Here is a 144,179-nt window from a genome sequence, read left to right as displayed (position 1 = left end):
ACAGACATGCCTCTAAATTTAGGAGCTGGGTAAGTTAACTTGGCTTTACAGGTGCACATAACTGTGTTCCACCAAACTTTACTTCAGAAAATTCAGAGATTTTATTACTGTAACTTTAAACATTGGAGTCTATTTAATAAATATGAATGAAACCATGAAAGCACCGCCTGCCAGATACCAATATGTTTCTCCACGTGGCTTAGAAGAAAGCTGTGGTCCACTGTGAAAGAGGCCTGAGTCACCCCACCGGCATCATAACCCTCTTGAGAATACATGAGGTAATTGAGGAAACATGTATACCAGTTTGACACCAGATCCAAATGCAGAGGACACAAAGAAAAACAGAGTGCCAAAACAAATACAGAAACACTGCAACACACAAGCAATACAGCAGCTGTGAGCTCCAACACGGTACACAAACGCCTCACCAATGTTTTCTGTATTTACAGAGTGTTTCAGATGCAGCATATGACTTAACAAATGGGGAGTGTTTGCTCGTGTTCTCTCAAGCTGTTGCATGTTAGCCTCTCACAGCCCCTGTTGCTGGCGGCAATCCAATATAACAGCAGATAATAAAGCTTTACCTGTACCTGGCTGTGGTTTCCCCGGCAGTCCAGGCACCGGCTGATATTTGCTGCATGTGTCTATACACGACTGAAAAATTCAAGCTGGCATATTCTTAAACATAGCAGTAAAATGGTCCCTGTCAGTGATTTACTATCATATATGTTCTTGAATCGATGCCAAGTCATGCAACGACTGCATAACACCTCAGACTTGGCACATTTTCACCCTCTTAGAATATGCAACCTTGATCAAAATTGTTTGAAACCTTAGGGCTACTACCTGCTGCCTGATGCTTCTTTAAAGATGTTTTCACTGCATAGCATCAGATGCACTACAGATAGGAAGCTCGGTCATGACCACAGCGAAAAAGCAACGTCTAGAGCTGAAATAATTTTATATCTAACTTGGAGAACCAAACCAGAGTTGGTGATTGTTGACACAGGGGAAAGACAAGATGTTATGTTCAGTTTTCTTTTAAAAAAGAACAAAAAGTCTCATCTGGATGCCTCAGTAACAACCGCAGGCCCATATCAAACCTAATTTCTTTTTAGGAAAGATCATTGAAAAGGTTGTTTTTCAGCAACTGAACACATTCCTGGCACAAAAAGACTTTGGATTTCCACCACACCTCAACATTCAGAGTGCACTTCAAGTTTTAAACAATGTTCATCTGAGCAGTGATGCATTGTTTTTGGCCGCAAGCAAGACAGATTAAAAGTCGGTGCCCACCTTGAATCCATGACACTAAAATCTACAAATTAAGCCAGAAAACTGGGTGTAGTTATGGACTCAGACCTGAATTTCAACAGTCACATTTACAAAATCGGCCTACCGCCACCTTAAAAACATCTCAAGAACTAAAGGAGTTCTGTCTAAACAAGATACAGAAAAACTTGTTAATGTGTTTATTTTCAGCAGGCTACAGGTGTTAGTAAAAAAAAAATCAATCAGCTGATCCAGATCGCTGCTGCCAGGGTCCTCGCGAACACCAGGAACGTTCAGCACATTCCACCAATCCTTAAAATCACTGCGCCCAATTCCTCTGTGCCAAAGAATACAATCTAAAATTCTATTACTTCTCAATAAAGCACTTAATGGTCTCCAGCTGAAATACATCACTGATTTACTTGTATGTTACAAAGCATCCAGACTCCTTCTATGCCCCCACCTGTGGAACGAGCTTCCTAAATACCCCTCACCTCATCTCACCCTTGTCACAATGGCCACTGAAAACATGGAGAAGGCCAAACTCCTTCTCTAGAGTCAGTATTTGGTTTGTCTTTTCTGGGCTACTGTAGAAACACGGTGGACTACATGGAAGAGGGTCCCTCACTCTGTAGATATAAAGAGCTCATTCATAACTTCTTTGCACTCTGTAGCTACTTGCTTTTGTTTTTGTTGTGTTGTGGAAAATTTTCTCTGGAAAGCAAGCAGCATGCACAAAGTGTTTAATCTCTATAGAGAGGAGACACAGCCACAGAGCCACACGGCAGTAAGCAGTTCAGAGTTGTGCTCACTGATCAGATGTTTTCACCCCATTCTTATACTCTGACATGCCTTTGGTATTAGCAGAACTTGTTTAACAGATGGCAACAGAAAAACAGTTGTGTGCAATAAAACTTGATGGTATCCTGATCTCAGGAATTTACAGTCAGGTGTAATCTCCTCATGCCATTTACTCTGCACCCAGGGGTTAATTGCGGTGGGGTTACAACAGCTAATCCACCAGGACATTCTCTTGTCATTACAACAGTTAAACAGCCAAGACTACAGATCAACTACATAAAATAGGAAAACAAAACAGAAAAGTATAGAAACGTGTAAAAATTCCACCACAGTTGTTTGCTGTCGTCTTTACTGGAGCAGCTGTGGCTCAGGAGGTAGAGCTGTCGTCCACTAATCAGTAAGCCGGTGGTTCGACCTCTGTTTGACTGCTTACATATTGCCATCAGAGCGTGTGTGAATGCTCATCGTTCCTGACGAGCAGGTGCCACCCTGCGTGGCTGCCTCTGCAGTCAGTGTATGAATGTGTGTGTGAATGGGTGAATGCTGGCTTGTGTTGTAAAGTGCTTTGAGAGGTCGGTAAGACTAGAAAACTGCTACATAAACACAGTCCATTTATTCTCTCTTTCAAATGCAGCTTCTTTAGAATTTATTAGCTTGTTTTCATTTTTCTTTTAGTCCTTTTAATGCAATTTAATGTTTTTTTAATTTCACTGGTAAAGCACTTTGAGTTTTCATGTGTCTGAATGGAGCTATTTAAATAACCCTGCTTTGCCTTGTGCTGCCTAATATTACTGCTGCATTAATAGATTAATAGATGTAGATGCTCATTTGAACTACTTTATATACAGCTGGCTGGTTTAGTCTACAGCAATGCACCATGTTCTGCAAGATGAAGCTGTCCTGTGAGAACCACGTATGTCTAAAAAGCTTCATGAACTCTCATCAACAGCCTGTTTTCAGCTCTGTGATGACGCATTTTCCAGCAAATCCGAGAGTCTTTTTAAAGAGTTTATTAAATCTGTAGCTAATAACTAAAGCAGTAAGACAAATGTAATGGAGTAAAAATAAACAAAAAAATATTTCATTTATGGCATTCACCCAATTTATGTGCACTTGTTCCATTTCAGTTCAGTGTGGGGGTCTTTACTGTGTTTTGTTGTCATTCACCTTTATGCCAGTTTCTCTCCTTCGCTCACACTGTGTTTCCTCCACACACACTGAGCGCAGCAGAGGACGGACAGGTGAAGTGAAGGTACTCTAGGTGACAACCACTTGCTGCGTTACTGATAAATGCAATAAAGGCTTTCCAACAAGAGTCATTTATCCATCTAGAACTTGCAGCAGTGTAGCTGTATTGCTATATTGATGGTTTTCTAAGGCTTTTATCAACCAAAAAAAGCCAAATGTAATTTATTCAACATTTGGACTGCAGCAGATCACTGGGAAATAAACTTAAATATCGGAAGACTTGTAAAATATGACTCATTTACCTTTTTGTTTGTTTAGATACAAATGTTGCATAATACTATAATTAACTGGGTTCAGCAAATACTTAGAGAAACGTTTTTGAATGCCATTGTGGGGACATTTGTAGGTGTTTCTTCTAACTTTCTGGAAAAAGGCATTCAAGAAATGTAGAAGATGAATGCAGCAGCCTCTACCAGGATCCTCTAATTGTGTCCCTGGGGAAAGACATGTTTGCTACCACCAGAGGTCACCACCGCCGAGTGAGGATGAGCCCTGGCAGGTTTCATCACAGCAGTGAGAGGGGCTGCACTTTTTCCACTGCAGTTTGCTAAAAGAACACTTATTCTCTCAAGTGCATATGGACTCGTTGCTCAACTTACATATGCAGTTCAAACTGTTGTGCATGTAGCAGAGACCCACAATCATACATTAAAACTGGAACAAGATGGTAGCTATAGGGCTTGTAAATTGTTAACACAGCAACAATATATTTCACTCTGGAGAAAATAAACGTAGTAAAGGTTTAAAGTTTTATATTTGTAGTCATCTCCAAAGTGTGACTGGCCCTAAAGAATTATTACTGGAAATGACACACCTCCTGTGTACAGAAACAAATTATAGATACAGAGGAAGTGTGAACAAACAAAACCACTGATTCATTTATTCAAAAATTAGGCAAACGTGCTTTTAGTGATTGCACTGCACTAAATTTGCCAGGACAAGTGAGGTTGTGTATAACATCCTGACTAACCCATATTACTAGATTGGTTCCTCTGACTGGCTACTTCTACTTCAGGCATTTTGCAACTTCAGCAAAAGTCTGTACAATGTATTTAAAGCACACACACACATTATTTCTCACCTTCAAAGTTGACATCAGCTCCGTAGCGTAGAAGGACTTCAGCTGCGTAGACCAGTCCCCGCTCTGCCACCTTAATCAGAGCATAGCTGATGCCTTCCACAAACACTTCTGACTGGGACTCTCGCTCCAGAAGCTCCACCAGAGGACTACAGAGAGCAGACTCATCCTCAGGACTTCGGACTCTGGGTGCAAGAGGGGAAAGCAGCAAACTGTATGAGATGACACCAGCCACTATAGCACAAGTACAAGAAACTGCTTCAATAAATGACCATTAGAACTAAGCTACTTTTTCCAGTTCCGATTCAAAAATAATTATCCACTGAATTGTAGCTTTAACAACCTGTCCTCGTGACCACCATCTCTTTCCTCCAGTCCAACAACACACATGACAGCGTCCACCAGCGGCTGATACTCATAAATGATCCTTCGAAACCCATGGAGGAAAGGCATGGCTCCTGCGCTCTTCAACCCACGAATCGTGAGTCAGTAACTGAAAAACAAACCAAAACAACAAACGTTCAAGTCACTGACAGGGGGTGTGTAAGAATAGCAGAGAAAGCAAGTAACTTCAGATCAACTTGCGCAACGTTATCTCTGGAGTTCAGTTGACAAATGTCTTTGGGAAATGGGTGACACTTCATGCTAATTTGCTAACGTAGTCGCTTTACTGAATATTCTATTAAACTACTGAATGTATCTTTCATTCCGACTCAAACTACTAAGTTTGACTTTACTCTCGGCGTTAGCATGTTGACGTTACATTCGGCTAGCTAACTTACGCCAAATGTCTGTACGTTATTCAGAGAAAATTTTATTTTGTTTGCTAGCAGGTAAATGTAAAAGGTCACACGCATCTCTAGCATTGCTGGCTAAATGTATCGTTATTTGCTCAATTATGAATTTGAAATGTTTGAGAAAAATTACTCAAACAAGACAAGTTGGTAGAAACTCACTCAGACACTCACGCTAGCCGTTTCCCTTCAAAACAGGAAGCATCCACCACGCCCACATCAGTCCGACCGTGTTTTCATTCCCCTTTAAAGCACAAGAGTAACGAAGGTTCCCCTTTTGACGTTGTCCTTGAACAATTGCTGTTTTTATTAATTTAAGCTTTATTCATTTATTCGGACAGAAGCAGGATACATATTAAAAATGTAAAAAATTAAAAGAGCAAATTGTGCAGATGATATTTAGAAAAAAAACCCTGAGGCTTATAGAGGGAATATGCAACTTAAGAAAATGCAGAAGTCAAATAATCCACAAAGATAAGCAAACAAGCAACGAAATATAGAGTAGGCAACATAAAACAGTAAAAGCATAAGATAAATAAAATCATGTAATGAGGATGTGTACGTTCTTTAGCATATGTGAGGGTGTGAGTGTATATGTGTATGTAATTTGAATAGCTGAGCCCTTGTCCTACAGACATTTGTGCACACCAGGTTGTCTGTAGTCTTTCTTTAAAAAAATAAAAATAAATAAACAATTTGTAACCAAGAGAACACATCCAGTGAAAAAAATCTAACTATGACTTTTTCACTGCACTTATAAATCACAGTAATCTGAATATTTACTATGTCACTTTGGGGTTTGTGTGTCCTAAAATGGTGGCGCTCACCTGTTGGGGCTTACACCAATATGACACATGAAAAATTCAACAGCATCTGGCAAATAGCACAAAATATTGGACCTGAGGCACACTGTCAACTACATCATTAAAATTGTGGTAATAAACTTGGATAATTATAAAGGTTTACTCAGCAAACAGTGCAGGCTTTTAAAACATATTTTCTACTAAACAGACATTCCAGTTGTTAGCTGTGAACATGTGTCATACAAAATTAATGTCCTCTGTTAGTAATTAAGCAAGTCAATCAGCATGCTTCATCATTAAAATCTGTTTTCCTGTCAAACATTATGTTAAATTGCGACACAGATCAGAATTCACAATGCACCTTTTTGTGTCTGACCTGTTCTGTCATGCATTTAATAAAGCATAATGACATTTTTCAATATGTCACCTTCTTCCACAGAAGTCATTGATCACCATTTGGTGTTTTTAGCCTGAAAATGTTTTACAACCACCACAACAGTACTAAAGACTAAAGAGTATTTTATCCATATGGCACATCAGTCTAAGACAGCAGCTTTCAGATGTTTTTTTTTTCAACCACTCCGTTATGCTGACAGCATCTGCTTGCTAACAGTCGCCTTTGTCCTGTTTAGCAAAGAAACCCTGCCGTGTCTGGTTTTGGTGACAGATGGCTCGCTTTGAGAACCATTGAGGAGCGCTCTCTTACAAAATATGTCTCTCTTTTTTTTTTAACACATCTGGGTGTCTGATTTTGAGCACAAAGTAATATGTTAATGACTGATTTTAACACAACATATGTTGGGGCTGACATCATGTTTTGGAAAGTGAGCTAAATGTCTTGCTGTTTAAGACAAATTAGCTAAGCTGACACATCCGTTTTAATAGTGTGAGGCCACCAGTAAAAGAAATGAAATACTTTTTGTTTGACAGAAACAAAGACGATATGTTAAATATGGGATGCTTGGCTGGTGGAGTTTGAGTGTGAAGATAAATGCTGCTAAACCAAGTGGAAATGCTTGAACTGACTTCAAAAAAATGACATTCGGTAACAAGAGAAGCAGCATATGAAGTCTCTGTTTGTAATAATAGCACTTTATATGAAGCTCATAATCTTCATTGTACTAAGAAGTGTTACAAAGCAAATGTTCTGTTTGCCGAATGTGTTCAAATGATATTAGACATAAGATAGGATAGGGTAATGTTAATGCTTGACTGCAGAGCTTTGTATTCTGGAGGAAAATTCAGATTAAGAAAAAGTTTTTTGATCCCTGCAGGGAAAGTGTTTTGTTGCGGTACAAATTGCGAAAACACACAGTTAGAAAGAAGGATGAAATACTTAAAAGGATTAAAAAACAGTTTAAAAAAAAACAAAGTGATACAACCATAAAACTAATATTAAAAGTAAAAATGTGCAAATGTGTGTGTGCCATGGGTAAGTAAAATAACAATAATTTAAGAGTAAAGATAAAAAATGTACAATATAGTAAAAAATAATGACAATAATAGTACAGATCATAAAATAGAGTATGCTGTATGCTGACCAAATAACGGTTGATTCAGACTCTGTCTTTAGGTGGCAGCAGTGCAGCACGGGCCAGTGCATCAGGCCTCTGAGCTTAGAGTCAGACACATCTGTTATGATACAGCCAAAGCATTAGTGCACAGTTCTCCACATGCATGAAATCAAACATAACCCATCATGTAAACGCAGACGCGGGCGAACAAACAGCACTTGAGCTGAACAGAGAATGTGTTTCTCATACTGAGAACGGCTCCTCTGACGCAGGAAACAGACTGCAGAAGGTTAATCAAAGTTTGGTTCATTCTAATTCTGTCACTTTCAAGACAATTATTAGTTTCTCATCCGAGTCACTCCACCAATAAAGACCTGTTCCCTGAACGGATGGCGGCTCGCTCACAATCCCTCTAATGTGACTTAAGTCTTCCAACTGCACTCAATTTACCCTCGATTTTTGAGCCATGTGCTCATGAATAATCTACTTTACTTTTTACAAATCAGCCAGTGATTAGTTCTTAAGTCTTTGTGCACACACCTGTCGGGGCTCCCCGGTGAAGCAGACAATCTCTTTTTTCCACTCTGAAGTTAATTTGTACCTTTGCTACCCTGCGGTCACCTGAGCACCCCGTTTCTTGTCAGACAACAGGAGGCGCAGAGACGCATCCAGTGATTGGCCATGCAAAAAGCACATTTCACCTGCAGAGCCCCCTTTTCCGGCTCTGAGGCTCAGCATTAATGTAGGTTTTTGAGGAAGTTTATGAACATCACTTCACAGTCGCTGCATTTCAAGAGCCCGTGGTCGTCAAAATGAAAGATTTAAAACTGCTTTTGCAAAAATCCTCTGAGCCACTGTTATTTGTATTCTCCCTGAGGAAACAGAAGAAACGCACAAGTTAATATGACCTGAACGACTGAGCTGATTTACTGCGTTTTGGCTCTCGTCCTCCATTAAGCTTAAAATTCAACCGGACCGACAAACAATGAACTCACAAAGTCACAAACCCGTCACATCGAAGCAGTAATGTAACCTCTCTCAATACCGTATGTGATGAAACAATCCGCTGGGATTATAGGCATCAAAGAGTAATGGTGGCAGTGAAGAATCTGTCAAAAATATCACCCTCCGTGCTGTTTGTCCTTTTCCTTCTGTCTAATTTTGAGCTGAAGGTAAAGAGGGAAAAACGAGGGACGATAACTGCGGTTCCATTCCTATAGCCCTTCCGAGTAAAATTGGCTCTTTATTAAATGTAGGCCCCATCTATCAATACAAAGAATGGTATCGAAATTACTTTGTTGGCCACAAATCGTTGGCAATAGATTGAGCCTCTCTTGAAACAAGGCCATCATTTATCTGGTTCACCGTTCCTCCTGAGGTGACAGGAAGCAGGACGCAATAAGGCTTTCATTTGTTTCCTGGCTGCTAGACGTGACCCCCCTCGAACATGTGATTACGAGATTACCGCATGTAAAATAAGAATCTATTAAACATTTAGACCTGTTTGTTCCCTCTGGATTATCAAAATGGATTGCTGTCAGAGGAACATGGGAGTTTTGAAGCACCGAGGAGATTTAAACAGCTACAAAGTACTCTGGGCCACGCGAAGCTGTGTAGTTCGTCCCTGGAGGGTGATGCATAAAGGAGAAGTTAATTACCACGGATACAAAGTACTTTAAGACGCAGTAAAGCAGAACACACATAGAACCCTTCAGCTGCTGAGAAAGCTGCACACTCAAGGTGAAAGGTGGTAGAATACCGGCGGTGAAGGTGAAGGTGGATGCAGAGAAATGATAATAGAGTGGCAGGGCATTGTGGTTTGGTTTCCTTCAGTTCCATACTGAGAGCTGGAATTATCAGACCAGCAGGTCCGGGCCTATCCTTTTGTGCTGGCGGCATATTGCTGAGTGAAGATTGTGGATGGAAATAATCAGCCCTTTTAAAGGTCAGGGGAAGTTAAGCACACCCAAAGTAGACCATGACACATTCTAGCTGATAAGAAATAACAGTCTGTGTAAGGAAGAATGAGGAGAGTTCACCTTGTCCCATTTCCTTTATCGTGATTACTCAACTGTCAGTCAAATATAATGGCACATATGCAGTCGACCCAACCGTAAGTATAAAAAACTCTTTGTTCTGGCTAACGTCCAGCACTGTGAAGCAGACGGAGAAATGCATTAAATACTGTGGTCACTACAGTTTGATAGTATCTTTTAAGTGTAATGATGTGTAATGATGAGAGCTGTAATCACTGCAAGACGTTCATGTTTTTAGCTACTCTGGAGCTGCAGAGTCTGGAGCTGCAGAGTCTGGAGCTTTGAAGATGCCACAGCTAACGTGTAGCGACATTTGCCTACACATCAAGCTGATATGAAGCAACATTAGCATTCATTAGGAGTGATGAGTGACTATGAGAGCCGCGAGACTGAAGCAGATCAGTTGCGGACTGTAAAACCACAACCATGAGCAAAAAACTGCCATCTAATCGAGAAATTGGCAAAGAGGTGGGGTTGAATGAAGCCTGGTTGCGGAAACCTAGTGGCTAGCTGTCACTAATAGTGGCCATGCCCATAATAATGCATAATTTTAATCCTTGATATAATTTCAAAGAGCAAATTATATGAAAATTTATACATTTACAGTTGTCATGAAAAGGGAAATAAGCTAAAGAGACCAAAACTGTTTTTTGTACCAGTCTGTGAACATGTTTATTTCTGCTGGAAAGTTTTATATGAACGTACTTGTTTTGGAGCCTGCCTCTGGTGGCCATTTGTGGAACTGCAATTTTTGGCATGTTTTTTTTTTTCAGCCACGGAGGATGCCAAAACTACAAATTTTACGCGTCAGTTGTTGTACAGGTGAATTCAAACAAGATGTAACATGTTAGCGAGCTTTAGAGGGGATGATGGGTAGATTTTATAGCCATCGACAGAGTCAGGCTAGCTGTTTCCCCGGTTTCCAGTCTTTGTGCTAGGCTAACCGTCTGCTGTTTGTGATGTATCGGTATTTTAATCTCACTGCTCTCCAGAAAGCGAAACTATCCCTTTAACATTCAAAACATTTCAAATTTAGCTTATAGCTCCTTAAGAAAAACGCCCTTTTTGTCTCGCTCTGTTTGCAGAGTTCTTGAAGTGTTTGGGCCTTTGTCTTGCGATGGAGATGCACTGATTACCGTCAGTAGAGTTTAGGCTGCAGAATAAAGGAGAAATCATTTGGAACCTGTGACTTGCAGCACTGTAGGCTAAAGGAAGGTCACTCTTTGCCTTCCCTCTGGGCATCAGTCTTGAAAACAGAGTGACGGCCCCAGAGAGGCTGATAAGTAAATACAGTTTTAATGGGCTGTGAATGGCTGGTGGTAATCTGCACAGGCTGGGAGTGGGCAGGGCACAGAGGGCGACAGGGCATTCTGCAGCGGTTATTATTAATGCTATCATAGATCAGATAGGCCAGGGGAGGAGAATGAAAGGTGGTGATGAATTTGGGCCTCCTGTCTACCAACTGACTGGAGGACAGGCTACTGAGGATGGTTAAGGTCATGGATGAAGGATACCATCCAAAAGAAGACACAAGGGACGATTCATTATGTATAATATAGAGGAAAGGATAGTATATACCTCAGGGACCTGCTGAAGGTCATGAGGTGATTGTGGGAAACTTCAAAAACACGCCTCTATACCGTGTTTCTATTCAATTTCTTGACAGATATTGGTGCCTTTGCAGCAAACAACTGCGTAATATTTCAAAGTAAAATATGGCGATATGTGTCTGGACGTGGAAATATAGTTTGTTGCATCTTCACGCGTCTGACATTTCAGTCTTCTGCGTGTTTTCGAGGTATGAAAGCTTCCAGATCTATTTCAAGACATCAAAGACTCGAGACCTTTCTCCTGACATCGAAGTCGCGAGACCTGTCCTCGGAGAGGTCTGCACATCTGAACGTCACTTCTGTCGAGGCACAATCGCTCGTATCCTCCGATATATCTCTTTAAATGCTGATCTTCCTGTTTTTAAAACTCCCATATTTCCAAATCTAAAGGGTCTTATCATCTTCAGGAGGAAGATGGATGGCGTGTGAGTTTTTACAACAGCCAGCGTTTCTGTAATTTAACCTGGGAAATGGATTTACCATGTGCAGAGCTGAGAGGGGTTCAGCTACTTTTTTAATTACTTGCACTGAAAGACAGTGTAACCTAAGCCACCCGGGCTCTGCTCGTAGTCTCTCTGACTTCCAGCAGTTAACAGCAGTTAAATGGACCTCAGCGTGGCGTGGGCTTTGCTGGGAGTGTCGGGCTTTAGTCGGGCTACTTTTGGACGTGCACCAACCTTTGTGTGAGCGATGTTCCAGCTCACCATTACAGCTTGGGAGGTGACTGCTCTACATCAACACGGTTGTCCCCCGCCACTAATGCTTTTTGCAGCTGTACAGGAGCACATTCCTTTCCACGACTGCACACATTTAGGAGGAAGCAAAAGCTCGGCACCATGAGAAAGGAGAAAATTGGAATTTGAAGTCAACCAGAAAGGATGCCTTAGAATTATGACAAATGCAGTGGCTGTAAGTGTGCTTTAGGTCAAACAGATTTCAAACACTCTTACCTTTGCAGACACCTTCACAAAAAAACTAACCACAGTATTATCCATACACTCTATCCGAATGGAAGTGGGTGATTTCTCCGTTTGCTTTTCAGACATAACTGCTGCACACACCCCAAAAAGAGTCAAAGTATAGGTTGTGATGCCACTTTTAAGCTACAATTTGCTTTGCTGATGCACTTTACTTTAGCTTGACAGTTTTCTCAGATGTGACACATACAGTTTGTGATACGTAGCCACAAACATCCATATGCATTTATGCAAAATATAGGTTGCTGTGTGTACCTGTTGATTCTGCATTTATATCTCCACATAAAACAATTTCAGGTCTGAACAGTTACAGTGAGAACGACGTCTCTTTGGATTAATAAACGCTGTCTTCCTTTGTAAAATCATCCCAAGCCTTAATTATATTCACTACATTTCAAACAGCTTGATATCTTTCTCACAATCAAAGATACACACCAGACGGATGCTAAGTCCTCACCTTGCTCTGATCACTGCACGGTGCAAGCAAAGCAATGAAACAAACACTCAGAAAGAGAATGATTAGACTGGTGGGTGACTCATGTGATATTTCTGCATTTAGTGATCATGAATCTTTCTTTATCTTTCCCTCAAAACACCATCTGGCCTGCATGGGCAACAAAAATCTGCTGTGTGGCTCACGGTTTAATCAGTCAGCAGATTACACTCATAAACTGTTTTTCATTTCATTTTCTGAGCTGAAATTCTTTCAGGTTTTTTTTGCTGAAGCAAATGATTTCAAACAAAGAAAATTCAGAATGAGAATCAGCTTTATTGGCGAAGTATTTGTGCACACAGAAGCAATATGACTCCGTTTTAAACACTGCACTCAAGGACAAAAAACAAAAGTGCACAATAAGTTCAGTGCAAAAATGATCTCATGCATGAAGTTGCATCAGACGTCATACAACCACAGAACATGATGGCAGTATTATGAGTTAGTTGGGCAGCATTTAATAAAAATAGTTTGTAATCTTCAGCTAGAATTTACTAGCAGGCTGCTAAGCTGAGACTAACCCTGGGATACAACATGTGTCCATCATGGCGCTCAATAGGAATAAGTCTGGAAAATAAAGTGAATGAAGGACATTCTAGAGGAAATGGTGTGAAAATACAACAGGGACACTAGAAAGTCACAGTTGAGCCCCGCAGCAATGAAGGCGACGCGGAGGGTGACGCGGAGACTGGAGACATCCTCAGGAACATGACTTCATCAAACTGGTGATTCTTATCGCAGTCAGTCACTTTAATCACAGATGTCTAATTGAATCTTTGTGGTGTCCTCAGTGTTCACCGTCGACTGCCTTCTGTCCTCTGTTCAGTTCAGTTCTCACGCCACAAGGGGTCACTAGTGCCTGCCGAGTGGCGCAGTCATGCAATCAATTGAACATGTCCGATAACAACTTTTAAAGTGCATGTTTTGGTCCGCAGGGGTTAACGGTGTCGGTGGGAGACTTACAGGCTTTTTCTCAGGAGGCGAAGATGTGAGTTCGGTTAAAAACGCGTCCGGACAGTCCGATCTGAGCAGGAGCTGGACTTAAGGGAGATGAATGTGGATTCATGGTTCCAAAGTGTTTATTCTCACCGCTGTCTGTGGAGAATGATGCGCTGCTGATGCGCCTCACGCCTCCTGATGTGCGCCAGTGCCAGCCGTTGTCACTGCTTTAGGTTTTCCTCTCCTCTGCCTCGCTCGACGCGCATTGGACGGCTGACTATGCGTAAGCTCCACTGAAACTGAAGCCCACAACCAGTCTACATAAACATCGAAAGATGGGGGCTTGAAAGCGGACATCCGCAGAACATTTGAAGCACTTGGAGCCAAAGTGTAATTAGAAGTGGCAGCTGAACGTTTGGCTCCGGGAGCAGACCCTGCGCGCCCGGCGGAGGCTGCTGCGTGCTGCTGGAGTTGCACTCTGGACTTCACCAAACGCTGTGGTTGTCTGGGTGTGGATGTATGCAGTCTGAACTTCTTTACTTTCATGTATTTGCCGTGCATGATGCCGGGCTGGAGCTGCTCCCACGCGTCCCCAAGTGTCGGACTCTGTCCACCGCGCAGCAGCCAACTTGATGCAGAGGACACAGAGCAGACCAACTGACCAGCGGCGGACCAGAGACTGGAAACGCTTTCAGTTTGGCTGCTTCTGGAGGAAATTGTTTTGCAGCTCGTTGAGAGAGTCACTGTGAGGATGTGTCACAGTAGACGTTTCACGCTGGCGTCTGAACCTTTTCTCTTCAATAAAATGCTTCCAGGAGTGATGCCAAGCTGCGCGCAAGTTCCTTCTCTTCTCTTCAGTTGTTGAATTTTTCCAGGCGATAACAAGTAGATGAGACACAAGTGAGGAGGCTTCACAATTCTTTTCACGAGCTCCAGGATTTTTTATTTTAGCGTTTGCAAATGGCCGGATGAATCATGACATTTTTACCAAAAAAGATGCTTTTTCATATTTTACTAGCGATGCTGCAAGACGGATTTTTCCTTTGAAATAAATAACATTTTTGGGGAGATTCTTGTTTTTGTACAGGCTCAAAGAAACATGTTGCTTATCCTTGCGCTTCGGTCGGTGGTGTTACTTTTTGGAGGTAAGCTCAATTTCATCCTGCCTGTGTGTGTTCTGATGCTTTTCTTACAAAGAATATGCCAGCCATAAAGAAGTTGAACAGAAACTGCAGCCAACATAAAGCAAGAGTCCAAGATATGAGAGCCAATTCCTACCTGAGACACAGGAGGACGCAGGTGTGAGAGAGTCAGCCTGCTCTAATTCATATCTGAACACATGTGCTACTCAGTGGTATTTTGCATAGGACAGCTATCAGAGTTCATATCCATTCAGTTATGTATTATGAATCAGGAGGATCCCTCTGCAGCCATTGGTCAGTCGCTCTGCACCTGTACAACATCCCAGAGCAGCTCTGGCCTTAAATAACATTTATCTCATGAATATTTCAGTGTGACAGGGATTCTCTCGTGCAACAGTAGCATTGGGGCTTTATTACCTCTTGGCTTGTCAGGTTATTACATCAAAATTCATCTTGAAGCCCATATTTATTTCATGGGCGAAGTCGCAGGGACCTGCAGTGGTGAGAGAGCTTCGTAGCTCAGCTCGCAGCATGACAAGACCAGTGACAATCACTGCATGTTGTGAACGCACGTCATCTGCATTCTTGCTGAAGCTGTAGTAATGTAAAATTTCATTTTCTGTGCACGTGACTTTGCATCAGTCATTTGAGAGGCACATGAAGGAGAGCAGCCCTGCAGCCGGAGTGTGCAGCTCTGGGGGCAGCTAGTGGTCTGGCTAATGAATCCCTTCTGTCATGTGGGAAAACGGTTTAACCCGAAATTCTACTTGGAAAATGCATCCTGTCCAGTACTGTGAATATTTCCTCTGGAGGACTGCTGGCTTATAATCACACAGACGGAACTTTTTACTGTGTCCTTATATGCTGTAAAAACATCTGTTCAGCTTTCCAGCTGCAAATAGTCAACGTCTTTGGCAGTCAGTGACCTACCAAGAATGGTCATCTGATTGTACTCATGAATGAACCAATCATGCATCAGCTGTAATAGAAGAAAAGAAACACGTCCATTGATTCCCTTCAGAATTAAAGGTCAAGCATTTGCAGAAAGTCGAAGCTAAACACTCTCAAACTGCATCTCACGCACACACCTTGATGACGATCCTTTCTCCGAGCTCAGAGGATGGCTCTCATTCGACAGCGCCTCTGTTACGACTGCTGACTCACCGGCTTGAAGTGTACGGTAATGATGTTTGCCATATGCCGAGGCCCTCTCAGTAACCATACACAGTATGATACTAATTGAGCTTTGTGTGTCATAAAGCTGCAGGACACAGCTTCTCACTGTGAATAGTGATGAAAATTGCTAACACACTCCAGGAAATGAGAGGATCAGATCCATGCTAGAAAAATGCCTGCGCAGCATAATGAAGCCATAATTAGGGGGGCAAATCTTCTGGTATTCTGGTCTGAATGCTGCGACTGTACCCTTTGTTTGGAGACGCAGGACTGTCATCAGGCCAGAGAGTCACTTCACCTAAAATCTGCTGAATAAAATGGCACTGTGCTAAAGTGAAGATAAAAGCTAAAGATCTTTTTCAGTTTTCAGAGAAGTGGCCTCATTCCTTATATTTTAAAAAGGCTGTCCTCGCTATTAATTGAAGCCGCGAGGTGTGTTCCAGTGAGACACCTCGCTGGGATTCCTGAGGGTAATATCCAATCTCCCCTCCCTTCGTCTTATCCTTGAGCTTAACAAGATCCAAAAGGGGATCAAGCGAGGATAGCCTTCAGTCTACATCTTTAAGCACTAAGCACATAGCCCATGCTGTCTCTTGTCTCTGCGATGTGTCTGTCCACATGGCTCTATATCCCTTTCAAGGGATTCGGCTTGTCCCGTAGGATATATATTTTTCATTTCTTGTTGGAGCACCAACATTTTATTAACCCTGCAGAGATTCTTAGGCTGTTTCTCAGCGGAGAGTTTTTATCTGTAATTGTACTCACGGAGATCTGTTGCTGTGGTCCCGCACCCCAGCGCTGTGGCACACATCCAGCTCCTCTTCTTTTGCCCCTGGCAGTCCTTTAAGCCTCGCGACTCATGTCCTTGAGCAACTAAGGACCAAGAAATGAGAGAGAGGGGGTGACATACTGCATGCAAAGAAACTGGTGTGTCTTGAAAACTTGCTGGAAAAGGAAAATGTGACTCAGCTCGATGGAGTAGAAGATAGCAGGGTGCTGTATTCTGTTTCCTGTATGAGTCTCTTCGGTTTAGGTCGTACAACGGCAAATTGAAATGAAACCATCAGCTGGATGTTTTTTTGTGGAATTAAAGACAATCACCAGTCAAACAAAGAGGCCCCCCCGTCCCGCTGTTGTATCGCAGTGGAAGATTTTAAATGCAAGTCTTTGAAATCTCATTGAGAACGACTGATCCTAAATTCTGTTTCAAACCTCTGACAGCTCATCGGCAGCATGTGCTCGTTACGATTTAGAATGAGTCTCCGTGCTAAGTGAGCTTTCGGCGGATAAAGACCCGTAAAGTCATTTTTCTGGTTTGTTGGTTTTTACTTGGTTATGATGTTTATTTACGGATCAGAGAACATGAAAAGAACAGAAGAAATCCCTGGCTTCCTGGTATTTTTATCAAGGCTATCTTACAGCTGCGCTTTGAGCACGCTGCGGTGCACTTCTGAGATTTGTGACGGAGGACACTGATAAAAAGAGGCAAATTTTTCCCTTCTCTCAAATCCAGTTTGACGTGGTTTAGGTGTTTTCCGTAGCTTCTCTTCATGGAGGGAGAGAGGAAAAACAAATCCCAGCAGCAGCAAAGCGTGAGCTGGGTTTTAACCTCTCTGCTGTGTGATAACAGGCCATCACAAGTGTTTTACGCCATAGGTTTGCATGTCAAACTGTGTACCTTTGATTGTTTATTGACCGTTTTATTAAACACAACGAGTAGGTGGACTCCCGCGTGCTGCTCTCTCGTGCTCATTATACTTAAAGTGTGCATGGGAGGCATATATTGCAGCTTTCCAATCACTGAGTCAAAAGAGGGTTTTTGCCCCCATAAATTCATGTATCATCAGTTTAATGTCCTGTAATATTTCCACAAAGCACATCTGCCCTGTGTTAATTGGCTCTTTATAACTGCCGTGATCTCACATTCAATTTAATCAAATTTCATGATTAGGGGAGGTGGATGAAGGAAATCTGTGTAAAAGCTTTAAAGGGAGGGGTTGTGAATGTGTGTGTGCGTGGGAGGGGTGGGGGGGGGGGTCATTGCAATAGTTGACAAACGTGCTGATGCAGTGTTTGTGCGTTCTCTCATCAGTGGATAGTTGTGTCTGAACAGAGGACTTCCTCCCCATAAATCTTCACAGCCAGGCTGTTTGCTCCAGTCACGCTGCGTCGACAAGGTGTGGTGCAACAGAGGAAAACGCCGATCAGCAACAACTCACACTCTCTTCATTTCACTCTCATGAAATGAAGTCATTGTTAATCAGGAGCTCAGGCTGCACAGACAGTTCAGACTATCACATTTAGAGACCATACATCAAAATGCATGTCTCGTGTGGTAGAATAAAGTTAAAACAAGAGTAAGAGTCTGCAGCCGTGTTTGCAGATCTGTGAGTTTTTAGGCCCAGCAGTGCTTTGAGCTAAATGTTAGCATGCTGACAATGACAATGCAAACAATGTGATGTTTAGCACGCAAATGCTGCCGTTTAGCATGCTAACATTGATTAGCACCAGACATTGTTGCAGTTCATCCTCTGGGAACCACAAATACCAAATTAAATGTCAATCCATCAAATAGTTGTTGAGATATTTCATTCAAAATGCCAAATGTCAACCTCATTGTTGGACTGGATGAAGTCAGTGGATCATTAAAGTCATTTGGATCCATCCTCTGGGTGCTATGAATGTCTGCATGACATTTTCATGGCAGTCTGTCCAATAGTTGTTGAGACGTTTCAGTGAGAAGGATCACATCAGTCATTTGGATTCATCCTCCGGACACTATGAATGTCTGTGTATGAATGTCCCCACAGCCCGACTGCTAAAACTCTCACGAAGAAGCCACTAACCGATCACATTTAAGTTTCCTAATAAATATTTTAGCAGAATGAAGAGACTCTGGTTTTACTTTGAATACTGATGAAAAGAAATAATAAGCATGCTGAAAATTTGAACTCTGTTGCCCTGCAACTCAACAGCTCTCTGAAATCCGTGAGGCCACAGCAGCAGCTCTCCGGCTGACATGAACGCCTCTTGAAGTGACCACCTCCTGTGGTCACATTAGGGCAGGATCAAGTGCTCGCTTTGTCCCAAATTACACAAAATTACATAAAAACACAAGAACTGAAAAGCAGCTCATTCGGAGAAGAGCTCTGGGATGCAGCTCATTAGCAACGATTTCATCTCTTAAACATATGCCTTGATGTTTTCTTCTGTTTACTGAGGCTGTAATACAAATGCAATTACACTAACTGTACAAACCAATTTCAACCAACCCCCGGACACCCTGCTCAGACATCTTAACACTGCTGAGATGTGATGCTTCACTTTCTGCAGATGCTGTCCCCTTAAAAAACAACCCTCTGCATTTACTGTCCTAAAGTCCTATCCTGTTTCTTTACTGCTAATGTTTGTGGTGCTTTTTATAACAGCTTTATTGTGAATGAAAGATGAGGGAAAATAGATTTGCACTGTTTACTGTAATGTAAAAGCTATTGAATCATGGGATTTTCAAAAAAAAAAAAAAAAAACCCCACCAGGCTAAGAAGTGGATTATGTTTTTATTACTGCAATACATTAATAAAATGTCATTAGCCTGGGAGCTTTCTCTAGAAACAAAAACTGCTACGACAGCATCCCACAATATTAGATATTTATGTAATATATCCCGCATTAACGCTTAAACAATATGAATACACCCGAGAACCTTTCCTCCTTGTAACTGGAGCTTCTCTGCAAGCACAGATGTGAGCTGTAGAAAGAATAACATCAGCACTTGTGCTGAGATGTATCCCGATACACATGTACTGTATAATTTCTCCTCTTCCAGCCAGTTGTCGCACAGCTTTTCATACGCTGCTCCTCAGCCCGGCCTCGCTTCCTCGCTGTCAGCAGGGATGAATCAATAACTCCAATTGGTTATGCATTTTTGATTTGGGTAATCACAGGCAGGTGGCTGGACAAAAGGCTGTCACTGCATCTGAGAGAGTGGAGCACTTGGTTGTGTGCGGAGCTGTCGCTGTCTATCAGAGGCATCAGAGCTTAATGCATTAGAGCCAATGATCTGACAGGTACATATTGTCAAGGCCCATTGACTTCTTTGTAGTGTGGCTGATTGATTGTCAAGATTATGTTAAAATGGAAGCCGTGCGCCTCTTTGTGATTCAGAGAGCTGCGCTCATGCAGTAGAATGCTGAACAGCAGCCTTAAAACTGCCCTTGAATTTTAATTTTAAGATATATTAGTTTTATCCCCGGAGCAGTTCATTCTGTTTGTGAATAATCACTATTGTCTGCTGCGGCTGGAACAAGAGCGAAGAGTTTGTTGTGGCCTCTCATCTGTGACAGCAAACCAATGCACGGCTGCATGAAGAATGAGTTACGGCAGACGGGAAGGTGCCTCTGACACAGCACATTATGTAACGTGAATCAAACAGCATTAGCCTAATATAAAACTCCTTTAGATGGAAAGAAATCGCTGTTTGAAATCAACGTATTGGCTGGCAGCGAAGCAGCTCTGGGCTTTACATCAGCGTGACGTCACAGATCAAAGCTCGGCGGCGGCTCACGCTGACGGGGGTTTGCTTCACATACGCAGAGCGACACCACAGTGGGAATAAAAATATGGTCCTGTGTCAGCTGCCGTCCAAGCACATGACTTCATATCAAGACATGTAGATTTAAGAAGTGAAGTGAAACTTGTATTAATGTTAAAACGTAATTCCATCCCTGAGCACATAGTCTTCATCAAATAATGTGTTTTTGAAGATGTCACATCATGAGAGAACTTAAGAGTTCTGTATGATGAGTTGACACTGACCGCTGCAATGTGGTAATCTTCATTAGAGCCGGACTGATAAATCAGCCGAGCCTGCGTTCTGGCAGATATTAACTTATTGCAGATTTATTGGTATTGATGTATGTGCAGGCTAATAAATTAAAATAAAAATTAAAAAGTCTCAATTACACAGTTTGTCCAGCAAAGAGCAGTGACAAGTTTATTTTCCAGCTGTAAAACGTCCCGCTCTGTACATATCATAAGTCTTCAAATCTGCACTGATTGATTGATTGGGGGCAGCAGCAAGCCGTAAACACAAGACGGACATATATTATAAAGTTAATAAGGCAAACAGTTTCCAGCAGAGTTTCATTCGCAGTCGCGTTTAAGGCCAACCTGAGTGCAGCATTCACACTCCTGGAGGAAGGATCCTCAGCTGATCCGCTAAACAGCGAAGACGTGGGCTGTAAATCCAAAACAATGAGCTAAAAGATGCCAAAACACTCGACAGAGGTCAGGGGAATTGCAGAGTCAAATCTAAAAATGTTTGCTAGTTTATTTAATAAGCAAATGTAATGAAATCCTTATCCAAAATGTTTGCTTATGTTGTGTAATATCAACCTATGACAGGCTGCAGTGAACACGTGATACATACTGTGACTACAGGTGGTATCTCACCTGTACATAAGCTCATCGATCAATAATAACAGAGCATGCATTCAAACTGGAATTAACCGGCTGGAATGAAAGAGAGCGCTGATTATGGGACGTGAGACGTTTCTTTTGCTGCTTTGACTTTAAAGCCGACGCTCAACAGAAATAACTCTACAGAATAATCACTTGTTCGCTCACTGCAGCTCAGTTAAATGTAAATGGCCTGAAGTACACTCTGACCATTGGCTGGATGGCGCTTGGTGTAATTGGAATGCCAGTGTTTGTGCGCGTCCCCAATCAGTCTTGAAACAATCACCGCTTCCTAATCAGCGTGAAAGTAATGGCCACCTCGGAGTACAATCAGTGTACAAGTTAGCGTGGCAGGAGTGGCTCCAACTTAATGAACTCCCTCGAGTGAACTTGCCGAACAGTGTTCATACACAAAGAGCACAAAAGTCCTCCTATGCTCACTGACGTTCTGGATCTAAAATACATTGTCCTGATATTGATTTGTCCTGATCTTCAACTGCATGTGCAGCAGTGACACGTTTTCACGCTGTCACCTCGCCCTCGCTGTCCGGCGGCCTCCAGTCGTCGGTTTTTTGGCAGCTCCGAGTGTTCGTGCTGCTTTGTCTCGCTCATGCTAAGGGACAGTGAGCTGATGACGAGGGAGGATTAGATGTGTCCAGTCACAACATGGACAGTGTGGCCATAGTGAGTCAATGGGCCTGCGGTGCTCAGCGGTGCTGCCCGGGCCAGGAGGGGCAGCGCTGGCAGTCAGCACATCCTCCCACAGCTCGCTCTGAACCGCTATCTGCTCCGGCAGACTCTCCTCTTAACCCACAGGCCCTCAATTTCACACAAATTGGAAGGAGACGCACCAAGCTGAGACAGAATGACCCCAATAATAATGAAGGGCTAGCCCAAAAAATATTACAGTTTCATTCAAATTGGAAATAAAATCGTATAAGGATGTAAAACCAGCGCTGAGTGGCGTCTTTCCCGCCTGCTCAGAACCAGAATTTGGATTAGTCGTATCATAATCATTTTTATTCGCATTGCTCGCACCATGACTTAATGGATTTCAGCGGGCCGGCGTCTCGGCCGGACCACCACTTTGGCCCAGGCTGAAACATCTCGTCAGATTTTGTTCGTGATCCTCAGAGGATGAATCCCAATGACGAATGTGATCCCTCTGAATGAAACTACTGGATGGATGGGCATGAAATTTAGTACAGACGCTCATGTCCCCCTCAGGATGAACTGCACTCATGATAACTGGCCGATGTTAGCATGCTAACACGCTAGGCTAGCATGGTAAGCATGGTTCACATTGTCATTGTGAGCATGTTAGCGTGTAGTATTTAGCTACCATGGTAACAAATTACAGCCTCACGTAGCTGCTAGTGTGGCTTTACTCTCAAAGTCTTTAATTATTTAGTATTTTTCTAAAAGAGGTCACAAAATGTCCTAATAATAATAATCATAATAATAATCGTAATAATTGAAAATAGTTTAGCTTACTTCACCTCCCAGCTTTGCATCCAAACCAGGATCTTATGCTGAACTGGTTCCACACTCCTGCAGGCTGTTACAGTACGGCGCCCTGAAAGTCCTGCTCCTGTCATCTTGCCTCAAAATCAGGTGCCGCTCCTTTTGAAGTAGTCATTACCAACAGACAAAAGTCCAGTAACGAGCAGGTAAGAAAACCTCTGGACATATCAAACCTTCTCTGTCTAAAACCTCTTCCTCAAAACACAACCTCCACAAAGCAACAGCGCCACCTGCTGCTCTGGAGGTCAAGACTTTGAATTTGGAGGAAACTCAGAAAGTTGATTTAAGTATGCAAAGAGTATTTGCTCATGTGAATAAGCACAGCATTATATCCAAAAGGGAGGATATTAAAGTTTGGGTGCAACAAACAGGCCTTTAGAAGGCAGCTGTGTTCTTTCTTTGTGGAAAGGGGGTTTATTCAATGATCTGAATAATTATCGAACAACTTTCTTCCTTTTTAAAATCCCTTTCAATGAGATCTTAAAACACTTCCACTTAAGTGAATATTACACTCGTAAAGGGACGCCAGTTGAAAGAGTATCCTATTATAAATACTTTGGTTTCTGGCTCGTTGACAAGCTGCGGTTTAAATTATGAATGAACAAAGTCCTTAAAAGCAAAACTGGCATTTAAAAAAAAAATAGAATTAAAGCATGCATCTCCCAGACCTGCAGAAAGGACCTGGCCCAGTCAACCTTTTTACCCATTACAGACTAGGGTGAAGTCATTTATATGCATTGTCCTGCCTCCACTCTTAAAGCTCTCAATGAAGTCAATCATTCTGCCCATCGGTTCATAACTGGGCATGGCTCTCGAATGCATCGTTGTTTACTCTCTGAGGACGTCGGGTTGCAGAGAAAAGCCAACAGCACTGCATTCTGTTTATTAGCAGAGCACTTCTTGGCAATTTAACTGGATATCTGGCATGTCACTTTAACTGTAGATCAAGTTCATCCCGAGATCTGGTCCTTGAAAATCATCCTGTTAATACTGAGACTGGGAAACTGGCTTTTAAATATTACTCTGTGTGTCTAAAGTGGAACAGTATGTAGAAAAATTCAAATTTATTAGACGGGCTAATTGAGTTTATGCATTTTAAGACCCTTTTGATTGGAACAGTGCAAATTGTGCAATTCGTTCTGTGTATTTTGCATTTGTATTGTATGTTGTATATATGTGTGTGTGTGTGTGTGTGTGTATAGACACACAGGAAATAAAGGAACATAAAGGAAGTAATGAAGGGTGTAATAGGTTAAAAGTTCAGACATGTAGGCTGGAAGCCTTGATGGTGATGAGTGAAACCTCAGAACTGGAGTGGAGTTTATTGGCAGGCGGTGGGAGGAGGCTGATGTGGTCGTTGTCTTCACGTTGATTAAAAGCCCAGCAGCGTTTTTTTTTTTTTTTTTTCTACAGCAGTAATGTAGATTTGAAGCGGGAGATTCACATTTTGTCAGCGTGGAAGTCGTTCGGCAGTTTTAAAGTACCACATGCTGAAAACAGTATTAAGACTCGATTTGAATCTTTTTTTGGCTCTGAAATGTATTTGGCAGAGTGATACACCGAGGTGTGATGGAGGCTGCGATATGATTCGCTCAGAGGACACGCTAACTAGCCCGAGATAAGTGCAAACAAGCAGTTGGCAAGTGGTTCTTTGCCCTGTTGGGCCGCATTTGATGATTACTGCCGCCTTGTTTCATGCTGTTTTTGTGCGTTCTCAGAGAACCTCTCACAGATTGTTGTGTGAAGGCCTGTAATTAGATGTTCCGGGACTATGGCAACCGCTGAAATTCAGTGATGTAATCTGCGCTCCATCCTTAATTGCACATGCCATGTGTAGGATGGATAATTTAGCTCAGAAGAGTGAAGGAACCGAAAGCTTATTGCCGGTTGATGCTTTCCAAAATCAGCCCATTTATGGCGTTTCTCTGCCGGGTTGTATTTTTTTATAAATCGCCTGGAAGTGACATAAGCACATATTGCTCCGACAGAGGATGAGTTTTATCAGTGCTGCCCTGCATTCTGGAAGTAGGCATGACCGCTTTAACAATATCCATGCCAAGGGACGGGGAGAAGCAGCGAGAAAAAGTACAGCGTGATAAAACAACTCAGCATGTCAGGTGTGGAGCTTATCTGGTCTTCTCAGAGATGAGACCCAGGGTGGCTCATCCAAATAAATATTCAGGATCTGACCCGCGTGCCCACATGGCAGCTTTTGTCCAAATGAGAAAGATGTTGGGAAGCGTATTGCGCGCTGACCAGCAGAGAGAGGTGGGCTGGTCTCTAAGACAGCAGCCTCCTGTGAATGAAAAAACAGACGAGAGGTGGCGAATCACGCGGGAAACAGGAGCTCAGCTCTGGGACGAGCACTGAGAAACAAAAAAAACCCTCTCACACAAAAGCAAAGAATACATTTAACCTGAAAGCGTGCGATATAGAGGAATTCTATCAATTATTTGATAAGGGATCTGGAGTCGCACGCAATTTCACAGAGGGAACTGGGAAGTGAACTTGTGATTTATTTTTGTTGTATCTCTTCATGTTGGAAGAAATAGACCCATGTTGGAACAACTGGGCAGCGGCGATACCGAGAGTACCAGGAGGTCAGTGCTGAAGTCGAGTTTAATCATATTAATGGTACGACTGAGCCGTGTTTTTACACACTCTGCCTCTACATGCCTCCTTTTATATCCTTACACACCGATTCAAATGAGTGAATATACGTTTTATTTAACCACACTGAATACTGAATGCTGCTAATTTGAACCCAGGTAAAAAAAGAGTCAAACTGTGGACGTATTTGAGCAACATGGGTCGGTGACAGTATTTATTGATGCTGGATGTGGATGCGTGACATGTCCTTCAAAGCTAATCCAGGCAAATCCACCTGATGTATGAGAACCTATACTCTGGACTACAGCTCCGACTACATCCAACCATTCATCCGCTCACTGCAGCTCAGACCACCGGAGAAAATAAATCAAGCTCTCCGGCACAGTAAAGTGCGGGATGACGTGCTGTCAGTCATCTGAAGGAGGTTTGTTTTGTTTTTCCCTCGCAGGTTTTACGGCGTGTGATGCACTGGACTGAACTGCTGACTTCTTCGGTAGAATGAAAACTAAGTGACGGTCCTGCTAACGGCCCCAAACGCTGCTGCATGTAATAAGAAAATGTTCTTCGAAGCTGAGCTCGCGTTGGTGGATGTTCTGTCGCACACAGCTTTTAGGCAACGCTGTTAACATGATGTTTTTACCGGCCAGCACATTTTTCAACCAGTCACCTACTTTATGAAGGGAAGCATCTTAGCAATATTTTACAGCTGGAAGCAGGAGGGTAGCACCACCTCTAGTGAGCTAATTTGCAAGCATATTTACTAGAGGCTGTGCAGACGAGCTCTTATTACAGTCTTATATGAATGACGCTAGCTGCGGAGCTTTTATAATGTTGTTTTATATGTTTTTTTTATCTCACAGTTTTAGCTGGAATTTATGTCTGAAGTTGTTTGTCTTTCCACTGCAAACAGAATTGAGCCGTTTCCTCTTTATTACCTATATTTCCAGCCAGACTTTCTAAACAGAGCTGCTGAAAGTCTTTTGGTGACGCACACAACATGAACATGAACTAGAAGTTATGTGTGCATACATGCATGGCATAACTGACTTATTGCAAGTCCTTACTGTGTTTCTCTTGAACCTTTTTGTATTGATTACATTCATATCACAGAAAGCTCGCTGTTTAAAGCTAAAAGGAAGCAAAAAAATAATTAATTGCTTCTGTTCTGTTGTAGAAATTACTGTAACAAGCTTTTCTTAACTTATATTTAATGAACAGTGGTGTTTTGCATTCTTTATTGATTAACTTCGTACTGAATATACTGGCTCTCAAGCCTACTGAGGAGTCTTTGGAGAAAATGTCCCTCAGTGGGTGGAGTCGGTATGTGTGGAGCCAAAGGACAAAACGTGCAGAACGCGTTAACTAAATGACAAACTGAAATGGCATAAAGGTCTCTATTGAGATCAGAGGTGTGAAACGTACTGTAGATGACTGTCTCCTCACGCCTGACGTTCATTATCTTAAAGGAATCGTTAGCAAGCATAGGCCACGGCTCGGAACGTCGCAGGTAGCAGGGTTAATTAATTAAACATGCCAGGACTACTTCACTTTTACTTTCCCTTTTCACAGCAAGAGCCCCATCACACTGGCTGGCCCTCCCCTCTCTGCTCGGCACAGGCACTAAGTCTAACAGTAGCTCGGCAGGAAAAACTGTGGTGCTTTAGCTTGGCCTGTCGAGGATTAACTCAAACAGCGAGTGATTTTTTCCCCCTCTGCCTGCAGAGCAGCTCTGCGCCTGAGAAATGTTTGTAGAGCAGAAATTATAATTATCTTCTGTTTCCTTACCTATTTCTTCAGTACATTAGAAAGCTCACGTCTGTGCAGCCGGCTCGAGAGGAATCGTCTAGTCCTCGAGTGTTCCCGCAGGCTGGTTTCAGCGAGCGTCGAGCGAGTTGCCGTCAATCACCGAAAGAAAGTTCGGCTTGGCAGCCGGACAGGAAGCTTGTGAAAACAAATGCGCCCTGCCGCATTGCTCGTTGGAGATATTCCTCTAAAACTAAAAGATTTTGTCAGCGGTGTGAAAGCACACTGCTTTTCCTTCTGATCGAGTCTGAAATAGAAACATTTGGCTGCCCTCGCTTTAATAGCTTTTTTTCCCCTGGCCCAAAATAGATCTACTTGCTCGTGGAGTTAGTTCGCACTCTGACAGGTTTTAGGTTAAACTGCAGATTTAAAGCCAGTCCATCTGGAGCCACAATAAAACCTCTTTTCATGAGGGAACGAGGCAGCGAGGGCCGAACGGACACTTCTGGAGAGCATCGTACTTTCATATCTCCAAGGACTGAAACATATTTCCGACCTCGCTGTATGTGTCATTGGACACACAACACACTTGTGAATGAATCACTCCAAACCCGACATGTTGGGAGAATGATAGTACATCCTGATGTGTGCATGTGTGTAGTTTAAACTTTAAAATCCATATATTTAGAGGCTGAAGATATCTGCAGTGTCTTTTTATCTTCTCCTTCGGTGCAGTTCAGTAAATAATGTGCACTAAAGCAGAAAGGACCTTGACCCGTTTCCACAGATGACAACACAAGTACAGAGAGTCAGGTGACATCTGTGCAGAGTGCAGCATCAACCCTTGCTGTTATCATAGTCACTGCAGTCCTAAAACAATGAGGATAAATGCATAATTCACTCGTGTATTGTCAAAAAGAGTTTAGCATCATTACATGCTGTAATGCTGTGGTGGGCTAACTGCCTTAGCCTGCTTTAGTTCCTGGAAGACAGTCGTAACTAGTCGTAAAGTCAGTTTAAGTTACAATAACAAGTTATTTTAAGCTCCAAACTTTCAAGACAAAAACGAATGAGTTCAGGTTTTGGTCTTTTAGCCTCAGCAGGACGGTGTTTTCTCCACAAAATATCTGTTTTCAAGCTTTAGGCTTTTGTTGGCGTGAGGTCATTTTTTTTCAACCTTTCAACGTTCGGTGGATAACAAAAGTGCAGTTTTTTGACCACAGTGGAAATGTTTCTGAGAGGCTAAATGCCAACAAATGTGGATTGAAGCAGAATATTGTGCCAGATAAAAACATGGTTTTTAGAATACATTTTGACTTTTGGACTTTGCGCTCTGGAGTTATTGGAAATCGGATCACACCAGTCAGAAATAATCCTACGCAGCCACCGCCGGAATCTAATTCTACAAATAGTATAATACTAATAATATTAGTCTAATCTTTATCTCCATGGGTTAAATACTGAGTTTAAACAGAATAAATAGACAGATTTAGAATGGGAACGTCAATGTTTTAACAGACGAACAGCTGTAGATCACATATCACATGGTCATCTACAGCCATGAATACAGATGTGCAAAAGTGTTAAAGACCCTAACAGACCCTGTAGGTGCAGCGGTGCTTTGAGCTAAATGCTAATGCCTGCATGTTATTGTGTATTTGGTCATAAAAGAAAATATTGAACTAATTGATTTGATCTGATGATAGATGAAAGAGTATCACTGAAATCACTGGGATTCATCCTCTTGTCAGCATAACAATTTTCGTTTTCCATCTTTTAGATGTTAAGATATTTCATTAGATAAGTGACGTCATTTTGAGACATCATCAACATGATGTACCCACGGGTCGACAGTGCTGTGGCTCATTTTTATGGTAGCGCCAAGGTTAGCACACATGTCCCCCGTCTTGAAGGTTGCTGGTTCGAAACCTGGTTTGATGAGACTCTGTGCAGGTGACACCTGTGTAAAGTTTTATTTTCAGGCGTGAGTTTGAAGCCCGCTGGCAGCTCGACAGCCAGACTTGTTCTAAGATAAAAAGTGAAGATGGATTCCTGCGCTGGCAGCCGAATTAGCTTGTTTCAGACAGAAGGAAGGTCACGTCTGACATGTTTTCACTCGGATTCGATAGAGCATTTTGGTGGTGTGGGGAGTTGGTTGCTGGACTGTGACCTTTAAAATGCACAAAACTACCAAACTCACATTTTTATGACATGCAAGTTTGGTTTCTGTGTGTATTTCAGGTTTGATTTTCTAAAAACACAAGTACTTTGTGCCCTCGATAGCTGAGTCCCACTTCCACACAATAAAGTACACAGACCCTGCAGCGGTTGCAAAAGACAAAAACAAGACGAAATAAAGAATAATATCACCATTATATATGTTTTCATACAGACAATGATGTCACTCACACTGAAATTTTGGAAATCTCAATTGATTAATTTTGTAGGAAAGAGGTAGCAAGCTGTTGCAGAGATTTAATATTCGTATATATCTGCCTGACCGTCGTCCATTGAGCATCTTGTCCGTTTCTTCTGTGCATTGCAATAACGTCCACAACACCACAGCATCAAATCAAGCAAATTTAGTGAGCGTGCTGACATGTTTGACTTAATGTTGTACCTTTTACAGGGTGAATGCATTAAATACCCACAACTCATATCAGAATTAGAATGAACCGTAGCAGTGCGATGCAGATTATGTTATTTGGCCACCAGCTGTCAAATCTCAGATTATGGAGCTTCAAGCACTTGAATAACCAAGAATAGAGATGGCTCAAAGCAATCCTTTGTTTGATGTGGACCCATGTGGATACAAACAAAGCATATTTTTGTGTTTTGTATCCACATGAAAATAAGTTATAGTTATAAGCCACAAACTCCCAACAGCTGTTTTTCCTTTAGCAAGACGGTTCTGCCAGTGTGTCTGTGTGCTGGTTTGAGTGACAGCTGAGCCAGACTGATTTTAGACTGACTTAGCAGGAGCTCCTCAATACTTCCACTAATTTTCCACCCATCCTTTGCTTTCAGCTGCTTTCTTTCTGAGCCGAATTTCTTGCCCAAGTTGAAACGTTCATTTTAAAAAGACAAATCTTCGCCTCAGTGTGCGCCGCCTGGAGCACATCTACACCTGTTTCACATCCTTTTATTGACGTTGAATACATGTGCACCGCCTCCAAATTTTGCTTGGAAGTGTATCTGAATGCACCAATCAGTTTCAAATGAAGACATCCACCGTAAGCACTTATGGTCTAATAGTACTGCAAGGTATTATCCAATCAAGGTCAATTATCAGCATAAATGGCGTGTATTCATTAGCAGTGAAGCGAAGGTCTGGCGCAGTGGAATATAGAGGAGAAAGCGACAAAGCCTCCACTACATTCGTAAACACTGCGTAGCCAAGACTCGCAGTGTGGCTGCATTTATGTGGATTCAGGCTTGTCAGGAGAGCTCCAGGCAGAATTTATCATCCTATATGTGGGTGACCTTGGGGAGAGGTTTACCAGTAGATTTGGGGAGGTTGGATGAGGAGGCACTTAGGGATGCAGAGACACTGTGCCACAGAACTCTTTCATTTACAAACTGTTTTTCACACCTTGCTATAAATAAAGGGATTTGGGGGAAAATCTTCCCTCTGTACTATATAAACTGATTTAATTAACTTTTACGGATTTTACGGCTATCATCCCCTGGTTCCTCAGCAAACCCTCTACAGCCTCACAGCTTTGGCTTTAAGAAATTCAAGGTAACAGCAGTTTATTGTGAGTTTACCATGGTTGAACTCTGAAGGTATATTCATTGGGTGTGTAAACATTTTTATTGATGCGTCTTGACCCCGAGACGAACACGCCATGGCTTGTTTCAGGTTTTCATTATCAGGAGCCGCCACTTGTTCCTCACACTCGTCAGAGTGGTACAGCGCTTCGTTTTCAAGCTGCAGAATCACACAGGCGTCACATCCGTAATCAGTCTGCTCTGCTTGTGCTCAATATTCGCTCATTTAGATTTTTCTTGGTTTCTTGATTTGGTGCAGCGTTAATATGATTTCTTGGTGATCACACTTAAAGAGCAGAAACTAGTTGAAGAACAAGGAGAAGTAAATTACAGTAAAAGATCTGGATTTCTATTTTTCAGTGATACACTGATGATTATCAGTTGTCATGTAATCCACTATAATCCTGTTTGCTGTGTGATAGTAATTTCTAACCTCACTGAGCTCTCATCAGTAGGTGGCCAATAAGTCCTGGTTGGATTTGTGTCCACTTGTTCCTCTGAGCTAACAGAGCTCAGTCACCATTAAATGTCCCTCTGCACTCACAAAGAGGCCAACTGACTCTGCCCCCCGAATGCCTCTGTATTTAGCCTGATTTACGATATCATTTTGCAGTAAAGGCCAGTGTGAGGGGAAGAGATTCATTAAGGAGCCCGGTTTATGTTTTAGAGAAGTCCGGAGGGGCCACGGGAATACTGATTGGCACACAGATATGTGCTTGTCTCATCCTCGCAACCCAAGCCAAAAGCTCTTAGCCCCTTTCCCCCCCAGCCATGTGCGCTGGATGGCACAAGAGAGGTGTTGTTCTGGGCGCGCAGGATGCCCAGGGTTCTCGCCACTCACTCTGCAGTCTCCTGCTGTGATAACACTGTTCCAGACATATCAGGCCTCCTCGCAGCACCTGGGGGCCCTTCTCAGCATCCCTTAATGACATCCCCGCTGACCCTCCCAGCCACGAACAGCAGCGCCTGTTTGGGTTCGTCTTCTCCATCCACAGCTTTACCAAATAGGCCGGCGGCACGGCATTGCAGTGTTTACTCTTCATCGGTCGATACTCTTTAATCCCCGAGATGATGCTTTCTCTCATGAACTCAAAATAGCTCTTCCTCCTCCCCAGTGAAGCCACAGGCCCATTACTCTTTATTAGCTCTTAGCGTCTTAAATGTGGCCATCCATTAGAGGCGAGGGAACAAACATCCCCAGCAGGTCCCTCAGTAGGCTGCCAGCACACACACACACACACACGCACACACACACACACACACACACACACACACACACACATCCACTAATTTAAAGTGACCCTTAATCAAGAACAATTATTGTGCATTGAATTCAGCTCATCTGAAAGCTAAAGAAGAGTCACCTGTGTAGACTTTGCATTGTGGCCCTCCCTCCCCCCTTCATGACTTCTACTTATCAGCTAGGCGGAGTCCACAGACCTCGATCTGCCTGAATGATTTCTTTTCTATGGAGGCTGGCATGAAGTAATACCATACTGTGTCATGTATTGATTCTTTTTTTCAGTCCCTCTGTCTTGAATTTCTCTGTGACTCAAAAGCATAAATCACCCACAAATGATCCTTGAAGGAAATATTGTAATTATTATTCTTGACGCATGGTCACAAATTCAATAGCCCTTATTAATTGAACATGGTGAGAAATATGATGTGGGTAATTCAATGGGACTGGAGCGCTTTCTCTCATCCCTCTTGTTTAAGACGGTTCTGTTTGGCATTCACAGCAAAGCTCCGGATGATTCAGGGTCAGGATGAGGGTCAAAGGGGGTGTTATTGTAAACCTTGACAAAGAATGTTTCTCCTTCAGCTTTTCAACATGATTAGACATTTTCTGTTCTTAGAAAAGCACATTTAGACCACCGATGTTGGAAAAGCCTTTTGTATGTGAAGATAATCACAGTAACGTCCATCTTTTCTCTCAGACTTTGCTCAGTGTTGCTCACCATCTGCTTATGCTTTTTCCTATTGGGCTTTCTGTCCTTGTACCTTATTTCTTGTCTGCCAGCCACCCAGGCAGGCATTCACTTCTGTATCCACCCATATTATTACAGCCAGGAGTGGACAGCAGGAACGCGGCCTCTCCCTCCCTGGTGTCCTCTATTGTGGCTGTTCATTTACTCGGCCTGTGCGAGTGTGAAGGTTGCTCTTCGCTCCGCCACTCCTATTCCAGCTCTACGTACCCTAGCGTGGAGCCCTGGTGATGGGATGAGTGAGCCTGCATGAGGCTGGGTGCAGGAGGGGTGCTGCTTGGCTGGTTAACCCTCACCTGGGACCTGCACACGACATGACAGAAAAACGCCTGACTGCTAACCTCAGGAACTGGAAAGCTTAAATTGACTGCATGTGCAAGAGTGGAATCAGATATTTCTAAGTCGCAACCAAACAATTTACTACCAAGGCTTTTGCAGTACATGCTGTATAGCTGCATACTGCCTGAGAAACTACACAGAGATTACAAAGCCGGTTCTTCTATTAGGACTGAAGGTCTTCCAATTAGCTCTTTAAGTATGTGTGTGATAAGACTGACTTTATCATCAAAATACATCTTGTTTTAGGCAACTGTAGCTAGCCTTTATCCACGATACCCAGCCTGAGCCTGACAGGACCCATCGGGATCCGACCGGTCAAAAATTTAGAAATGATGTTCAGGTTTGGGTTCGGTTCCCTACAGCCTTTTCATGTAGCCTGGCCTAGGATGGAGGACATCAAACCAAATTAATTGGGAAAGTTTAAAGCTAAGGGAAACCTTGCAGGGAAATCGACAGTGTGGAGGCATTGCCATCTCAGGCTGCAGCCCCCCCTAGTGGAGGCTTAGATGCAGCAGTAATAGTTTTGACCCCACACCAGTCCAGTAGTATCAGTAGCCTGTCCAAGGAAGACCCAAAATAAACTGATGGCTGTTCTTGAACCATTTGGAGTACATGCATGGTTTTGGTAGGACTCCGAACTTTTACCCCCCAGCAGTCAGAATCACTGTGCGTGCAACGTGCTGTGAGTAAAAGTCAGAACACACTAAAGTAGAAGGTTTTTTCCACCTGAATATATTTTTTGCAAATAAATGCTTGCAGATGATCTGGGACTTATTAGCTGGAAAAAGAATGGGACCACAGCATGAAGCCTTATCCTTAGTCCAAGTTCAACAAAAACTGATAACAATACCATAGAAATGAAAAAATATTTTCATGTTTTCCCTGATGATATATCTAGGTGTTCTCCAAAAAAGCCAATTAAGTACATATGTATCTACATAAGTGTCTCCATTTATATTCCTGAAATCTAAATATGTTCATATTTAAGGTATCTATACCTATATTTTGAATATATATCTTTATATTGAGGCCATTTGCTATCATCACTTCAAACTGTGGTACTACTAAGGTAGTATCTTTAAGCACTGAAATCCTTGGTTCGAGGTGATTGAGCTGTTAGCCTAGCGAGTGGTTTTGTGTGTTGTTGCCATTGTCATTGTTACAGCCGCCCCCCCGCTTACTGAAAACATCTTCCTGTCTGTCTGTCCTGTTTCACTCGGAAAGACATCAGGATACGGATGCTCGCTAACATCAGCATGCTAACGTGTTCACAATGACAATGCTAGCATTCTGATGTTCAACAGATATATTTACCATATTCACTATTTTAGTTTAGCATTTAAGCATGCTAGCATTGCTAATTAGCAGTAAACACAAGACACAGCTGCCATTAGTTTTGCAGGTATTTGGTCATAACTGTTGAACAAATTAAAGTTTTGACTTGATGGTGGCACTAGGTGAACTATTAAGGGATGACCAAGTGTTACAGTTCCTCCGGAGGGAGACGGGATTATCTGTATCAAATGCCGTAACGATCCATCCCATAATTGTTGAGGCATTTCCCTCAAAACCACAAGTATCAATCTCATGGCGGCACTAAAGGAAAGGTCAGCGGATGACCAAAGTCTGCAGGAAGCATCATAAAGGAAAAGTGAATGTCTACAAAATTTCATGACAATCCATCAAATAGTTGAGATATTCCAGTTTGGCCACGAGCGGTTTGTTATACATTTCCATCCATTATAGCTACGCCACTCATCTGTCTGAAATGACAATAACTATTTATGTCCTTTCATAATGCACATTCACCAGCAACATTTAATGAAGCGACCATTGTTTGCTTGTCGGATGCTGCGATCACCCGGGTCTCATCAGCGAGGGGTCCTGAGAGCAGCTCCATGAAGAAAACACAGCGTTTCCACACAGAGGGGGGAAAAGCCCTTTTTATTAAAGATTGGAAATGAAGAAAGAGATTTGAACATTTGAATTTATCTGGCTCAGCATAATGCTGGCTATGCTTTTACAATTTAATGCCACACAATAGAGAAGTTTAATTATACATGATGTGGATCATAAAGTGTATGCTGAAACAGACATTTTTCTCAGCTGAATTATAATTATTTTTCTTTCTGTGCCAAAAGAAAGGTCTATACCCCCCACCCCCCTTATTGAATATGAATAGCAAATTTGGTATCTTAGCATTCCTTATTAAATCTTCTACATTGACTGCTCGATAGCTACCAGCATCACCGTTAACAAAACTGTTTATAGATCTGATCTGGTGCTGTAGTTCTTTCAATGGTTGACTACCAATGCTGCGCTAGTTGCTTAAAAAATGTAATCAACTGGGCTACTCATCACATATTACAATTCGTCCAGACATGGTTGAACAAGCAGCAAGCCCTCATTTTGGATTTACTGGCCATCAACAGCTATCTTAACCCCACTGACTGCATGCAGCACTCCAGAGGTCCAGTTCTTACTCTCTGAACAAGACCAGGTGATTCCTGAATGATGGCTTACAATTGTTGTGGTAGCCACTTCCCGCCACCTCCAGCTCCTGTGCTAAGCTAACATGCACTGGACCGGTTAGTCAACTGTGCACAGAGAGGCAAATCTGATATTAACCCTCCCTCAAAATCCCGGTAAGACAGGAAACAAGCCCCACATTGCTGAGGAAATAGAGCGTGGCTTCTGGGATCAGTAATTCAACTGTCTTCTAATGACTTGGTCAATTTTCAAATTGTTATCCATTACACTGCTCACTGCTGAAAAAAGCAATCACATTAGTACTGTCATTATCACATGTGATCCCCTTAACACATGACTTAATATCTAGCACATTAAAAGCGAGCGCCCAGAGGAGCTTTGCTTAACTTGGCTAAAGTTGAACATCAAGCCTAGACGCAGGGAGAAAACCAGACAAGCTGTTTTAACCAATTTCCAGTCTTTACAGTATGCTAAGCTAGCTGCTGTTTGTTGTAGCTTCATAGCCTATTTCCTGTACAGATATGAGAGTGCTATCAATCCTCTTATCTAACTCGCAAAAAACATATTTGCCTGAAGCATGTTTTACAAAATATACAACTATTCCTTGAACATAGATAATTCTGCTGCACACTATTGTTATAATGCTAATGCTGCTAATATACAGTCCATATGTTGCATTCAGTGTGCAGTACTACAGGACGCTATCACCAGAGGAAATTCTGCAGAGGTCCTGCGATGTGGGACACTGGGTCTACCTGAGAGGTTGTGACAGTAACACTCAGATGTTGTTGCATCATGTCCAGTCTCTGCTGCAAAGCTGTGAAATTGCTAGAGGGTTGAAAGTTGGTAAAAGTTGCAGGGGCCCCAGCTGGAGAGGGCCCACAAAAGAATGCTTTTATTAAACAGGAGTGCCTAGAGCAATATTCTCTCAGGGGGGTCCAGATATCTGAGCTACACCCCTGCTGCACAGAAAAACAAAGAACTACTGGAGTTTGAAAAGTAGGTTTGTTCTGTGATTTTCAATTTCTCCAGCCCGGAACAAAGGAGGGAGTTATTCATCTTGAAATCGCTTTGTGTGAGATATTAATTCCAATCCATAACGCAGGCTCGCTGATTCTGATTATGTTTGGGTTTGGAGATTTCCAGGCTTTGTTTGGCTTGAGATTGGATTATTTTCCAGTTTAAAAATTCAGTGTCAGTTTTCGGGCACTGGTCATGAACCACCCCCACCCCCCCCAAAAAAAACCTCTCCACTGTTCGGGGGCATGCACACACACTGAAATACACTGAAAACACTTGCATATAGTCATGATCAAATCTCCTTGATTTGAGTGTCTTTTTAAAAGTAAAGTATGCATTAAAAGCCTTTTTAAGATTAAATTTAAGTGACACCTGAACCAAATTAACATAAATTTAAACCTTCATCACTGATTCTGAGTGTCCACACGTAATAATCCTGCGACTGTTCTTCTACTTGTCACACTAACAGTTTGGTGCAGACTACCATGATTATAATTTGTATTGGATTTTCCATTTCATGTTTCATTTCCTCCTTTCCACTAGAGTAGCTAGTCATTTTATTAAGAGATGACTGCGCTTTCAGATGTTTGTACACAAGATGTCCGTCATAGCTTTGCTTTAAATAGAGTTCAAATATGTATTTTTTATAAGTTTGACGAAACCCTGTCTGTCTTGAACAAGGTCTTCTCATGTTGTTATTCAGAAGGTCTACTTGCTTTTGTGTTGTAAGCAGAAACTCAGTCATTTTGCTGTTATTTGATCCGCATTAATTAGATACTGTCACTAAAATGTAGCTTTTTTTAACGAAAAAACAATTGCAATAGCCTCTTGTTGCTGCACAGTATAAAATCTGTAAGTAAATTGTGATAATTTACGTTGTGTGCGTGCAAGTGTGAGCACATTTTGTAAGCTTTGAAGACAATAAATCACATTTCAACACAGAGAATAAGGTGCACAGTCCTGCGGAGAGAGAGCGCTTTGCTTTCACTTTGCTTGAGATCAGATGTGAGTGAGAGTAACATTACTACCCAGGGACCAGAGGATGACTTTGTTCCTGACTGTTCTGTCTTGCTGGACTATCAAGCTTTTCATTTGTCAGCAGTGCAGTGCCATGTATACAACGATGCGTCTTGCCAACAAACAACACAACGCTCCTGCTTGTTCAGGAAAAATACAAATTGCTCTGTGGTGCTCTGCTGCTCAGAAGTCTGTGTTCCCCGTCGTAAAGACAAAGTGTAGAGCCGAGTGTTTGCTCAGAAACAGATAGCTGATGCTTTAAATAGGTTGAGGGTTGAGGGTTGGGGCCCGCCTGCTCCCCTGTATCCCTCAGTGGGATGGTAGCACTGAGGTCAAAAGGGATGCCATGAATCACAAATCCCCTTCTGATTCGTAAACTGCCGGGACATTGATTCACTGGCTGATCAGAGGGGAGGAATCCTCTGGCAGCTATAGCGTGAAGATGGGAGTAAGCTGAGGAAGTGTAATCACACAGCCGATTGCTTCTGAGGAGACGTTCAGAGCCCGCTCTTATTGAGATTAAAGCAAAGGAGTCTGCACTGTGAACTTGTTTAACATTGGAGGACAAAACCGCACATCGCAGGCTTAATGTTATTAATATTATTATAGTTGTGTGTAAAGTTGATTTGTCTGTACATCCAGACATGATTAATAACATCTCCTGCTTGTATTGGGACAGAGCAATTCAGGGTTTCCTAAAGGTTGGTGACAGAGGTGAGGAATATGTTCGAAACCAAAATTATTTTGATTTCAGAGCACTTATTTTCACACCTAATGTTTCATCAAACGCTTGTTTTAGTTTGTGGAACGAAGCGAAGGCTCTCAATGGCTGAATGTTGCATAAACACAAGCCGACGTTCCATAGTAGCTTTTAATTGTTCACCATATTTCACACTCGATGTGGACACATTTGTACCAAACAATGTGTTCAGGTTCAGTCAGGGTTGGATTACCAATTGAGCAACTACCCTGGGGGGCCAGACCTCCAGGGGCACCAAGAGTCTGACTTTTATTGCACTTCAATGGGTTTTGGTAATGTGATTAACTGCAAATTTCTTATGAAAATTACAGCACAATATTTTAATATTTCCCGAATGGTTTGGCTCAATTTTCAGAGTTTTTAGATTTTAGCCTCAAAATCTCAAACAAGAAACAAACAAGATGAAAACATCTCTTGCAACTTACAGTAATGCAGGTCCTGCATCATGGTGCCATGTCCTGCTAAGGGGCCTTGTGTGAAAATCTAGTTTTAAGACATTCTGTATTTCAGTTTATATCTTTCAAACGTGCATATTCCTGAATAAACTTTTGTTCCATGAAATTAGCGGCCACACAGATACCTCTGGGCCAGATAATATTATTGCAGCGTGGGAGTACATGTTGTAAACACAAGGCCCAGAGGGTGCAGGTGATGACTCAAAAGAGGCCCCACAGGACATTTTTACTCTCAGGCTTCATAAAACAGGTTAACGCAGCCATGGTTTCAACACACAGCCTGATGACATAAAATCATTACACTTCTCAGGCAGCGAAAACTAAAAAATATTATTATAATTAATACGTTTTCAATTATATAGCAATAAATGAGTGGCTGGGAGCAGTGCACACACTTCCCTGATTGTAAAATTCTCAGTTGATTAGTTTTTGATTAATTAATTGTTTGTATGTTGCACTAGACAATGGAAAAAGTCAGTCGCAGTAATCACTCCGGATGTCTGGGTCAAATTTTTGTCCTAGTTTCTACTTTTAAAACACAGTTAGAGAACACAAACACTTAAACAGCTCCCCTTAACCATTCTCACTACCGAGTGTCCAATGTTGGCAACTACACACAATGCTTTGAACAAGACAGAGATTGTAAATATCAGAAAAACATTATGCAGCATCTCATATTAATAAGAACACAAAGCTATGTGCCTACTGACTGGTTAGAGTGGAACATAAAGAGAAAACGTTTCGTTTATTGCTTCAAATGGCTGTCACTCTCGACTCGCTCGTTTTGTTTAAAGTCTTTATTCTAAGTGCTTTACAGCAGAAGAAAAAGTTATCTTGTGGTGACTCAGCTCTTCTTTTCTGTCTTCTAGTCGCCGACTGCCGAGTCTTGGAGGGATTGCAGAGATATTCCTCCATCTCCACGTACCTGCCTGTCAACTACCAGGTGCTCAATGCTGATTTGGCGTTTTTCCTGAAGGAAGCCAACCAGGACTTCATGAGGAACTCTAGCCTGATGTCGCGGACTGAGCCCTTCTTCATCTACCAGGCCAGGAGTTTGCCCTCAGTGAACGCTAGCTATGGGCCCCTGTCTTTGGAGCAGCCGGTCCCATTAGAGCTGCTACAGAGCCCGGGGACGTTTCCTGCCTCCTCTGTTTTTACCTTCAACTGGAAGGTGCAGACCTTCATTATGAATACCAGGATTCACTTGGCCAAGCCCAGAGTCCAGGTGCTGTTTTATGTCGCAGGCAGGGACTGGGACGACTACAGTGCCATCGACAAGCTGCCCTGCGTGCACATGTTTGCTTTCCACGAGACCCAGGAGGTGCGTGGCACTTGCCAGCTGAAGGGGGAGCTGGGGCTGTGTGTGGCCGAGCTGGAGCCCTTGGCCGGCTGGTTCAGCCCGCCCAGCGTCGTGCCGGGGCGCCAGAGGAACCTCGAGGTGTCCGAGGGCACGCCAGTGGAGCTCTACTACATGCTGCAATCCACAGAGGCTGGGGAGTGCCATTCAGAGGAGGCCAGGAAGGATAACTTCATGCGCTCGAGCCAGGAAGGGCTGTTTGGTTCTTACACCTCCACGCCGCTGAGGAGGATCGGTGGTGTGAGGCTGTACCAGAACCCTAATCCACCACCCCTCGCTGAACACAGGCTGGATAATAACTTTATGGTCATGGTGCCAGCCACTCCCATGAGACAGAGGGAAACCGTCTCTGCTTTTATCACTGTGTCGGCCTACTCTCCTGTGGAGATGTTTACTCTCAGGTAGGCACTCACTTCTTTTCTTCTTCTCTGAAGTGTCTGGCTGCAGACTTTCTTTGTCAGTCTCAAACTTTGGAATTATGCAGCCAGTATTCCTTTTATTCTTCTAAGATTTAGGCAGTTTCCACACTAAGGTTTAAAAAAAAGAAAATACGTGAAATGCACTGAAATGTAGCTACATCTATTCGTAATTCTCATCTCTCTGTTGGCAAACTCTAAAATTCCTTGGCTGGTTACTGTGCATGGTCACAGGATGTTAAACCTCCGGTCTATCCCATCCTGCTCTCCATGATCAGTCATATTTTCTTTCATTATAACCAAACATACAATTTAGTTGTTTTCATTCACATACAGTGTGGTTTCACTTCCTGAAGTCAAACAACTGAATGACAGTAAAATAATAATTTGAGTGCAGCCCTGTTAACCGAGGTAAACAGTCATTCTCGTGCTGCTGCACGGAGGAAGATGAGCAAATCGATATTGGTCGTGAAGTTGACTGACAACAAAGATGCAAACAGGCTAATGACAGCAGTTCTAATGTGTGATTGGCTGTACTGGACTTCTAAACAAGTGATCAGACAGTTAGAGGGAAGCTGACTTCTTAACTTCACTTCTGCACATCTTCAGCACATGTCTACATCTGTGCAGGCCTGTCTCATCATTTTGCAAAATCTTTATCGTATTGGGACACATGTGGAGGAAGATCATCCTGCATTTCCTGTGACAAATGACAACAACAGCAATGTTAATTATTATCATTTAGAATAATAATAATAATGATAAGAGGAATAGGAAGAAGAACCATACATACATTCATACAGAAATGCAGCTCAACGTGCTGAAAACCTCCAATAAACCAGCAACAGATGATCGCAGTGTTCTTGAAGACAAATAGTGAACAAAGGATTTTTTTTGGTTCTAGTCCATTAAAGGCTTTGTATACAAAGAGAAGGATCTTAAGATCAGTTCTAAATGTTACTGGAAGCCAGTGCAGAGCAGCTGAAAGTGGACTAATGTGCTCTCTCCTCTTGCCTCTGGTTAATAGCCGAGCTGCAGAGTTGTGAATGAGCTGAAGTCTCTTGGTGTTTTTTTTTCGGGAGGCCAGTGAACAGAGCGCTACAGTCATCGTTTCACCTTGAAATAAAGGCATGAATCAGTTTTTCAGCACCCATTTGATTCATAAATGGTCACAGTTGTGTTTCTGTTTTCCTCACCTTGTTGATGTGGGACCACGGACACATGATGTCCAAGGCAGATGTCAAACTTTCTCCCTTTGGTGTTAAACACACAGTCAGAAAGACCAGCCACGATCATGGTCAGCCGTATCAAACTCTGCACTAGTCTAAGACAGGCATGTCAAACCTATTCCACAAAGGGCCGTGTGGCTGCAGGTTTTCGTTCCAACCAAGGAGGAGCACACCAGGCTGGACTCATTTAATCAGCTGATCTCAGTCTTCAGTGATCCCTTGATTGGTCAGAACAAAAATCTGCAGGCCCTTTATGGAATTGGTTTGAAGTGCCTGTCTGAGACCAGGTCTAAGAGGACAACAATTGAGGGCTTATTATCATCAGACAACATTATTTTCCAGAAGGGTTGGATATCAGCCTATAGTTCATGAGTGCGTTACCCTCTAGGTTGGGTTTCTTCTTTAAGGGTTTTACAACATCTTTTCGTTTTGAAGGTATCAGGTCAGATGATGCAGAGATGTGTTTATAATCTTCAGAACATGACTTGACATGACAGGGTCAACACATGAGGTGGATGAGAATTTTCCTGTGGTTGCTGCGTCTTTTTCACCGTGTTGTTCTGCTCAGGTCGTCTGTGTTCACATCAGCAACAATGCAGCAAGTGAAACACTTGATGCACATTCAAAGTCTGCACATACACGCTCACAAACAACAGCCACAAAACGATATCCCAGGAACCACCAAGCTAGTCCTCACCTTATGGGTCGACTTTGCAAGCAGGTTATTATGAACCACATTTACATTTATTGTAAGCGGGGACCTCTAGTGGCCCTATTAATTATGACGGGAGCTAAGGAGGAAATTAAGATAGTATAAAGAACAAGAAAGTTTAATTTGGAGGAAGGTGGGCTGGATGGAGGCTGCTGCTCATGTCCTGTGTGACACTGAAAGTTTCATACTTAGCACACTGACTGTACGTTAGATCAGGTACGTAAAAGCAATGTCCTTATTTTAACTCTAACCCTAAACTTAACCAAGGAGTTTTTGTTGCCCAAAGCTGAGCAAACTGCAGCACGAGGACGGAGGCTCAGTGCGACGATGGTCAGCCTTAGCAAAGATCCATCTTTGCTGTACCAGTTTGTTACTGGTAACTACTATTCATGGTGTTTTCTGATCATCGGCAATCGACCTATTCAGTCGTTTAGTTATGAGGATGTGTTGAACCATCCATAATAAACATGGATAATAATTATCTTTTATTTGGTGTGTTGAAAACTCACCTGTGTATTTTTTTTCTCTGAAAAGTTTTTAGACTCTGGACTGTCATTTTTACACTTTTGTGTTGATTAAACACGATTTAATGTGTATTTAATGTGAATAAGCATGTTCTGCTCCTTTAATATGTGTTATCATGCGGTGGGACTAAATCTGAAAGAATACAGGACTTGATATACTTTACAGTATATCCACTATGTTTAACTGTTCTTATGGGTTTAGTAAAATTTTAATTAACTTCGTCCTAACTGACTGACACATTAAACATCGTTACCAGTCTGGTAACCAATCATTTCTCCCACAGTGAAATAGACAAAGATCAGAGCTATCTCTTGGACAAAGCTTTATTCTGTGAAGCTGTTGGTAGGTGCTAATTACAGTGAACAGATGAGACAAAATGATTAAAATAATTAACATGCAATTCGAATGAAGATGTCATTAATTAAAATGCATGTCCATTAGTGTAATGACTGGAGCCGATCTTAATCACGCTGGTTTAGAACATTTATAAGCCTTCAGAGACGCTGCAGCGACGGTCAATCCAGCTTGTCAGCCTGCGCAGACGAACTCAAGCTCGATGCTGAATGATGTGTTTTTCCTGCTCAGGCGAGGTGAAAGCAGAACGAAACATTAATGTTTATATAGAGCAGTTCCACTGCTTTTCCAGTTGTTTGCTAATGAAGATCATTTACTCAGCTTAAAAGACACACAGAGTGGGCTTTAGGCTCAAAACCGGAGCCAAGGTAAACAAGTCCACAATCGCAGTGAGGTTTTAACAAGCCAAACAAAGTCTCCAGACTCACGTCCTTCCTCTGTTTGGTTTAATTATTGAATAGTTATTCTGAAGTCACCAGGCATTAAAAAGTTTTTGTTTTCCAAAATTGAAATATTCTGAAAGATTTCTTTCATCAGCGAAGCGAACGGGCCCGGCTGGCCGCAGAGGCAATGCCTGTGGTGTTTTTATTTGGCAGCGCAGCGCATGGCAGGCGCAGGTTGGCCATCTGAGAGCGGCAGATATGGAAAGGCCTCTGTGTGGTCCTAGGTGATAAGGCTGTCCTCATACATGCATTTGTTAGGACGCTTAATCACCAGAGCGAGAAGACTTTGATCTCTACATTCACAACATCATTATCATCTGTGCACTCCACACTTCTGTGTCGGCCATTGTTGGCTGTGTAGCCCTGAATGCAGGATGAGCTCATGATCCTGTGAAATCTGTCAAACAGACCGTCTGATACTGTAGTTTTAAATGTTTACTCGATCCTCGCTTTTGCATATTTAACAACGAAATCCAAGGCCAAGTCCGTCATATTCCTGTTTTTAGTTTCAGACCGTTCATTCGAAAAATGGACTCCGAGTCGGTAATTCTTTCCTCTTCTCCGATTCAGCCTTCACCTACGTGTCCTCCATTATGCTGAAAGGCTCACGCTGTGATAGATGTTACGCAATGAAAGCTAATTTCACGTACTTTTAAAAGCCAATCATCCAGCCAGTTTGTTGCTGTGTGGATGCCCAGCGTGGTGTGCCTTTCTGGGGTATTTCTGTCGCGACATGCTTCTTGTAATTTGACGGACTCGGATTTGATTTGACCTCCCCTGTGTTAATAGGCTGAGTTGGACTCAGGAAAGTTGGACTTGTGCTACTGTAGCCTATTTTGTTGAAATTAAGAGGGATTTTGGTGGGGAGAGTCTCATAGTTGCTACTTTTAGTCTCTCTCATGCATCATCCTGACGTGAGCATATTTGTATTTCCTGTCTCCTCCCTATTGATAAGTCATCGTCCACTGGAGGGAAATGATTTAGATGTAAATTGAAAGAGAGAGCTGAGTCATTATACTAAAAGACTATTGTGTTTATGGTTCATAATGTCTACATTTGTAAAGATGCATCACCATCATCTGCACAGCACTAATGCCAAGGTGTACAGACCCGGTTTAGAGGGCACCCATGTTCAGGCACTTTGGAGCTGGAGTGTGCATCAGGATCTTCTTTTAATTTCATGATACAAGCTCTCTCACCTTGCGTTTTGATTGCACACTAAATAATCAGGACAGTCGAATCACTGATTATGAACATTTAAGTGACAACATGAGGTTCAGGTTGCAGTTGCTCATGAGCTTTCCATTCAGAATCTAGACTAATGTTTCTCCATGTAGAGACAGACAGTAACACATAATAATGTGTTTCAAACATCCTCCTGAGTTTATTTTTCTTATTTTTATACAACTCCCTGCAGAGAGAGCCTTCTCAGAATACTACGCTACTTTATTTGCATACAACACGCCATACGTATAAAGTCTAGACATCACTAACACCTGCTTTCATCAGAGAGTGCAGGTGTGCAATGACTGATAAAGCAGTTACTGATAATAAACAGAATATCCTCATAAACGGGTTAAATAATTCGTGATTAGCACTTCAGACAGGGTGCAGCAAATACAGCAGCGTGTGGGAGCAAATGACAACAACAATAATCAACTAGCATCTTATTAGCAACTAAACTGTGACATTTGACATTTATGTTGAAAAACTGTGCAGCTCATTTTGTGCAGTTTTAATTCCCCTCACAGTAAGTCCCTTTTATTTTCTGTGTGTGTTCACAAATTCAAATGAATGTGTCCAACATTAAAAATGTCTAAGCTGCACAGGCTCATGCAGTCAGTCAAACTCTGATTTACAAATTCAAGTCAGGTGGAAAACATGGAGTCACTAAAATTGGTTGTTATTGGAGGCACCAAAATTCAAAATGAAAAATTCAAACTTTAACATCCCTACGACCAAGATGTGGAGAAGACCGGGCCGATTGGAAAATTGGATTATGTGATTGACGGAGCATAACCTGATCAATCACAGAACCCGTCGGCTATTGTCTGGAGATCATTTAGCATCTGGGAGCCAATGTTCCAGGACTTCTGGTGTAGTCAGTCGATTTCCTGATAACAGAAATCTCTTCTGATCATGGTTTACGGTCCAATTAGCATTTTAAAACGCTAAGACAACGTTTTGGCTAAACTCTATAAACTGATATCTGCATATGAGTGAAAAACATTACTTTCTGAGACTGCATTTCAGCCAAAAATTGGACGCGTGCGACCAAAGCTGCTCAAACATGATTGGTCAATACCACTCGGACTCCGAACGAACTACAAATGAAACAGAAGGTTTCAGATTTAAAATCTCTGCGTTCATATGCAGATTTCTGTTTCTGGAGGTTATAAAATGAACCCTGCTCATCCTGATGCTCATGTTTGACCGTCATATACGCACTCTAACAGTTATCACCTGTTGGAAAATTGTAAAAACTCAAGTGAAATAATCATTTTCATTGGTATTTCATTTCATTGGTATATTTTATTGTTTACTGTTTATATACATTTTAGTGTATTTCAGCTGCTGTCGGTTCATTCACTGGTATAATTTATTCTTTTGGCACATTTCACTGGCATATTTTATTGTTTAGTATATTTAATTGCATTTATGAATATTTTTATTGCATGTTTGTTTATTTTTTTTCTTTCTAATCTTTCTTATTATCTTGTTTCTAACATGGGGGTTGCAATGCAAATTTCATTGACGTGTCATGCTCAATGACATTAAAGAATCTTGAATCTTGAATCTTGAAATAAGAACGGGAGGTAATGCATTGATGGTTGTTACACCATCGTTGAGTTATTCGATATTTCATGACATTTTCACCAAGCTTACACATCCCGCAGTCCTTTTATCACCGCTGGTGATTTACTGACTACACTGGGAACTATGATACACAACATATTATGACGGTTTTAAAATGTCGTGCCAATGTCAAAGGACATCATCAAAATCGGAATTATTGCGAACAAAGACGGATTAGGTGAGATTAACTCTTTGATAGCAGTGCGTTCCTTTGCTGTGCTCCGTCTTTGATATGTCCCTGCTTTGTTGTGCTGGATGAGACGCAGTATCACATCATAGTCTACTGTAGAGCTGTTTCATCATGAGCAGGAGTTACTCCTTGTAATGTCTTCAAAGACATTTCTGCACACCAGCACATTCTGCTCTGTTGCAGGGGAAAAGACACAGAAAAGGCTCTCAGGACTTTAAGGCCATTAAATCTAACATGCAGTAATGTTTAAGTTGGACTCATTATCATAATATGTTTCCTGCTATCACTGTGTGAGTAATTTAGACAGTTGTATGTCATTGATAATTAATCATTACCCCTCTGCGTGAGATGATTCGTATGCAAATCAAATGCAATGGCGGAAGTTTTTTTAAAGGATATTTTCCTCCTGCAGTCTCTAGTGGCACGGAGAAAAACCCAGAGCACAAAAGGAAATTGTTCTTTTTTCCGTCTTGGTGCAGCGTTGCCTTACAGCATGAGTCACAGTACAGCGAGGGTCAGTCCATGATCAGTGTCCCTGAGCTCAACATCAGTTTAACAAGAGATTAGTCGATTTATGGAACACATTTCATGAGTCGTTTCACTTATTTTTTGTCTTTTATGTTGCATCTCTTGTCTTTTCGGTTCTGTGATTTGGGGTTATTGGCTTTTTTATTGTGGTTGGTTTTTGTGTCGACCCCAGGAAGACCAGCAGCCACTTTGTGGAAGCTAACGGGGATCCAAAGAAAGAGCAGAGAACATTTAATGAGAACAGACGTTCTCCCTGGAACACTGTATTTCTCCTTCACTCCACTGGTGAAAGGGTGGAGGCCTGTATGCAAATTATTGAGCTTTGCAGGAAGCGGATCTTTATCAGAATCAATGTTTCACTTGTAAAAAAAAAAAGCTGCACCCTCCCCAGCACTGTTAAAAGAAAAAAACAAAACAAAGTCAAAACTAGACTTGGTGCCTACACTTCCCACAATGCAACTCAACTGCCGACTGTTCAGTTTCAGATTCAGGTGTGTGTGTTGGCTACAGAGGCCTGTTAAACTCGCTCCTGACTCCAAACCTGCAGATCTAGACATGTTTCAGATTTCATGCAGCTTGTATTGTGATGTGAATCTGTCTGCAGAGCAGGAGGCTGCTGTTAACCAGTTTTAACTGAGAGGACAGTTGAAACAGTACAAGTTTAATGTTACTTTTAATCTTTTCCTGTACAATAATTTTAAAAAATGTATGAAAAATCTTTATACAAATTTTTCCACGTAGACAGAAACAGACTTTGACACATAAAAGCTGAATCTGCTGTAACATTTCCTTTAAATCCTCCTTTTCACTAAGAGAAGAACTGCTTTCCACCCCGAACATCTCAAAGTAATATCACAGTACTGGTACAACTTGTTTTGCCATGAATAACTAAAAGAAGCAAAGCATAAAGAGTTAAAGATGGTTTACCCATTGTAAATAATAAACACAATATTTGTCTCACATGCACAGCAACACACATCAGACCTGAAATAAAGAACTGCTGATTTCTAGCAAACAGTACAAAATGATAAATATTCCAGGCATTTTAAATAAAGAGGTACTAATATAAAATGCTGGATGAACGAACGCGGCACAGGGGGCAGCTCTTTGGCAGGACCACTGCAGTGTTTTTGCCCATTCTATGAAATAAAAATAAACATGATTTAGATCAGACGATGATGTGTCAGTCTGTAACGTTAAAAACTGTTCGACATGCTCATCATGTATTATTTCATGCTTTATTAGTTCACGCTATGATGCTGAACTGGGTGGTGAAATGTAAAGTTCCACGTTACGTGAATCTCAGGAAGGAGAGTTGAAATAAAACATTAATCTGAGGCCTGAGAGGAAGTAAGATAAGATCTGCTCGTGCTCTCCCTTAAAACTCAGACCATCATGCTGCCCCCCCTCAATCATTCCCCTACAGTCCCATATGAAAAACACTGAAAACCTTTGATGCACGCACAAAAATATGAAACTTCCTGAGCAAGTTAATATTATCAGTGCTTCAGTGTAAGAGCATCGTATCTCATCCATTTTGCCTAAACTGATATGAAGTGCTTCGACTTGAGAGTCCCTTTGCAGTGAGATCTCTCAAGCATCTCTAAAATGTTCTTTGTTTGATGTAGCTGCCATCCAGGGGACCGACGGCCCCCCTCACGAGATCCATATGCATAATAAAGTACACATAATATACTTTTCATAGTTTACATTCGGTACTGTTCATTTAAATCATATATAATGTGTATTTATCATTAGAGTTCATGTGAAAGAGAATAACAAATGCATACCCACCCAGCTAGCCGCCTGGTGGCTCAGAGGCCCCATCTGGACCCCCATGAAAGATTTCTGGGAGCACCACTGCTTGCTCTCTTCAGTGTCCTTTGCTTTGCCCTTAAAATGCACTGAAATGGGAAAGATTGGGATAGAATTGGTTGCAATGACACAAGATTGTATGTTGTGGTCAGTATCGGGACGTAATAACTGTTATTGCTGTACTTTCATCTATGTCTTGTACCTGTGTGTGTTTGTGTGTGGCAAAAAGCATGTGGAAGCTGAACTAATTGACTTGTATTCTGTGTGTGTGTGATGCAGGTGTGTGGCACGTGCAGGTGTGTAGTGTGCACATGTACCTGACTGTTTCCGCTGATGTGTTTGCCAACCTGATAAACGCCGCTGGTCTTCCGCTCGCAGTTTGTTTAATCGGTTGCCTCCCGTGGAGAACATTCCACCAGACATTTGTTTGCCAACAGATTTCAATGAAACTGTCAGCCGTTCGCAGCCACATCCCGTGTGCAAGCGTGCATGTGCGTGCATGGAAGTTTTTGTGTTTACACATGTGCGCCGCCACGTCTGAGCATGGCGCTACGCTCACGCCGCGAATACCAAAAGCACTGTACGAGCAACTGTGCTGGAATCAATTCGCCTCGTCTTTAAAAGGCAGTGCATCAGTGAACAAATGATCCACCATTACGCCTCATTATGTGCGCTGATGGACAACAGGGACTAATATATGCAAGAAGCACCGGCGCAAAGCATCAGCAGGAGCCGGATAGGACAGACCTAACCCCTACCTGAGGACAGGTCCTCCATTAGACATGTTTTAGTTTCGTAAGTTTTACCTACAAGTGCTAGTATCGACTTTCAGTACTCTACCCTCCACTGCCATGACGACGAGCCCTTTTTGATTTGGATATCTGAAGCCTCATATTGGCGCCACGTTAGCTCTACGCTGCATTTCACACAGAACAGGACTTTGGATTTGAGCCTCCATTTGTCACATGCCGTTGCTCGATGAAAGCGCTGCATAACAACCTGTTTGGAGAGCAGGGCTAATTACAGCGAGCCAGTGCACATATGGCATGTGAGTATTATATTAAGACAGACTTTAAAAAATCCAAACCTTTCCTTGAGTCCAGGCTCACATCCTCAAATTGCTTCTTTTTTTAGGACCAACAGTGAAAAAGTCAAATATTCAGTTTACACCGATATAAAACAGAGAAATTTGCCTTTTCTGGCCGATCATTGACTTTAAATGATTAACAGGTTAATTTTAGGTTAAAGATTCGACAGCTGACAACTGATCAATCAACTAATTCAGCTACAGGAAGCTTTCCTCAGATTGTCCTCCTTCTTATGAACTAGGGCGGCTTACTACGACAATAGTTATTCTCATGATGTGGCAGATCAGATCAGATCAGACCATTTTTAATGCTAACAAATTCCTCTTTGTATTAATTTGCACGTTATCTTCTAACTCTTCATCCTGCAGACGCTCGCTGTGGCCTGCAGGTCGCTGATTCAGCTCCAGGCTCGTAGCCACTGACCGCTAATGGCTCGAGACAAAAGTCCAATGAAGCTAATCCTTCACAGAAACAAATGAGTAACTGCTGAGCTGGCTGAAGCCAAGTGGAAGACCTCCACCCCCCCTCCCCCTCCGCCACATAAGACCACAACACACAGATCAACTCGGTGGTCACATATTCATATCCGATTCATTATAGCGCAATCTCATTTGAAAGCCATCGTGGCCGGCTATAAACAGGCACTGAATCAGCAGCCACTGGGGTGCTTCGGTGGGGAGAACGTGTGATGAAAGACGAAGAAAATGCCTTGTCATTTATTGGCAGGCATCGAAGCCATAAGCCATTTTCCTAAGACAGCTCCTCCATTTGAAAGTGGAAGAAAGAAGCACTCCGGGGACCAGATATAGATGATTAAGGCTAAACGTATCTGAGAGAGCGGCTTCAAATACGCATTAAGTAAATCTTGTCAGATGTCTCCTGGTCATTCTGAAAAATGTCTTTGTGGTTTGTTTATATTTAGTCTGTGAGAGGTTGCAGTGCGATTTGGCAACCTGCAGCAGATTGCTTGTGCATTTCCATAACAAACTGTCCTCTTTAAAGCGGCTAATAGTGTCAGCAGCAGACTTTCCGGAGCCCTCTCGGATGCGATAATGCACGCACCTGAAAAAAAAATTAAAACAACGCACAGCGCCGTGAACGTTTATCAGCCATTTGTTTTTTATGTAGTAAGGAGTCTCCTCACATTTTCATTAATGTGTCAAACGCTGACGTCTCTTATGCTGAGCTTGCCGATTTAAATTTGCCCCCGTTGTGTTTGTTGCACTTTTATTAGCTGCTGGAGTGTGTGGCCTTGCCAGCGGCAGCCCGAGGTCCTGTTAGCCAACACGCCGAGGCTGCAGTGCTGTAACAGAGCAGCAGCAGCGGAGTGGTGCATCGCTCCCACATCTCGCCCCCATTGTTCCCACACAGCTCCGTGGGGGGTCCCATCATCTGCCTCGGCTCCTTCTATTCGCTCTCTTAGTGAAAACACAGTCTTGTACACCCAGGAATAGCATTCATATATAATTAGACAGCAACACAGATATACTGCTGGCTTGCTTGTTATATAGGAGGAGGTTTTCCTTTTGCAACTCGATGCCTGCATTCAGAACGTACGGCAGCATCGACTTCTTAGTGAACATATATATCTGTCCCTCCACTTTAGTGCACAATAAAACTTCTTCATTGCAATGGAGACCCAAAAATAGTGTGCATGAGGAATTTTAGTGGATGTATTGTGCAGGAAACACTGCATCCCATCTGAATCTCCTCTGATGTGTGTGTTTGCACCCTGTCCCCAACAATTAATGCGTGTTTTGTGGAGTGGGTCACATTGTTTTGCCTGTGGGAGTCGCCATTGATCTCTGATGCTGAAGTGGCCACTGAGGACTAATCTGCTGCAATCGCGCAGGAATGTCCCAGTAGTGAAAGAAAGCGTGAAATGCAACAGCTCTCTGTTAAGACTTGCAGGTGTGTTGCTCTCTGCTTGCTTCCTCATCTTCGAAAATACCTGATTGTCGATGTGTTTTGTAACGAGGGTCCCAAAGAGCGACAACCCAATCATCAAAGTCAAAGTGTGTGTTTGAAGTTGGTTTCCTGGTGCACACGAAGCATGCAACAGATGTTGAGACGTCTGACCAGCGTGCATGAGAACATGCTTCATTTTGAACTTGATGGGAACCTCAATACGTTCCTCCCTTTACTGCAAACACACATGAAACAGGAATTTATCATTAGACGTGAAGAATTTTCTTTCCAGGTTTTAGTGTCACAAAAAAATCAAATGTATAGAATTATTTGTCAACCTGAGCACAATATTTTTACAATTTTTTTAATTACGTAGAGAATAATGTAAGCAAACAAAATCTGTTTGATGCTCAGTAAATGTGTGTGTGCCGTTATCCACAGAAACGCACCTTTCTCACTCGTCTTGTCCACTTTTCCTTTAATGATGATCATTTTTATACAAAATATAAAGGATGTGCTTTGAAAAAAAACCCTTTCTGTGCTCAAAATGTCCCACCGCTGCTGAGAAAGAGACAGAAATACAACCCTGAGGTAAAAAAAAAAGATGAATAATCTCTCCTGGATTTCAGCACCGACCTCGCCGTCCACACTTTTCATCACCACCAATCATCCAGAATTTACTTAACAATTATTCATCTTTCTGTTTGATCCGCCGATTACATTTGTAACCACGCTGACCAACTGTTACAGGTAAGATTAGCATGCTAATTGAATATTTACGAATATTAAATGCTCTGAATCTCACAATCGGATGCCCTGCTGGAAGGCTAATCGAGGCCACGCTCTCACTTCTGATGAATATATTGACAAGAACAGAGCCTCAGATATCACAATACATTTCCCGCTCTCTACATTATACATGCAGCGGTAATTATTTCTTTGTAGAATGACTGAATTAAATTACAATAATTCTGTCTGTTATTCAGTGCTAATAAAAGGGTCATCTCATTCAGTCCCCAGTCTTTTACTTACACTTTCTTTCGCCCCTCTCACTTTTATTCCCTTCTAAGCATAAACACGATCAAAGTGTTTTTCTTCTAATTAATTGCAGTCTTGGAGCTAGCCCCGTTAGCTTGTAGTTTTCCTGTTAAATTTAGGGTCAGTGTTTTATGGATTGTTCCAGGCTTATTTTAATAGTTCTCCATCCCAAAGTTCTGATTTAAATGTACAAATACAGTTGTCATTTCAGTGAATGGTCATTTATTTTTTATTATAGATGAGCATGCTTTTATTTAATTTAATAAAAATAGCTTTAGAAACTTTTGATTGAGTTTAATACACTCGTCCATGGTTATGTGCATTATATATTATATAACAATGTGGGGCAAAGCAGAGGTAGAGAGGAGAGGTTAATTAGATTTTTTAAAAATCTACTAAAACATCCATCAATCGGTCACCCTCACTATTCCCTAGAAATGCATTATGTCACACAGCCTACACTCAAACCTCGCCTCTTTGGCTCAGTTTTATTGTATCGCCCATTTGACCTTGAATGATGCTCGGCTTGTTAGCGATTGGGAGGTTGATTTAATGCTGTTTCTTGGAGAGAACACAATAAGACCAAATTGAATGATATCCCTGTTCATTTTCGTGGACTTAAATGCGCCTTTGTAACTCTTTAATTGGCACCGTAACTGCTTATGTTCTGTCTTCTGTGACACTCGCAGCCAATCGCTCACTGACAGTGGCTAATTATCACAGTTAGTATGGGAGTAAATAAAGATGCTCCGCGGTTAGAGACATGTTGATTCTCGAGGGATCCGTCACTGCCGCGTTCTTCTGACATCCGGATAAGAACAGACATAAGAGGATTAGCTTTGCACCACAGATGAGTGTAATCAAATTTATCAGATACTAGATTAAGACTTGAAAGACACAGGACTACATTTCTGTGAATGCTTTTTTTTTTCTCTCTCTCTTTCTGTCCTTGAAGGAATCGCTTGCCATTCTTGGAAAATACGCTTTTTTTTTTTGCCAAAAGGTAGATGAGTGGATCAATACCACTCACCACAGCTAGCTTAGCAGAGCACAAAGAGAGGACGCAGGACTAAACAGTTAGCCCGTCCCCATCCTTCCACTGCAATATACTGGACTCAGTGAAGAACAAAAACAAAACAACTCTTATTTTCAGGTGGTTTTACACGAATGAAAACATACTTATGAATATTATATTCAATTTCTGCCAGTTGATCCACCTAGATCCTGCACACTGGATCTTTCATCCAAAGCTTAAACACGACCCATTGAGGTTTTGAAGGTAGTTATGGGTCAGACTCTTTCTTGGCTCAGTGACTTGCTGGAGTCTTGCCTTGGTTTTTGCGCAGATTAAATGGATGAGATTTATATAATATACAATAAAAATGCTTGTAGGTGGATGTTGTTACATCTTGGACAGAGCAGGCAAGCTGTTTCCAGTTTTATGCTAATGCTACTGACCAGCATTTGGTATCAGTCTCCTCGTCTAGCTCTCATCAAGAACGTGAAAATGTTGATCTATTCCTTCAAGGACGGCTAATGTCAGTAACATTAACATCAGAGCAAACAACATGACCAAGAGTTGAGCATCTGCTTGTAAAAAGCATCCATTGCTAATCAAAACAGAAAAAGTTGCACGTTTGTTTATTATCCATCTGTTCATGAAGAGATGAACCACATGTCGGAAACGTAGTGTCGTGCTCTGGTCCTGTCTGGGGAAACATATCGCAGATGGCCTCTGGTTCAGACTCTCTGAGCTTTGAGCTTGAAGTCAGACAGAGAACAAGCTGTTGCCTCTGTTTAGATCAGTGTGATGATATTTGAGTTGTCCTTTCGTGCATTCTGTCATTCGGTTAAAGAAAAACTGATGCTACACTTTCATGTATTGTAATCCGAGAGATTAAAAACCATGAATTTAAGTAAAATTGTTGCAACAGTTGTTGTAACCTTTTCAGTCCGCTGGACTTAAAATAGTGTGATGATCCAAAGTCCCTGAATAATACAAATAATACAAATACTTAAAGCTACAATCCGACACTTGACACATAATCTCTGCCCTGATTCTGATGACCTCTGTCCGAAACCCCGCTGGAAACCACTTCAGATGTGGGATTTAGGTTCATCCCCAATTTGTGTGTCAGATAGTGCGCTGTATATCTGGCCGGCTGCATCCCGGCTGGATCGGGACAGTAGAACGAGTATCTAGCTCTGCTCTCTGCAGACGGGCAGACAAGGATACAGCTCCGTGTGATCACAGTCCCCCGGCACAGCCCCGCCCCCTCAGACCTGCATCAAATCAATGGTTTCAGGCAGAACGCCATTATACCTCCGTACAGTAGGCATATTTTTCCCTTTTTCCCTGTCCTGCCTGGCTGCTATGCAACAGAAGTAGCATGCATAGCACTGAAGTCCCATGACATAGCGATACCTAACATCATTTTTTACATGAATAGATGTTCAGTGTGAGACTGCATCAGCCCTGAAACACAGCAGCCTTTATGTTAAGATTTGACTCAAAGCTTTTAATTAAAAATTAAGAACAAATACTTCAATCCAGAATTTTTTTCTACTTATTCCCAAAGTACCTTCTATCTGCCACAGGTGAAACAGGTCATTGTTCTGAGAGCTAGTCTCTCTCCTGCGACTGACCATCAATCATGACCAGCGTTAATAAAGAAAAAAGTGTTTTTATGTCTGTTTTATGTCCGATGATGCTGCAGAATATAAGTGTCCAGTTCCAAACTCACGACTCCACAAATTAATGCAATAAGCAAAAGTAACTCAAGCAACTGCGACGGAAACAGACTGTATTATACGTCAGAAAATGTAGTAGTGGAGGAAGTAAAAGCAGCAGGAAATAAATGCTCCCATAACGTCAAAGTGAACTGAACTGAAAATGTTACTCGAATAAAAGCGTTCTTAATTATCAAAATGTCCTTTTATTTACTCGCAGTAATCACAGCCAAACTGAAAAATGGCCCCTGTGAGTTTCATGCTAATGTATCATTAGATCGTTGATGCATTAGTGTATAAGCAGCAGTAGATTTGATGCACTGTTGATGAAATCTATCTTCCTGCGTGCAGTCAGCTCAGTAAGTGCCGTGTGCGAGTTTTTAAAGTATGCATGAACCATAGCTGTCAGCTAGCTCGTGACTGTGCTTAAAGATCACATCCTGATTGCAGCTAAGAAGGACGCCACAGTTTCCCATGATGCAATCTGTGTCATCTGTGTCTGCTTTTTTTCAGATTAATGTTTGCGGTTTTTGGTGTATAAATATGTATTTTGCTTGATTACAGCGGTATGCATGAATGATGTGATGACACACTGTCCCTGAGTTGCCACCGATCATGTGTAGACAGCCCGAGAATGAAAATGAGAACTGCTCCTTGACCTCCAAACCAGATCAGTGAGGGATAATCCTGCGTTAAGCACAACACTAACAGAACACAAGGAAAGGAGTGTAGAGGAAACACCAGAGTTCATCTGGTCTCAGGAGGAGCCGGGGTAGTGATTACAGCTTTCTGTGCTAACAGAATAGTAATCGCACGTAGCTTTAGACAGGAACAGACAATGGAAAGAAAGACGTGTGCAGGAATAAAAACTGGTGACCTACGAGACGCGAGTAGATCTGAGAATCTGCTCCTGTGGTTCAATCAAAGCAACTCTTCATCAGAACTAAAGCATGTAGGAACTGTTTTTATTAATAACGTTTGCTGTATAACTTGATGACAGTAGCCAGTTTGTGTTGGTTGTCAAACTCTCTACAGGTAGACGGACAGACAGCGTAACCAATCAGAGAGCTGGAATGAGCAGCTGTCTGTCTGTGGCAGGTGGCTGGTTGGTCGGCTGCACTGGAGCAACTGGACCAGGCCTCACAGGCTGTTTTTGGACATCAACAGCATCAGTTAAAAAGCAGTGATAAATCACTGCTCACTTTCTCCCATATAATCAGTATACATTCAGAGTAATCAATACCAGGATCCTGGAAATATACCCAGCTCAGTCAGCGATGGGTGGGCGGGACGTCTCTCTGACGTTACGGTTGCCTGACTCTTCCTGAGTCCAAAAATGTGACAGAAAACTGTAATAATAATAGATAATAAATGTGTTTATTAGGTGATTTTCTTCCTGTTTTAAACAAATCTTTTATCTCTGGAGTGTGAACATCAGGCTGTCACCTGCTCTCTTCTGCCATCGTCGATTGTCTGATTTCAATGTACACACATTTGCGTAGGAGCAAAAAGAGGATGAGTCACTGTGCATGCATTTCTGAGGCTATGTACAGACACAGCTGATGATAATAATACCTCCCGCGTTGGTGACATCAGCTGCTAATGCCTTCTCACCCATGGACGTGTTCCCATCCTCGATCTATTTCGGTACTGTCGTAGAAAGCTATTGAAATGTACGCGTAAAATTGCTGAATCACTGATAAATCATCTGTTGAATAACTCAAAAGTGGCACTGCAGCCGTTGACGTGCGAGAGGAAGATTAAAAGACCTTGGGGTGTCTCAATTTCCTGAGAGATGCTTGTTGGTAACTGGTTCTGACTGGATTTTAGTGTGCAGAGACAGACCGGCCACACACACCCTTTTTTATGACCTTGCTCTAAAGGTATAATTAGGTTTGCACAACCTTCTATATTTTTCTCGGCGTTCCCCATCCTCATTTAACAAATGTATGTAAGAAGAAGAAGAAGAAACACTTCAACCTCCCCTCGAGAGACGGCGAGCTGTTTGACACCGTTTGGATTCACAGAAATAAAATGTAATCTAATAACAGGTGTGTAGAAGAATGGCATTAGATGAATAATTAATAGATTAACCAACATGTTTCTTCTGGGGTTCATACCATACGCAGCTTTTATCGGTGTGATTCCTCATCACAGTGCTCAGCGTGCTCACACAGTATGGATTTACATTACTCGTTACACACCAGTCCAACGCGGTCCACCCTCCTCTGTCCTGTTTGTATCGATGCAACTAAACACACAAGCCCTTTCTTTTTCCTATGATGTTTTACTTGTCTCAGCGTCTATATGTTCTGTTGTGTGTTGTGTTCCGCCGTGGAAATCTCCATGCCGACGGGCCGCTTCTGACAGAGCCACAACCGTTGCAACATAGAGCAGATCTGCAAACCTTTTTTTGATCCTCAGAGCAGCTGCGATTTGATTTGATTTGAGACGTAATGTCATCAAGGAGGAAGAGCGTTCACACAGGCTGCCTCAGTGATTAAAATGACAAACTGTTTATGTTCACAGCTTAATTGCTGGCCATCTCTAGCTGGGGGAGGGGATTCGCTAACCCCAGAACTAAGCACGTAATCTCACCAGTTCTCACTAAGTTTATCACTTTTTAGATCTTGAATGTAGAATTCTGCGTTCAAACCACGACAGTATCGCTCAGGTGTTCTTGACTTTGTTGTTGTGAAGCTCATTGAACAGGATGTCTGTGTGTGTGTGTGTGTGTGTGTGTGTGTGTGTGTGTGTGTGCTACATATATCAGTTTCTTTTCTGTGTGGTGTACAAGTATACTCTATCGATAAAGCATTTCCACATTCAGTCAGTGCCTGTGGAAACGGATGAGAGCTCCGCATTATCAAAGTGCAAGCTCTCTTATTTACATTTCATCCCCTTCCTTCCTGTAATAATCTTTCGAAATCGTTATTAACCGGAGGGGACCCTGTCCTTATAAAAAGAATATGGAAATAGAACGTGAAATTACTTAAAGATTAGATTTAGTACCAGGAAGCTGCGGTGGAATGATGTAATCTTTGACTTACAGTATGAGAGCTTTCCCCGTCCCGGCGACTGATTTGATGGAGATGTTGTGTCTCACCTTGATTGGCTCATATCTTGGTGATGTTAACATGCACTGACTACAAATCATACAACGTTATTCTGGTTTTTCAGTCCACTGAAGGTACATTCTGCTCAATATTTCCAGCTTGTTTCTCTCTAACCCCGACACCTCGGGATTTGACCGCACACTCAGATGCCGAACTCTGGCATTTTACATGTACTTCCAAATCTGGTTATGTTATTCAACTGTCTGGCATTTCCAAAGGTCACAACCTTTTACGTGTTCATTTGGTGCCTTTGATGTCAATGTTTCTGTGTTCAACGTGAGTTTTTCCGGGGCAGATGTCAGAGGTCTGGGCCTTGTTAGGGCTGCAGAAGAAGCCGATCGGCATTGCCGATCAATTCCCAGCAGGCCCACTGTGATCTTTTCTGCCTCCCGCTCCGTCTGTGATATCCCGGGCCTAATCAATGAACCTACGGTTTAGTCAACAGTGTGCGGAATTACAGTTCCAGCAGATCTGTGAGTGTGTCGGGGAACAACAAGGGCTGGCTGACAAGGCCACAGGCACCGAAGCAACAGACACCAACATACTCAAACAGCTGACCTCAAGTTTCTCGCCGCCGAGTTAAACATTCAAAATTTTTGTTTCGCTTTGGTTTGGCTTTCTGTGCATATGCCTTTTCTGCAGAGAGCGGACCTCTGTTCTGCACTGCATATCTACTATAGACAGACGCTGAGATTATGAACAGTCAACTCCTCCTGTAGCATCAGGCGCTGTCTGACAGTGGGGAAGGAGAAGCAGAAGTGGTCGGTCTGAGTGGCTAAAGACTGAGAGAGATGACCCACGGTGGCCTCTATCTCTCCTGTGAAAGGAGCCTACGGGCCCATCCTGCAGCAGGAAGGTTAGGGATTCATCATTGACCAGGAAATTCAAGTGTGTGTGTGATCGGGGTGGCTGGCCCAGCGCTGGGCTAAATGGAAGACTAATGGGTGGTGGGAGCGAGCCTGACGGGCTCTGAGGAGCCCTGTTCTCTCTCCCTCCACCTGTCATCCATCACATTTCCAGCTGATACTGGGCGATAGCTGTCTCACACTGGTGGGAGGGGGGCCAAGGGAGCAGACGGAGGGGCTGGGGGGCGGGGGATGCCAGCTGGCTGGAGACAGGGACAGGGACGTGGCTACTGCATATTATTATGAGCGTCTAGCAGCCATTCTCCTCCACAGATTGAGATGCTACCAATCACAGCGCTCAGACTCGAGTCGACAGTCGGTCCAGTCCACCCAGCATTCGAGGTACACCTCTGAGGTAATTCGAATATTAATGAGGCGTTTGTATTTTATCATGCTGCACCAGAAGGGATGAAAGAGGCTAATATGACCGACAGCACCACAGAAAGTAAAAAGAAGGGCTCAGTGGCCATCGTGATCAGCATCCAAGCTCGCGTAACTAAATTAGAGCTTTTCATTGTCGGTGTGAAAGACGTAGTGATAGTCAACACGGTGATTCAGCTGTTTTTCTTCCAGCGCGGAGGTTTGGGAGGAACCTTTTCACATCATCATTGGCTCGGCTTTTTTCTCTGTGGGACAGAAAACGCCAGGGGAAGCTTTTACACACACACACACAGAACACACACACGCGCAACAAAAGCCAGTGAAATGGCGTTTGAAAGTCCTTTTATATCAGCTCAGATTAGACTTCTTTTAAAACAGATGTCACCTTGAGGGCAAAGAAAAGAGATTATGGATTTTTTTTTTACCACCTCTGCGAGGTGTCCTTTACCGTGGCAACGCGTCAGAACTCTCTCGGCAAAATGTTCCTCAGATTGAACGACTAATAATTAGAAAATAATTAGAATAATAGCGTAATTACTAGAAAATGTGTCCCTCAAAGATTAGTGTTGACTGTGGCAGTGTGAATAAAACAGGGACGAAATCATGAAATAGCTGAATCAGAACAAAGTGAGCTGAATGTGAAGTGTGCACAGGAAGCTCTATCATATGTTAGATGCCCGGTAGACGTGCATTGATAAAATATGTCTTCAGCTTCGTTTAATTGGCCCACTTCACTGCAGAGTATTAGAGCTTTTTTTCACCTGACTGATATAATTTTCTGTTTGTGCCTTGGTCAAAAACAACACATCGATATGTTTAAGAACAGAACAGATTCAATTGTTTCCTTGTCTGCTGACAAATTGTTGTGTCCACTACTGCCATGATAAATGTGTATTCATGTGCATGCAGCATGGGGGTGGGGGGTGGGGGATAGGCGACCCTATTTACCATTAATAAATGGTTTATAACACACTATAATGTAGATATGTGTTTGTTCCTGTTTCCAGCCATAAATGCAGGCAGGCATGACGATACAGTGAAACACAGTTGTAATAATATAAAATATAGGGGACAAAATACATCAATAAACTTACATAATATGATAGATAAACTTAACTCCTTATAGCTACGTCATAGACTTGTTATAGACTGAATAAATACATGTTTATATGGTGGTTATTAATGCTTAGTGGGAGATTTATACCATACTACCTTTGTGAAACTGAGGATTTCATTATAAGGGGTTTGTAAATGTTGTGCTCCTCTGGAAACAGTATTTAAATTCATAAATGTTCTGCACAAACAACTAAATTAACATTTTCAACATTTGAGCTGGACAGAAGTGCAAGTGCATGTGTTGTTTTTATGTTTTGCAACTAAGTGTTGGTCACAGCTACTGTAGTTGTTAATGTGTTGTGTTTAATGATAGAGAATGCTCCCCGTGGCATTTTGGGCCCCTTCGATGTTTAAATCACCGCTCCACTGTATGTTTGAACATTTCCACATTCATGAACAGTCCCCAGCTTTTAATTTGCTCATCCGACCCGCTGCAGGACGACGACAGAAGTGAAGTGCCTGTCAGTTTTACCTGGCTTCACAGCTGCAAGGGCAGTGGTGGTGGTGGCGGGGGGTAGACACCTGTATCAGTCTTTTCACCCATCATTGTCAACCAACAGCAGGTTAGAGTATTTGTGTATGAGCTACAATTAGCTCAGCATGTGTTTTTGTATATCTTTAGGCCCGCAGTGACTTTGGTACTTTATAGTCATGTTTTTGGATATTACTGTAAGATTTTACCTATTTCACCTGATATATGAAAATTATATAACACAGTATATGCTTACTTTCATTTATATAAATATATATACATACACACACACATATATATATACATACATACATGCACATATACAGACATATATACATGTATACAGCTTATTCATCCAGTCCGTCCATTCAACAGCTGGTACGACGTGTCTGAAAAGTGTGCAAGTAAGAAATAAAAACAATGAGTGCCTCCTGCAAATAAATGGACTCACAGGTTAATTATTTGTGTCACCTTTGATATGCTGAATGGTTGAATGGGCCACTCAAGGGGATTTTTAAATCATAAAAATGAAACGATTTAAACTGGCAGTCTGACTGAAATCCCAATTTAGAGCTGCACAATGCAACGTTTTCTCCTTTTTCTGTGGAGGGCCACTGAAAGAACGTGCCAAGCACTTAAAGGGACAGTTCGTGTTTTTTAAAGTGGGGGTTGTGTGAGGTACTTATCCATAGTCAGCATGTTACCTACAGTAGATGACGCTTGGCACACCTGCAGCTCGGAGAAGCAGCAGAAATGGCAGCACAGAAATGTAATGCTAAATGTGTCGCTGTGGACGGGGCAGCAGCAACATGCCCTCAAAAAAGATCACTTCAAAAAACCAAAACTATCCCTTTCAGTTAATCTACAAGTAAGACTGATCAAGGAAAAAGCTCAGAACTGCAAAATTTGCAGAAAATGCTCTTGCCCACCTAAAGTCTAAAAGATATAAAGTGTTCCTGGTCCTCTATATTTAATCATTTGTACCCATTCAGTAGGTTTCTGTAGCCTTAGTCTCTTGTAGCAGTTAATAAAAGAGGAAACACGTACGTAGGTGTAAAAGTGCCCACGTACACAGTAAAAGCTTCCCTGATATGTTTCCTCATATGATTTCCGCTGCCCACCGGTTTCCACCGGAGTAAGACTCCTTTCACATATTTTCCTCCTCACCTCTTTCTGGTTTTCAGTGTATCATCTTGCATGGCAGTGGCTCCTGACACTTTTGTGTACTGTAGCTGTTAAAATGCAAATTTAACAGGATTCAGCTTTCCCGTTCTGTCGGCAATTTACTGTGTGACGTCCCCATCTCCTTGCCGCTGAGCAGAGGACACGAGTGTCAGCTGTATCCATCCTCCTGAGCCTCGGTGAAATGCCACGATATCTTTTCGCACAAACTGCAGCACTCCTCTCGCACTGCAAAGCACGGAGGCCGACAAGCAGCTCGCTCTCGGGTCTCTAATGTTTGAGGCCCTGACATTGTTTGCACGTCTGTTGTACGTGTTTCAAGCTGACGGCAGCTCAGGGAAAACTTTGAGCTGTGCTGTTTCCTTGCTGCAGACAGATAGCGGAGATAGCTTAAGATATACTGTGCAAACATTGTGTGGAGACGATTTCAAGCTCCTTTTTACACCAAGAATAAAACTCAAACAAAGCAAGTCTCTGAAAGGCAGGCGGTTGATAGTGCATTCATGTCACACTCTTTTGTAAAGCCACATGAGCATTATGCAGGGCACCTTGCCACCTTTAGATATCATACAAGAAGGGCAGGTCGGCTGGTTGCATCTATAAAGTTATTAATGTGGGTCTGTCGCATTTATTAGACGTGTGGCAAATAGAGACATGTTTTCTCATTGCAAGTGCACTGATAGAATCACATCAGCTCCCCAGAGAAAAGTCTCTTCTGTGGCCTTTCCTTCAACTGTGCTGGAGTGTGTTATTTGCAGACATCTGCCACTGCAGGAAGAAGCTCGCACAATGCCTCTCTTTCTCTCTACAGCTCACCGTCGCCACTGTAAAGAGTTCTGTTCCAGCAGCGACGACACTGGCGCTTTGTAAACAAGTGCCATTAATTGTCACAGTCTCATTAACTCACAGTGTATGCCAAGTAAACAGTCTTAGCTAAGGTGAAATGAAGCATACTGCAAATAATGTGCACTTAGCAGTGAGTGGAAACTATGTGTGTGTGTGTGTGTGTGTGTGTGTGCGTGTGTGTGTGTACATTTGTGAGTTTGTGAGTGTTGTGGTGTGTATACAGTAGCTACAATGGATTGGTCAAGGTTGCTTAAAGGCAACACGTGGAAATGATAATTGAGAGGATGAGGTGAGGATGAACAATTAAGATGGAATAAAGACGACTAAGAAACAGACAAAAGGAAATAAGGAAACAGTATTATCCTCCCCTTTCCTTTCCTTTCCTCTCCTTTCCCCTCTTTTCCTTTCCTCTCCTTTCCTTTCCTTTCCTTTCCTCCCCTTTGTCTCCTCAGCCTTATCATGACACTGATGACTCATGAAAGGCACATGGTCATACATCAGCCACTTTATTAATACGCTCCTGTCAATTAAACAACTCCTGTCTATGAAATAAGCTCCTGCTAGTGTGCATCTTGAACCCATGTAGGACACCATGTCCACTCACTCGTAGATATCGCTGATCGTCACGTGCATTAACTGCTCCTGCTACATTAAGTGTGGCAGGGCGCTGATGACGAGGGGAAAGCGACCCCTGAGATGAGAGTGCATGTGCACGACGTCAGGGATGATGTAGGCTGCCTCGTGTTGTTGCTCAGCTCTGCCTCTCTCCGTCCTCCGCATCATACAAACACACATACAGTACAGATGAGACAGATGATGTTAATGTTAGCCCGTGATGACGGTTCTCAAAGTGGATGAATACAGCAGCGCTGAATAAGTCCTGAAAATAAAAAGGCTTTCTATTTAAAGTGCTGAATTGTGTGTTTTATATGGTTACATATATTTCAGCACAAGCTGCTGCTCATTCCAATGGAGTGAAGTGAATTTGTGTCAATCTTTTGCTTAATTTTGGTGAGCTTTGACTTTAAATTTCACACCGGAAAGAGTTATCAGCTACGTGACTCATTAACCCTGGAGGGGTGGTTTGCAGACACAGTTTGAGGGGATAAAACAAATTGTGGCATCTTATTGTCTCGTTAGAAAGCGGCTGAACTGGCTTGTTGTGTAATTGTTGATTAGAAATCTAGCCGACCTGGAGAGCAAATACTCACTACGTCACCAACTTTGTGGTGCTGCTTTCTGGTGCGACAAGGTTTCCACTGTGAGTTGTGTTGGTATTTAGACCTGCAAGCAGAGGTCATTTCACCCTGCATTAATATACGGTACAGTACTTTGGTGTACCCGTTATCAGTCAAGATGATTTGTCAGTGACTGTCCTGTCTCTTCCCAAAATGTCTTGCAACAACTATCTAATCTTGCACTGAAAGAGGAGCCCATGTGCCTTCCTGAAAAGTCAAAGTGTTTCAGGCTGCTGCTGCTGTTGGAGGAGATATTGGTCTCAACGTCTGTCTCTTCCTCTTTCATGGTGGAAATCTCTTTGTTTGGGCCTACAAAGCTGCCCTTCTTCTTTGATTCTGCCAAGCTTTTATGTAAAATGTGTAAGATTTTAAGTGCTTGGGGGCAGATGTTTCTTTTAAAGAAACTTGGTATTACTTTCGCCTGTGTTTTTAAGACCTGTGTTGTCATGCTTCAGTCAGTTCGGAACAAAGCGAGTGTGGATGCGGGTCTGCAGCGCTGACTTTGATGAAGAAAATCTGATGTTTATTCTCACGCAGGTGAGACGCAGTCCACATGCAGCTTTCCTCGCCTCTGCTGCACTGTGATGGCACTGCAGAATCGGTGTGTGTGTTTCTGTGTAGGGGGGTGTGTTAGAGTGAGACACATGAAAGACACTTGTCCCTGGTGGACTGGGAAGGAGCCTTGTGCCTTAAGAGCTTTGGGGCTGCTGCTCCCGACAGGTGAGTCTATCAGCTGTCCTCAGCTCTTTGCCCATATATGCAGGACAAGGACACAACATCCACTGCCCACTTCAATGCAGTGTCACCTATGCTGTCATAGGCTGAGTCACCTGTCAATCATAGCTGAGTGATGTATTGTGAAGTGCACGGGCCAAGGGCGCTGTCAGCTGTGGTGATAATTAACTCTGCAAAAGACCTTTGGGTCATATAATAGGGGTCAGCACACCCAACTGTAATTCTGGCATTAGGCAAGCATTGTCCTCCATGAGGAGCAGCGTGATTAAGATGACATACTGTAGGTTTCCAGGCAGCAGAGGTGGTGTGTGTGTGTGTGCACCATGCTTATTAGGAAAGGTCATCTTGTTGTTTGGGAAGCAGAAAAATATTCTAAATTGCAAACAAAAGATGCAATTTGGAAGTCAGATTTGAAAGGCTCAGTGTTCCTGGTGTCATGTTGGTCCCACAAACCTGCACAGTCACAATCAGGCACTGCAAAGACGCCAGAACACACACTTAGTTGAACGTGACCTCTTTGATTGAGGTGCATTGCGACTGTGAACAGCATTTTTTTCTAAGCAGCTCCGCTAACAGACATCACGTTTGGTATTTTTAGTCTTTGTGATGGCTAAATGTTAGGGTAGCCTAGCACAGTAGTGTTGCTTTTTTATTTCCAGGGAAAAAAAAACTCGTAAGTGGCTGTATTCCACAACAGGCTGACATACCAGAAAGGTAAGGTCAAGAGCTGGAAAGAGCAACAGCATGATATTTGTACTCTGATGTTGCCGTGCGTGGTGCCGTCAGTAAAGCCGTCGCAGACTTCAGTGCAAAAGGAGACAGAATCAAGGTCGACTTTTCACTCGTGTCACTGTCACTTAACGCCGGTCTGTGTGTCTTTCACTGTAACTTCACTTCTAAAAAGACAACAGGACTACTGGCTGGCAGGGGTTACCTTGATGGAATAATCGTAACTCGAGATTCACTTACAACCTTTCTCCAAAGTGTCGCTCTTGCTTGCGCCATCGCCATGACAACTGAGCACACATCCACCGACGAGCGCCACAAAACGTGACTAAAATCTGCAGAAAAAGCTACTACTACAGTAAATGGGCCGTGAGTAAACGCTGCGCTGGTCAATATTTTCACTTTGACCATGTGACTGCGTGTAACATCAACATGCTCACTCAGAATTATTACCTGACTGCAGTTTCTCTCAGCTCCGCCGTGTTTCCGGCGTCTTTTAGCTGATTGATTTATTTATGAACTGCTGTTCTGGTTCAGTCTCGTGGCTCTCATCGGCATCGTTTCCAGCCGCAGCTGTTTTTCATCTAAAAGCTGCTGTTGAACGACTGTTTGCTACTGGCCGAGCACCAAACAGCAGGCGGACGGAGTTAGCGACCAGCTGGTGAATGCAGCATGAAGTGCTTTAAGTAACTGGAGATTACATTGTTAAACTACTTCAAGGCCAGAAATGAACATTCACACTCAGTTATCATGACTTATCTTTATTCTTTCTTTATTCTGTAAAGAGTGAAGACAAATTAAGACAGACAGACAGACAGACGGATAGTTATTACAAACCATACAGGTGCAAACTGTATCTTTATAACCAAACTCATAGAGCTTTACACACGGCGCCTTGAGTCTTGTGTTCACACAGTTAATTTCAAGGGGAAGAGAGTGTCCTCAACGTACCTAATTCACGACATAAACAAGTATCAGTTGGATGACAGAGTTTCAGCAATTTGCGTGCCAATTTTGCAGATAGGAACTGAGCCTCTAATAGACTGCAGTGCTTCCTCTCTGTGCTGTATTAGGCCGTTAGTGGTTCTCTGTGGTTTTGCATGATTTGAAAACTTGTGTCGTTACATTAGCAGCCGGTGTGTCCTTCTAATCCCATTTGCCTCGTGGTTACAAACAAGGTGCCAGCAGAGCCACTCAGCTGAGGGAACAGGGAATCCATGCTTTATACGGAGCAGCCCTAATTCAATTGACATTACTGGCTGGCTTTAATGGATTTTACCTGGTGAGCCTGCAAATTGAATATTTTAAGGCATATCAACTCCTTCGGAGCAGCTGAAAAGAAAGGGCGCAATTTTCATTTCGTGAGCCTTTGGTAACGAGACGGTGACATACAGGAGATTATAATCTATTTCTTGGATTGGAGTTGATTCGTCCTCGGTGAAGCTCGGTCCCTCTTGCCTGTGGTTTGGGCTTTTATCTCCCTCAAGCCATTTGATGTTGTTAACCACTGCTTTTCATTACCGGAACACAGACTTAGGCACTCTCTTGCACTCACCGCTCACGTGCACCACGCACACATAACCGCATCCCCGTGCACGTCGCAGCCCTCCAGGCTGCAACCTTGTCTTCCTGTGAGAAGTCGAACTCTTCGCCGTGTCGTCTGGCCGAGCCCGTGAGGTTGTTATTGTTTTATCTCCCGGTGTGTTGAGGTGGGCGGCCGTCCTTCCCCCGCTCCCTCTGTAAAGGTCAGCGAGCTGCAGATGAAGTTGTGTCGATCAGATGAGTGCCAGAGACTGACAGCTAATTTTCATCAAAGCAGCTGTGGGCGAGGGGGTGCAGACCGCCCGGGGGGCCTTTTGCCTCTCTGAGGATTCTCCACTTCATACTTATCAGGCTCACCGTGTGCAGATGCAGTCTCGTCCGATCCACGAGCTCTATGAGAAGTTGCAATTCACTCTGAACGGCCGTATACACGGCTGTAGAAAGGGGGGGGGGGGGCAGCTCTGTAACATTTTTCATCTCTAATACGGCCTCGTCTGACGATCTGAAGCCTTTCCGCTGCTCTGTTCATTTTTTACCCTCTTTCCTCTTCCCCTTTGCCAGTATTCCAAACATGGTTTGCATTGATTTATTCTACTCCACCAATTAAAAGCAATTTTGTGAGCATTAGAGTAAGCCATGCCGGGAGCCGTTTACTGCGGCAGGCTGTTCATTACCTCATAGTGAGCGTGTGTGTGTGTTTGTGATCGTACTCCCCTGTCTCCGTGTGACCTCCTGGGTGCCTCTGTCGTGCTTCTTTAACTCTGTGAATGTATGTGCACGTGCACGTGCGTGCAGATGCGTGCCTCTCCATGTATGTTTGGACAGCCATGAACAGATGGGTGCGGGCGCGCATCAGAGATTCCCTTCACGTTCAGGGCATTAGTTCTCTGCTTGCAGGATAAATCCTCGTGTTGTTGAAGCGGTGTCAGTTGCCTCTGCCACGACACAAAGCTTATCTTTTAGCGACTCCCGTACCCCCTTGGGGAGGGGAGACACGGGGCAGGGCGTGGGACGAGGGGATGTGTGAGAGAAGACAGGAAGCTGGTGTAAATAACCCTGGGCTCTGGGAGAAGGTTAAGAAGCTGACGCCACGCTGAATACCGAGTGTTATCCCTGAAGGAACCACCATGTCCCCAACCTGACGGAGCTCTGTGACATGATGGCAGTCATCACAGCAGCGTGTCAGCGCACACGGGTCTCTGTTCGTCAGTAACCATCACCGGCTCTACGGCCGCCATCCATGCCGTTGATCGACATGTGCTGTATTAATATTTAATTGGTGTACTACTGTACGGGTGGGAGACTGAAGGTGTTTTGGTTTCAGTCTGGGAGCATTTTTAAAGTTTGAGCTCCTGTAACTTCAGGCAAAACTTGGCGACTGAAATAGCATCTTCCCTAACTTTCATATCTGCAACTGTCAAGACCAAACAAGAGCTTTTTCATAACGGCTCTGTGAAATTCCATCCTGCTCTTTGTTTGCCTACGTTTTTCAAATCACTGCTCAGTTGCTGCTTCATTTACCGCATTTAATAACACTTGCAGCATAAACACATTCTGACATTTTGAAGTAACGGAATCCGTGAGACAAAGTAGAAATTGCAGAACTTTTCACTGCATCAGCATGAAATAATTACAGCAGCTCGCTGCCGCAGTTCAGGGACAGTTTGCAGTTGGAAATGATTTTTCTGGGCTTGTACGTGGGGCTGAACGACGTTACCTAACTGCACACGCAGCGCACATAGGTGTGCGTTCATTTTGTATGTGCATATGAAGGAAGCACATATCACATGATGTAACTGTAACCAACTGTAGAGTAGCCCTGGAAGCAGCATTTTTTAAAATGCCTTTGGGGAGTGGCCACCTGTCACTGAGCGCTGACATGGAGATGGTGCTATTATGACAGCAGGTGTGGGTCAAGGTGATTTGAAGAAATTTGGTTCTCCTCAAAATAAACTGAGGTAACCTGATGAAGGAATGATGACCAACGCACCACACGAAACCAGAGATGAGACATCGCCGTGTGAGCAGCAGCGCCGCCACCTTCAGTATAGTTTTGCGTTCACTAACCATCCCCTGTGGGCATGCAACTATTTATTCCCCTCATTTTCTCAAACTGGAAATAAAATGAAAAGAAGCAAAAGCAGGAAAAAGATGAAAACGAGTGTTCGGGTTAATCTCTCTTTCCAAAGGCTACGCTGTGACATTATCTCTTCATCACAACCTAACAGAGGCCTCCTCCTGTGAGTGTGTTTGTTTGTCATGCAAACGCGAATGCACATATGTGCATGTGTGCATTCGCGTTTGTGTTTCTGGCGGCGCATTTTCCCGCTCCTGGCTCGTGTGCGTTTTGACAGCGTTTGCTGTTGCGCTCAGAATAAAAGGCGTCGTGTTTACCTACACACACGTTCATCTGCAGGTTAGCCTGCGGCTGCCTGCCTCCCTGCCCCCCTGCAGGAGATGCACACTTTTCCAGCAGCCTTTGTCGAGCCCCACTACCTGCTCATTCTAAATCAGACCTCTCAAAAACACTTTAATGTCACCCGACAAAGAACGATACAGCAATTCACAGGCTAGACAAGCTGTTTCACAAACCCTCAGACTGACTAACTGTACTCAGTCATGTTGGATTAATACAGAGAGGCAGTCTTGAATTTGTTGAATTAAATTTGAGTGCGGTTTGATTGAAAAACCTTTTATCTGATGAAACAGGAGAGGAAAAGCTGTGCAAATATTTTATACGTCCTAAAATATCTCGCAACCGAGTATTATTGACTGTTTCTGTTTCCCTCTGCTGCTTTTTTTCCCTCCTGCGTGTTTTCCCCCCCTCTCGCTGTGCTTTTGAATGTCGTGAAAATCCAATTAGGTGGACACATTCTGCGAGAACGCCACAAAAACACGCTCCATGATAGCAATCATATGAATTCTTCAAATGGGATTTTCAATGCTCTCCTTTCACACCGTGTCTACACTAAAGATAGAGTAATTGGCAAACAGATCTCCATACAAAATGTTTTCCCCCCTCTCTTTTATGGCCACTCAGCATAACAATGGGTACTTCTGTAATCTCTGCAGTGTGATTCAGAAATGAAAAGCCAATGAAATGTGTCTTCTGGCATGCAGGGAAAATGACTGCCACTGTAGGTAGAGCATGTTACCAGCACTTAGTGGCTCCCCCACTGACACATGAGCAAACGGCATATAATTGTCTTATATACTGCATTATTTCAGACTGTCACGTCTGGCAGGCCGTGGTACTCCTAAAGCAGCCCTGTTTTACCAATTAAAAGCTAAAGTATGGCCATCTATAAGCTGTAATAAATGCTAATATTTACATGGATACAGGTGGGGAATACTAAATGCTTTCTTAACATTCATGTTGACATTATGTTGCCTAAAAAGAGGGAACGAATGAATAATTCATACTAAGAGAAAGGGCTGCTGCGAGGCCGATAGACTGAGGATATTATGTTTACCTGACCATGACAGCCAGCGGAGAGGGAAGGCCCGTCCCAGCCTCGTGCTTATATTACACTTTTCATAAAGGGACTCCGATGTGTTTTGTCAGTGCATCACATTTGAATCGCTCTGTTGTCCTATTAGCATTTTATGATGATTTTAACTCTGCACCTTCACAAAATGTGCTTATTTTGCTCTCTCGCCACCTTTAGTATTGAAGCGTCTGCTTTCCTTCCCTGGTGAATGGTTGAGATGGGCAGTACAACACATTGATTTAAGTAACTGCAGAGTGCACAGTCACGCTCTGTGCCTGCATACGCACAGACTCAGCCTCCTCCCTAACCTGCCATCTCCTTTTCCTTCTCATTGTTCTTCCAGCTACCTAAACTCAGTCTCCCTGCTCCCTCCTACAGCCGAAAATCCCTTAACTCCTCACCTACAGCATTTGTTTTCTCTCTCTTTTTTTATTTTGAAGATGATGTAAAAGAAATGAGACTGAGACTCTGAGAGTCTGTGAGGCTTTACTAAATGCATGCTAACGTGCTGAGAAGGACAGTGCTAACTTGTGGATGCTAACCTGGCGTGATGCGCAGCTGAGGCTGATGTGAATGTCATTCATAAACAGGAGCAATGGAAAAAGTGAGATTTTGACCTGAAGATGGCGCTGAATGAAGAGTTCAGGGATCAGCAAAGCTATTAAAATTCATCCTGAGGGAAACATGAATGTCTGTACCAAATTTCTAATAGTTGTTGAGACATTTCTTTCAAAACCACAAATGTTAGCCACATGATGGCGCTAGACGAAAAGCCGCTTGCTTACATAATCCTCTTCCTGCCTCGGAGGACATCAGGACCATGGACGGTGTAATTGGACGGAGATTCCAGGTCTGAAAAGTGAAGCCAGTGTGGAAGTCGCTTAAATCTGCATTCTTTCCAACGGCCAGCAGGGGGCGACTCCACTGGTGGCGAAATGTAGACATCATCCAAAGGAGTTTATGGTCTGAATCGCTAGCTTCAAGTCTTCTCCAGTACAGCAGGATGTTCATTTAGTAAATTATGGTTCAGTTTAGAGTGAAACAGACAGTCCAGCAGGGAATGCTTTAAAGCATCGCTACCTTGTGATTGACAAATCGCTGTAACAGCATGTCCTCGGGTTCTCAGTCAGATCCAATCAGGACAGAGCCCAGCTCCAGTCTCACGTCCCAATATAATCACTTCTGGCTCCAACAAACAAGACGGCGGCCACGTCTGCTGTATCACACAGAATATCTGTACAAAATCTTGTGCCAGTTCATCTGGTTGAGAGAAAGCTGAGATAAAACTTTGATCTTCTGGTGGCGGCGGGTGAAAGGTCAGGTCTTTGCATAATGGAAATCAGTACCAAGGGAAGCTTGGTGTGGTAAACCAATTAGTGAGAGCACAGTGTGTAAAGACACAGCTCCCTGCGTACGATAACACACACACACACACACACACACACACACACACATCTGCGTCAGTCAAAAGCATTAAGAATCCTTTTTCTGAATTTTTTAAGACTTTGCAAAAGTTTCCACGTCTTATTGTACATTGTAAAAATAAAATAAGTCTGTTTTGATGTGTCACTTCGGAATTGGAGTGTAGGCGTTTGGCCTGATTTATTTTTTGCTTGCCACTGTGTGTGTGTGTGCGTGTGTGTTTGTGTGTGTTACGGTCTATGAAGCAGCAGACTCGTAGATGAGCGCGGCGCTTCACGCCGTTCCATTAGCCGTCAACCACAAACCGTCACAAAGCGCTGTCCTCCCGCTGTCTCTCTGCCTCTCCCCCCACGCTGCAGCCCCTCTCTTTCCGCCGTTTCCCACTGAGCTGTTGCATTCCCTGCACGCTGTTTATGTAGGCGGGATGGCACAATAGAACAGGAAACGCTTCCTCGGGGAGCTGCTGATTTTGGATGCATATGGTCCTCAGAGGAGTCGGTGGAGAGAAATGGTCGGGCTGGATCACCAAACCGTGTGATGCATGTGAGCCAGGAGCAGCCCGGCCGAGCCAGATGGAAGCAGGCCACGGAGGTAGCCGCAGAGCGGTGGACACAGACCGCTGGATGGGGACTCCCATTACCATCCAGCCTCGACCTTATTGGATTTCCCCCGGAAATTTTTATTTCTTTCACTGCCCCGCCGAGAAGTAGCTCTCCTACTTATCTCATCACTATTTATTAAGGGAGCCCCTGAGGAGTCCAAGCATACAATCAGGTCTGAGGGAGGATGGGCGGTGGAGAGAGAGAAGAGAGAAGAAGAGCGAGAGGACTGAATATACAGTACTTGCAGCGTGATTTTCATCGCTTTTTTATCCAAGAAAGGGTCGTGATGAGTTGAAATGGCCTAAGAATCCAGAATGGTGCCCTCCGTGCTCCCTGATTGCCTCTGCACAACCAGCACCAATTTCTCTCTGTTCGGCTCAGTTCGGCTCAGATTTAGCACAGTGCTGATGAAGACTCGTCAGCTTCTCTTGTGATCGCCGACAGTTTTGAGGAGTTGGCTTTAAACTGTCAGCTGTTGCCTTTTTACACTGCGTCCCTTTTTCTCTCTGTGGGCCGCTGTCTCTTTGCCTCCCCTCTGGTTGTTTAATACTTGGTATTCAGAACAGTCAGCCTCGATTGTAGTTGGGCGGCTTCACAGCAGACCCATTCAGAGGCTGAGGAAAGCCCAGGTGCATTGAGATAAAGTGTTCCTTCCTCCTTCATTTTCGGGGTGGGGAGCTTGTCAAACTTAGAGGAGAGTTTTACCCAAATGTTTTCTGGCTCGCCCTTGACTTTACTCTTCCTTTGTGTCCTGAAGTGCCACACAGGAGCGATGCGGTTCATTGTGTTGTATTAGTTGTATTAAATGCGTACGATCACAAGATTAAGGGAAACATAGAAGATGCAGCTATCTGAAGCATAAATCACACATTTTGTTCAGACTTAGCCTTGCTAGCGGCATTGGATGGCGATGTAAGTTGGATGGTCTGCCACTTTGGTCCGGACTGAAATCATGCTTCCTGCGACCTTTGGTGATACCCTGACGCCTCCTCAAACACCCAGTAACACATCTCAACAATCTACTCTAATCATAAAGACTTTGATGATCGCCTGACCTTTCTTCAAACACCACCACCATGTCCCCCTCAGGATGAGTTGTAACGACTTTGGAGATCCACTGATATTTCATCTAACGTCGTCATTGGGTCATATGCAAAACTAACGTCATTCCTATCAGCTCCAGCTGTACTTCAAATGCTAGCGTGCTAAGCTATGAACATGGCAAACATTATACCGGCGTCACCATATGAGCTTTTTCACCGTGGTTTGCATTGTAAGCATGCTCATGTTAGCACTTAGCACTTTCATTCTTAGTAAACCATTCTTCAGCTTAATAAATGAGGTAACTGACGTTAGGTTAACTATGAAACATTGATCTTTAAGGTTACAACATGAGTCAATCAGTCACTAGTATTGGATGGCTGCTGTTTAACCTGCAGTAGACTCCAACGCTGCCTGGTTACAAGGCCAAATTGACCATTAAGTCAATAAAAGACACTTCAACCGTACACCAACGCTTGCTCTGTGAACCCGGTTATGGTCCGCGGAGTAATGACTGGTTCCCTTCAGAGACTCGACTGTGTTTAAAACATTCTGCAGCCTCACTGGAAACCACTGACACACATCCAGATCACTGAAGTGTAAAGAAACCAGACAGAAGACCAGTGCCCCGTCGGGACCCGAGGAGGACTGTGCAGGAGCTCTTTGTGTTACAGCTGTATGCTCTCGGCCAGTAAGGTCCTCCTCAGCACGTCCTTTCACTCCGACTCGAACAGTGGATCCTCAATTTAATGGAAAAAAAAATGTTTTGTGTATTTCTGGATTTGGCAGGATGAATAGTTGTAGGTTACTTTATGGTGAAGCAGCTTCACCTGTCTCACCTGAAGCAGTCCAGCTCAGGTGGATTCCAGCTTTTCCAGTATGTTTAAGCAAGCAGGTTTTATTTATAAAATATATATATATATATATATTTTATATATATTTTTTTATATATATGCACAGAACGAGCTGTTGGTCAGACAGAGCAGATTATAAAAATAATAAGTTGAGACAGTAATTTGCTGAACATTTATTTTACTTCATCTGTTTATTTCAGTGTTTTGTTTTGTTTTACTTTTATAAAAATCTCGTGGCCATAATGACAAAAATGAAACAAAACCACTTTAAGATTCAGATTATGATAACACACAAACACTGGATACTACATTTCCCATAATGCAACCTGCAGTATCTTTTCTTTTAGTGTCCATGCTCAGTCTGCGGTGCAGGCTGCATGTTTAAACTCTGCAGTCTGGAAGCAGAAACTGACATCACCCCGATGGCATCACGAATGGTCCTCTTTACAAATGGATGTTGTGTTTTTACATAAAGGTCATGTTTTGTACACTGGGAGTCAAAAACTGTACAGTGAATCAACCAGACTGACAACTGAAAGGTCAGAAAGAGACAAAGATGACCTCTGAGTAACAGTTAAATATGAATACAAGACATCGCCCGTGTTGCTTTAGCATGCTGGAATCAACAGGTGAGCTATTCTTTAAACTTTCAAAATCCAAATGGGGGGTTAGAGCTGCTTGAATTAGATCACAGGATATCCTGGCAGGCGGGGGGCATAAATGACCGTTGTTATTGTGTTTTGGTGGAAGACAAAAACAGTTTAAAGCCGTTCATCATTCGTCCTCTTCAGTGGCTGAGTCTGCCGTTTGTCTTTGCAGAAAGCAGAAAGAGAAATGGGCTCCCAAAATGTTCAGAGCCTAATTGCACCGTGTGGTTCAGTAACGATCCAGAGTCGCCCCCGCTTTCCTGGACTGGAAAACAAATTCAGAATCGATGGGACATGTGGGGGCAAAAGTGGTCCCAACAGTATTCTCTCCTGTCATCAGGGACGTCGACTAAATGGAAGTTTTAGTCATTTGATTCCTCTTTTTCGGGGAAAAGCTACTTGAAATCGTACTGTTTGCTTTTGTTTTTATGTGTATTAAAGTTATTGAAGGAAAGAAGAAAAACATCGACGCAACAGCTGATCCAAACTTTAAAATGTGTTTTTGCATTTTGCATTTCTTTACACTTTAATGGTGGCAAATGTCCAATCACGATCGTTTGCTCGCTCTGCAGTCCAATGCCTAATTCAGATTAGACAATATCATCTGATAACCCGGGCATGAATGACCGTAGGACGTGACAGTTGCTCATTTTTCCTGAGAATTCGGACATTCGTCACGACGACCCGATAAAAGCACCATGTGCACATCTGCCCATGTGCAGGAGAGGGCAAAGATACACCCTCACCCCCCCGCTCAGGAGTGCCGAAGCAAATGTTCAACACCTGTGAGTGCAACATAGATAGATAGATAGATAGATAGATAGATAGATAGATAGATAGATAGATAGATAGATAGATAGATAGGTAGATAGATAGATAGATAGATAGATAGATAGATAGATAGATAGATAGATAGATAGATACTTTATTCATCTCCAAAGAGAAATGGACACACAAGGGCATGCAAAAAAGAACAAGAACTGCTTTCAAGTAATGAACCTTTTCAAGTAGGAGGTAAAAATACAATACAAAATATAACAATATAATATAACAATATAAGAAAAAATAGTGAAATAAAAATAAAGAACTAGGCTATCCAGGATAAACATCTTAACATCTGGCTATACAGGATAAACATCTGTAATACAGGAGGACATCACCCCCTGCAAACATACGTATGCTGCTCACCCACACATTCATCCTCCGTCTGAGGACGAACGGTTCAAGGTTTGCTTTCATTCATAAGCCCAATATTTGTCGCCGTTGTCGGGTACGACAGTAATCTTGACGGCTAGCCCTGATTGGTCGCGGCCCAATCTGCAGTCGTGTCATTCAGCCAAGTCACGGCAAGTCATGGCTGCCTGGACTCAGATCTCATCTCGAAAGACAAAAATACTGTGTGGTCTGATCTCTGCATCAGACGAAATGAGATGTTGTGGCAAAATCTATGAAAGTGTGCGTTCATACACGCAGCAGAGGGGGAAGCAGCTGGCAGAAAGACATCAAATCATCATGGAAATGCTGCAACACACACACACACACACACACACACACACACACACATATGGAGTAGATGTCGTGGTTATCGTCATTCCTATAGAGAGGGAAAGCAAACCATCTGTCATATCACCCATATTCACTTTGCATATAACCCCCTTCACAACATGATAAGACATCACATCAAAGGAAGAGGCCTGGCTGGAGAGTGCAGTCGCATTCGCTGTCATACAGACAGGCAGGCGCATGGTGCATGTTAAAGTGCAGCGACAAATTCAACATGAAAGCAAAGTCCTGTCTCTGGGCTCATCTGCCAACCTGGTGTGGATTGGACAGACAAATTGATCCGACCTTTTTATAATTTAGTCCTCTCTTCAGTCCGCCCCCACAATCACACATGTTCCATATTATGTTATGGAACATTGGTCGAAGCTGTCTCATGTCAGCTCTATGCACAGTGGACACACTTGCAACATGTGCTACCGTTTTTTTTTTTTTTCTATGAAGATTTTCCTCCTTTGTACTTCCACCGAGCCAAGTACATTGACATTGTAATTTTTGCCGCAGTCGAAGAAACCTTTTCATAATGTCCTTTTCAGAGTGCGAGAAAGTGAATCTATTTTAGAGGGAGTTAAAGGAGGGGGAGGAGAGGCACAATGGGACGGTCACATCCCACCTAAACGCCACCCTCCTTTTATGACAAACAGCACATTCAGATCCAAGGCTATCACGGTGGGTTTTTTTCAGTGATTAATTTTGATGCAAAACTAATGAGATTTTGCACCAAAGTGCATCAGATGCTTTAGGACGTACAGACCGCACATTGAAATAGCAGGTGTTCGCCGTGCTTTGATTGTCTGATTGGCCGGTGGAGCACGTGAAAAAACACACATGTTTAAAACAGCCAATCGTCCTCCTGGGATACAAAAACAATGTGATCAAAACGAAGATAACAGCTGCGACGTCTTTTGAAGACAACGCTGCTCAGTGAACCATCTGGGTGATGTATTGCTCGACAGAATGACAAAAAAATAAAAAATAAATCATTGTCTGTCTGGAGGCAGCTGCCGTGCACGGATCAGCTGGATCCGTCCAGCGGCTCACTGAAAAGAGGATCGTCTCGGCGGCAGAAGACAATCCTTCAGCCCCGTGCACTCATAAACATGTCTTTTGTCTCTTCTGTCTCCGCAGAGTGAAGTTGAAAGAGGGACTGACGTTTCTCGGGGCTCGTCCCAGCAACCCCACTCAGTGGATAGTCAGCCAGGACGTGAGGAGCGAAGGCCACCGAGTGGTGACGCTGCACTGCCGCAGGAAGGAGTCCGGCTACGATCAGCAAAGGTCAGCACATACATTACTTCACTGTAAGGTCCAGTGTGCAGGATTTGGTTGCATGTAGCAGACTGCAGCCACATAAATACCCTTCGCCTCACCCTCCTCTGCGGTGGCTGCTTAAAACACGAAGGTGCTCTGTGGAGCCGTGGTTCTCCTGTAGAAACATGACGGTGGGACCAGCTCCCTCCTGTAAAGAGCTTGTTCTAAGGTAACAAAAATGCCACACTTCTGATTTTTTCCTTAATTTAGGTTTTTATTATCTTATGCACTTTAAAGGAAATCACTAAGTTTTTGGAAGATCGGCCCCGCCTTCCACGCTACAAACGAACTGACGTCTTAAACCTGCATTAATTAATTTTTTTGGTCACTTGAGGGCCGAACAAGCTATAAGCAATAAACATAACATTTATACATTTTTATATAGCCGCCATGCTAGCAAACAGTTGCCTATTTACAGTCTGTGTGTCTCTGCCCAGCTGGCCAATGTAAGGTCAGTAGCCACCCTCCTTTTTGGCTCTTTTTGGGTCTCCACCAGCTCCATATGCTAGCTATCTTTGTGTGCCTGCAGATTGGTGCTGGGCAGGTAGCACACAGCGGGTTTATCAGACGTTTCCTGTCAGCTGATTGTTCTCCGTGGTTTCATCAAAGCTCATCGTCTCCATTATTAATACAAAACGATGTTAGTTATGGCAGCTTTACTTTGTCTGCAGCGGTTCATCTGAACTGTTTTCTTCTTCTGGATAAAATCTCCAAATGAGTCACTGTCTTCACCTTCAGATGACACAGAAGAAAAAGTTCTTTTGTTAAGTAATTAAGAACTACATGAAAGCATTTTACGGCTGCGGCAGATTGTCATTTCTCACATGCTCAGACGTTGAAGTTTGACATTTTGCTTGAGGGGGGGTTATCTAAGTGATGCCCCCTCTGCTGAGGCGACACACTGTACTTGACATTAGGGCCATGGGATACGTCTGTTGAGACCACTCTGTGGAGGGAAAAGTTAATAGACTATTGCGATATCCCCTCTTCTTCCTCTCTCTCCATCCATTCCTCTTTTTATTTACATACTTATTTACACGGCTGCCATAGCGTCCAAGTTGTTTTGGCCATTTCCTATCTGTATTCACGTCCTTAAACTAATCTGGCAGATGGGGAAGTGATTGCCAGCACTGGGAAAAAGGTTGCTGTGTTAATTAAGTGCTGATTGAAGGCCTTTGTGTGTTTTAATGGTTTTTCCTTCTCGGATCAGGAAGTAGTTTTAATAGATGTAACTTTCTAGTGACAGGTGTAATTTTATGGATTAGAGGCAGATTTGGGGTCGAGGAAAGCTCCACTTACTTGCTGTTTAGCTTCAGTTCCACTTAGCGAATTTTAAACCACTCCCTTAAGAAAACAGGACGGTTGACATTGCAACCGCAGCTTTCTAATCAAAGTCGTGCAGTCGGTCCAGTGATTTGTTTAGACATGCTGCTGTTACTGGATCACTATGAGCAATGATTAAAAAGTAGCTGCAATGTTACGGCGTGTAAATCAAAGATAGCCGCGTCTGCCTTTGAACGACCGCGGCTGTAAAATCAGCAGCAGCTAATAAAGATTTTCTTTAACAGTGATTTTGTCGCGTGGCTCTGCGGAGCAGCTCGCCGCGATGCCGAATGCCGATGCTTACACTCAGATCTCAGCGCCGCGTCTTCGCAGAAATGAAAACTTCCACTTTTTCAGAACATGCAGCACAACTTTGTTTGACTTTATTAGCAGTCGGTTTGAAACATGAGCTGCCCCGGGAACTCAAAGTCGCCTCCGCACAGAAACTTCTTTTCAGACCTTCCATTCACTCGTGTAATAAGTTTTGACAGTCAAGTCTTATAAATAGAAAGGTTTCGGCTGCCTGCAAACATACGGGGATGCATAATATGCTTTTGATATTTGTATTGTTTGTATCTGCCTCATCCTCGGTTTTTATTGATTTAAAAATAATGGCCAGAATGTCTGCAGCTGCTGTAGTTTGTGAGCAGGACTGAATAAGACTCTAAAAGCACATTAGGAGCTTTAACTGCAAGCTGAAAATGGTTCCTGTTAACAGATTTGTTGTTGCCTCACAATACACAAGATTTTATATGTGTGACTTTGGTTTTAAGGGTTTTAAGGAGCCTGGAAACTGAGAACCATTTGGTTCTGTGTGGCAGCTCGCGTCAGCAGTTTCTCTGGAAATGGAAATACAGTGAGCATGAACACGTTTGAAGGTGTTTTTTGTGGAATAAAATCCTGTTTTAACGTCCCCGAACGCCACCTGTCAAACCGAATAAGCGAGGGGGCCGACCGAGTCAGTCCAAGTTGATTTTGTGGCCTTTCACAATAAAGTTCCCGTGGTTGTATTGTGTGTGTGCGCGGCTGAAAGCGGAGCTGCAGCATCTCGAGCAACATAAAAAGGAGCTTTGAGCGAACTGCAGCAGCGAGCGGCAACACTTGGCAGCTGGCTCCGCCTTCCCTCCGGAGCTGTTCTCCCCCTTTATGCAGGTGTTTTTCTCTCTGCTCTGTCTGTCTCACGACCTCACCTTCTCTTCACACACACACACACACACACGCTCCGTTACTGTAGTAAAATCATGTTTTATTGATTTACTAAGCGAAGGAGCCAGAGACAAGAGTGAGCATATTTAGTCTAATCCCTGCTGTTTGGGCCATGTACGATGGACCGCTCCTTAATCCCCAAAGCTGTCAAAGTCACTTCACAGAGAAGACCAAAGACGCCCCGTGATGGCTATACAATACACAATGCTCCAATTTTTCTTTCGTCTTGTCCTCCCCGCTCCCAGTCATTTCAATGAAGCTCTTTTAGAGAAGGATTAGACGTAGCTATCTCATCTGTTGAGCTGTCATTCAGCCCGCTTTCTTCTTTTCCTGCTCCTTCCTTGAGGAGAGGAGGATGACGAGGTGCGTGAGAGCCTGATGATTTAGCAGATCGCACCATCACCTTCCTCCTAAAAAGGTTCACTAGAGAGTCAAACTTCTGAGAAGTATGTTTTAATTATTGTGTTAGTTCACTGCAGCAACTCAGACCTAAGCACTGGTATCAAATGATTTGCCCTCACGATTTCCCATCATCACTCCTTCCTGTGTTGCATGTGGACTCACGCCCAGCCTGCAGCAGAGGAAACACGTTGTCTGCATGAAGGAGCTGAAGTCTCGATTTTGGCATTTTAATCGTTGTCATCCTGGAAACAGAAGTGACCATATTTGGATAGGACGGTGGAGCTTGGGAGGATCTTAGCCACGACCCACATCAAACGCTAAGCTAGTGCGAGCTAGCTCGTTTAGCACAGTGTGGGTCAATATTTAGACATCCAAGTCATGGTGACATTACCAAAAATGTAGCATGCAGATTCAAAATGACAACTGTCAAATGTTTGCTTTTACACCTTTTCAAAACACAATGTTCACATAATAAGAAAACTAACGGCCAGTTTATGCCAAAAACAAGCGTTTTCACTGAACTTCATCCACACTGTCCACGTGTTACGTCCAAAGCATCTTACACAGAACCGCGCTGCATCTGCAGCAGGAGACACATTTTCAATGGGAAATGAGACGGCAACAATCCCACGATAAAATAAATGATCCTTTTCCATTTTCTCAGACTTTAATTCTGTACATTCAGAGTTTCATTCGGTACAATCTGATTTCATTTGCGTTTTCCATGCAGTTTCCATATACAAACACACATTTCAGCCTTCACTGTACGTGCATGGTTAGCATGACTAAAGCAAGCTGTCTGTGGATGGAAGGATAAGAGTGGCTCAGCCACACAGGCTGAGCAGCTGCTAGTGAGAGGGCTAATGACACCAGCAAACACATATGTCATCAGTAACTGCTCTCATGATTGCAGTGAGGTTGGATTTTCATCTTGACACACACACAGACACACATGCACACACACACATGCACACACACTTGGAATGAAAATTGGTCTGGCTGTCAGCTGCGGTACAAATGGATCATTGGCACAGCAACTGGACTCGGATTGTGGACTGGACTTAAGTGTCATTGAATAATGTCTGTGGGACTGCTAATTGAAGCCTGTGTGTGTGTGTGGGAGCTCGGGCCCACTGTTAGCATGAGAACGCAGTGTTACTGCTGGGTCAGGTGTGCTCTGTGTGCAGGTTCACTCAGCCACTTGAAGCTGCTCACCCTGGCCAGCTGAGCCAATCCTTTCTTCCCGCTCACAGCTGATGCTCCAACCACACCCGGCTCGCTCTGAATAATAATCGAAAAACATAAATACACATCCACACTTTTACTTGCCAACTCTTTCTGCTTGCTTACAGGCAAGCTTCAAATTGACAGAGCATCTGCTTTACAGCTAAATATAATATACATTTTGGTCTGTGTTCATCAAACAATATGAATTTTTGCAAATATTCATCATACAAAACCTCCTTTTTTTAGAGGAATGACATATTCTGAATCTGTTTCGCAGCCCTGCAGACGTTGAATTTTCCTCTGGTAATGCAAACATGCACACTTTCCCAGACTGGCGGCATCCAGCCTAATAAAAGTAATACTGAGGTGACAGTTTTTCATCAGTTGGTGCTACAGTGAAAAGACAGGTTGAGCTTTTGGCTGAAAAAAAACAGCACTGAATTCACCCTAAAGGAAATGCCACCAAACGGCTGATGTCAGTTCTTTTCAAACTGAAAAGAAGAAATCTATTGAGCATGCAATAATGAGTTAATGGCTGTCCAGGATTTTTGCCATGAGTGAATGAAAAGCCTCAATCCGCTCCAGGTGCACCGCATGCTGGGTCGCACTCAGCACCTTAAAGCTGCACTCATTTATTGCCAAATCAGACTGAATAACAAAGGCTTTTCAGCAAAACACTTGTTTATAACGACCGAAAATTGCTGAAATTACCACTCATCATCTAATTCATATTGTGGGATCATGTCATGAGGTGGACGGTATTACTTAAAATTAATTGCAAAAGAGTAAGGCGTTGATTGAACAATGTGTTTGTGTGATATAAGCTGCAAGTGTTAGCATGCCTGGCTAACTGGCTTATTACCTATAGTAACTTATTTCTAAAGGGTGTGTCATTAGTTAACTATATTCTTATGTTAGGTTAATAAACAGCTGTCCAGGACATAGTCAGCAGTATATTCTAAATAGAGAGTGATGAATAATGCTGCTCCTCATCAGGTGGTTTTCACCTGTTAGCATATAGCTTTTGTCTCAGTCTTTTAGCATCATGTATATAACCATTGAGTGACTCCATAGCTTTTGTATGAGCCTTCATGGTATTTGGTCAGGAACCCGGCCGCCTCTGACAGGCTCCAGGTTTTTGGTGATGGCGCAGCAGAGTATTAAAGAAATCAAAACGAATCCCGATAAAAACGGGACAGAATTGCTGCGTGGAGAGCACGTGATACTGGCTGAAGTGCACTTTGGTAGATTGAAAAGTTCACTTTGTCACCATTAAAGGCAAGCACATTGAAAACAAAAGCAGTCCTGCCTCCTCAGCATGTCATAAGCCATAAATGGAGGCCTCAGTAAAAGTGCCATGTCTGGGCCTCGGTAGTTCATTAAGACTGTCTGGGTGCAGATGGATCTCTCTTGTGAGCCACCACTTCATTAATCCCCCACACCACACCCAGCAGAGGGACAGCAGGCAGTCCACTTATTACAGCCTCTCCACAAGAGAGCCGGTCCAAGTGGGCAGGGGAGGGGGGAGGAGGGGGAGCACGTATATATTTAAATATCTCTTTTAATTATCCCAACTTCAAACAGCCTCATCGTGGCCTGTTTTACATTGTCTGAATCAAATCTGCATAGAGTTCAGATTAATGTAATTAAATTCAACGTACATTAATTTTGCTATAAAGATACACGAGTTTTCCTCTAAAGCAGGCTTGTAAATCTCATCAGTGTGAATGGCTGGGATCTCAGAGGGAAAGAAATCATGCAGCTCTGCAATAACGGGTGAGATTTGGCAGCGGCCTGACAATTTATCTCAATTTCAAAGTCTAGAGAACCTTTAAGAACATAATTATTTATAGTTTGTGACATTTACTGCAAAACTGCAATGAAACAAAGGATCCAGGAGAGTTTTTCAGTCCTCACGGCCCCTGAAAAAATGTGAACCATATTCCCACATGATGTGCCATTCTTTCTCTGGTGTCTCAGGGTCCCTGAGACATTTGTGCCTTTGCACTTTGCTCCAGAGATGTGAAGAAGTCCAGTTACATTAACAATGACTTCATGATGAACAAAGAAATTAACGAAATCGTTTGCACAGTCACTACAGAGCATGGACAGGTCGGTGCTATTTCTGTGATTTCAAACTTGATGTGAAATTAGATGCTAAACCCTGTTGATTTTTTTGCATGAATAAAGTTTTTTTTAAAACAGTGCAACAGCCCTGAGACTGATCCACACGCCGTAGGCTTCAATGCTGTATAATGCTGCATAAATCAAGCTGAAATGAAGTGACCCAGTTGCATTAGGGGCAAACAGGAGCGTCAGCTTGACAGTCTTAATGCTAACACCCTTAATAATGAATCAGACCTATTCAAAGTGGCCTGCGTAAACACTCTCACTGGAGCCTCATTGGCAGTATTTACCTGTGTCTACACTGCTCTGTCTTCTTGTTCATCTCACGTTCTCCTACCGGAACAAATTAATAGGTTGGTTGCCAATGACTCCCAAAACGACATACATGACCGTTGGAGAGTACCAGAAATTGGTGTACACCCTTTTTTTTCGCGGGGGTTATGTTCCAAAAAGAACATACCCCCCCCCACAATTATTATACAATTAAATACTCTATTATACATTGAAAAGAAAGAACAAACCATTTTACAGGCTCAAGCATTTGTTTCACAAATAAAAGTACTTTAGAAACGTTTTTTTGTAACAAATAACTTCTGTACTGTTCTGTCAAATAATAATTTTAATCATCGATGTGAACAGAAGGCTTCAAATTGCGGAGATTAGCACCGCCCACCGCAACCTGAGTAATTGGATTAAACGGGAGAAAATTAAAAATGATTATGAAAAAAATACAAAGTACAGTCGGACAAATAGTGACTCAGGTGTATTTCACTGCTCTTCAGACTGAGCCGCTGCATCCTGACTCCGCTCTGCAGTGTTTTCTTCTTTTGAAGCCCGCGGTGCAGGTGTGTTTGTTCGGGAGAAGAACATAGTGATAGGCAGTTGTTGTCGCTCTTCTTTTTTTCGCATCTTCTGCTGCCTTTTGGGCCCTGCTGCAGGTGCTTTTGTCGGTCCAGAGCGTTTTGTCGACATAATGGGTTTTAGAGAAACTCGAAATTGCAAGAGAATTTGCACGTACATAATGTAAATTTGGCAAGCTGTTTTACGTACGTGTACGTAAGAAGAAGCGGAGTGACTTTTTAGCCAATCAGAATGCAAAACACAATGATGCAAATCCGTGAAGTAGTGAAACCGTGAAAAGTAAACCGCGATATAGCGAGGGATCACTGTACTGACTTCGCTGTCACGTGGTTAACGTCGTGAAACACTCCAGTTTGTTTAGGTTTTGGCAACACAACTGCTTGGTTAGTTTAAGGAAAAGATCATAATTTGGATTATAATAAGCACGTTACTGTTATGATGCGTAACTTTAATACATTGAGTTAAAATAAGCCAGCTCTGACTTTTGGTCTTCAGGGTGAAAGTCCTTTGTTTGTTTGATCCGCCACCCACCTTCCTCCATATGTGGACTTTCTTGCTCTTTATACCATGTCTCCTCACTTCCTCTTTGCTCTCATCATAATTACTATGGCCGCCTACCAATAAACACAAATATGGGTCGTAATAACCTGCCTGTATGACCCACGGAGCCTTTCTCTGGTGAGGACGGGCTGTGATTGAAATGACATGTGATCAGAGGTTGACAGCCAAGACGTGCCGCAGCTTTGTACCGCGCCGCATTTTTTATCAAGAAAGAAAAATGAACGCTGGGGGTGCTATTAGGTGCCGCATTGTCAGGCTGATGAGAAAAGAACATTCAAATTGCATTTCATAGAATAGATGTGGCTCGGTTTCCAGAGCAGAGATGTGGCATATTCTGTGTCTCCCCAGGACATCCAGCTGATTACAGCAGTCAGCCCAGATTACATCTGACTGTTCAGGCTGCTCCTCCGTTCCATTACCAAGGAAACAATATGGGGAAATAATGTCCCAGTGTGCCTCACTGCACATTTTCTTGGGTCAGTCTAGATAGTAATAGCACTCAATGGGGAAGATTTGATCAACTGTATGCATCTACACCATGAGGTTGCAAAGGTAGCCATTTTCCAAGCTGGAAACTTTATTCATACATCACACTGGCCTCACACGGTGACCCAAATAGCTCGTCAGTGATATAGTGGCTCAGACTCACTCAGTTCACGCCACGGCGGATGCTGTCCAGAATTTGTTTGTGGTAGGCGGTGGCAGTGCAGAGGAGAGACAGATTGAGGCTTGCATGAGTCCCGGAGAGTTCATGTGTTTCAGATTTATTAAGCTTTATGAGTGAATATCCTGCTCTTAGAGGTTAATCCCCTGGGGGATTAGATGGTGGCCACCAGTGTTTGGAGTGTTGCATTACCATTTTTCTCTAGTTACTTACAGTAAAAACCGCTTTTAAAAAAATACTTCATAAAAAACAAGTAAAAGTACTTTTATTTTTTATTTCTAGTTAACTTGCAGAGCAGCTTTAGGTTTAACTGCATATTGTACACATAACTGAGCGCTTCTATGAGACATGCTTTCTTTATGGCATCAGTTTATAAAAGATCACTGGATGGAACAAACTAACAATGTGACACATTCATCTGATGAGTTGCAGTAATTCTACCTTGAAGCAACATGGACATCATGACAGATTCAAACATCATTTATCCTTATATGTGTTTAAATGATCTAATAATGTGGTTATTTTGTACATACGGGGCATCAGAAATGACTATTTTAAATTATTTTGAAATAATGACATCCTTACAAAAAAAACTTGTTAAAATATGAAGTACTTACTGAAGATTTGGAGTTCACAGTGTATCAGTGTGACAAGTGACTGAAGTAAAGATAACTGTTTATTATGACAGATGATATGTGGCGATTAAGTCTTATCAGAACGTCTCTGGCTCCTCGGGGAGATTGTGTAATCGAGGGGCATCGCCCGGAGCAGCGCTGTAAATCCCCCCATAGAGCCCAGACACTGGTGGCTGATGACCCTGATGACTGATGAAGTGATGAAGCTGAAGATCTGTGAAGACCGGGCGGGAGGTGGAGGAGTGCAGCAGCGCGGCAGAGCGAAGGCAGAGAGAGCGAATCGTGTTCAGAACGACAGCAGCGAGCTGATTGGCTGAAGGTGAAGGTGTGCCGTTGTGCTGTTGGTAAATATATTATTGATACAGCATTAATACAACAGATTTGCTCTGAAATTTGAGGACTGTGATCTGGAGCGTTTTGGCACATGAAACAGAGGTAGCGACTGGACAAATTACCAAATAGGCCGACTTTTTAAACACATTAGTCAGCAGAGGTTTGGCTATCCACACAGTCGGCTGGGAAAACAAAGACCACGAACAGGCACTGATTTATTTCCCATGCTCTCCTCCCATAAATAAATGTATGATCGTAGCCTCTGCAGAAAATTCCTCATGTTTTCTGAGCAGACAGACACAGTTTAGACCTGTGGTTAGATCAAAATTGTTGCTGTGCTCACTGCAGGTAGCACTCAGTCAGGGAGGCGAAGTGGGTTGAGATGTAAACATGCAATTGTCTGCAGGCATTCTGACAAACATACCGGCTGTTTCTCTTCTAATTACATCTCGTAGTGTCTATTGAACAAGCACTCAGTTTGGATTGCATTGCAATGAGCTTCCCCTCATTCAGTATTCTCTTCTGATGAACGAGCGAGCAGTGAGAATAAGCCGGACTTGTCTTTAATATCGCCATTCAGATTTCTCTCCAAAGCTCCTTCCCCACAGATTTATCTAACTGAATAGGCAAAAGAAACCTTGGCCTGCAGTTGGCTCCAATTAACCTCAGTTTAACTTGGCCTTCAAGATGATTGGCTTTTACACCAAAGCCTATTCCAGTTAAAGAAATGCCTGCTCTGGCACCGATGCTTTCTCATTTCTCTAACCTGCACTGGAGAAATATTTAAATGAGCCTATTAAAACAGGCCGTGGGCTGTTGAGAAAGGTATAGAAGCAGTATTTGGAGAAAAAAAAAAACGAGATGGGGGTTTTACATGTGCAAAGGGAGAGATGTTGAAGAACTCAACACATGTAACACGACTGGGCAGCTCTGCTTCCAGCCAGGCAGATTCAATCAACCAGAGGACAAACAGAAAAAGCACGAGTCTCATCCTCTCATGTGCACTGCAACACTTTCGCGTGTCGACACTGACAAGCAATCTTTTGCTGTCCTCTGTTATCTTTCCCAGCCTAACTGGTCGAAAGCGGAACTCTGTCCACCTGATAGCGTGCGGGGGGGGGGGGGGGGGGGGGGGGGTATAGGATGCCACCGCAGGCAGCCCTCTCCTGCAGCCTGGTGCCTGTTTAGCAGGACTTACCAGCCCTGACATGTAATCAGGCGCCGTGTGCACCTCAGTCGGCCACAGGGGCATCAGGAGCTGCGCCCTGAGCGTCTCAACACAGCAGGACCGGCAGACACGTTCACGCCTCCAGATGAGATGCCACACTTTGTGTATGTCACCTCTCCCACCTTGAACCATCACACGTAAACACTGGGCACGGATACATACGTGAACACACACAAGCAGGTGAGCATGTCATTGGCTCCTCAGCTGATCGATGACTTCGCCGCCGTCGCTGCCGTTTGTGCCCAGAACACATTCCCGATTAACCGTCACTGAAAGCTGCTTGTTTTTCACAGCTGATGTGTCTGTCAGAGCCACAGCAGCGGCTCAGTCACGTGGTGCGATGGAGTCAGACGTTTCAGACACTTGTAGTTAGTCTATCATTGTGCGATCCAGCTCAACTCTTCGCAGCCTCCGGATCAACCCCTCATCTCTCACAGGCTGCAAGTCAGCGAGCGGCATTGAATCACAGGGCTGAATATGTAAATGACGCCATTAAAGCTCTCTTTCTTTAATTAGTCTTTAGATTTCATGACTGAGTGCTTCCAATTATGGATCAATGTCTCATTTCTGCACACGGACCTCTGGGTGTGTGGAGGCAGTTTTTCCCGTTACAGAACGCTTTATAATTTCTCCTCTGCTGTTCACATCACACCCCCTAACTGCTGATCAATGACAAATTCTGCTGCTGTAAGCCCACTGACATGATGTGTAATGTGCACCGGTAAGTTTTTCTTTACATAAACACGATCAGATGTCAACAAATATGTAGCTTGACTTATGGAGTGGCCCGTCAGGGTTTGCACTGTTGATGTGTGCATAGTGGATGCGGTATGTCGGGAATGTAGGGCTGATGTGTGTGTAATTGCTCCGGTTGTAATTTAGCACTGAGCTCATTAAGCGGTGCACAAGAGGTGGCTAAATTCTGCTTAATACCTAAATGCGCTCCTGACTGGGAGTTGGGTGCATACTGGGAGGAGGTGCTGATAAAGCGCGTTGAGACTGTAAAATGCTGCTCGTGTGTTTTAAAAATGGCCCTTAGGGTCCGTGGGTTCAGTTCCTAGAGCCCATGATAGCAGCTCAGGGGTGTTATGAATCCAAACTGTTAACTAATCTTGCTGTTAATTGGCTTGTGACAGTCAGTGCAGTGTTAATGCTCATGCACACCGGATGTGGAAAGCTTCCAAATTTCTTTTTTTTTTTCTTACTTAATTTCCGATGCAGATTCTTCATGATTCTGAGAGCCGTCAAGCAACTTCAAAATTGGGAGCATGCAAGGTTAAATACATTTTCTCTCAAAGTTTATTGACTGTAATATAAATTTACAATATCGCTGTTAATTGAAGATTAATCCAATGAGAATCTGTGATGTGATTACTGCGTTTTCGTATTAAACGAGCAGTCAAATCCTCATTACATGATTCAAAGTGGATGCAAATTGACCATTTATGATTACTGGGCAGCCCTCAGACAGGCCGCTAATTCACTGAACCTGTTTGATAGCTAGAATCTCGAATCAACAGTTTGCAAAATCACGTATAAATTTGCAGTTAAATTGGAAAGAGAGTTTCTTTGGAACTTTCAGCACATTTGGAAGTCGGTGTTAATACCAGGTGTGCCTGACAAGCAATGCACGTGAAAGGAAAACAGATTTTTACTATGAAAGAATAGCCTGTGTGTGGGTGTCACGTGCAGTTCCTCAATTAAAATGGATCTTTTAAGGACTCCTGGGAAGGTAGGTGTCGTGCAGGGGCTGCCTCTCACCCCTCTGATGCATGGGACACTGCATTAAGACTGAGGTACAAAGCAATCGTGCCCACACAGCCTCCGCATCACTTCCTCACCAACACTGTAATTATCACAAACAAAGCAGCTCTGTTTACACATATGTTTATGTAGAGCTGCAGGAGCTTCACTTGTTTATTGAAGTGAGTGCTTGTGAAAGTGTGCATGTTGGTGCACTTGCATTGATGTATATCTGCCTACGAGCATCGTTTTGTCAGGTTTTAAGGGGCTTTGCTGTGGTTACTTAAGGTTAAATACCCTTATTTTGGTCTGTGCACTGCTTTTTCACAAGATGCTGGCACAGATCTCGCTCTGCTGTTACAGCAAATTCAACATCTGGCTCTGTTGTCCTTGTTTACCACTGGCCTGTTAGCAGAACACAGTCTGTAATATTGAGCGCCTCCTCCCTCAGACTCCTTCACCCTTTTTTTTGGGTGTCACAGAGCTGGAGCTTAACCTTGCACATCCTACAAGCAAGGAGGGAGGGTAAAGCCTGGGTTGCAATAGAGTACCATTGATCTGATATTCTGGGCCCCTCTGGTCAATGACTCTTGTGTGTTCTCCAGGTTCTGTTGCCATGCCAACAGTGCCAGAGCTGAAAGGACCCGGGTTTTGCGAGTCTTTAAGGACTTTAGCGAGGAGGACAGGCGCTGCCAGTGTAACGGCACCTGCAGGTGCAAGGGCAGGCCAAGACGGTCACATGATGTCACCCACAGATCAACCAGGGGGAGCCCGCAGACGGGGGAGGGATCAGTTTATCTGCACAAACATTTACATCAGCGCCCCAGGGCTCAGTGTCTGCTGCCCCCTAGTGTGTGTGTGGATGAGTTATCAGCAGCTTTGCTGGATGTTGCCGGTGGTTAATGCCTGTTATCCGGCCTTGAGTTGAGAGCTTTGATGTGGGGAAAATTGAGTGTAACTGTCGGGACAAGCAGCAATTTATTATATTCCAATTTGCTATTTAGAAAGCTTTGCTATGAACAAGACAGATATAGAGTGCAACTGACTGGGAAACGATGTCTGATGCACGAAGGTCTGAGGTCACCGGTGATGATAACTACCGTCATTAGGGATCCATTACACCATGGAGCCTACTTCAGCTGATGGACTCTAATGATGTTGCGCTGCAGAAAAGCATTTAGTTTTGATTAGACAATTGTTGGCATGGTGCATTTCATTAACTCCAAGATGAGATTTTGTTGTCTGGGAATCGATGTGCCACCGTTTGAGCCCGGTCTAACAGACTGCGCCCTCGTTCCCCTCAAGGCAAGCTGGAGCAAGCTAAGAAACAAATGTAATAAAGGAATATTCCCCTCCTGACACTCGTCTGCCTTTTACATCCAACGTCCTTCCAGTTTGTCCAATGCCCCCCCCAAGAACCTGGCTGTCTGCAGAGACAATGTCTCTACTTTCATGCCACAGCATATTATTGCACAGATAAAACATGTGAAATATTGTCTTTTGGTTTCTGTGTAGAAGCTAAACAACTTGCAAACTAAACATAACGCAGTGGATGATTTGAGTGATATAAGTTGAAGCAATGACAGTTGGTTATTTAGGAACACTGAATTCTCTCTTTTCCATGTATATTTAATCAAGTGTGTAACAGTTTGCATGACTTAGGGAGGCAGCGAGAGAGAGAGGGAGAGCGGTGAGTGAGAGAGTGTGTGTGTGTGTGGGAGTTGAATATTTTAGCTGATGAATGCTGCAGAACACTGTTAAGCTAATCGGAAATTTGATCCCCTTATTGGGTTTGATGCACACAAGCCAGAAGCCCTGGGTTTCCACCCATGGTTCATTATAATCGTATAATTAATAGTACTCAGCCCTTTTCTCTGTGTGCGCGTTAGAAAGGGGCAAAGAATAAATGATTAAATTAAAGGGAATCTGACGCTTATTAAAAGTGTGTTTTAATTCAGGCACTGTAGGTTATGTGAAATGTAACAGCCTGATTTTTTTATGGGCTCCTGAGAATAAGATAAATGGAAATTACATCAGCAGAATGTTTTTCTCGCCTGTTGGGAAGAACAAAGCAGTTTGGTGTAGAACACCTTGTTGAAAGCATGCGTGCCTTCCTGTATTATAGCATGATTATTATTTTATTCAGGAGATATGCGTCTTTATCGGATAGCTGACAGTAGGAGGATGACAGGAAACCAAACAAAGCGACAACACTGAGGTTCATGCTCAGTGCGCTGATCCCGAGGACGCCACAGTGTCACATACAGCACTTTTTAATGTATATGTCTTATATAACACCTTTGTGAAAGGTGGCAACAATGCACAAAAAACAAAGCACACTGGATTTTACTGGGTTTCTGTGGTTTGTCATGAAGAGTGGTGGCAGACGTATTCAAACATTGCAAAAATACAAATCGAATAAAAAAATTAAATAAAAGTATAATCAGTAAAATATACTAAAAGTGGCAAAAACATGAGTGTCACATCATTATGTATTACATTATTGGATTATTCATATATGTGATTAATTAATGTGCACATACAACATTTTGATTGTCGGTCTGCTGTTGGATATTTTTATCTATAACAAAGCATCATATTCTCTAAATAAATTATATGTAATGTTGGAAAGTGTGTTGTTGAGGAGCAGCATAAAGAAGCAGAAAATAGAGAAAAATACAGATTTAGAAGAAGGAGCTTTAGCGATTTTCCACATTAAAGGTGTTGGGCAGCGCTGCTGCTGCTGCTGCTGCTGCTGCTGCTGCCAGGATCTATAACGACTTCTGTGACTCCAGAGGGAGCTGTGATCTGATTAAGTGCCTCAAGTGACGTCATTTGGCACAACCTGGCCTGAAGACTACAGGTTTGAACGTGAAGGAACATCTGGGTTTGTGGGGTTCAAATCTACGCAAGCCGCCACAAAGAGAACACGTCCGAATCTGACGATTATCTCTGGTTCTGCTGCGCCGATCAGGAGTCGAACACAACACGTCCTCTTAACTAAACAATGGCCAGTGACCCCGAAAACCACATATATGACCATTAGATAACAATTTGACAAGAAACGTAAATAAAGGTTGCAATAATCTAGTTGCACAGACGACCTTTACGGTTATTATCCTCTGGTGATTAGCGAGGATGTAGCATGTATTTACCTCAGGATGAGATTTACACAACTAATTGCCAAAGTGCTTCCAGAAAAATCGATCATTTTATGTCACAACAGTGCTTTCTTCTTTAAAAGATGCAGACTGTTTTGTGCTCCTGTCTAACATCAGTGGCCACTGTGCAAACTGCAAATGCTGCAACGCTCAGGAAATCATTTCATGACACGGAGGAAGAAGAATTTGTGTGCCAAGAAAGAGACGCGTTCAAGGATTTATGCTTCCTGTAGTAAATGTTAAAAGACTGTTAGCAGAATCTATATTTTTTCATGACATTTCCACGTCCCCAACACAGCCTGTAAAACAGAGAGCTTCTTTTAACAGCCCAGTGTAGTATTTCTGCTATTTTTGTTCTGCCAGTTCAGAGGTGTGTAAATGAATGTCAGCTGACGCCCCATAAATCAAAGGTATTGGTTTAGTATCTTGGAGGAAATGATAGCAACATGAGGGATGCTCCGGCTCGTGATTGTATCACCAGTGCGCTGCAGCCTTCGTGTGGGAAACACTTTGACATGTTTGAAATGCAGGAATCCTGCACACACACACACACACTTGCATGCGCATACGCCCACAGGGCCGACACACACCCATGCATTCAGGGGCAGGTTGGTGCTGAAGTTTAATCAAATGTAAAATAGGCGTAGTTTTAAATGTCATATTGACGAGTTAATGTCGGGCGCCGGTGGCTGCGGGATCCGTCGGCAGGCACTTTGTACAGAAGGATCTTTATAGCTCACCTCCAGGAGAGGATGGAAGGAGCACTCGCAGGCTGCAGGGATGTATTGTTGCTGTCAGATGAAAGCGAATAAAAGGTTTTTCTCCTCTCACTTTGTGTCTAACCTGGAGTGGCGCTTTTTTTTTTAAACTGAGGCACACTTGAACTCGATAAGACGCCTCTTAATGCTACGAGTGCGATTTTTGAACACGGTGACTCTCTGTAAGGAGGGGTCAGTTTTCTGCTTCTTCACTTTCTACCATGAGACGATGAGCGCAATAAACATTTCACTCTCATCTGCCACATATTCCAAATCAATACACTTTTTTTTTGCGCAGTTTCCCTCTCGTCTACCTGCCCCGGCTCTCTTGTGGCCACTACATACAATATATCTCCGTCTGCATAACCATGAACCTCCAGCGCCGCGGAGGCAGCTACACCTTGCTGACATTTATCACTATTATTCTCGTTCCTGGCTCGCCTTTATCTGACAGTGTTTCGGGGGGAGTTTGCACCTTCTCTCCACCCGTCACTATCTCTCCGTCTCTTCTGGACAGGGCTGAATTGAAAAGGTCCGCTGGGTATGGGCGTCTGAGGGTGCTTCAACTCCCACACTCTATCCCAACTCTGCAGCCCCCACGTCCCACCCTTTGGCTTTCTCCGTCTCGTTCCTCTATCTCCCTGTGTGTACTTTTTAAAAAAAAACTTATTTCTGGTATATAAAGACAGTAATGGACTTACCACTCCTGGCTTCGCACTCAGGTTTCCTTCTCACATGCTGGAGTTGATCATTTTTCCTGTGCAGCTCTGCAGCCCCCCACTCAAACACACTCCTCTGTGAAACTAGCCCAGTAATAATTATTATCATGAGAGCGATAATACGAATAATACGAAAGCTCCAGTTCGTACGCAGTGTTTTTTCTGTTGTCTGCGTTAACATTTTGGCTTTCGAGCGTAGCCGTGATTACAGTCTATTCGGGCTCTGAGGGATCGGCTTTGATTGCAGAGCAGCTAATCAGAGGACCGTGAGAATGGGACTCTGGTTTCTGATCAGGACTCCCCCAGCAGAGGGACTGTGCTTCAGAAATCAGGCCGAAAAAGAGGCTCTGATGCAGGCTGATGCTTGCTGGAGGTAATTCACCTCTCACGGGCTTCCCTCAGGCTGAGAACAAAGATTCACCCACGGCTTCGACAAATTTGACTTGGACTTAGCTGTTATTCATTCCGATGGTCCAGACTGTTCTGTATCGAATATCTTTTGAATAAACAGTCGTATTAACCTGAACTCTTCGTGTTCATTTACTATTACTGCCGTCATTTCATGTGAAATATATCTCAGCTGCTGTGCATGTGTCCATCTGTCCTTCCCATTTACCTTAATCCTCTATTTAATGGGACTAATTTAGCAGACAAACATCGCTGGGTTGATCCAGTATTTTTCTAGAGATTTGGGGATTTTAAAGAAGCTGAGAAGGATTCTGTAATCCGTGGAGGACTTCACCTTGGAATGGAGGAAACTGTGATGGACATTTAAGCAGATTAAACCATCGTGAAAATAAATGTTGTTTGTCCCTAAAACGTACGCTCTCGTACTGATTGTTGCTCCACTGCTGTTGTGATTTCTCATAGCTCGATGACACAATTACACATAAAAATGTGATTCCACCAACTCACGTGCTGCTTTGTGCCTTTGACAAATACCAATATCTGTTTGCCTGTGCGTGAAGCGACCGCTATCTTGTTGCATGTTGATATTTGTATTAGATTCTTGTGTGATTAAGTCCACGATGTTTGTCCAAGTGTGTGTGCAGGCACAGATTCATGCATGGATGCCCTGGTGTACAGGCTATCCTGTGTACGCTCATACATGTATGCATAGCTGTGTGTGTGTGTGTGTGTGTGGGTGTGTGTGTGTGTCCTGGCTTCATTGTGCTGACTGGTTTATTGCTGTTCCAGGTGACGGAGCATGAGAACAGCAGAGTTTGAGGGTGCTGTTTTCAAGCACCACTGAAGCCACAAATTTGATTATTTTTTTTCCCTCTACAAGTAGTTTAGAGTTCGCATGAGACCCCCGCCTCACACACACACACACACGCACACACACATCTCCACTGGTTCTGCCGGCCTGCATTATGCATCTTCATCGTTCTGTTTCCGTTCAGCATTTCTCGTTGCAGTGATTCAGCTGCGTTTCCTGCTGCTCTGCTGTTTGCTTTGGCCCTTCATGGTACGGACTCTAAGTCTTACTCAGCGTATCGTCCATAAAACAGAGGAAGAAGTCTGTCCCGAGCTACAAATGTTTGGCCAGACGTGGTTCTGTCGTTCTAATGTTCCGATGACACCACGAGATGTTGAAGAATACTCGAGCTGCAAGTTTAAAATGAAGAAATTGGACCTGAAAATGTCGCTTTGTTTATCCCACAAAGGCTCCGTCCCTTATTCTCCGATCCCCATCGGATCACACGGATCCTATCGCATCAGGCACAGATTAAACAAGGAGTGTCACGATGACACAGTGAGTTTGATAATGGAACAATAGGAGCTCTTTCAATTCAAGCTCTTTCTCTAGAGAAATCTGCTCAAGAGGAAATTCGTCCAATAACTTTGTCCCGCGTCTGTTTATTCATTTTGACATTTAAATCTATCTTTCTTTAACCTTCTTGCAGCCTGAACTCAATATCTCTCTGGCATGCTCCATCAAGATAAAATGGAGCTCAGTCACCTTTGCAAAGAGCTTTTGAAACTGTTTAATTAGTGAAGACAGAAGTTGAACAATAGATGTCTGGATTTAATAGATTCTGAAAGGACATGTGGAAGATGTTTGTGTTTTTATTCTGCTTGTATATTTTATTCTGTTGCACATTTCACTTCCATATTTTATTGTTTATTGTTTAGTATATTTGATTGTTTAGTATATTTTCATTCTGGTATATTTTTAATTGCTTTTACGAATATTTTTATTGCATGTTGGTTTATTTTATTTTATTGTAGTTATCTTAATTTTATTCTTTCTAATCTTCTTATTTTTCTTACTATCTGTTCCTAACATGGGGGTTGCAATGAAAGTTTCATTGACATGCTCAATGACAATAAAGACTCTTGAATTGAATCTAAACCTGAAAGCTACCTGCTAACGCCTGGTTATTCATCGATTTGATTGAGTATTATTAATAATTCTAACTGACTGATTGATCATTTAAGGCACCTTTCTTTGTTTTCTTTCTCAAACTGTTGCTGCAGCTCAGTTGTCAGGTTTGTCTGTGAGCTGAGTATCTTCAGCTTTTGGACTGTTTGTCCAAAAACAAGGAATCACTGTGGGCTTTAGAACTGAACACATTTGCAGATTAATCAATACTGAAAGTTATTTGCAGAGTGCAGTCTGATGTAGCCTGGATGCTTAGCTTTGACTAATTTTTAACAATGGACTTGAAACGACACCACAAAGGAAATGTAAGTTCTGCAGCCAACAAAGAAAATGACGGCTTGTAATTACTCACAGTGAATTTTAGGTTGACTTTGTTTGGAAACCTTCTGTATTCGGCCATGATGCAACATTATCTTTGTGACAGGAAGCAAACAGGGTTTATTGTAACGTCTAAACTCTGACAGCGCCGGTGGAGTGAGAGGCTGCTGTCACCAGCCGTCACGATTGCCTCTGTTATTTATGTCAACAATTGGCTTGATGTTGTCATTTTGATGTATAAAAATGCTACAAATAGCATCTTAAATGCATACATTACGGTGCTCGGCTACTCACTTGTGTTTTATTGTGTGTCACCGCATGTCCTACAGATCCGCCGGTGTCACTGTGATTAATGGGCATCCCGAATGTGCCTAAACAGCATCCTCTCAGCCATCTCTCTGCTATTCTCAGCGAGTCAGTCGTCAGCTGTCTCGGGCAGCACCTTGTCAAGTCTGATTTCCTCTCGAGTCCGGTCTCTAAAGCCACGGGGCCAGCTGCTTCCAGCTTTAGGCCCTGTCTTCCACCGAGCCCCTCTCTATTGCCTGTTGGCTGCCCCCCGGTCATCTGTCTGGCCTCGGATTTAGTCGAACCGCAGCTAGTTTACAGATAATTATCGGGCTGAGACCAGCTGTGTGGCACGCATCCACGGGCCCTTTGTTGCTAATTGAATTAGACTCCATGCTGGAAGTGACAGAGAAATGAACAGTTTCCCCCAGCGAGCCATGTGATTAGCTGACTTGGAGAGGGGAGGTCGGCTCAGGATGGCACGCCGCCGCGTGCGCTCGATGTCTGCGACACGACGACTGAGTCACATTCACCCTGACACCGACGTTTCCGTCAGGTTTCATTTTATGACGTGTGTCAATGGGGGTCAAGTGCAATCAAAAACCGACCGCTGCCGGGCTTCCTTTGTGAGGTAAAGAGCCCGAAATGTCTGTTTATTGTTCCCACTTTTTCCCTTCTGCTTTACAACATATTGGCCAGCGAGATATACAACCAGGAGCAGCTTTGGCTTTTAAGAGTCATCGTAAAAATGCCATAAATACACCGATTTCACCATGAACATTTAGTACTTATTTATTATAGTCACAGCTTCGTGCATGGATTTCATGATTCTTTACTCAAATCACGAACACACACCTGCAGATATTCTCGGTACACCGTGGCTTGCATGCAAAAATGTCACCAACCGAGGTCAAAGTGAACTGATTTCATTTTTTATACTTGCATTTCTCTGCTGCTTGATCTCAGCTGTTCACGATTACATTCCCTCTCGTCCCTTCACTTCGTTTTTACACTGCTGTCATCGTTTCAGGTCTTTTTCTTTTCTTTTTTCTTTTTGCATTTCTGCTTTATTTATTTAGACAGCGACAGCTGGAGAGAGACAGGGAAGGCAGGGGACAGTGCGAGAGGGGATGACATGCAGCACAGAGCCCGGGCTGGAGTTGAACCCGGGCCTCTGCGGGAGGGACTCAGCCTTGAGACGTGGTGTGCGCTCCACCAGGTTCAGGTCTTCAGAAGCTGGATATTTCTGTCACAAAATGCAAACTTAGCCGCATGTTTGCGTGTTAAAAACGAAGCAGAAGGACTATTCCGACCCGACGCTGCACATCCTTACAACCTCAGTATTTTGCTGGGCTTTTTATTGTAGGAGGAATTATAAAAACCTCATAAAATTCATAGCATTGGCAGCTGCTGTTAAACTCTGCCAACTGGATCATGTGAGGAGGGAAATATTTTACATCTCTGAAGGGGAAAAAAGCTAATAACAGTCAACTTCTCCTGTTTCTTCTGGAGGCCCTGTAACTCTGTGAAGGTGGGAGTTTAGCTCCTGCACTCGCTGGTGTTTGTACAGTAGAAGCAAACCTTTCTGCTGCGCAGTCACTTTCATTCTTTCCCCTGTCAGTCTCGTTGCCTACATAAAGTGTGTGATGTTTGCCAGAGCAACCTTTCTGCAGCAGACGTCTGCCTGTGCTGTAGAAAGTAGGCCATCGGGGCTGCTGTCTGACACAGGTCCTGCCTGACGCTCGCTGGCTGCAGAGCGCTCAGAGGTTTACTCGTGGACGTTCGGTTGATCGTCCGTTAACACCGTTTGCCTGATAAACCTCGCGAGCAGAGATAAGCATCTGTCTTTTTCCACAGCGCTGTGGGACAGTTACGTAAGTCCGTGATGTCGTACTATTCCTTCGCCGGCTCGGGACTCTGATTGGTACGCTGTTATAAAGTGTGACACAAGTTATTTGGTTGTCATCTTAATTATTTATACACACCTCTGTTGGATGTAAAAATTGGGTTGTTGTGCTCTGCTGTGCAACAAATCTTTCATTCTCTCACAGTAAAGCTGAAAAATGTGAGAATGATGAGGAAATAGTGTCAGATCTGTGTGAATATGGGAGCAGCGGATAACACTCTTTCTATTATTTATCGTTTTACTGTTTTTAGTCCCCGATTCATAATTTAAGATGTTATACATTTGCTCCGTTGTCTTTCCAAGATGTACCACACGCGTTTCCTCTCTTTTTACGACAGCGGTTTGTTTGCTTGACATTTGGCTTTTCCTCCGTCCTGTTTTGCAGGATCTGCATCTCACAGGCTTAAAGATGTGAAACGGTCGCAGGTCCTTTTCCACGCCGTCCACCATGTTGCACCGCCATGTTCCTACAGTAGCCCAGAATGGACGAACCCAACGCTGCTCCAGAGAGCGGCGTTTGTATTTTTCACGTTTTTAGCGGCCACAGTCGGGGAGGGTGAGCTGAGGGGAATTCACTTGGTTGCAATCTGCAAACTCACCACTAGAAGCCACTAAATCCCTCACACTGGACCTTTAAGTACATTATGTATGTTCGAATAAGTCAAAGCTGACTAATTACCACGGCAACTAGAGGTTACTGCTGAACACATTCCTGCACAGACAACCTATCATGTGGCTGTTTTTTTGCTTACACGTACATGCATCCTCCTGTCCAAACAAAGCAGCCTGTGGATTTACTCATCTCTGCTCTTCTCTGTCTCTCCCCCCCTCACCATGTTCAAATTACAAGATGCTGTTTTGTGCCGGTGTGCCACAGAGACCGTGCATGAAATTTATTGGCCCAGAGTCCTGCCATTTGACACGCAAGACGTGGCTAACAGATCTTGTGCCATTTCCCATCTCCTCCGGCTCCCGTGTAAAGCTGACCTTTCCTGCCTCCAAGCTATATTTAAACTCTGAGCACCGGAGACTTATGGCGCCATGGGAAATTTTATTATCAACGCTCTCCATTTGTCTGACTTAATTCAGGCCTGCCGTGGATCGTGCCAAAGCGTGCCGTATATTTACACTCTGCTACGGCAAACAAGGGCACCGGTGACAAACCCGACCATCCACCCCTCGGCGGGGGTGATGCCTGGAGGAGCGTTCCTTTGAGCTGCTCTGAGGCGCAGCCACAAGATTATAGGTTCTATTTACAGAGCACATCACCTGTGGAAAAGGTGAGAAGGATGGGAAGAAAATGGGAGCGACGTTATTTTAAAAAGCAGAAGGGACAAAGGGACTTGACATTTTGAATGCTGGTAAAACGTCATAGATTTCAGCCGCAGAAACATTCATCAGCCTTTACTGTTTGTCATCATTAGAGCAGACAGTGGGCTGAATGAGCTCACATGAGCACACACACACACTTCTTTTTCAAACTCTCGCTCAGCCATCTGCCCGACCACCCACTGACGCTCTCTTTTGTTCTGGCAGGGCTGAGATGGGAGTTCAGAGGGTGCTCCAGGTGGACCTGAAAATGGAAAGCTTTCCAGAGCTGCTGGGTAGCCGCTGGATGGCCTGGCAGGTGGAGTACCCGGCCGGTCGTGCCACCACACAAGAGGCTGAGACGGAGATCCGCCTGGCGCAGGAGGACCTAGCAGGCATCGTGCCGCTGTCCATGGTGAGTGAGGCCACCATTTGGCAGTAGTGGAAAGTAACTAAGTACATATATGCAAATATTGCACATAAATCCAATTTTGAGGTACTTGCACCTTATCTGAGTAGTATCATTTTCTGCTATTTTGTACTGCGACTCCTGTTCAGAGGGAACTATTGCACTTCTTTACTCCATGACATAAATCTGACAGCTATATTTTCCAGTTACAACATTTTCTGATCAAGATTTTACAAACAAAATGTGAGTTTGTACTGTACAGAAGAACAGTAGACCCCAGTGCATGCTGGTCCCACACCTGTCTGCCTGCATATGTAAGCCTGAGGTGTGTGTGGTGCGACCCAGTTCTTACAAAACAAAACAAAGAAAGGGCAGAAGAAAATACTTCAACGAAGAAAATATCCAGAATAGATAAAAACTCAAAACAAATTATAAATAGCTCTGAAACTACTGAATTCTGCCTTGACCAGTTCCATCACTATGCTGCAAACATGCTGTAATAACAATAATCATGTAATACAGACATTAAACACTCTGAAAGGCCATCATGCATACTTCATTATGAATCTGATGCAGCAACACGTTTCAAACACGTTTGGACAGGAGCAACTAAAGACTGGGAAAGATGTGGAACGCTCCAAAAACACCTGTTTGGATCATTCCACAGGTAAACAGGTGGATTGGTAACAGCATCATGATTGAACGGCTCAGTGGTTCGATGGTTGTGTTACGACTTTAACTCAAAGGATGTGAATGCATCTTCCATCGCTGCCGCCCAGACAGAGGAGGCAGTGCTGTAATGTGGGCCTGAGCCCGCAGAGTGTTGTTAGGAGCAGGGCAGGGAGAGAGCATCTGTAGCTCCCAGCAGGCGTCAGATGGGGTCTGGATCCTGGCTCTGGCCTGAGGGCAAGCCTGGAGCCGTCTGTCTCCCTCCGCGAGGCGCAGGTACTCTGTTGTGTAGATTAACCAAAGCTCCCCCTATAGAACGTCACACAGAGAGCCTTTCATGCATCTCTGCAGCTTCTCAGCGACACAGAGAGCGCCGCTTCTGATTTAGACCGAGAACGCTCAGGTGAAAAAATGAGCGACATCAATTGTGTTGCCTAAAGAGAAAGACGTGCTGTCACATCAGCGCTGATTACTGAAACAAAAATTGCATTCATTTCTATTTCGGTGCTTCTGATCTGCATGATACATACCTGACTGTTGTGTCAATGCTATTCTCTAAGCATTGCCCGTAGCTGTGTAGATGATAGATCCGTGTGGGTGGCTGTTCCTGGATTCAGAGGAATGCGGCGCATCCTCACCCACTGATCCGTTCTCAGGATAATTGAAGCTGTGTGTTTAATGCTGCGGTATTGTTCGAGTCGTCATGTCACTGATGCTCGCTTTGCTTCTAGGAATATACAGCTTTCTCCCACATCTTCCACTGACAAAAACTGCAAAGATGATTTGCATGATTATCTCTGCTCATAAAAATAATTTGCCTGTTCAATGAAAAACATATTTTAAGTCAAATCTCTATGTCGCTGACTTCATTTGGCTGTGGTGTAAAATCAGACCCCCCCAAAATCTAGCATGCCCTCATCCATCAGTTCTGAACCTGCTGGCGACTTCTCTCTGCTCATTTTACACAGAAGGATTTTACAGCTCACTATAAATCATGCAACTTTTTTTTTTCACTGTGGCAAATATCCATCTCAATTAACCTGATATTACATTATTTGCTAAACTTGGCTAAATCAATTAGGGACAGGATAATTTAGGCAGGAGCCTCCCAGGAGCCAAGATGAATAGTGCTTCATGTGTACTAAAACAGATGATGAAGTGGGTGTGTGCGTGCACGCGCATGTGTGCACATGCGTGTGTGTGTGTGTGTGTGTGTGTGTGTGTGTGTGTGTGTACATGTGTTACTCATGCCATGGGGGCATAAATCTCTTTACAGAGTCACATTGTGTGGACTCACCTTTCTTTTGGGGACAAAACGCAAGTCCCCTTAACATAAATCATTAAATTTAAGGGTGAACACTTGGGATAAAGTTAGGTTTAGATTATGTCTTAGATTAAAGGTTAGATTAAGTTTTAGATTAAGGGTTATATTATGTTTAAGATTAAGGGTCAGATTAAGCCTTAGATTAAGGGTTATATTATGTTTTATATTAAGGGTTAGATTAAGGGTTATATTATGTTTTAGATTAAGGGTTAGATTAAGTCTTAGATTAAGGGTTATATTATGTTTTATATTAAATCTTAGATTAAGGGTTAGATTAAATCTTAGATTAAGGGTTATATTATGTTTTATATTAAGGGTCAGATTAAGTCTTAGATTAAGGGTTATAATATGTTTTATATTAAGGGTTAGATTAATGGTTATATTATGTTTTATATTAAGGGTTAGATTAAGTCTTAGATTAAGGGTTATATTATGTTTAATATTAAGTCTTAGATTAAGGGTTAGATTATGTTTTAGATTAAGGGTTAGATTAAGTTTTAGATTAAGGGTTATATTATGTTTTAGATTAAGGAGGTAGGCAAGCAGTTTTTATGATTATGGTGAGTCTCCAGGAAACGTATGTAAGTCTGTGTAATGTCTCGTGTATCTTGATTGGCTGTTGCGTTCAGAGGGCCTGTCAGTGAGTCGGCGAAGCGGCTGCTGTCATGTCAGGGAGTGTGTGGAAACAGTGATAAAGTTCAGCGATCAGCGTTCACCTTTGATACAAACATTTCAACCATTTTCGTCATCTGACTGTTCTGGAGAAGAGGCTGACGGGGACGCCTTCATTTCATTTTATTTCCCTCCATCGCGAAGCCGCACACATTCTCTTCGCTTTTCTACTTCATTTTCCTCCGAGTGCTTCTCCGGCGCAGGCGGCTTCCCAAGGTGCACAGCATCTCCAGCCACTCCACGCTGCTTCACACACAACACAAATACTTATACATGCAGACACATTCAGAACTCATTAACTCTGTCTTCCTCTGTCCCCTTTTCTCTCCCCTCTCTCTTATACACACACACACACACACACACACACAGAAGGCTTTTGCAATCTGCATGCACCAATATGAGAGAGGCACACAAGCGAGAAAGAGGAAGGCTGAATTAGATTACTTGGGATCACTGTGGCATGAAAGGCCCACAGATAAGTTCCTCTCCCTTCCCCCGCTACGCTGGTAGAAAAGAGGAAGTAAGGTAATGTAAGAGCAGTGCTGTCAAACCCTCGCACACACACACACACACACATCACCCAGCACCATCACCACACTGCCTCCACCAAAGGGAAAACAGACTCAGTGGTTCCAGTGGAAAACAAGTTTCTGCACACAGAGCTGAAGTCCTTGTAATAGAGCAGCGACGAAGGAAATGTAGCAGACCGGAGATATGAAAGGTTGGGGGACTGGACATATGATGATCACATGTGTACTGACGTGAAACAAATGTTCAGTTACTTTAAGGGGCCGCTTTAATCCTGGAATATGAGAATATCATAAGGGAACCACACAGAGTTGTGGTCAAGGCTAATAACTCATAGATGTCTTCCCACAACCGTCCACATCCAACATCATGTTTTTACTATTTCAGCTCCAGACTGCTGGCTGTAAGCATCCTCATGAGAAGACTGACTGTAATATGTTTTTCCTCTGCTCTGAGGTTCAGATTGGTCAGCATTGCAGCAGCAAAGGCTTCTTTATGTGTTGGTTTTGGATGCAGGTTTTTAAGTCACACGGCAGCCTTGTAGCTTAAACCATGAAGTAGCTTAAAAACCTGCTGTGTGACACGTTCCCTCCCCCAGTTCCCAGTGGAAATCACGCCCTTGGTACAGATTGTCATAGAGGTGATGTTTAAATTCTGCGGAAATGCCTTGTGGTTTGGCAGTTTTCACCAGCTGATCTGCGATACGTCGATTTATCCCCGTTGGCAAGCTTTAAGCATGACTCACTCAGCCGGCAGGAACGGAGCAACATTGACTTCCCGTCAGAGTCCTCTTCCTCGCCGCTGATATTCCTGTTTTTGCCTCTCGTTTCATCCACTCACCCCTGAGAACAAACATCTGGGTCTCTGAGAGCCGAAGCGATGGGGCGAAAGCCGGGGCTGCAGTCCATGGTGTGGATCCTCAGCGGGATCAGCAACGTTAGCAGCGTTCCACCACAGACAGGGTTAATATCAAAACGCATTGATTAACGGAGTTTTGATTGTCTAGCTGCCGTCGCAATTGGCCACAGCACTGCAACAGCGAGTAAAGATGGACGAACAGCCCTTTGTGACGTAGCCCGCCATTGTTGTTGTTTCATACCTTCGTCACGATCAGCCGTGTGGACGGTAAATCAAATTTTCGGCCGCAGAGGAGAAACAGAGTTAGCGGAGACGGGAAACATGCGGCAAAATCTTTTTAATCAAGTTGAGAGGGGAGACTTCACAGAGCGCGCTGAAGGCATCTGTTGACACAACAGCTCTGCGGTTTTGCTTCAGAAGGTCCTTTCATCTGTAATTAGCACTAATTAGTCCAATAAGCTACACTGTTTTTTGCGGTAATGGAAACGCTGCTGTCATTGTGTTTTGACCAGAAATAATCTCATAAACTGAATGAGGATCCATAACTGACCATGTCTCCAAAGGTTGTAATGTAATAAAGCTAATGACTATTAGTAATGGGAAGCTTATTTAGGGTTTGATCACATTTATGGCCTATTACTGCTCAGACCCGTTCCTTTGCCCATTTATGGCGTGCTCTAAATTACCGCGCCCTTGCTGGAATTGATTATTATAAAAAGGTCTTTTTATTGCTTCTTCCCCGCCAAGTGACGGGCTCTGCCACGGGCGACACCTCCGGGACACCGTTTTTTGAAAGATGAGCTCTCTTTTCCGGCTTCCTTTGAAGAGGGCTGCGCGTTGTCGCGGGCCCACCTGCACCGCGAGGGCTCAGAGCGCCGCTCGCCACTTTGTCACCAATTTCACACCATGAAGCAGGAGTTCCGCAAATACAGCAATTATTTCAAAAGCAGAAAATGAAGAGAGCACTCAAAAGTTTTCGTCAGTTTGGAGCGAGGAAATGCCTCGGAGCTCCTGCCTGTCCCGGCTCGTCTTCCCTCCGCTTATTTCTTTAGAGCTTTTCCACTTTTTTTTCTCCACCTCTGTTCTCTTCCTATATTTTTCTGCTCGCTCCAGACAAACATACATTAATATATTAACAATGTAGATTAATTGCCTCCCTCGTCACCCTCCGCCTCCTTCTGTTGGCGTCCTCCGTTTCCCTTAAAGTGTGAAAGAGCTGTGTGTTTTTTTGGGTCATGCTGAGATGGATCTTAAAGGCAGTAATTGGATGCCTGAGCAGATTCCCCTGCACAGTGGGAGGCTGGTCCATTATCTTTTACCATCGCGGAGTAATACGCTCCTGTCCGGGCTGCCCTCATCATCATTACCCATGCTGTGGATGCCTGGTGATGGAGAGGGAGCAGGAGGACAGGGCATACATCATATCTGGACTCATCAGTCTTCCTGCTCCAGCCGAGACACCAAACTGTGCTCGCTCACACGAGCATTTGCGGGCATAGAGATGAGGAGAAATGAAAGCAGCCGTTTGTATTCACGTACCGCTCCCATATATCGTTAAACAATACATCATCACCCTGGCCTTCTCAGGCCACTTCTGCTCTCACATGATAAAGCCATCTATCAACATCCTCCAATGAATGTTTCATTTTACTCCTTTCGATTTCATTCCCTCCGTCGCAATGCACATCTCCTCCGCCGGGCAAGTGGAATCTGAACGGCCATTCATCAAACACATAGTTAGACATACAGACATAAGCATCCGCGTGCCAGCTAATCCTGCAGGCTGCTGCAGGTAATATCATGCTAGCTGCTTATCAAAAGAGGATGTACATTATACACCTTGCTTTAAAGCACCTGATTTCATCTAATAACCTCAGCCACTCTGTTCCAGTAGTGCTGAGTCTCTGTTGCATGCCTCCAGTGTTTTAGTGGAACAGAATAAAACAGCTTTTATTTTTTCACATAGCGTGAGTCATACAGTTTACAATAAGGGGCTGATGGATGGACCCCAGGCGAGCAATCCATTAGCATGTACTCCGGCTTAGAGGCTGATGATGAAGAGGTAGCCCTAATTGAGGCTGCTGCGGTGCTCACGTGTGGCAGACTACATGTAATACTAAATAGGACAACAGATTGTGACAAATGGTCACCTAATCCAGAACGCCGTCGAGTCCTTGGCTCAACACGCTCCCCGCTCCGACTCCGTTTCCACCACAGGATGTAAAAGGTATTTTGACGGACTGACGCTCATTTTTACTGTGACTGCATGTTCGGTAGGAAGTGAGAAAGTGAGTGGGTGATCGACTTTAACTTTTTGACGCTCCTGCACACTACACACACACACACACACACTGGGAGATACTTTCAGACAAACAAGGTTTAATGGTGAATTCTTCCAATGTCACTCAGGAAGACACTGAAATGCTTTTGTAATGGAAAGGCTAAAAGCGAGTGGGACGGCTTTGTGACCTATAAAACAGCCCGTCTTTGTGTTTGTGGTTTCTGACTCAGGATTTGCATGAACACATTTTATCGCTCGCTCATTACGACGACAACAGAAAATTATTATTAGAAAGCTCGCGGAGCCGTGAGGTCAGATTACTTGTTTACTTTGCTGTGGCGATTCGGCGAAGATGACCCGCAATGCATTCATGATTCATGCAGTTGTGTGAAAGTTTATTTTGTTTGCCTACAGGAAATGGTTGAGACCTGTACCCTTTGGAACCACTTATGCTCCAGTTTCTCTAATTGAAGGCTGTGAACCTTCATCCCCGTCGCTGAAGCCTTCTCTGTTCTCTTAACCCCCGTCAGTTATGGTGGAAAGAGTTTGTACGGCGAGGCAAAAGACGGAGGGATGAAGTGAAGGGCAGGATCCAGACTGACAGATCAGTAAATGTCCATATCTCACATCTCCCCGTAATTGTTAACTTCCCACTTCACATTCTGACCCAGTTCTGTTCGTCCCGACTTTAATCCCAGCTCGCCGAGCTTTGAGAGGAATGTGTGTATTTTTTAGCGGTAATGGACTCTACAGTGGAGCTGACCTTTGTGCCTGCTGAGAGAGGTCTGTGTCCAGAGGGCAGCTAAGCCAAGCTAAGCTGGCAGTATGGATCTCGATCAGAGCCGGGTGAAGAAATCAGACAGAGATCAGGAGGTCATCTCCCACAGGCGCGGTCGGCTGTTGGTGAAGAACTCTTCATCGATCGTCCGAGTGTAATAGATATCGGGCTGAAATTGAGCAGACTGGCGCGGGCGGGGTTGTTTCCTTGGCTTCTGGCCTCCGGGCGCCAGCTCAATGGGCGAGCAGCAGGGGCACCAGTGAGACATCGCCGTATCAGAGCCAGCATCAGTCAAAGCGGCCGCCAGCTCCCTTCCCCGAGCCCCCGCGGCTCTCTCACTCATCTCTACAGGAGCAGAGAGCTGGTTGTGTCCCTGGTGTCTGACCTTGGTTCCTCCAGAGCTGAGTCTGACTGTTTGAAATTCACCAGGGACGCTGGCTCCTCCCTCCTGACCCATTGATCTAGATGTATTACAGGTATTGTATTCATGAGAATAGCAGGGGATTTGTCCTATAAACTTAAAATATTGTACTTCCACATCCAGCCATGTTTTATTCACAACTCCTCTTCGCAGCATGAGGTGCAACTGGGCTGCGGAGGGTGGCTCCGACCCCCCAGCACCAGCCCAATAATTCCTGACTATAGTTTTAAAGTGCAGACACTAATAAGCTCTTTGTTAATGTACTCGTGTTATGGACAGGCATGTTTACAAGAGATTAATGGATGCAGCTCAGAGCACTATAACTGCGGTTCATAGACCTGCTGTCGCACAGCAAACTTCCTTTACTTTCTCTATGTATGAATAAAATGTTTCCGTTTGATCAGATTTAAGACAGACCCTTAGATAAATCTCTTTGCATTGTAGAAAATGAAATATACTGTCAACAGTCCATGTTGACTCACGGATCAGGGACAGTTCACAAAGTAATTAATATTTATGGGGGGATTTGTCCTGTCAGCGGTGTCATTGTGACAGTCGCCCACAGTCAAAGTTTACTCGTAAATCATGTGCAATCATAAATAATTTACAGCTGAGAGCAATTCACTGTGACTAAAACATCAATATCGTCCATGGGGTGTCATGTGAATCCTCTTGCATAACCGACCAAGCGGCTCAGATGAAAAAGAGGGAGTTCTTGACATGTCATTGGCTGCCCTTCGTTTGAAGTTTGCGAGGGCAACAATGCAACATAAATCATCCCACCGGCGAGTCCGCCGCGCCGTGCCGCGCTCAGGAGCTTCTGTTGGAGTTTATGCAGCACGGCGAGGTGCTGCGAGAAGGATCAGTGCCAATCATTCCGTCTTTTGATGTTCTCCGTCTCGCCACACCGACTTGGTCATCAAACGTAGTTTCAGGTCAGACGTTCAGAAGCAAAATGCTGTTTTCTTTTATTTTAGCGATACTTGGAGTAAGTCAAGGCATGGAGCATTTAAAGCAAGTGGTAATGCATGTAGGCTTCGTTCTTTGAGGGACCTCAAAGAATCCGAGCAGCAACGAGGACTCTGTGGGAGAATTAATCCCTCCTTAAAGGAAGAGTTTGACATTTTGGAAAATACGCTTATTTTCCTTTTTTGATACCATTTTCATGTCTGTCTGGTAAATAAGAAGCTACAAGCAGGAGACAGTCAGCTTAGCTTGGCATCACGTCTGGAAGCGAACAGCTAGCCTGGCTAAGAAATTGTGGTTTTATGGTTTTATTATTTGCTGCAGTATTTCCTGGATGGTTGCACCAAATAACCCCCCGTACGCCAAAACTTGTTTTAAGGTTTGTTTTTTTTAATCAATTAAAGACCCTCGATTTTAAGGCGTGGTTGAGGTGTGACGACAGTGAGCGACAGTGACTACGAACAAAGTGACCTTTCTTAATTTTTTAATGAGGTACCTGCTGAAGTGGCACCGGTTCATCCCGTCCATGTGACCCTCGCCCCGATCTCCCGCTCTCTCCCTTTAAGATGACACTTTCTGGAGCAGATCCACTATCATCGCAGCCATCAAGTAAATCTGTCTCTATCAGCCGCAGCCAACAGTAATGAGCGGATCAGATCTCTGACCGGCATGTACCTCGGAAAGGGCACCCACCGGTGACGGGTCTGCAGCCGCCTTCATCCGGTCAGCAGGGAAGAGACGAGGAAAAGGGAAAAGGGAAGACAAGGGAGGAACCGGCTCATTCTTGGAGGAGCAAGAATTGGAAGAGAAGGGATCAAGAGAGAGACCCTCATTAAAAGGCAGTGTGTTGGCTTCACAACCATCCCACCACTTCAATGCGCTGTCATGCAGTGATGTATCGCTCTGCATGGTGCTACCAAGGCCTTTATTCCCACTCTCCTCCATGTTTCTCGCTTCTAGCCAATTAAACGCCCACTGGAATAGAAGAGAGGAAGTGCCACATTGAGCATTGCACAATGTGGAGAGAGGAGCTGATGAAAGGACATGTCTCTTTTAGTCTGCTTAATAGCTTCAGGACACCGTCTGAGTGGCATTTAATGTCTACAGCATATAATTCACTATTCCTCTACTCCCATTTCAGTTTCCTCACACGTACGCACAGTTTATCACCAAGGGATGAAAATGTTTATCAGAACTATGAATATTTCATTCACCATAGGTTAGTTGACTATTGGCATACTTCATTGCCCCTTTTAATGCATTTGCTCTTGAAATGACATGAAAGATCATAAAGAGACTCATGTGCAATGATAAGTCATCAATTATGGTGGTAAAAGCAGCAGATTAGGTGTCATGGCTTGCAGGTCTTTTACTACCTTGACTCGTGCTTTTGGGTTTATTTGCACAGCCAGTTGGCTCCAGTGCAGCCACAACAATGCGGGGCTGACACAAATAGGTGTGCACACTAAGTGTATACACTGTTTACCACCTTCTCTTCTCTCTGCGGCCCCATGAATAATGCAAGCCCTAAGATCCCCAACTCAACACTGTGCTTGACCTGTTCATTTGTCGCGGCAGCCGGGATGTCGGGGTCAGAATGTGGATGTGTTAGTGCGGGGCAGAAGCAGAGGCTAATCGCAGCTCCTGGACGGGCAGCTTCGCTACTTCTCATGCTGCCGGTGTCACTCAGGCTGACACCATAAATCTCACTTATTTTCAGATCCAGCCGAGACACAGGCAGAAATTACGGCCCAGAGCACATTACCAGCCACAGCAGCGTGCTGAATGCTAACAGAGAGATCCTTGATAAAGCAGACGGGCAGTTCTCCCACAGATTATTGAGCAAAAAAGACTCCTATCTGTGAGACTTGAAGGCCCAGATTGGCTTGTAACTAAAGCACAAACACTGGCATCAACAAAGCATGCTGTATGCACAGAAGTCTCTCTCTAAAGATGAAGAAAAAGTGCATTTTACACACAGTTAATGTGTCTCTGTCGGATTTCTGTGTCGAGTTTGATATAAATATTGTTGCTGTTGTCTTTTTCTTATGCATGCTTCCTGGAGAGGAGACAGTGGGAGAAAGGACACATCATTAGGGGGTCGCAGAGACGTGAAGGACACAACAATGAGACAAATAGAGCTTCATTCATGTAAACATCTGTTCTGATCAATGCTCATTTTTACCTCTGCTTCCCATGGAGGCCTCTTTAAGCTGCTATAAGCCACAGACATTACACGATTCTGCTTTTCATTGTGACCCCATTACTATTCCAAACCAACGCTCAAAGGTGAAGGCTATTTGTTTCAGGCACTTCTAGGCTGTGGATTCTTCAACCGTCCCGGGGCCTGAGACTCTCAGGGGCCCCAGAGGCTTCACGTTCACTATGTGGGGCATGTTGTAATTCAGTGATTCAGTGTAAATTAGCTCAGTAATACTGTATGCACCACGAAAAACCCATTCTACACTGGAATAATGGGAGTCTTAATTTAACATGTGCATCATTTCATAATCCTGAGGATCCATGTTGAAGAGGGATTGTAAAACCACATCTTAAAATCTACCTTTAAGGCATTTTGTTGCCCTAAAGGGTTGATTTGGCCCCGGTAAAAACAAGGCCTACCGTTCTTCACACTGCCTCAATGAATATGCAGTAACTTCCTCTGCAGTCACTGTCCGTGATGCTGTTTAAGTGAAATAATCCATTCATACCAATAAATAATGCACTCTGCACGGTGTGCCGTGTGTCAGTGCCGTCGCCGTTGGTCGTGGATTATCTCTTAATGAGTCACTGCCGCATTAATCTTCAAACAACAGACGATAATTGTCAGCAAATGGGGACATTACCGACAGGCTCAGTCTATACTGCGATTTATACGACGCGTCATTTTGCTGGATTAGTCAGGAAACCTGTTGCATTGTTATTTGGAACAAAGGGAGATTACTTCACGACAGAAAAGTGATAACATTTTTACTTTGAGCCTCATCTGCTTCGTCTCTGATGGAATAAAAACTCATCAGACTGCACAAGGGCTGTAAGAAGACTGAGTACCGCTGCTGACGTGCACTGCTGGTCTCCATTTCATGTTTAATTGTGCTGTCTACGTCTGAGTGTGGACCACTGATGCATCACTGTGGAATCCCGCTGTGGCTTATTACTGCCAGGCCCTGCTCTTTGCTGCTCTCAACCTGCTGGGTCATCTCCAGCTGCTGTAATCTAACATTATCCTGTGCTTTCACCGGGTCCCGACCATTTACCCCATCATGTATTATAGATGACCCTCTGGAAATGGAGGAATCCCAGCAGACACAGAATTAATTTACAGCAACCCTCGATTTTAAGGGGAATTGAATCAAAGTCAGCGGCACGGGGGAGGGGGGGGGGGTTTATTGCTATATAACACTGTCACAGTCTATAAAATTGTAATGAAAAGCCATTTGAAGATTAAGTGTTTTTTTTTTGTGATTCATTGGTATCTCTTGGCTCAACTAATAATCATTTCACTCCGAAGCTGAACCGTCTCAGTAATTGATGCTTACGAACGACCGAGCTCCTTTCAACCAAACTTAATCCTCCTTTTCTCTTGTTGAATGGCACCGATTCACAAGCTCACAAACACAGAGGAGCGTCTTCAGAAGCCGAGTTAAAGGGCCGATGTACACATCTCGTGAACGTCCCTGGTTACGGTGGCATACGCATGAATGTGTTGACAGGTAGTCAGACCCGGCGTATTGGCCCTGTCTGCACTTGTTAGGTTTAGCGATATTATTTGAAAGGGGGCTGCTGGTGTTATCTATACCACTGTTTCTCAAGCCTGGTCCTGGAGTACCACCGCCCTGCATGTTTTAGACGTATCCCTGCTCCAGCACACCTGATTCAAATGAACGGCTCGTTATCAGGCCTCAGCAGAGCCCAGTAACGAGCTGAGCATTTGAATCAGGTGTTTCAGCTGGTGCAAAATCCCTCTTTATTTAAATTTGGTGGGGGCTAACCCTTTAAAAATTAAATCAGAGGCGAGAAGAGACGTTTGTCTACAAAAGGATCCAAAAATTATGTGTCTCCTATTCACTGTTTGGAGTTCATGGCAATTAAAAGAATAAATATCAGGCGATTTCTCGCTGCCTCTCGCTCTCTAGCTGATGACATCATCCACTCAAGGGGCAGAAATTCTGAGCATTTTTTTGAGAAACTTTTAGGTCTTCAGATGGTCAGGGATGGATGGAAAACCGTAAGAGATATCAAAAAGTGAGCCGAGATTCATTTTGAGCCGACAAAATTATCTACGTTTTAAAGTTTGAATGAAGTCTCTAGGAGAAAGTTTGGCGAGGCAGCGGAAACTTGAAAAAGGCTGAAATTTGAGGAAATTTCCCATTCATTTCAGTTTTTTGCAAATAACTTTGCAAATTATTAACGAATCCTGTCAGAACTACAGAGCACACCATTCCAGATAGAGCCGCACACTTTGATATATAGTTTGGGAGGGTTTTCTCAAAGCTGCGGGACTAGCTACGCACCGAAATTCTGTCTGAATATGAAAAATAAGAAGAAAAAACGCGAGAGATTACAATAGTGGCTCGTGCATTGCCTCGTGCCACTAATGAATCTGACATTTTATTTGATGTCCATCGCTCTGGGGTTAAATTTTCTCTGTTAAAAAGAAAAACAGCAGTCGCTGCCTCAGTAGAATAGCAGTGACATGCCGTCAGTGCAGCGAAAGAAAAGTGTCTCGGGGTTCCTGCCCATTGAAATTAAGGATATGTGAGCAGGGCTTTTGTGTGTGACCGTCCCTACAACAGAATGAAAACAGCTCACAATGAGAGACTTTTGTCACGCTGCACAATTAGCCAAAGTCGTTTCAGCTCCCCAGCAGCAAGAAGGCTGTGTTCGTGCTATAGTACAAGTATTTAGAAGTACACTTTGACCTCAATGGCAGCTATTTAATGTGCTGCCCGTGGTTCCATAGCAATCTATGTAATTGAAGTGCGAGTTCTTTGGGCTGAATAAGCGGAAGAGACAATCCAATGTGCATGGGTGACTTTAGAGAGCAAAAGTTAACTCAAACTCATCTTAATTGGCCCCAATTATCTACTGTGACAATGCTGGTGTGTGTGTGTGTGTGTATGTGTGTGCATGTGTAATGAAAGGTTAAGATTTATGTTCAGAGTGATGAAGCTGTACCACTGAACTTGAAGAACCACGGCTGTCGAGACCACAGAGGTCACTCACTAAGAGTTCCTCTAATTCAGTCCAGCGCCAAATTATAGCATTCATGCTTTTTGCACAGAGCCTGAAGATGATTGGCCAGTAAGCAACTACACACAATGCTCCTGAAGGAGTCCTGCCAGATTAAGTCTCACCATCAATCTTATTGAATGTACTGTGTAAAAAAATCATGTACATGTACAGTGTATTGAATATACTGCATTATTTGACCCTACAAAGCCAACATGCAATAATTCCATTCCATCATTTGGTCAAAACAGAGTCAAGACTCCTGACTCTTTGATGCCTGTTTTACTGTGAAAATTGTCCCTTTCTATTGTTTCTAACCCCCACTCCGAATAAAATAAAATTAGCTTTTATATCTAATCGAATCTAGTTGATGAGCTGCCGTCTTGTTATCTAGTTTATTAAGGTGACCATGTCAAACCCAGGAGCCTTACATGGACCACACGTTCATGCATGTGCACGTGTATCACCATTCACCATTTCATTAGGACGGATGGACAGTTATTTCTGTGCTTTGCGCACCGACTGGAGGCACCTTTCAACACCATGAACGCAGCGGATGGAGTCATCAGCTCTTTGACATGACAGCTAACCAAGCAAGCATCATAGCCTCACTGCTAGCAACCGCATTGACGACGCACTGAATGATTTTATTGTGTTAAACTACCTTCATGTATGTATCAATTGATATTAAATGTATTAAATTGTAAATGAATAAATGAATTGATTTTAAAATAAATATTAGACAGTCAGACGCATAGGAAAGCAGAACCGACAGTTAATCCTCATGAACGATAGAGTGTCAATACATGAGGGTGTTTTATGGATGAGAAAGCTGAAAGGACACAGTTGGACACTACATTTTCTCCTTCCTTGAAGCTCAGTCAAATACAGAGCCCATGATCTGCATTTTACAGTCATTATAAGTGTTGTGGCACTTTTTAGTTCTTAAAATCGAGGCATTAAAATCTGTCTGTTACGCCAGCGAGGCTCAAAACTTTAAATCCTTTGTGTTAACTTCGTGGGGCTGCGTTGTTCTTGGATGATTATTAATTTATCTTTAGCTTTTTATTGACATTTTTTTCTGGCACCACTTGTGTTTTTGTTTTTTTACTGCACTTTGCATCCCTGTTGGAAAAGGCCCCTCATCATTATCATTAACAATGATCATATGTTTATCACCCGGGAACGATGATTGCTGGATTTTAGAAGTTTGGACTCTGAGGAAGCCTTGAGTGAAAAGAGGCCAAGCATGTGAGTGAAGGTAGAAAAGACAGTCACTGTGTATTAAAAAAAAAAAAAAAAGGCAGGGTTTGAGACGTCTCCCTGCAGTACTCTTACGAAGCAATTACACATGCACAAGGAGGGCAATCACACCCACCAGAGAGGCTGCAGAGAGAGCCTTCAGATTGCTGCGGATCCAGGACAACGCGAATAAAAGCTGGATCAACCCTGGCTGCATTGATGATGATGTGTCTGAGCAGAGAAGCAAATCATCGTGTGAAGGTCAGAACTCAAAAGCAACGATCACATGAAAAGACTGAAGTCAACGAAACAGGAAGTCAGCAGCGCAAACAGAGCGGACGAGGAGGCAGCAAGAAGGCAACAGAGGGTCGGACAAGAATCAAATCCACAGACAGGCAGAGGTCAAATAAGACCGGCTGCAGGGGTGGCCTGCCAGGAGGGCTGGAGAGCTAAGACACTGTGGCGAACAGGTGGGAATTTAAGCCCTGACGAGACTGATTGGATAATAGAGAACAGGTGACAAGTAGAACTGGAGGGAAACTGAACAATGACAGGAAGTAAAGCCAACCGGAACGCAAGAAGGCGAAAAGTACAAAATAAAACAGGAAATGAAGTTAACTAGAGTCCGCACAGTGATTCCATCATGTAAGAGAACAATTCTCCAACATGAAATATAATTATCAGCATTTCATTCAACTCAAAATCAGTCAAAACCGAGTCAAATCTAAAATTTATCTGTGATTTAGCCTAATTATTCTCATCAATTAGCTGGCTTAACAGCGTCTCAGTGTTTTCTATTCATCCTAATCACTCTCACAATAATTAAAACAGCCCTCACATAGTTAATCAGGTTGACTAATTTCATATTTAGCTCAACTCAACAGTGGCACCTCAAAGCTGAAGAGACCAGAGCGGACTGAAGACGTACACTGGCTAACCCCCTAGTTGAAATGAAACATGTGCTCTTAGCTGCTGTACCGCCGTCCTGCTCACCAGCTGCCATCAGCCAGCAGCTGTCCGCCAGCGGTGCCTCTGATTTACCCAATAATCCCTAATTGAGCAGCGATTGTGCAAAGCCTCTTTAGGCCACTTTCAATACTTCTTGATGCTCTTTCTATTCTTTCAGATCTGGTAATTACTGACTGTCTGTCGCTGGGTGGATCAGAGACTACATCGTTGCTGAGCTGATCTCTTTCTGTCTCCAGGACTCTGAGATTCTGAACACGGCCGTGCTGACCGGGAAGACGGTGGCCGTGCCGGTGAAGGTGGTGACCGTTGGAGTAGACGCCTCCGTCGTCGATGTGTCCGAGGCGGTCAAGTGCCGCTCTACGGACGAGGACGTGGTCAAGGTGAGTCAGAGGATGTGCGTCTTTACAACACAAAGTCACTGAGGTTTGCTTTCCACTGATCTGTGTGGAGCGAAGAGGAGGCTGTAACCTTCCTCAAATTCACACGTCTGACAAACAGAAATGTCCGATTTCTACAACATCTCCACCTTCTGAGGTTTGACTGCTGCTCTTTTAATTACGTCATCTCGTGGTTCTCTTCTTCTGCGGCGGTATAACGGCACCCGACTGGAAAATTGGCTGCACCGGCTGTTTATCTCGATGCGCCCAACTCCTAATATTTGCATAATGATAGTGGATGGAAACGCGCATTGATTAGCATTTTCTTTCTAGAAATTCGGTGAAAATTTGCGGGTTTATCAATTCTCTTACAAAAACATACCTTGACTTCAGCTGAGTTCAAGTAGCTTTATGGAGTTACTACAGAACATTTTCTTTTCTCAGTTGTACAGAATTTAAAATGATTTATATGCAATATATTAATAAATGAATTATTTAGAATTTGTGTTTGTAAGTGCTTCCTGGTGCAGCATTTAGTTGATATCAAATCAAACTGCACAACAAACATGTGCACTCAGTGACTGACACTCCACGCAGGTACTGTGACGCCTTACAGACAGTGCATTAAAAGTTATGTGAAGGATAGATGAGAAGATTTTCTATGTTTAGCACATCTATATAAATCCTCCAGAAAGGATAAACAAACACCAGCAAACAACTTGAAAGTGTGTGTTTGATATGCAGCGACTGCTGACAGGTTGCTCAAGTTTTCCTTTATTTTTAGAGCCCCTTTCAAACCTGGGGCACAACAGAATAAACAGGCCCTCACAGTGTTAGAAAATTGAGCCCGGGTATCAGCGGCTTCGCTCTCCAAACGAAAGAAGTCGCTCTCCAGCAGAATCTCAATGACTGTAATGATCTATAGAAAGACTCGATGAAGAAGCAGAGAAAATATCACATTGCCTGTGGTCTGTTTCCAAGTGGCTCAGAGAGAAGTGTACAAACAGCACCTCGCTGTGCCAGGAGCGCCGTCCAGTCGCGCTTCCTGTTTCAGCCCGTCACGATCAGACAGGACAGAAGGATGCAGCGAATCAAACTCAAGTAATGTACACTAATGAGCTGTAATGACACAAAATCAAAAGCAGAGGAGGATATTTTGCGGCATCGATCCACTTTATCATGTGGGACGAGTGAGCTAGCGGATGCTTAAGTGACTTCCGGAGGGAAATTAAACTGCAGCCGGAGACGTTTAAAAAGAAGCCGCTGATATCTGGAGGTCAGAGGAAGCTCACTGCTGCTCACTCAGTAAAGCTCTTTTCTCATCATAGCCTGCCATCATGTATGTAAACATGACTAATTTATCTAATTTTGACCCGGGGAATTAGCGAAAAATAAACACAAAGCGACATTAAACCTGAATAATGAATGACTGTGCACATTAGATTATGCTTCTTCTATTCACTTGTGGCCGTATAATTATGGTGAATTTGAAAGAAATACCTCAGGTCACACGCTTTTTCTTTAAACCTCTTTGGAGAATTTCTTCTGACATGTATAGGCTGAAATAAAGCTCTTCATTATTCTGCATGCACATGTTGTTCTTTCTGGATTTATAGTTTTGACAGTTCAATTTAGGGCCAATGTATATATCCTGGTTCACTGGGACTGTGCTGGATTACTGCAGTATTTAACTGCTGCACTGTACATGTACAATCATGTTACAGGTCTGTGTTCCAGCTGCTTACAGCGAGGATGGTTTAGAGGGGTCGTAACCCTGCAGACTTTCAGCTCGTTCTTTTGGTTCAGTCTCACCGGTTTTGTGCACTCCTGCAGGCAGGCAGCTGATTTTCAGCTGAAGGAGCCACAGTCCACCACCTGCCCTAAGATAGCAGCAAGCTAAAGAGAACATTATAGCAGCTAGAAGAGCAGATGTTTCCAGATGAACAAGGAGCATGCACTTGAATCAGGTGCTACCCAACTCCAGGACCTTCCAGAGGACAAGAGGGACTGAAGGACAGCCTTTAAAAGTCCAAACAGTCCAACATTTTGACACAACTGTGTCTTCATCAGGGTCAAAATGGACAAAAACACGAGGCAAACACATGTATAGTCGATCTACAGTCAGTTCTAGGTCCAGGCGACGGTGAGGACCAAAAAACAGAGCTAAAAGGAGCGTGAACGTTGGATTTACATTGTCCTGGTGGCCACAAACATGATGCCAAATGACTGGTAATGTTGCTCTCCTGTTTTGTTAAAATGATATCTGTATCCTGATAAGCTATCTGGATAACATATGATCCAATCTTTCCTTTGAGTTTACAGCGATTTTTATTTTCTCTTTATCCTCATTGAGATCTGATCTCTGTCCTCCAGATCAAAACCTGCATGTAATTTCAAATGGCCATAAATTGGCGCCAGACTCCCTTAAAAAAATCAGAGTTTTGGGAGTTAGAAGGAATTTTATGAACTTTGTGAAACGCTGTCTCTGACAAATTCTTCATCATTTCTCCCATTTTGTAAATCCAGCAAACGTAAGACATTCAGTTTTTATTTTCTTTGCATAAAAAATATTGTGTCAGTTCATCCTGGTGTGTTGCAGTACTGTAGGCTACTCTGGGACCAGATAAATTCTGTGTGTTGTTAACAGCTGATCGGCTGCACAGATGAGTGCAGCACACACATTCACACACAGTCATTTCTTACTGCATATCATTCATTTCCACTCATATTGCTTTCAAGCCTAAATTTTATGTCAGCTAAAAACCAAAATCTGTGTGAGTGTTGCGTTGAGTACGGATGCCAGCGGGTTGTACGGATTACGTTTACAGCGACCTCAGATCCAATCACAAGCGAGCCAGACTACCTGCAGATGTGCTCTGACAGATCCAATCACATTCTGATCATAATGCATTTACACCTTACGTTAACATGCGTTTTTTTCTGATCTGGATAAGGTTCCTGATACAGATCACATGTTCAAACAGGTGTAAACGGGTTCAAAGTCAGTGTTGTGGTCATAGTTTGTCTCAGCTGCCACCAGTGGCTGTTATTGCAGGTTTAAAACGAGTTTTAAAGGAATCATTTTACGCTGAATTCTGCTAATTTCTGTCTGGCTCTTTAAATAGAAAGGTCCAAACATTCTCGTCATGCTCCAATTTTCTGGCACATGGTTGTTTCAGTAGTTAACTTTGACTCCGAAAACGTTGTAAAAGCAGAAAGAAGTTTTCAGTCGCGCTCACAAAACAAGAATACAGAGAAATCGTCAGCACAAACACGTTCCGCAGTTATGTTCTGTATCAGTGAGTTTCCATGTTAGCCGTGAAATGCACTCAGTCAAGGTCATGCTATGAGCAGGCTCGTACAGTGTAACCGCTGCTTCCGCGGAGCAGGGCTATCAGAATATTTACAGACCTTCCTCTTGCATTGAAATGAGTGGTGTAGCTTATGCAGAGGAGTCTGAGCGGCTTAATTGCTTCTGTCAAGCCAACTCTGTGTACAAGCTGGAGACGAGCTCACCCCGCCGTCATGCTCCCTTCTCCCATCGCTCATATCTGCCGTGGATTCTATCTGTCTGGTGAGTTGTTAATTTCCTGGGCTAGATCCAGAGACAGCTTTAATGTCCTCTGTAAGTATTCTCCCGTTAGCTGCCTAATGTGTCTGATTAATGTGGCGGCGGATCCTCCTGGACGTTTATGATACTTGGCGAATCAGAATGACGGTGGGTGTGTAATTCACGGAGACAGTCCCACCCTCAGCCTGCCACAACACGCTTCCCGCTGAGAGGGTGCAGAAGGGGTTAAAGGGACCGCTGATTAATTGGGGATGTCTCTGCATGTTAAAATATTGATTTGGAGCTGTGTGGGCCAATAATATGGCACAGCGGGAAGGTGTAACCATGTCAGTGTAATGTGCTGGGATGGCTCGATGCCAGTCGCATGTTTTCCATAATTGTTTCTGCTTAGATAGATCAGAGAAATGCCAGCAGGTAGTTAATTGGACATACGGTAGCTTAATAACTCCCATTTATTTTTACATACTTTTCCAACAACAAATAAGGCCAAACTGACTCCATACAGCTTATAATACCTGTAACTGATCCAATAAATCCAATAACTGATGTGTTAGCAGCATGAGTTTTATTGATCGTTCATGTCCCCGTTGGACCCGGTCAGTGAGCTCATGTGGAGCCGAGTCAACGTAACGCTCGTGCAGACGCATCACAGAGACCCAAGTTGTGAGAAAAGTCAAAGACGAAGGGGCTGTCGGCAGCCAGGGTGCAGCGAGAGAGTGAACGCTGAGGGCCGATAAGGAGCAGGGACTCCTCTGACATCTTTATCAGGTCAGACACACTCTCACACTGGGAGCCCAATCTGCTCCATGACTGACTGTAGCCAGGGGAGCAACAGCGCCCTTGTAGAAATGTTCAAAAGCTTCATTAAGCAACTCTGTCAGTGTTACGCTGCTGCCGCTGTGTGTGCTCTGTGCTCTTTACTGGCTGGAGTAACGTAGAACAAACATCCACTGGTCCTGCAAGCGCCCGCTGGAGAACACAGGACCAGGATCAGGACCTCAGTGGTCCAGAGGTCACCTGCAGCAGGAGATGCTCGTCTGGTGCTCAGGCCTGTGAAGGTGCACTGCTGTTGTTCGATGGGTCACTGAAAAAAAAACAACTCTTTTAAAGTCAAACTAATATTAAAATTCATTTTTGCTCAGAAATCAGGATAAATGTCAGTAGCTTGTTTTGACTCGTGTTGACTCATTTGGTCGAAACTATAATTACAGATAAGAAGAAAGTTTTATTTTTATTTTTCTTCTTTCTTCTCTTTCTTCCTACTGCATTTCTACCTCTTTTTGGTTCAAAGTGACAGCGTCTGATTGGTGCAACGTCTTTGTTGGCAGACACCAAAGATTAAATCACTTCATTTCCAGCAGCCGCACAGGAGTCAGAGAGCGAATTTAAAAATGAAGATACGAAAATAAAAAGAGAAGAAGGAGGCAGAGTCAATGAGCAAAGACTTTATCTGCTGAGGATGTTTGATTTTTAAGGGAGTTTGTTGGAGGGACACTTGAAGATGTTCAATCGGTCAAGATTACGAGAAGTGGGTTGATCATCGTGGAGTACGGAGAGATCGAGCCTGAAGATCTGTAAAGTCGGAGATCATGTCTGTGGGCAGTGTTTCTCAACGGGATCAGAGGGAAGGAAGAAGGCGTGGTCAGCGCTGTGCCACCGTCAGTGAAGGCCAAGTCATTTCAGGCTTTTGTGAAGAAAGATGCCTGAAAAGGTTCAGACAGTGCTTCAGTGTGCTTGGCTTTTAAAGGAGAACTGCCAGAGAGAGTGTTTCTCGCCTCCGCGGGCCATGTGAGGCCGTATGAGAGAGCTCCTCTCAGACGTTTCTGTAGCCGGACATGTTGCAGCAGCTCGTAGAGGAGTCGGAGGATGTGGGCGACGCGGGAAGGACGACTGCTACAGGGAGCGCGAAGAAGATGAAGAGCAAGCAAAGTGCCTGCACTGTGAGAGGAATCATCATGCGGGGTCAGCAAAGTGCCCAAAAAGAAGCGAAAGTGAATACAATCAGAGCAGAGACGGCTTGTCATAAGATGAAGCTGTTAAGAGAGAGAAACGAGGAAACAGAAAGAGAAACAAACATCTGCAGCGATGAGAAACAACTTTTACTTGCTTGGTTTTTAATTGTGCTGTTGAAACACATCGAAAGGCAGAAAGGATGATGCTGGACGCTGGCAGGAGATCCTTTCCGAAGAAGATCTAGATGGGACGGGAAGATCTGCACCAACGCAGACGATTAGGTCTGAGGTGTAGAATGGACAATGTTGTGAACGGGATCGCTTTATGTTGACACTGAGGATGGTGAAGCTGTCACAGTCCAGTAGGTGCCAGTAATGCAACTTATATGGATGCCAACTGCCATAAAACTCCACAGAAGAAGAAGAAGAAGCTGTGGGCTCATTGGGAGGCCGTAAAGTCCCATCTTTGATTTGAGCTTTCACTCAGTGCCTGTGAATATTCTCATTCATCCAGGTCATTGTATGCTTTAGGGCATTCAATCGTTCGCAACTGGACCTTGTCAGTTTGTCAAAAACAAGAATGGTATCACTCTATTGTGAGGCAAACGATCCCCCCATTAAGGCGGGGTGGGGTGCAACCCTTTGGTGTTAACGACAGTCGTTAGCCTCGTTATTGTCCCATTGTTGTCATTGGGAGGCTCCTTGAGCCATGTGTGAATGGCTTTGTTGTTTGTTTTCAGAGGCTAAATCTTTGATAGAGTGATACTATTCTTGTTTTTATGGGTTGGTCTCACTCAGGGGATAAATACTTGAACCTAACACCATTGCATTGGACTAGAGCTGTCCTATCTAGTCTGGTTGCGTACGAACTGATGAAGCCTGCTCGGATGAGAGGCGAAACGTCTTCTAAGACAAACTGACAGGGTCCAGTTGCGAACGATTGAATGCCCTAAAGCTTTCACTCAGTGTTTGTGATGCGAAACACCCCCATTTCTCGACTGTCGGCTCCCTGTCATTTCAACAACAGGACCCCTGATAGAAAATGGAAAAACAAAGTGTCTTTACATGCAGAACAAACAGCTGTGAGTGAGCAGGAGCTGATGAAGACTCAATGCAAAACAAAAAAGACAAAGACAAAAAAGAAATGGCTAGTGGGAATCACTGTTAGCATTAGCATGCCAGGCTAACTTGCATCCAACTAGCCTAGCATGATAACTTCCACTTTCAAATGGAATGCAAGCTGAACTGACAGATATTCCCAAATGCTGAGTTCTTCATAGGGACGAATGTCCTAAATCACTGATGGTGCATAACCAACGTGACGTGGGCTTGTTGAAAAAGAAAAAGTCGTTTCTCAGCAACGTTGATGTCAGTCAGCCACAGGGAAAACAAAAAGAAACGAGAGAGAAACACCCACCAAAATGTTTTTATTCTCTTTTGCAATTGGAAGAATGTGCACAACAGTTGCAGTGTCATCATAGTGTCATGTCCTCACACAAACGTGAAAAGATTTCAAATTTCAGTGTTACTTTAAAACTGGAAAATCACCGTGAAAGTCACTGCACAGCTGCAGGACGAGCCTTTATGTTGCACTTGCATTGAGTGACTGAATACCTTCAGAAAATGATGCATTCACGTCCCGTCAAGGTGCCGTCGCATTGTGCGTTCTTACATTGTGTTTCTTTAGCGACAGTATACACCGAAAGCAGCGCACACGTGGATCTACACAGCGTAAACAGGGACCAACCGAAAGGTCTTTGACTGTTTTTATTAAGTCAACACTGGAATACATGTGTTCAATCACATGCTGGTTCTCGAGGAAGGCCCCAAGTTTTAGCACAGAGTGTAAAATCAATGCAGCAAGTCTCCAAACATCTGCTTTTATTTATACAAACCATCCAAATTTACTTTCCAGAGAAAAATCCACTGCTGGCTTCACTCCGGAGGTGATGTGAAGTGGAGGGAGCTCCCACAAAGCAATAGAATCTGTCACACACACAAAGTTTTCTGGTCACAGAGGATATCCTCCGCGGCCTCATGATGAATGGCTGTTTATGGTTTTATCTCGCTGTGGAGAAATAACTTGGAACTAGAAAAAAAAGATATTTCCCCAGACCATCTAATTCCATCTGGTTGCAGCCGGGGTAGTCTGCTATATGATGGGATCAATAGGACTGACAAAGAGCCCAAAAAAAACAGTATCTCAGTTTAAGACATGCTGATTAATTACCTCTGTGTGTGTGTGTGTGTGTGTGTGTGTGTGTGTGTGTGTGTGTGTGTGTGCTGGATGTCCCTCTTGAGATCCTCTTTGAATTTTTATGTATTTGTGTATGGAGTGTGTTTGTAACGCTTGCACAGCCGCATCATGGTTTTTAAAGAGACAGAGACAGAAAGCGAGACGGAGAGAGAGGACACTCTGGACATTAATCAAACGCTGGTGTGAGTAGAGAAAGAAGCGTGGGGGAGGATTTCAAAGACAGAAAGCAACGCGGAGCTGCGTCTTTCCACAAAAATTGGCCGGCTCATTCCATTTGTAAAGCAATTTATAAAACAGATGGCTTTGAATTTGGTGATTTTATCGAGAGACAACCGGTCTCCTCTTGCTAGTTTCCATCTGTTGGCTCTTCTTTTAGCTGTAGGCAGAACTATAATAGAGGAGCAGACCGCGACCCGGTTCCCTCAGGTTCAAAGATGTCCATTCTGCCCTCCTCCCTCTTTTCCCGAGTGTGCAGCAAACAGGGACCTTTCATCTTGTTCAAAGTAGTTATAGGAATACTGTATCAGCGCAGAGCTCAGGAGTGTAAAGCCTTCTAATCAACACGAGGGCCGGGCCCACAGCGTGCGCTCTACAGTATATTGCACTGCGTAATTCCCAGCGTAGTCACCGAGTGCCACCGTCAGAAGAGCTCGGCTTAAGTTCTGTCTCTCTTAATCCTTCCCTCTCCTCCCACGCAGGTGTCAGACAGGTGCGACTACGTTTTCGTGAACGGCAAGGAGATGAAGGGCAAGGTGAAGATGATGGTGAACTTCACCTACGGATACCTGAGCGCTCAGTTGGAGCTCGACGTGTGGATCCCTCGGCTCCCGCTCCAGATCGAGGTGTCAGACACGGAGCTGAGCCAGATCAAAGGGTGGCGGGTCCCCATCGTGGCCAGCAGTCAGAGGTACAGTGCTGCATGTGTGTGGCAGGCGCAGGCCTTTGTGTCGCTCTGACGTCTGTCACGGTTTTCAATCTGTGAGAGAAGTCTTCAGCAGACTCAGTGATGAAGCATCTAACCGGCTGAGTCACCATTTCTCCGGATTAATCAGGATGAGATTAAAACCAGAGAAACAGAAATAAACAAATGCACAATAAAGAAATACATTTGAATTCATTTACTAAAACATTTCTGCATTTCCTCACGTATCCAGTGAAACATGTTTGATTCGAGTGGATCCAAGTTTGATTTCTAAATGCATCTTTTTCATGTGCTGCTCTTCTAGACCTCGCATGCAGTCGCTGCTCATCATTAGAGTCCTGCAGCAGCACCGGCTCGATTTAACCCGCTAACGAATAGCCTTTATTCCAGGTCATGTATTCGATTGCAGTCATGGTGGCCTCAGATAAGATAATGATGAGACACCTCTCCACCTGTCTCCTCCTGACTTCTTGCTGACAGTTTTTGGCTGATAACAAAATGGCTGACCTGTGCAATACAGCCGGCTTAAGGTGGCCTGCCATCGCGCCTTTTAGTCGACAGTGGGACGGAACATTATTAGAGCTGTCTGGAGGTCAGAGCTCTCCCCCGGGGCCTCATCACTATCAGCACCTCTGCCAACGCCGCTGTGTCGTGCTACTCTGCAACTGTTGAAATCCATCAATTGATGGAGCAGCCATCAGCCTACCTGTAGTAATTACTTCTGGAAAAGCGTCGAGGTTGGACTTGGACTCGGAGTCATCCCACGCACCAGTGTGGCTACTCTAATTATCCCTGCTCCCCTCTTATTTTGAGTGACAGAGGTACAGCTTTCGACGAATGCCGCGGCTTGTCGAGGATGTTGCTTCCCCAGCTGCTGGTACGCCTTTATCAGCGGGGACAGCCGGGTTGTGTTGTCATTGTTGACGCCAGCGCCGCTGCTGACGGGCTGCGCAGCGCTTTGTTTCCCCCTGTCTTCCACCCGTCTTTGTTTATCAGGGGATAGCAGGCGTGACCTTGCAAAGTAGCACTATGTTTGTTGGCGAGAATGGCCATCGGCCCACTGTCCATAAGCCCACGAGGGACGAGCGGCGGGACCGTCCTCTATCAGCTGGGCTGGCACGCCGTGGGGGGAGAGACAGAAATGAGGAGTAAAGAGACATCAGGCCTGTAAGTGGGATAGTTGCAAAAGTAGTCCTCGCACAGTTTTTGACTGACACCGCCTGTATGGCTCACCTCTTCCCTCTCTAAGCCCTGTCAAAACGGGGACAAGATAAGCCTTCGCAGACAGCAAACCTAAGTGTAGGCGTAGCACTCAGGCATGCACCACTCCTTCAACACGTCTTTCAGCATATGCACAGTATATTGAGATTCCTATTTTCCCCCTCGCTTTGTAGTGTTTTAAAAAATCTCCGGCAGTTACCTGTTAATACTCGTGTTTTTTTCACGCTTACTGAGTTGTCTTATGCCGAGTGTTCGCTCTCTACTGTCGAACAAGCGCCTGCACTCGAATTCCCTGCAAGACTGGAACAATGAAAAACAATCAACCGCCGTCAGACCGAGCTCTTCCTGTATATACAGAAGCTGCGCCGCCTATTTCTGTCCAAATGACCTTCGTCATGTTATTGTAGCAGAAAATGAAATGCAGCAAAATGCCAAAACAAATACGCCGCACGATCCACGGGGCACAACAAAAATAAGCATGACACACACACATTAATATGCAGCATCTCCTCTGAAGTCAGAACTGGGCTTGAAAGTGAATGAAGCGGAAAGAAGAATTGCTTTGTGAAGCAGGTTGTTCTCGGCACCGAGTGTGATTTGTTTATTAGATTAACCTTAGATTAGATTCTGAGATGGCTGCATAAGCACCGGCGCATCAGATTTATGGCTGGACTTCACCATCAGCTTGTTTATTCCCGAATCCATTACACCTGACTAATACCTGCATGCATAAGCGTCTTTAGAAATATACTTTTTAAACGCCGATTCAGTCAAAATGTAAGTACGTACTCCTGCAACATCCGTGCCGTTCGTCAATTCATTAGCCGTGAATGTCAAATAACGAATTCTGTTCACGCTCAAAAGCATTCACAATATGATTCAAAAGGATTTAACCAGAGCAGTCAGTGGTGGGAAACCTTCAATTACTGCCACTGGAATAAATTGGAAGATGGTGACTGAGATCATTGGCAGGTGTTTTTTCCCCTGTATATAATATGTAAATGAGTGGAGAGACAAGAGGGAAGAGGAATTTATGAAAGGGGACAAAAATGCAAAAAATTCAGAGATGACAAACGTTGTTAGTCTGCTGGAATAAAGCGTGAACGTGTGAGTAAGTGCTGCATTTCATTCAGCCGGCAGTTCTTTTGTTTGTATCTGAATTTGAAGGTTGCCCTTTCATTAGCCTTTGTGGACTGAGCTAACCCGGGCAGGAAGCGCCGTGCGTTTAATGAAACTAAAAATATTATTAACCAGAGGGACTCGAATAGCTTCATCCTCACCGGGGACTTTGGTGCAGTGCTCCACATCTGTGTGGAAAATTACGTAAAAGTGGGGGAGTTAGCATTCATGAATATGCATTAAATGTGTCACGTCGGGCCTGCCGAGCCACAACTGATCTGCTATTTTAATCTGGTGTTTCAAAAATAGTTTTAAAAACGAAACTTTTAATGATGAGTCAGAGACGTGTCGGCGGCGCTTCGCCAAGACAAAACCGCAGATCTACGACCTGATCAATCAAGTCCGGTGAGGATGTGACACAGACTGACATCCAGTCGTTTCCCTTCCCTGTCCTCATTCAGAAAGTTCACTTCCTTCAGTTCTTAGTTACATCACACACTCCTGTGCACCAATCAGCATCTGAATAAGATTCTGACACACTGCCAATCAGATCTAATGGATTCACGCCCCCCGCAGGCCTGATGAAGCATCACTTGTTGAACCCTGAATCTTCTGTCCTCTTATTCAGTGTGTCCACAGCAGAAAGATTTCGTCTGTCACGCGGTTGCATGTGAAATCGCTCCTGCCGGCGAAGGTTTTTAAGCCCTTAACTCCAGATCTCACTGTACTCTGGGCTCCTCTGCGGAGCGCGCCGCTAACGTCTTTATTCCCACGGCCTTGCTTGCAGTCAGATTTCTCAGGGGATCCAGACAGAACGAGACAAGCGGAGCGGATAATCACAAGAAAAACAGTTTAAGAGATTCATTTCATTTCTTCTCCCCTTTATCGTGGCCGCAACCTCTGCTGGCGTGCGTGCGTTTGAGAGACAGAGGAACAAATGTCGACGATTAGACGGAAAGGCGGCTGTTAAGCCTACAGTACAGTATATGATTAGTAGTTTTGTTGACAAAACACTTTTCTGTTTGTAATGCTCCCAACTGTGCCCCCGTGTAACACTGAGCAGCTGCAGCAGCATTTATTCTCCCCGATCAACCCTTCAAACGTCTCAGGCTGCTTTCTCTGTCGCTTTTATAAAGTTGTTTGTTGAAGCAAAATGAACAAAAAAAAACAGTTATGTGCAAAATCTAATGATATTGCAGCTGTATTGTAACCATTTAAATGTAGTTTGTCATACTCAAAGCAATTTTCCTGGTGAGAAAGAGCTGAGACTCTGCTGGCTGATTTGTTGCCTAAAGTAATAAAATTAGATTTGCTAGCAACAGAGCAATCAGGGAGGCTATTAAGTAAAGCAGTAAGGAGGTGTACATTTAGAATTTAGACCGGCGAGAGGGACGCCGAGAAAGAAAAACCATAGCTTCGCTCTGGACTGATCCTCTCCTCAGTCTAATCAACGATCCTGCATCGTTGCAGCCCCAATAATAGTCTATAGTCTATAAGAGTCTATAATAATAGTCCGGACGCTGTGTAAGACATAAATGCACAGAATGACCTTTTTGACATAAACTCACCTGAAAAAACACAAACACAATATATATAATTATTTAACCTTCTGCTTAAATAAAAATAATAAAAACAAAAATTTCTGCTTATTCTGAATTTGATGCAGCAACACGTTTCAAACTTGTTGTGACAGAAACAACTAAAGACTGGGGAAGATGTGGAACGCTCCAAAAACACCTGTTTGGATCAAACCATAGGTAAACAGGTAACAGGTGATAGTGTCATGATGGGGTCTGAATCATCCCGGAAAGGCTCGGTCTGTCCAACTTTTTAAAAATTAAAACGAGAATGAAAATGCCACGAACCACACATCAGAGTGCAGTGCTGATGTTTCCTCTTGTGCAGCCTGCACACACGTCACAGTTATATAAGATTAGATTTTAATATAGAAATAACCACCAAGTTGTTTAATGTTATTCTGCATGTGGACTTTCTGGGACATAATGAACAAAACTTAAAGCCTACAGCCATGTCAGAGAAATGCTAATATCACCATGCTAACATGCTCCAAGTAATAATGTTAACATGCAAATATAGTTGGTGTTATCTCATTGTAGCCTGTTAGCATGCTAAAATGAGATAATTAGCATTAAACACAAAGTGCAGCTGAGGTTGATGGGAATGTCTTTTTTTTTGGCAGTTTGATCACACAGGTATTGGACAAATTCACATTTTGACCTTGTGATGGTTCTAGATGAAAAGTCAGAGGATGACCAAGGTTATTACAGTTCACCCCGAGGGCGACGTCAGTGTGTGCAAAAGTTTCATGGCAATCCATCCAATAGTTGTTGAGAGATTTCACTCAAAACCATAAATCCCAACTTCATGGTTGTGCCAAAGGAAATGTCAACAGATCACCAAAGTTATTAGGATTCATCCTCTGGGAACAATGAATGTTTGCACCAAGTTTCACTAATTATGAGTTAGTAGTTAGCTGAGATATTTCAGTCTGGACCAAAGCAGCGCATTGATTATCATCCTAGAGCCTCGCTGCTACGCTGCTAGCATGGCTAAAAAGATTCTTGTCACTTCCTGTTTACACATCAGGGTTTTTTTGTTTTCATTGCCAGATCAACACGGGACAGTGAGGACGAGGATGATGAAGACAGACGAGGACGAAGCTGCACTCTGCAGTACCAGCACGCCATGGTCAGAGTCCTGACCCATTTTGTAGCCGAGGCAGCCGATCCTCGAGGCCAGACCAACTTCATGCTGGGCACCGATTGGCAGGTGGACATCACAGAGCTGGTGTGGGACTTCCTGAAGGTAGAGGACTCCCAGATTGCACAGCTACTGGACAGGAGGATACTGGTGGGGCTGGACATGGGGATGACCACAATCCAGGTAGGCCACATGTTAGCGTAAAGGAGCACTGCAGTTTATCACAGCTAGGATCTTATTTTTGTCATTTTAGCCATCACTCCTATTAGTGTTATATTATATTAATATTCACCAAGGTCATTTCTGAGATCATCACTCAAATTAAGTCAGTTTGGCAACAGAAAATACGACAGTCAGTCAGTCAGTCAGAGGTTGGAAATAAACACTCATAATAGAGGCACTTTTTTAAAGCCCTCAGTTGATAAATGTGAAGCGTTTTTATCATTTTTCTCTAATGATGTTCAAGCTGTTCGAATGCAATTATTCCTCCTTGTCAAGCTCTCGCCGACCTTTGCTATAAAACATCTTGCTCCCTGCTAACATTTGAGTGAGTCAACACGAAGCATTTAACCCACGTCATTACTGAAGTGAGATGTTGCTGCCGTTCACTGGACTTTCTTCCAACTCACTCCTCTAAAGACATAATTACTTCAGTCTCGCCGTCTGTCGCGGCATCATCAACTCCTCACTTCCGTCATTATTTTAAAACCACTACAGTTCAGCCACTTCTCCAAAAGCCATCTCTTGATTTTAAATATCTTCCACCCAATATCTAAAACATCTGTTTTATTGCCTCTGGATCTTACTGCAGCTTTTGATACAGCTGACTGTGTGACTGTCTTAAACACTGAGTTGGTATATCAGGTACAGTTTTAAATTGGCTTTATTCCTGTCTTTCTAAGTTCTGTGTGACCAGTCGTGACTTTAAATCCTCCACCTCCCATTCGTCCTGTGGAGGGCCTGAAGGCTCTTTATTATCCTCCATTCATGTGTCGCCTCATGGTCAAATCTTTCACAAGTGCAACATCAGTTTTCATTTCTATGCAGATGACTCCTAGAACTATTTCTCCTTTGACTCCAACACAGCAACAACAAAAACAAACTGGCTGTCTCGAAACGTTCATCAGCTAAACTCAGATAAATCAGAAGCCATTTTCGCAGATGCAGACCCCTCCAGCAGGCACCCAGAGCAGCGATCTGGGCTTTATCTTTTATAAAAAAAACTAAACTTGACCAACCGGTAAAGTCATTCTGTCGTGCTTTCAGCAGCTTTGTATTATCTCGAAAATTGGATCTTTTTATTTCCACTCAGATTCTGGAAACTGTCATCCACGCTTTCATTACATCCCACTTAGTCTGCAGCAAAAAGCTGCAGCAAGACTGCCAACAGAGTCCACAGTGCCTGTTCTAGCATCTCTGTGCTGGTTACCTGTATGTCTAAAGCATGTTTAGGGTTGACCCCTGATCATATCATTGACTTGCTAACGCTTTACGAGCCTGAATGCAGCCTGAGATCCTCCAGCAGAGGAGTCCCACGATGGACCAGGCAGGCTAGCTCTGTTTCTTCTATTAAATCTCTTAAACCCACTTTTTCAGGACTGCTTCCTCCTGAGTCAGTTGTTGTTTTGTTATTTGACTTGTTTTTATCGTGTTCATACCTCATTTGTCATTATTACTGTATTAATTCCACTTTTAATTATTATTTATCTAATTAAGTAATTTCTCTTGTTTTTATGTCTTTGTGAAACTATTCTTTTGTGCTATAAAGTGCTATAGACATGAACCTGTTATTATCTTTATTATTTAATGACACAGGTGCTGGGGAGTGCTAGTGATTTTAATGTTCCACTTGTGTAACTCCCAAATTTAGACTGTATTTCCCATGAATCCTGTCTCAGAGAGGGTCCTGCCACTTGTCCTTCTCCTCTCCTTGTCGGTGTATTGTGAACGGCAAGTGAAAGGTCTTGATAACAGTGAATATGCATTCAATCATTCTTCCATCTGCCATTGCAGAAGTCTCTTGAAGCTTTCTGTTGGAAAATCGCTGCCTGCTTCCAATTATTGTGCAAATTTCTCCCAAAATCTGATGACACACAATGTAAAATGCTGTGCTGAGGGCACGGGAGGCAAAGGTCTGTTTTATCTTTTATTCTCAAAACTAACACGGTAAAGATTTTATTACAGTCAAAGTGTCACCACATATAATTATTCAAATTATTTTGGTTAGTGTATTTAAAAAAAATGCATCAAGGTGCTTTACTCAGCTGCACTGTGGTTCATTACTCTGTCAGCACACATGATGGAATAATATACTGCAGGAACATGGGACAATACTGACTGCTATGGTTGGGTTAGTAGCCCCTCCTGGTGCAGACAGGTGCTTTCTGGTGTGTCACAGCCTGTACTGCAGGCTTTCAGCAGTGAGCGCGTCCTCCCCCTCGGCCCTTTGGGTCGTCAGGCTCTCCAGGCAAACTGGATGAATATCAGCTTCCCAATGACGTCTATGTGAGTGGGATGCGCTCCCCGGCGTCAAGGTCTCATCCGTCTGTCTGCGTGTGGATGAGTCTTCTCTGTCGCCGCAACAAAACACTCTCACAAAACAGGCACGAACCGGAAAGCGTGACGAGCGCGAGGGTCTGACGGCGGCGGCGACCTGAGCCACGCACCACACACACTGATGCACATTCATTAAGATGTGCATGCAGAGAGTGTCACACATGCTACCCACAGCATTTATCATAGATATTGTTACACTTCCGGTGTGCTTTTCCTCTGGATTACCAGTATTAATCAAAGGGAATGGATTCCTACCTACCTACAGGAGGTATGGGTTGGATGGCAGCCAAGTCGACTTCTTGTTTGATCTGCACAGCCTGAGTAAAGTGATAAAATAAAAAGTAGGCTCTGTGCATCATTTTGCATAATGCCCAGGGCCTGGTGTATGGGATGAATATCATGTCATGGTTGGAAACAGAAAAAAAAATGCTTCAAAAGGTTGAAACTCATTGTTTGGAAGCTAATGAAAATCTAATAAAGTGCCTGTGGAAGGCGTGATGTGGTATTTGAAGAGAAGCGAGCGCTTTGTGGAAGCCAGTGGGGATACGATCTATGTTGAACGTTCCGGCTGCACGGCCTGTGGATTCTGTGTACGCAAGAAATTAGCGGATGTGTTCTAGATTAGCATGAATTCCTGAGTTTGTGATGTGAGTTCAGCTGCCCCATGCACACCAAAGGTGCTCAATAACAAACATGGACGCAGTCTCTGTGACGTCACCACAGGTTTCTGAAGAGTCGATGTGAAGCTCAGAGACTCCGGTCGCAGCCATCTCAGCCTGACTCCACCAAACTCACCAAACTTAAACTCCGGCTAATCCAAAAATGATGTGGAGCGCGGGTGGAGCTGAATGAAGCCTGGTTGCTGAAACCTAGCAGCTAGCTGTCACTCAAAGTGGAAATGCACATAATTATCTTCTTATCTTAACTTTAAGTCTTAATATAACTCAAATGAGTGAGCTATATATATATATATATATATATATATACCAGGCTGTAAGCATTTTAATATGGAGGTCTATGGGGATTGACTCGATTTTGGAGCCAAACTCAAGTGGCCATTTGAGGAACTGCAGTTTTTGGCATTTCTGCATTGGCTTATTCAGACCCTGGAGGTCGCCACATGATAATTACAAGATGCACCAGTGGTATGACTTCCTCTACACTTCCTGTCCCCCCACTGGGTGTTTTTAACACCAACACATTACTGATGGACTCTTGCTTGTCCACGTCAAAACAATACAACAATTTGTGCCTGATTTTGCTGCTTGTTTGTATCCGATTGTCTCTTAATCTCATTTCTTATCTTATTATCTGTTAATATGCTGCCTCCAGATCTTGAGACGGTGTGTTTCTGAGACAGAGATCTCACACTAAGTTCATTTTTTGCTCATTTGTCTGTTTGAAAAAGGCTTTTTGGAATATATCTGGCTTGTGAAAAATGGGTCCAATATTTACTTTGGTGACTATGAGGCGAAAGAATCAGACTCGGATTGTTCACAGGTCTCCTAAAGGGCTCGCCCCCCCAGTGGTGAAATCCTCATGATACAAATGCAGGAAACGACTCTTAAATGCTTTGAAACGAGGGTGTTGTGAACTCGGAAAGAACAGAAAGTGCAAATGTTCATCTGCAAAAAAAATCGCTCTTTTAAAACTCGACTTTCGGTGTTCCAGAACTTTTTCTCCCAACAGCTTTCAGATCACCATTTACAAGGTTTCAAACCCGGAAAACAAACTACACACACCGAGAGAACAAATGTGAAACTGTGAAAATGTGCTGCAGGAAGACTTCAATGCAGAGATTTCACCTCTTCTTTTCAGCCACATCAAAACATTATGCAACCCTTCAACACTATAGTTTCGATCTTGCAAAACCTTTTGTATTAGATTTCAAGCTTTCAAACACCGAGTTTCAACCTTTCAAAGCTTTTCTCAGTTTCAAAATAGGTCTTCATCCCGTATTTGTGAGACTTTTATGTTAGATGAAACACATTTTCTCTTCAAAACACCTATAATTTGTGGTAATCTGCTTTTTTCATGTTGGTGACATCCTCACTGCTAAATGCTTATTGATGTGATGCTTTTGAATCCCACTCGCCAGGAATCATTTGTCAATCAAGCAACGTGACCGATGGGGACTTACTTCTGCTTTCTGCCTGTGATTTTCTGTTGATGAGGCTCCTATAGGTAGTGCGCTGCGTCACTGTTCGGCTGTGGTTGCTGTCACTGCTGATTTCTCCTGGGAAAGACCTCCCCAACCCTCTGTGTTTAGAGCAGGAAATGAAAAAGCTTTCACGAACAGGCTATACAATAGGTCGAGTCGCTGTTGCAGAAGAGCGCAGCTCTAATTGATCATACCAGAATGTCACAGGTTATTGCTCGACAGGCGCGTGCTTGAGGTGAATGTTGTGGAAGAAAATCAAATTCTTCTTCTTTTCCTGTTAAAATTCCTTCAGTGTCGCAGTTGTGATCTGTAATCTCTTTCCTTTTGTCTCTTCCTTTGTCTCTGTGTCTCACTTTTGCACCTGCAAGGTGTTGTCTCCTCTGTCAGACTCAATCCTGGCAGAGAAGACCATCACAGTGGTGGATGACAAAGTGACCATCACGGAGCTGGGGGTCCAGCTGGTGACCGGCCTCTCTATGAGCCTGCAGCTCAGTCCAGGAAGCAACAGGGCCATCCTGGCCACCACGACCACACAGGAGGTTCTGCAGAGCCCCAAACAGGTCAGGATGCTGTCACGTATACGGTAGAGCTGCAGCATTCGGGTGATTAATGGATTCATTCATCAGCAGAATGTTAATCAGCAACCAATTTGATCATCTGTTTTGTTATTTTAAAGCAAAAATTCCAAACATTTACTCAAGTGTGATGATTTGCTGATGAGAAACTGATGATTTGTCACCTTCGCGTCATTTCAGGCTGCAGAACATGATGGTCAGCATTTTTCACTATTTTCTGACGTTTTATGGACAAAACGATGAATCCGTGCATTGAGAAGTGAATCAGCAGGTTGATCGTTAAGTTAAAGATAAATGTAAGTTGCAACTCTATATGTAACGTTTAAAATAAGATTTCGATGAGAATTGAGCACTTCTCTCTTAGCCACCACATACAAAGCCTGCAATGATCTAACAGATTAAAAACAAAGACCAGTCATTATTTCCAAACACTCTTTAACCAGGTGTGACAATGATGTTCATTCGTTTTACAGCAATAATTCTGATCTCTTTGCATATTATTCTTCAACGTCTTCAGAGCTTTTGATGAAAGACAGAATTTCACATATGTACTGAAACCCAAAATGTGCTTCGCTTTCCAAAACAAAAGCCTTACTTCCACATCCCGTTTCACACCATCAGCATCCCTGAATGAGCACATTTATTTTAAGTGCGCCGTGAGTGTGCATGCGCTCATGTGGTCGTGTCTATTTGTTTGTTCCGTAGCATTTCTAACCCTCTTAGCTCCGCGGCTTGAAAGCCACAGTGTGACAGAGCGTGTTTCCTTGGGCAGCTAATGGAAGCGAGAGCTTAATCTGAAAACATGCAAAAGCAACGCCGCAGCCTCTGTGCCAAAATATGACTTACAGGCCAAACCGTGTTCGGCTTCTGTGTCTCATTCGCTGTGGCTTCTCTTTGATCCCCCCCGTCGAGCCCGCTCACAACTTCTCCGCACTGCTCCTTTACATTCCTCTTCACCCTCTTCCTCCGGACTGGGGAAGGAAGGAATGTAGGGCCATTTATCTGCCCTATCGCCACATGCACAGTGTGAAGATAAGCAGGCAGCGCTGCACTGTAAGTCCTCTGGTGCCAGTAATTAGCGAGCATTGACAGACCGCTGTGGAGAGCTAGTTGTGCGCCTTTGGGGATTTGTCCTTCTGCAACACTAAAAGGCAAATTGTAAAACTGCGGTAAGAGAGGGCCTTAAGAAGTCTATGTATGGCTATATATGCAAATCCTCATTCACACGAACAATGTTTAATGTTACCGTTTGATCTTTTCCGCCTATCTTTTAATCTGCATCCCCCTTAGCTTAGAGAAAATAGCCGCTGAGTTAGCAGAAGCCCGACTCCGTGAGCTTCTATTGGACTTACAGCGTCTCCCACAATTAGAAAGCTCCACATTTTGTAATGGAAGTCTGTGAGTCTGTAAAGTAAAGGCTATGTGATGCACTGACAAAAGGAACTATAAATGTATTTCACTGTGTGTCTCATTTTTATTAATTCACTGTGCTCCTGAGAGTAAAAGCCAGTAGCAGCAAGCAAAGGGACATTACAAGGTTACACATTACAGCCCTTTCTTCATCTATTCTTTATTCTCTTTGCCTCTTCATTCATTCAGGACTCGTTCTCCTTCATGTACGCACTTAGCCAATAAAGACAATTCTCAGTCTGAACACCTGAACAACATCAGCAAAGAGGAACAATGTGAAAACACTTATTTGTTTCAGTGTGTTTACATGAAATGAGACGAGAGGCTGTGTTTTTTCACTATGATTATTTATTTCCTCTGTTTGTGTGTGTGTGTGTGTGCGCGCGCGTGTGTGTGTGTGTGTGTGTGTTTCCGCAGGAGGCCTTGATCAGCGCCTGGCTGCAGTTCAGCGACGGCTCTGTGGCTCCTCTTGACCTGTACAATCCTGACTTCTTCGTTCTGACAGCCACCTCCCTCGATGAGGAGGTGGTGACAGTGCAGCAGAACCCCTCTTGGAAGTGGCCTGTCATCGTGACGGAGGCGGAGGGCCAAGGCCTGCTGGTCAGGGTGGAAATGACTGTGTGCGAGGTTTGCCAGAAGTTCAAGCGCCGCAGCATCCTGGCAGCGGGGAACTGCAACGTCAGGGTGAAGTTCGGTCGTAGTGACAGCTCAAGGGGAGGGAGCAGCGACTACAGCCCTGATGGGGACGATTTGGACAACAGAGGCCGGCTCTCCCCCTCCCAGGACAGGACCGGCCTTGACACCCACTATTATGGCAGCTCCATCTCTGACTTGGAGGATGGAGTGTTGAGGAGAGCCACCACCACTAGAAGCGCCATAATGCGCAGACCCAACGGGGATAAACTGTCGAATGACGGGGGCCAGAACATGCCGATCGACTTCGCTGACTTCCCTGCACAAGTGGACCTCCCCCGTGGCCGCAACGTGGACGATGACCTCGTTCAGACTGCTCGTGGGCTCACGGACCTGGAGATCGGCATGTACGCCCTGCTGGGGGTCTTCTGCCTCGCCATCCTGGTCTTTCTCATCAACTGCATCTCCTATACCCTCAAATACCGCCACAAGGAGCTGTCGATCGAGGGCCAGGAGAACATGAACCACGCCCACGACTGGGTGTGGCTGGGCAACGAGGCGGAGCTGCTGGAGAGCCAAATCAGCCTGTCGCCCCAGCAGGAGGAGCAGACCTCCATGATGGACTCGAGCAGCGGACTGGAGGAAGGCAGCCACTTGCTGAACGGCGGCTCGGCCCAGAAGAACGTGCAGGGCCAAGTGCACCGGGCGGCGGACGCGGGCTGCGTCGCCAAGGACAGCAAAGGAGACTCACCCACCACCAAGAGGAAGCGAGTCAAGTTCACCACGTTCACCACCATCCCCTCGGACAGTGGCTACCCCACTGTTAACACACTGACTGGAGGCCACAGCCAGGACATTAAGTGGGTGTGCCAAGACGTGGAGCTGGGAGACTCCAAGGAGTTGCGCAATTACATGGAGAGGTTAAATGACAGTGCTTTAAAAGAGGTGGCATAATGTACTGCGTGCACTTGTAACAAACTCACCCGTATGCCTTTCAGAGGAAAGTGGGTCTGGACTGAAACCGGACCTTGAGCAGGTGAAAGTTACTTCAGAATCACCCCAAACTGCCAAAGGGACATTAAATCTAACAGGATTGTTCTGATTCCACACGTGACTGAATCACTAACGCAGAACATGTCAAAGAGCGAGGACGCCAGGTGGTTCTTTTTTCTTTCGTTTGTCAGACGATTACCTTTTTACCATCGTTTTATTACGACAGGGTTTAGATCCCAGACTGACCCGCAGCAGCTGCGAGCTGCGAGATCCAGACCGCGTGTAGATTTTAAAACAAACAGTAACACAACGCTAGTTAGATGTTCTGAATGTGTGTGCACATTAAATGGTTTTGGAAGTTTTGTAACATTTTGGATATTAATTTCCTACGCCAGGTCTTATTCTGTGGAAGAGTTCTGAAAGGCCAAAGCAAGCCGAGAGAAATTTCTGCATGTTGTTGGGAAAAAAAAAAAGGCACAACTTTCCGGTTCATTCTCATCCTCCTTAACACGGCAGAAGACCTGTTATGTATATACCGAACAGTCTCCAAAGCATTGTATTGTTGCTCCGTATATTGTATTTTCATAACATTTAAGAAATACACAACAATGTCAAGAGCGTGTATTAGCTTTTATTGACCGCAGCGTCGAGGCCATTCATTTCTCAAGTCCTAATGTTGGCGGGGGAATGTGGTTGAGGAAGAGGAGCCAATTACACATTCATCTTTGTATCATGAGCATTTTACGGGATGTAATTTACTCACAAGCCTCCACACGATCTGCTCCCCTTTAATGCTGGCTGGCGGGGGGAGGCGGCGGCCATTAATAAGCTCGTCTCGTCTATTAGAACACCGGAGCCTGACATGACGGCCAGCGTGTGAAGTAGCTTTTCAATGAAACGGCTGGACAGCACGGTAATGTGACATTTCCTACTGCCACAGCTGAGTTTAAAGTTTTGTGGGCTTTGAAGAAAACGCCAATTAAGGCCTCGTTAACCTCTGTCCCATAGCCTCCAGGTAAAAACTGGGATGAAATGCGCTCTCCATCTCTGGAGGAGCGCGTGGATGCAAAGAGGGATAATTACAGGAAAGGTGGGAAATGTTTTCGTTTTGGAAATGGATCTTTTATTGTGGAGATAATTGCACAAATAATAATCATTTCTGAAAACTTCCCAAACAAAGGCAGTGGGCTGAAAAATTGCATTTTGCTCACTGAACGTTATTATCATCACAGTGGTGCTGGCTGATTGGCTTTTTTTCTGTTATTATTTTCCATCAAGCAGAGAAATGTTCACATTATGTTAACCGTTGCTGCAGCGTGGATCAGATTGTTAATCAGCAGCGCTCACACCATTAGCTTGGAAGAGGGGAGGTGAGATACTTCAGCAAATGGTAGCACTACCTTGAGTGTAATTAGGGGTGCCGTTTAGATTTGCTCAGTTATGTCAGCAGTGAACGGAGCCTCCAGCCCGTCTCAAAGTTTAGTGGCTTTTCTGCTTTATTTGATTAGTTCGAGCTGCTTGTTGACTGGTTTTCGTCTTCTGTGGTGCTGCTATTGATCCGCTGCACGCTGAGCCAGGTCGCTGAACGAACACCGAAGAAACAAAAACAGCAGCTCAGATAGAAAGATAACAACCCATGACAGGTTTTAAGATGATTAAAGGAGTGTGTCCTAAATTAGGAGACACCCTTCTCATGCTGTTACAGTACATATAACTCTGCAACCTGCAGACGGTTATCTTAGCTTAGCATAAAGACTGGAAATAAGGGGAAACAGCTAGCCTGTCTCTCCAACCAGCACATCTAAAGCTTGCCAATTAACACTTTATATCTCCCTTATTCTGAAGTCTGAAGATGTCACATGTTAATCTCTGAGCTCTGGAGGTGCAGACTGAGCCAGGCTAACTGTTTCCCCCTGCTTCCAGTCTTTGTGCTAAGCTAAGCTAGCCGACTGCTAGTTTTAGCTTCTTCTCATCTAACTCTTAGCAAGAGAGCATGTATGTTACGCTTATCTCCAAAAATGTCAAAGTCATATTTTCTGTTCTGATTTTTTTTATTCAGTTTAGTAAAAATAAAAAAAAATCCTCAGTTTCTCTGTTAAATCACACAGAGGCCATGCAGCACACACACAGACACACACACACAGACACACACACACACACAAAAACACACACACACGCTGTCCTGAACAGTTTTTTTTTCCTGCGGCGCGATCTGCATCCCCCATGTGATTTCCTGCTTCTGTGGCTCTATTGGTGGCTGCAGGGGATTGAGGCGGGGTCCGTTTGGCGGGACCACTGCTGCTGAGCTCAGCCTGTGGACTGTGAAGGGCGAGGAGAGCCTGCGCAGGTCTGGGAGGGATTTAGCTGTCAGCCACTAGGGGCGTGATTGATGGAGAGCCCCGCGTAATTAAAACACTCTTTCGTGACCACCGTCGGTGGCTTCAGCTCCTTCAGGTAGGAGCAGAACAGCGCAGCCCATTAAAGACACGTCACCCCCCCACCGGGCTCCGGTCTTAGACATGTGTTCAAATCTGCTGGGATGCAGCACAGGAGATATAATGATTGTATTCACTTCCATTCTTGGAGCACGGTAACTCAAGACTCATTTTGCTGGCCTTGAAGTCTTGACTCCCCTGAAAGGAAAAGAAAAAACCCTCCCCAGGCCTCCATCTTAAATGGATTTTTAATTAAATTGATGATGTGAGACCAACAAACTCTCGCTAATGGTTGGCTGTGCTCCCTGTGGTCCTAATGTGCCGGGTCTGTATTTGCAATTTCCAA

At 43.6% G+C, this 144,179-nt stretch overlaps 2 protein-coding genes across 3 annotated transcripts in view; one reads left to right on the top strand and one right to left on the bottom strand.

Annotated features, from left to right (window-relative positions):
- The window catches only part of asb6 (ankyrin repeat and SOCS box containing 6), a 9,345-nt gene extending 3,948 nt beyond the window's left edge, over positions 1 to 5,397 (bottom strand). The window contains exons 1-3 of one of the 2 annotated variants that reach the window (XM_041937433.1): positions 5,356 to 5,397; positions 4,743 to 4,892; positions 4,403 to 4,584 (exon numbers count right to left, since the gene is read on the bottom strand). In XM_041937433.1, the coding sequence (XP_041793367.1) occupies positions 4,403 to 4,584; positions 4,743 to 4,852 (292 nt within the window). In that variant the 5' untranslated portion in view covers positions 4,853 to 4,892; positions 5,356 to 5,397. The remainder of the gene's footprint in view (positions 1 to 4,402; positions 4,585 to 4,742; positions 4,893 to 5,355) is intronic. The other variant, XM_041937434.1, reaches the window with a different exon arrangement.
- Positions 5,398 to 39,521: 34,124 nt separating this feature from the next.
- Positions 39,522 to 141,359, top strand: si:dkeyp-14d3.1 (transmembrane protein 132C). The gene is made up of 9 exons (XM_041936499.1): positions 39,522 to 39,540; positions 39,927 to 40,815; positions 79,251 to 79,397; positions 102,810 to 102,996; positions 119,167 to 119,310; positions 127,786 to 127,994; positions 132,980 to 133,253; positions 138,156 to 138,347; positions 140,190 to 141,359. Exons 1-9 carry the CDS (start codon positions 39,522 to 39,524, stop codon positions 141,357 to 141,359), a joined length of 3,231 nt encoding a protein of 1,076 aa, XP_041792433.1.
- The last annotated feature ends 2,820 nt before the right edge of the window (positions 141,360 to 144,179 follow it).

The sequence above is a fragment of the Chelmon rostratus genome, chromosome 5, assembly GCF_017976325.1.
Source record: "Chelmon rostratus isolate fCheRos1 chromosome 5, fCheRos1.pri, whole genome shotgun sequence".
NCBI lineage: Eukaryota > Metazoa > Chordata > Actinopteri > Chaetodontiformes > Chaetodontidae > Chelmon > Chelmon rostratus.
Note: the sequence above shows the minus strand (reverse complement) of the source record. Positions and strands in the feature narration are given on the sequence as shown.

What these genes read in the sequence shown, in the direction of transcription:
- si:dkeyp-14d3.1 (XM_041936499.1), top strand. An exon ending in GTGGAGATGTTTACTCTCAG is followed by an intron (nt 40,816 to 79,250) that starts GTAGGCACTCAC and finishes CTGTCTCCGCAG; the next exon opens with AGTGAAGTTGAAAGAGGGAC. An exon ending in TCCGGCTACGATCAGCAAAG is followed by an intron (nt 79,398 to 102,809) that starts GTCAGCACATAC and finishes TTGTTCTGGCAG; the next exon opens with GGCTGAGATGGGAGTTCAGA.